The sequence below is a fragment of the Mauremys reevesii genome, linkage group 7 (assembly GCF_016161935.1).
Source record: "Mauremys reevesii isolate NIE-2019 linkage group 7, ASM1616193v1, whole genome shotgun sequence".
NCBI lineage: Eukaryota > Metazoa > Chordata > Testudines > Geoemydidae > Mauremys > Mauremys reevesii.
The window spans coordinates 120,199,327-120,321,222 of record NC_052629.1 but is presented as its reverse complement, the minus strand read 5'-3'; the positions used below and the strand labels follow the sequence as shown (position 1 = coordinate 120,321,222).

The 121,896-nt window shown below is 43.9% G+C and overlaps 2 long non-coding RNA genes across 2 annotated transcripts; one reads left to right on the top strand and one right to left on the bottom strand.

The window, feature by feature from the left end:
- The first annotated feature begins 1,590 nt into the window (after nt 1-1,590).
- On the top strand, nt 1,591-11,489 carry LOC120409257. The gene is made up of 3 exons (XR_005601230.1): nt 1,591-1,711; nt 5,801-5,893; nt 9,557-11,489. It is a non-coding gene; the product is annotated as an uncharacterized LOC120409257 (long non-coding RNA).
- Nucleotides 11,490-25,037: 13,548 nt separating this feature from the next.
- Nucleotides 25,038-94,308, bottom strand: LOC120409256. Its single transcript, XR_005601229.1, has 3 exons — nt 94,206-94,308; nt 93,863-93,939; nt 25,038-26,556 (listed from the first exon to the last, which is right to left on the bottom strand). It is a non-coding gene; the product is annotated as an uncharacterized LOC120409256 (long non-coding RNA).
- Nucleotides 94,309-121,896: the final 27,588 nt, after the last annotated feature.

Sequence of the window (121,896 nt, the reverse complement as noted above, 5' to 3'; positions counted from 1 at the left end):
CTCACAAGTCCGGAAAGCTGTACAAAGGCCTAACTAACAAGCACTGAGTCCTTATTCTCACAGCTTTTTTCTCTATTGCACCAATATGCACTTCACTAAATAATCAGTGCCAAAAATACTTATATATTTTAAGTGACACAAAACATTTCATGTGTCAAACTAGAAGTTACCCAGAAAGCTTCATATGGACCATCTGTATTTGCCACTCTATTATATACTTCCCTGAGTGCTGGGTCACAAATTCTATTCGTTTTCAAAAGCTGGCTAAAATATCATTTGGATTTAATCCTGCTGGCTTGGATACTGCATATTTGGCAGGGTAGGACTTCCTGGCTTTGCAGATGACATTTAGCAGCAGCAAGCAGAGAGCATTTAAGAGGAATACAACTTTTTAAGCAGTCTTTGGACACGGGGATGATTTTCAAAAGCCATGGCAAATACACTCAATACATCATTTGTTCTGTGTTACTCTAAAATATGTACATTGCCTGGGAAATATAAGTAAATCAAACTAAAGCAAACAAATGTAAGTACTTGGTTAAGATTGGAAAATGGTTATTTATGAGGTAAATAAGTACTTATACTGAATAGTAAACATCTCTCGTTTGACTGTAAAAATATCTGTTTTATGTAAACACAGTTTTATCTAGTTGCTCTGGGCAATTGATTTCAAGTACATTTTTTTTTTAAATTAAAACAAAATCGGTCAGGCCTTGGTCTTATAATGTGGTTCTGATCCTACAATGACCTAAATGGGGCTTTATATGGGCATAGAGATCTGCTATAAGAATCGATGCTTTGGATCCTGGTGAGAAACAGGACAGCTTATCTGCTGTTTGTTTGGTGGGTGTGCAACTGTGCATATACTTTTTCCTCTAAACTCTGCTTCTTCTTACAAAATGCTGGGTGATGCTGATCTTCTTAGCCTACCTGTCTCGTAGGAATTCCATCTCAGACACTCCATAGTCCTTTGCTTAGCACAAAGCAGACAGAAATGCTAGCACTCGATTTTCTACTGCACTCATCTCTTGACTTGGGGGGCCTGGGGTGAGAATTCCCAGCGCAGACATGTGGATCGGTGCTCTGACTATTGACTTTTAGCTTTGATACCATCCCACATCATTAAATGTTTTTTTTTCCTTCTTCTTCTCTCATTTGGGGCTTAGACAGTGTCTTGACCTTTTCCCTTACTAAAATCCCTTGTCACCACTGCAAACATACATCCAAAAGCAAAACCGAATCACACCAATATGGACACAGACAGTGCCTACCCTGTACTGAACACAAGCTCAGAGAGCAGACCAGAGCTCAGGTAGTTGACAGTTCATACTCCAAACAGCCACTTACCTTAGCGATGCCCACAATTTCCACCTACTCTGTTGCGAACAGAGAAATAACCATCTCCATTTTGTTTTCAAATGTGCCTTGTCTTGCTTTCAGCACTATGAGGAGAGTCAGAGAAGAACGTGGAAACCCCAATAAGTCTAGAGAAGGAAGAAAATCTCAGTAAGGTCAGAGTTCAGAGTGGTGAACATCATAAACTTTGGCTGCTTATCTGAACCGCATACGTGTCCAAGCCTCACCAGGCCTCTCCAGACCTGCAAAATCCAGACCAGCCTCCGACACTCCACTATTACCTTTACATGATGGTATCATCTAAGGCGGATAATGTGGCCCCCTCCCACAGCATCTTTGGGAGTGCTCCCAGCAAGTAGGTCTAATGCCCCCACACGTTATTCCAGGATGATCTTTTTGAGGGGTGGGGTATGGAGGTGGGAAGGGACGGCTGGTAAACGTGCCTCCCACCGAGGTACTCCTTGCTGCTGCTGAGTGATCAGGCTCTGCGGGCAGCGACAAGCCCCATACAACATTCTGAGCAGTTGCAGGTAGAAACCCAGGCTCAGTTCCTGGAAAAGACACAGTACTTTTTTCCCAGTTGGCTCAGCGAGAAATACAGAATCTACCCAACCCTCTGGACATGGCAGCTGACTTTCTTGAGCACACGGCATAGGGACTTAAACAACTACTGCAGAATCTTTGCAGGGAGATAGCATCGGCCCTGGGCCTATCACCATGCTGAGAGAGGCGGAGAGATCCAGATTATGAACATCTTTGAAATCTTTCACTGATTTTAAAAAAAGATACAAAAAGCAGAAGCTCCAGCCATCAAAAACAGGCGCATTGGCCCATGATCCTGCCAATACCTACACACAAAATGTTACACGCAAGCAATCCAGTGGAACCAGTGAGATGCAGAAGTGTCACAACAATTGGGTCCACGGTGCAGCTAATTTTGCACCAGTTTCTCCCACAGCTCTGCTTTAGCTGGAAATCTTACCAGACAGTCAGTTCCCACAAGGTTTCCAGACCAGAGAATTTGGGGGATGTGTCTCAGATAACTGAGTCTCTAAACTTTGACCATTGTTACCTTTTACAGGGATACACACTGGTTTGTGTCCTCTGGGATGAGGAATTTAGTCAGGAGGAAGTGTTCCCTTTACAAGAATCCTGCAACTGACATGACTGAGGGATCTGTTGCCCTCGGTAGTGTCAACTATCTTCAAATTAAATTTCCGCAAATCCACAATGGCCAAATAGATTCCAAGCCTGTAACAGCCCCTTCGATGTTCTGTGATAATAATCCATGAAGCAATGACTGCTGCATTGACATAATAGACAGGACTGCTGTTCTCCGTTGTGTCAGTGATCCAGGTATTACAGGGCTGTGTCTCACATGGTTCCATGGAGATCTTTCCCTTTAAATAAAAAGTGAAAATACAAGTCAAAGGTTAAAATGTTGTTAAGGGTCGGCTCTAAAACCACACACAGAAACAGCCATACACAAAACCCCAGGACATTCTTACATTAGGAACTGCACTCAATTCTTCCAACGTATTGTACCAGTTATCCTGGTACCTGTAGTAACTAGAGTTGATTTGAAATATTTCATTGAGACTTTTTTTCAGCCCCAAAAGAGACTTTTTAAAAACATCAAACCCAAACATTTCTGCAGAAGATGTCCATGAAACATTCATAGAATCATAGAATCATTGTTTAGCAAGTGAAGATTTTTCTTTTCTTTTTCATGTTTTTCCACAGAAAATATTTAATATTTTCCAACCAGCTAGAACTGAATGGAATCTGATCTAGTTGGTAACTAAATTAGGGTGGGCTCTCTATAGAGCTGTATGGTGCCACTTTTGGTCCTAAGGTTCTGATGAATGCTGGATGTAAAGCAAGACACGTCTGGAAACGATGTTACTGTGCTGGTTGTGTTGATTCGTTGAGGTCCAAATGTCGCTCCTAAGAGTACTCTTCCTATAGTCAGCGAGCAAGAATTATGGCTTTGGTTATTTAGCTGACTGTGAGTAACTAAAGTTGAGCAGAGCTCAGCTCAGAAAGATCAAGGAAGGGTAATCTAGTGGGTAAAGCACAGGCCTGGTAATTAAGATGGCTGGGTTCTATTCAGCTCTTTGCCCTGGACTTCCTGTCAGACCTTGGGCAAGTCTCCAGCCTTTTGTTTCCCCGTCTGTAACATAGAAAAGTTCATTAATTTTGGTAAAAGTCTTTGAGATCTTTGGCTGACAAGAATAGAAATGCAATGTATTAGTACAGTGCGGTGGATTGAGCAAAATGGACCATCCCTGTAGATAAGACAGATACTGGATTCAAATCCCTGAAATAGTTCTTCATAACAGGGCAAATTCAGGACTTTCCATTGATTTGCTTTGGAGGTCAAGTCAGACTTCTGACATTTTTCTAAAGAGAGAGGATTTGGGACTGCAATTCCTAACCTTCTTGGAGTATCCACAAAAAGAAATAAAAATCCAGAAAACCCACCAACAATGTGTTAGCCTTTCAGTAGCTGGCTCAGTCACACTTTATAAATGTACCTTTAATACTGTTTATGAAGGGTGAGTAAGTGTTTATTAGGTGGTTAATCAATTGTTAGTAAATCCAATAGGTTACTTGTTACTATGGTTTATAACCACCTATAACACTTTCTACTGATTTGCTTAGAACCATCTACAGCATTCCTCATGTCTGTAATGTGTTTATATCATATAGTAACCCTCTGTCAACTCTTTCTAAATATATCCTTCATACAAAGTGTGGCCCCTGGCTGTAACACTTGCCACACAACCAAAAATAAATGGGGAGAGGGAGCAAAGAGTTAGGTCACTTAAGAAAAATTGTCACAACATATCGTTTATATTACGTATTCAGCACCGTGCCAACATGCTCATCGGCTTTTCTAATCAGGAGCCAGGCTTTTTGTAATATGACCGTGCTAATTCATCTTTGCAAGTGTCCTCTGTAGTTGGGATTTCGTATGTAGAAGGACGTGAACTGTCAGTCAGTGGTACGGAAGGAAATGGGATGGGTAAGATGGAACAGATGGTCTCCTATGGCATTTTCACCAGGGAGTACAACCCCTATGGCATATTGTAAACTGGACTGTAATGCTCTTACTTTTGTTTAAAGCTGTGTGTTGAACTTGCAGCCAGACAAACCTCAGCATGTTTATGCCACGGCACATTGTAGCAGGGTTGTTAGAGACAGGCAAGGCCATTGCCCCGGCTGTTCAAGGTTTTGGCCGCTCTGGTTTGAAGTGGAGCGAGCGATAGAATTTTCATGGTCAGCACAGACTGAAACGTGAAGGGATCTGCTACGCAACTGACTGCTTGTCTTCATTGCCTCTCTTTGTAAATTTCAGTGAACAAGGAGCTTACCTTTCTCTTGCAGCTTAGGAGCCAGAGAAGAGAATGCCTTGGAGGTGGTAGGACTCACACCCAGGGATCATAGGAGTGGGTTGATTCCCAAGATGGGGCATTTCCCAGAGGAAAGGCCCTTGCTGACTGTCTCTAGGTTTTCCCCTGCTCAGTCCCTCCAGGCCAGTTTTGTGAATTGCCCCTATTATCAGATTCCACTAAATTCTCCCAAAGGAAGACTTGTTAGCTGTGCTACAGGAGCTTCATCTCACCATTCATTCTTTTGGTGTCAGCATGAAGATTACTGCAGATGAATAGCAGCGGTGACCAATCAATGCAGCAACCATCAAAGAGAGAAGGGCTAAAACACGGATAACGGAGCAGAGGGATGGTGGTGATCGGAGCAGGGAATGGTATCCGTCCATGCATTTTTATTGTTAGCGTAGCCATTCTAAACACAAACGTCAGGCCGAAGCAAAGGAGATTCAGTGCTGCTGCAATCACATGTGATGCTTTTCTGCAGCACAAACCTGCAATGCCACAAATAATCTGATTCGCTTTAAACAGCTGCTTGTTTTACAACTGGCAAAGTCTTCCCTCTTATGTCACCCTGGTGAGGATTTTCATGACTTGCTTTATTGTCCTTTAAAATACGATCAAACAAGGCTCTGAATAGCCTGTGTATCTTGGGCTGAAAAGCACATTTATGAAACCGGATGTATGGCAATAAACTGGGGAAAAGAAATCTGACCCGTTTGCCCCATGGAAAGCCACTAAAACTCCATCATCAGCTCATTTCCCTTCTCCAACAGGTGTAAGAACAAAAGATGTATTGTCATTAGCCAGCATATAGAATAAATAAAAAGAACATGGCCATGCTAGCTGATGTGTGTGTGATAGAGACTATTGTTTCATCTCCTGCCATTGCTAGGGTCTTGTGTGACGAGTTTCATCGGATTTGTCACAAAGTCAGCATTGTCTTCTGAATCCATCTCATTGACCTCTCAGTATTTTTCTTGGTTGTCACACTGAGTGCAATGTTTATCTTGTTATGCTATTTATACAGAGCAGGCTATTTTTCCATACAGGAAATATCATGTGTCAAGCATTTGAAATTCCAAAGAAGCATATATGAAGGCTGCTCTTTACTCTGACGAATGATGGGACACTTTTGTAGAATGGTGAGAACTTTATATCATTATTACGATCTTACCACTCAGTGTGAGGTATTCAAACTCCTTATTCCCATATTCCCCCAAGAAATCTATGGCAGACAGGCCCGGATTAACTAGTGTGCACTGGCATAGGGCCTCCTACCAGTCTTGGGGCCCAACCAAGTTTAACCCATCATCATGGATGGGTGGTTGGGCCAAATTTGAGTGGCATGGGAGGTGGCACACTGAGGTTTTACCCCATCTACATAGTGTGGTGAGAACTAATGGCCGGAGCTGGGCCAGGAGCCACTGGGCCGTGAGTGTGGGGCAGATTCACTTTCCAACCCCACCCCTCCTCAGGGCCCTGAATTCCACTCAGGGGCAGGATCGGATTTCCATAAGTCCCAGTTGTCTTAGGTTTTGTGGCACTGTTCCATGTTTACCACAAAAAAGTCCTGGCCCAGTTGAAGTGGCTCCTGTCGTGTGGGGCTGGGCTCCCTGCACTGGGCATTGTAACCTGGGCCATGGTGCAAGGGGTCACAACACCACGCAGGGCACCCCCCATTATGACAGGGTGCTGGGGCCAAAATTGAATGAATGGCGTTGCGACCTGGAGCACCAGGGTGGGGGGCGACGCGCGATGCCACTCCCTCAATTTTGGCTCTGGCGCCTTCCCCATCATGGGGGAGCGGGGGCAGAGCCAGACCGGAGAGGTGCTGCCACCCCTGTGCATGAGGGGTGGGGTGGCAGTGCCCAGAGTGGGGAGCCAAGCCTAGCCAGCCTTGCAGGACAGGAGCCACAGCTGTGAGATGAGTGAGGAAGAACAGGGCTTAATTTGTGCCAGGCCTTGCCAGAGCGGAGCCCCGGCACCTCTAGGCTTGGCAGTTCTCTTGAGCTTGAGCTGCAGCACCTCTTTCATTATAAATTAAGCACTGGGGTGGGGGGCTTCCTCTGTAACTGCCCCCCAACTGAAATCCCCCTTCTGGGGGCAAGATCTCATGGGACTCCCACCTCAGGGGGGATGGGGGCTCCCCAATTTCCATAGTGAACGGAGCCCCAAAATTCTCTAATCCGGTCCTGACAGCAAAGCCAGGAACTGAACTCCTGTCACCTGACTCCCACTCCAGAGCCAGGAGCACCTTTCCTCCTGAAGAGCTGCAGCAATCAAGGCATCAGGTCAGCCTTTACAAAGACGTCCTGTGCACTCATTCACTCCAGTCACATGGCCTCCTTTCTGTTGCCTGTGTGGATGAGAGATCATTTTAAGAAACCCACTGCTGTGCCCCCTGCCTAGACATAGCTTCTAACCAGGAACATAGCGCTTACAGAAGCAATACAACGATAAGATTTTGATATTGCACTAGCCTTCTCCTACCATCTAAGCTACTGCCCGTATCCAAATTGGGGCTGTTAAAACCAGAGGGAGTAGAATCAGGATCATGTATTTTCATCTGCCTACCCATGAGTTATTTCTGCCTTAATTTAGGCTCTACAGTCTCTTCGGGTACCTTACAGCTGCGGATAATAATACATGAACCAATGCAATTTCTTGCCAGTGCAGTTTACTGAACACTCTCAGGGCAGCTAGTCTGCCTCTCCCCAGCTATGCTAAATGAGCCCTTTAGGAAGTATCACCTCCCCTCAGAGCATGAACTTGACAGCGCACCCACAACGAGGCACAGTTTTCCGAGGCACTGAGTCAGAGGGACTGATGACAATACCAATAGGAGCAAGGATTTTAAGGGGAAAAAAGACCGAGAGAGGGAGATGAGACCTGCCCACCAAATGTGCAGAGCAGGGAACCCAGATCAGAGAGAAGGTTTTCGTGCAAATAATCTGCATGTAAGAAGGATTAATATTGCCCCATAGTAGACAAGCTCCTTTAACATTTTCCATCCAAAAAATGGCACATTTCTTATAAGAACAGCGTAAAACCTTACACTGAATCTTGGAAACTGGGACCCCAGCAAGGAGCCGGGGCCTGACCATTGGTGTCAAGGGCTACCTGGATTAAGGATCATTTTCTTTATTCCTCATCCTTCCCTTGCTGTCCTATCATAACTTCCTTGATAAAAAAGCCCAACTGTTAAACAGACTCTCTTCTTTCTGTGCCAGTACCAGTCCTTAACGGCTCCCGTAGCAAGAGCAGAGCTCAAATGCTGTGCCAAGGTCTTCCTTAATCCCTCACACATGATTTAGTCAACACCAGTGGGGGAGAAGGAGCATAGAGGTTTTTCTCCCCCCCCTTCTTAGGTCAGAGAAAAGAGGTGAAATTCAATAACACTGCTGTGCTGGAATACAATGGGAGCTCCTGCAAAGTGCTGGGAGGTTCAAATGCAGAGTGCAAAAATTGGGGTTGGGGGTTGTGAATGGCACGCCACTGTCGTGCTCTCATGCTACTCAAGCCCTAACCCTGAATCTTTTTCTTTTTGAAAGTCAGCACCGTTAGGTTTTAAAAGAAGCCAACTGGAAGATTTCATGTATCATTCTGCTGTTGCCATAGCATTAAAAAAATCTTAATGCCATCGCCGCTGGAGAAGGCATCATTAGAAAGCTCCCTCTTCATGAATCTCAGGCGATATCCTGTGTTTGGGAATACTGGATATACCTATTTTATAAGTGGGTAGGGAAGATTTTAAATCCTTTAAAATGAATCTAAGCAAATATATTCTGGGGGGAACAAGACTAACCCACTCAGTCTCTATCAGTCATAGAATTTTAGGGCTGGAAGGGACCTCAGGTGGTCAGCTAGGCCATCCCACCCACACAGAGGCAGGACCAAGTATACCTAGAATGTATGTGTTTCCAGAAATCACTCTGAATAATTGCAGGTCCAGAATCTGCTCATGTTGAGTAACACCTCACTCCACTGACTTCACTGGGTGGAGGAGCTACTCAGGCTGAGTACGGGTATTGGAATCTAGGCCTAAACAAGAGTGAGCAAGTGAGAGACTCAGGGGCTTGGAAGCGAGATATGGTAGGTACCATCTCCAGATGGCTGTTCCTCAATGAGGTCCAAGTGTGTCATCATCAAGGCCTGGTCTACACCTGAAATTGAGGTTGACCCAGCTATGTTGCTCGGAGGCATGAAAAATTCACACTCTGGAGAGACATAGTTAAGCTGGTCTAAGCCCTGGTATAGACACCACTAGGTTGAAGGAAGAATTCTTCAGTCAACCTCGCTACCACTTATCACGGGGGAGGGATTTACGACAGCAACAGAAAAACCCCTTCTGTTGCTCTAGCGCGTGTCTGCAGCACTGCAGCTGGGGTGCTTGTAACATAGCCATATCCCAAGAGACATTAGCCTAAACCATCCTCGCCTATGTAGCAATGCTGCACTGCTCCTACCGTGGAGAGTTTCCCCTTCTTGGGGGAATCTCCACATGGTATAGCTGCAAGCTGGACCTCGGGGCCATTGTAGCATCGTGCAGCCCCAGGACCGAGTGAGAGTAATGACGGCTTAACACCACCTTTGTCCTCTCTTCCTCAGCTGCACCAGGAATTTACTACATGTTTGTGCAGTGGGTAGCAGCAAATGGTGTCCCGATCTCAGCAAGGACCTCTCAGTGCTGTGGATAATAAATGAGACAAGGGGCGCAGGGGGGGGGCACCATAATTACATAAGAGAACAAGCTTTCCTCAGCCACTCCCCTCTCCAGGCTGTATTTCAGATCTCTCTCCCCACAGCGCTAGATCACCTCATTCCTCAGAAGGACAGCTGGAAAAGGAAAATGAACATGCAGAAGTCGACGGTGTTTCCAAACCTTGGCTTTCCTACAGAAGGGACAAGCATGGAGCCTGTCATACTCTCGTATACTAGAGAGCTGCTGGAAATCCTGGGCCAGGCACACAGATCCCCAAGAGGTTTTTTAAAAAAAAAATGAAAGGAGCCAAATGGAGGCTACAGAGTAAAATGGATGCTGCATTCTTCAGTGCTAATTCTGGGTTGGGGAGGTGGTCTGGCCGCCTGACCACAGAGTATAACTCAATAAGGGGAGGATGAAAAGGTACTAAGAAAGAGAGAGAGGAAGCACTGTGCCAGGTAACATACGATGCGGTCCAAGCCTACACAGCGGACTCAATATGCCAATGAATTAGTAACAATTTCCGATTACAGCAAATAGCCCTGTATAGAACAGGGAACCTAAGACAACTGATCCTGGCTTGCAGTGACTGGAAGCTGTTGCCGATACAGTTGCATTAGTCAGCCTCAAGACATTAGAGATCAATCAGTTTTGGTAAGAAAGTCCAGGGCATTCATTTTAACCATTTTGGTTTTGCTACTGGTCAGCTTGTTCATTCTGATGATCTAACTCTATGGTAAATAACTTAAAATGCAGTGTGTTTAACTTCCTTCCAAAAGCAAAACGCAGGATGGCTAGTGTGGCCTCTCTCAAAGAAAGAATTTTACAAGCACAGATTAGAGACCAGTTTTACAGACGCCTTTCTTGTGCTCGGAGGGTTGGCTGCTGCTGCTGCTACAAGAAAAGGTCTTTTATTGCAATCACAGCAGAAATGTAAACATTTGAAATAAAGCTAAACAAGAGTTTAGTTGTTGAGGAAAGGGACGGTCATCCGTCAGCATTTGGCAAACAAACTATTCTTAAGAGTGGTTTTCTGCAACTCTGACCTTACATCCAGCAAGCAGATCAAATATTTTAACCTCAATCCTTTTTTAACCCAATGCTCACAGCTTCTTACAGTACCTCTTGCTGGCTGGAATACAGAGCACCATTGACAGTTGCCTCTGGAAGCCTTGTGAAATTTGTTCTCCAGCTGGATGGTAGGAACAAGAAACCTAAGTGCCAAATCCTGATCCCATTGGAGTTTGCTACTGGGGGAGATTTTTCCAAGGCAAAGGGTTATTAGTTACCCAATTCTCATTGGAAAAAAAAATCTATACAAGTAGGATGCCTAACTCCTTGTCATGCCTTTGAAAAATCTACCCTTATGGCTTCAATGGCCCTAAGTGTGAAATCCTACAATTATAAGGCCAGTTTTATACCAAGGTGTGTGCTGACAGGTCCCAGAGACTCCAGTGGAGTTCTGTGTGGAACTTGGCCCATGCAAAAATTGGCTCATAGAGAGGGCCATAAGTCCAGGTTTGCCCCAAGTTTTAAACATTTTCAGGGCTGCTTCTCTTCTACCAAATTCTTCTCTTACCTCAATGTGTGTTTGCAATGTGCTTAGCTGGCTGTGGGAGTGGCTTGCAGACCCAATCACATTATGCATGTGGTTCAGATTCAACCAATAGCTAGTCTCACAACTCTACAAATCTCAACCGTGTTTTGATATTTCAAACATTCGTACACCTGAACCTTTTTGATTGCTTTCTGTGTCTATGTTCTTAAAACCAAGTACACGCCCCTAATACTTGAGCAGAGGTGTTTGATTGTTATGTTTGCTCTTAGCAATCTGTGACTGACACACACGTGCATGCATGCACACACAAATCTGACAATTTTCTTCTCTTTTTTGAATCATGCCAGGCTTACATGCAGAAAGAAAAAAAAGCAGCCAGGTGACTAGAAAACCATTCTAAAATGAATATAGAAAAAATATTTGCATGAGTCAGTTAAACTTTAAATCGTTCAGCACTGGAAGCCTGCCTAGCTGAGGTAGTGTGTTCGCTTTGGCAGGCTGCGTGACTTACATTTTGCAATATCATTCCTGTTCTTTGCAATTTTGGTCTTATCAAAATTAACTGCTGAAATCAGCACAGCTATTACGTAAAAAAATAAAATGTTAAAAGTACTGTGATTCTTCTGTGAAAGTGAATCCAGGTTGCAAAGTCAAGCACTCAAATGCTAAGATATGCCTAAATCGAGGTTGCCTGTGTAACCTTAATTTGGCCCCCTTCTTCATATGCATTATAATACAGTCTTCAGTTACATAAGAGTATATTAAAATTGGAGCAAGGGGACAGTCAGCTATCAAGATTCTATTTCTCCTGCAACTTGACATGGAGAGGAAGGATGGTACAATGGCTAGGGAGCTAGCCAGAGACTTGGGTTCAATTCCTTGCTTTGCCACAGACTTCTTGTGTGACCTTTGGCAAGTCACCTAGCTTCTGAGTGCTTCAGTTTTCCCATCTGTAAAATGGGGATAAGAACACTGTCCTGCCTCATAGGGCTGTTGTGAGGCTAAATACATTACAGATTGTGAGGCACGCAAATACTGTAGTGATGGGGGCCAGATAATTCCCCTAGTTAGACTGAGGACAAGACTGGGCCCAATATGTCCTCTCACCCAGAGGCATGTGAAGATGAGGATGATGTACAGGCATAATATTGCCTTTTCCTCAGAGCATGTGTCTGAAGACAGCGTATAGCTGGGGTTTGGGATTCGGTCAGCTACTATGGCTTTACAAAGATGTGTAGACCATTTTGCAGTCACTGCACAGGGAATCACAACGAGCAGTACGTTCTAGCTTGCCCACCTTCTGAATGAAACCCCGCCCCAGACATTTACCTTAGGTTGAATCATTCCAAAACCAGAATTTCATAACTTGGGAGATTATTAGTTCCTCCCTCTCCTTCCAGTTTTTCAAATGCCATCAAGCAAATCTGACAGAGGAACAACAACAACGGAACGTTCTGATGCAGCACAAAGTGTTCTGGAAAGCGACTTTTCTGGCTGTGATTTGGAATCCTCACTCCCTGGCATGGAAGGGAGGGAAAAGGAAGAGAGAGAGAGAACTCTACATTAGGGGCAAGATTATGTTATGCTGGGCTGGGGAGGGGCTGCAGCAGTTCCTGGAGGTGTTATGCCTTTGAAAGGCATAATGATTTCACTAGACACTGGGGGTGATGGAAAGCTGCTTTGGAATGGTGAAGCTTGTGCCCTTCCCTTCCCTGGTACACCTCTATTGGTGTCTCTTGGCCATAGGCTCATGCCAACAAGTGACCCTCTCGCTTGGGCTGCGATCATTATTACAGTAGCTCCGAGCAGGGTCAGGCCCCCACCATGCATAGGGTGACCAGATGTCCCGATTTTATAGGGACAGTTCCGATATTTGGGGCTTTGTCTTATATAGGCTCCTATTCCCCTCCCCACCCCCCGTCCCGATTTTTCACACCTGCTATCTGGTCACCCTAACTATGCAAAACATGAAGTAGGAGACAATCTCCTCCCCAACAGACTTCTTAGTCTGCTCCTCAACCCTTATATCCACATCGTAGCTGTCCCCTGAGCAGGTATCCTCAACAGATCGTTTCCAAATGAGATCTTGCCATTCTAGTGCACCCTAGCCATAATTTGGGCTTCAAGAATCGTTCTCAGAACCACAATTGGTTGTCTTTAAGCTGTATGGCATTTCGGTACCAGCCTGTTTAAGTACTTGTATATTTATCTCAAACACTGTCATCCACTCCCCCATGCCCTGTCGGTACTGACCTTGGCATGCAATCACCAGTCTTGCTGTCATCTTAAGGCAAGGACTCCTTGAACTTTGTGGTCTATGAGAACACCTCCCTCTGTCTGCTCCTCTCAAGAGACAGATGGGGTTATGATCTTGGTCAGCGTGTGCCTTCTAAAGAAAGCCAGTCAGTCACGGAGATCTTACAAATACTCATAGTTAGGTCTACTAGAACAACATGAAGCCTAGTAAAAATACAGAGTAGGGCTCTTTCTTGCCTGGGCCAAATTTGTAAAGAAAAATTGTTACCAAAAATATAAAGAGAAGCTTTCCTGCCTTGCTAGAAATCAGCATGGTGTCATGACAAAAGCATGTGTCTTATTCCTAGGACAGTGTCCACCTCACCTGTCAACTCTTAAATTTAGTTTTAGAAAGTCTCTGATCAATGGAGGGGAAATTGTCTTGAGTGAACCAATTATCTATTTTTCCAACCCACGGCGCTCTGAAGTAGCATTAAGTCCTGTCATTCCTAGACTTTGACCCATTGTGTGTTACCCAAGTTATATTTGCCATTATGAGACACCTTCCGATCATTTGCCATAATCAGATCCATTATACATATCTGTATGAACACAGAGTTCCTTTGAACTTCAAAAGAGTTTTAGTTCTTTGATTATGACTTTATCAGCAACACATAATCAAGTTACAGACAGACCCACTCAGAATTTAGTCTTAACCCTTTTTGACTGCAGACAGTTGCAGGTATGTAGCCAGCAAACGGCCTTTGTGTTGTATCCAAGTTATTTATCAAGATAAACTGTCTCTACTTTTTTAGGAGACAGTCTTCCCTGTCAGGTGTGAAGGGTTAGCCTCTTGAGATATCAGAAGTCATCACAGCTAATAAAGTAGCTGCATCCCAGACTTTCCTGGAAGATGGACTTTCAACAACTACTCCACATATCACTTTGATCCTGATAACATTAAACATCAAGTATCCTCAGATGGGCATTTGACCCCAAGTCCATGCAGCCTTTCAGAAGCATAAGCTCAAGCACCGGTCCAGCAGAACTTGTCTAATACAATTTAAGATCAGGGACCATGAGTTTTCAGATATTTTAAAGTATAAGAATGGGCGTTCTCATTTGACTTCCACTGTCTGTTGCACTGAAGGCCGAAAGAGTTAAGCTTAGGGATGGAATGGGGAACCTGGATCTCAACACAGTCCTGGCTGGGACAGGCGAGTCCCATATGTGGAAAAAAATCAGAAAGGGGAACTGCCTGGTAGATGGACTGTGGAGGTAACTGACTGCCTAGCTACACTATTAATTAGTAGCTTTGTTTCACTAGCTGGTCGGGAAATATTGACAGGGCATTCCCAGAAAGCAGACAAAGTACACACCTGCTACACAGAAATAATGGGGGAAAGTAATTGCCCGTGTATCTCACTTTTCTAGCTAGATGCTCCCACCACCGTTAGTGCTATGAAAGCCATTTAAACAAAATGGAGCATGCCTGGCCATTCTTTCACCACAGGACATTGCAGCCAGGACACTGCAGGCAGGCTACTCTCCCTGCATGACCCCTTCTAACTCCCACTACTGTTAGCTTCAACCTTCCACCCCAGTTCGCTGTTCCCCATCTCCTACCCTTCCACTGTAATCCCTGACCCCTTCTCAGCAGATATGGAAGAACCTCTCATCTCCTCTCCCCAGCTAGAAGGAGGGGAGATGACATAGAGGCTCTTGGGAGACTTACTTTTGTGACATGCCAGTGTCAAATCCTTCAGCAAACTGGTCATTCGGCAGCAACCTAAAAAGGTACAGAAAGACGAAGGCACAGGAATGTCTGAAACAAATGCTTCTGGAAATTCCAGCCCTTTGCTGAGGCCTTTTGGAAATACGGGCTTAAGTAAGCATCACAAACTGTAATGTATAATTCAATTATGGGGGGAAACACCCTTGTTTTTGAACCTCATACAGATGCAGCTCTCTAGTTTGCTACAGATTTCAGCACAAAAATGTGGTGGTCTTCTTGCCAAATTTAGGCCTAGTGTGTTTCCAAGTACACAGGGCTCTGAGGGTGCTGAATCCATATTAGTCCTGCAGTACAGCATGAATCCAGGGTTTAGATACCTGGGGATAAACGTCACTACAAATTGTTGTTTTATCAGTTGCGGCTGATAAAGAACAATCCTTGTTGTTGTTGTTCAAAGCCTTTCGATACAAAACGTTGCACATTTTCTAGAAGCTGGACTGGGTAGGGCAGAGCTGGCAGACTAGATGATACACTCAGGTTGGTGAGATGGACTTTTAACGGATCATTTGAACAGATATCCAGGGTGACGTTAATATGACAGCTCAGCTATCAAGAGAAAATGCATTAGTAGCGCTGTGTGAATATCAGATTTTTAAGTTCACTGTTAATTCTGGAAAAACATTGCTTCAGGTCCAGTGAAACATGTAAAAATGTTGACCATTTTTTAAAGGTTTTTGTTTTTAAAAATTAAAGGAATTTTCAAAATGAAAAGTCATTTCAAACACACAAAAAAATCTAAAGGTTTTGCCTTTTCACTCCCTCTCCCACAACAAGCAATTCAGAAAAACCAACGTGAACTTTGCAAAACATTTTGGTATCACCAAATCCTCATTTTTCACCGAAAAAGGCTTTATCTGAAAAATTTTGCCCAGCACTGTGTGTTAACCTCAGCGCGTGACTTTTATGAAGCCATGAAATGACCTTTTTTTATGGGTGGGGAAGCCTGACATGGAGCATGTTAATGTGAATCAGCTGCTTTCATCCAATTCCTGATTGGTTTGCTCACACCTGTAGGTCAGCTCTGCCTGGGTCCTGCTCTGTGGATCTGGCTGAGCAGTGGTGGCTCTCTCTCAGGGCCACCATTTCATTTCACCTTGCACAACACATCGAGGCTGCTATAAGAATTGACTGTTGCTCTTTTCAGGCACATCACTTCCACGTTGCCTGCTCTGTATCTAGGTGAGAGGCATTCAGAGCCCATCTAGACCAGCGGTTGTCAAACTGTGGGTCGGGACCCCAAAGTGGGTCACGATTCCATTTTAACGGGGTCACCAGGGATGGCTTAAACTTACTGGACCCAGGGCCAAAGCCCAAGGACTTCAGCCCTGGGCAGTTGGGCTCAGGTTACAGGCCCTTCGCCCAGGGCTGAAGCTCCATAGGATTCAGTTTGGGTCCCCCCCCCACCCGGGGTGGAGGGGCTCAGGCTTTGGCCCCCCTACCCTAGATGGTGGAGCTCAGGTAGGCTCAGGCTTCGGTCCCCACTCCTGGGGTCATGCAGTAATTTTTGTTGTCAGAAGAGGATCCCGGTGAGAACTCCTGATCTAGCCCGATATTACTACACTACGGGGTGACAACAAATGGGATGATTTCTCGCATGGCCCAGGACTCTAGGATAGTATTGTTTCCAGTTATGTCTGCTCCTCTCCGCTACTGCTGCAGCTGCTCCACAAGCCTAGCTCTTTTTCCATGACCTTTTACCATCTGAGCATGTATTTTCCCTTTTTCAGCACTTGACTCCAGGTGTTTCTCTTCCTTCAACTGGCGCTCGGGCTGTGATGATGCAATAGAATAGGCTCTCTGTTGAAAGGCAATCGGATCACAGATTTTTGTTATTTAGCTTGTCATTCATAGCTGTTCTTAGAGACAGCAAGTGCAGGAAGATAAATCCGGAGGTTAAATTATCTCCATTTTTTCCCCTAAGTGCACACTTTGTCTTCTTGTTGTCTTGTCATTCAGTCCTCAGCGATACACCGAAACCCCAAGCTGCTACCTCTTGCTGATAGCAGACTAGCTGATACTTAAACTGCATGAATTGCAGTGACGGAGTTGGGGAGAATCAGTTCTCTAAGTTACAGGGGAAGCTTATGTAATCAGTGCAGTGAATGAGAATGTCTGACATGAATATAAAATTCCTTCCTTGTGCAAAAAGTAAAATAAAATGAGTGATGTGCACTGCATGCCACAGAGCTTCATGGCCATGTTTTCCAAAGGCAGGGGACTAGAACAGGCGTGTACACATGTATGTACTCTGATACCTATAGTGAAGACAATAGATGTTTTGCCATTGACAGCAATGCGTCCAGGATTTCACCCCTAGCATTAAAAAGCTCTGCTTTGATAGTTGACTATGTTTCCATAACAACCACTGTATACTCTGGAGAAAAATAGTTTATCGCATAATAAAGCCTGATGACTGCACTGACTTTTTTTTAAATGGTCGATATTATTATATATGTAGCCAGCATTTTTCTGACATTTTGACCAACCATGATTACAGAGTAATAAAGATCTGTGCACACAAAGTGAGGGGATAACCAACTTCTATTCTGTATCATGGCACACATCCAATAATTGCTTAAATTCCTAACTCTGTAAATTGTCATTTTTATGCAAAAGCTCTGTGGCTATAAAGTTGGGTTTTGCTCAGAGTTGTGGACACAACTCCAGTGGAGCTGAATTCTAAAAGAACCCAAGAAACATAAATTAAGGAAATATTATGCAGAATGCCAAGGTCAGTTTAGTAATAAGTTTCTCTCCAGGTTGAATTGTGGGAGAAAGGTAATCCCCCAGGGAGGAGTGAGCACATGTACCAAGTAAATTCCTGATGCTGCATGGAAGCGCTGGGCTATGGTACAACTATGTCAAATAGCCCAAAGTAAAGCAGTTAGTGGGGAAAGATTGCTCCTAATCAAACTAAGCACTCTGCATGAGAGTTGAAATTAAAATCTTTTCCTTAATTGATATCCAGACTATGTAAATTCATTTGTCAGACGGGTAACTGAAAATTAAATTTAGGCTAACATAAATCCAAAAAAGCAAACAACGTTTCATATCACTGCAACGTTTCATATCACTGCAATCTTAGCTTAGATTCTTTTGTGTTTAAGTCTCACACAGCATGGGGGGATATATGAGAGGAACAAAAGGTAGAAAAGGTGTTTGGAGCCAACATGCCCTGCTCCCCATTGAACCTGTGTGCCCAGGAAAGACTGTCCAGATTACCAACATGTAAATGAGGCTCGTTGGTTTTGAACGGGTATATTAGGGTGAGCCTGGGAGAAGCTGCTCTAAGCAGCATGCTCTCTTCAACAGCCAAAGAACTTGTGAGCAGAAATCCTTGCAGCATTAAATCTAGAGATAGTCAGAAAATAGATTTCAGAGTTGTAGCCGTGTTAGTCTGTATCAGCAAAAACAATGAGTATGTGTGGCACCTTAGAGACTATAAGGGCTTGTCTACACTACAGGACTATTTCGAATCTACTTAAGTCGAATTTGTGGATTCGACCTTAATAAGTCGAATTTGTGTATCCATACTAAATACACAAATTTTCGACTTTAGTCCACCACATTCACAGCAGCAGCGATTTGGAAGCGGTGCTGAAGGTGCCTATCCAGTTCCGCCCCCGCCCCCCATGCCCATTTGATTTTTTTCCCCAATGCTGGGGGCAAAAAAAAAATCAAATAAATCATTGAATCGCGCCTCTCCCCCCTCCCTCTTCCCGCCGAAAGGAAATCTGCGAAATCCTTCTCGCTTCTCTGCTAGGTTACAGCGTGACTGCCACAGCACTGCGGACAGCACTGCCGCTATGATCGCCGCTGCACTTATGGCCATTGTCAACTCCTCGCCATTTCCACCTCGACCCCAGTCCAGTCAGATGTCAGAGGCTGAGAGCCCGGGCAGGAGGAGGGCAGGAGAGTGAGACCGCGGGAGACCTCACAAAGCCTGGCACGGGGGGGCAGTGGGTGGGATGGTGTGGTGCAAATGGTGTGGTGGGGCGATTCTGGGCAGATTCTGGGGGGACCAGACTGGCAGGCTGTGGGTCTGGGATGTGTGCTGCTGGCTTCAGTGACTGCAGTGGCGCTGATGCTCTTTCAGCACTTAACTGAACTTTGTGTGTGCTGTCCCTGGGCCCCTGGACTGCCCCTGAGGCAGCAGGACTGACGCAGCAGAAGCTGGCCGAAGCCCTCCTCTGGCCACAGCCACGCCCAGACGCCACGGTCAAGAGGTCAACCACTTTGGCGTTTGGCGTGCACTTGGCGGGGATTGGATTCATGTCATTGTCAACAAAATGGCCCAGCTCTCAACTGCTCAAAGGTAGTGACTGCTGGAATGTGTCGGGCCATCCAGATGGATGCCATGGCTGGGGCTTCCAAAATGCGCTGGGGCTGGAGATGGGAGACTCATCCCTATCCCACCAGCCCACCCAGGCACCAGGTACATTAACCGAAGGGCTACTTTTGCTTTTTGGGTGCAGGCTTTTTGGGGACCATAGGGGTTTACCAACCAACATCAACGTGGGGTGGCAGGCGCAGGGTGGCGTGGCGGGTTGTGTTCAGTTGCTCTCTGGTCTGTTTAGGCGCCTCCAGCACTTTCACACCGGTCCCGGACCACAAGATGGACACAGTGGATGTGCAGATGCCTGCCTACCCGCCTACCGCCTGGCCCTGGGGCGCTAATGCCCTGGCCTTGGAAGCTACACTGAGGCCAACTCTCACTTGAGGAACTCTTCAGAAGTGCAGAGAGTGTGTGGGCATGCTGGTGGGTGTGTGCTGGGGGAGAAGGGACTCTCGATGACTAGACTCGGACGGACTCGGACAAAATTCCGTGAATATGCTGTAGCTGTGTGCTTGTGCTGTGTGAGCAATGCGAGAGCTTTTGGCAGTTTGGGAGGTTGAGCTGGCCGCCTGGCTGCTTGGCCATTCTGCCAGACACAGCCCAGCATGGCTGAGAAGAGAGGAGCCTGAATAATATCGAGGCGGAGAATGCATCAGGGGAAAGCTTTGGAGCAAGGTTCCTGTCTCCTGATGATTTTGATTTCTGATCCAGGATTTTTTAGAGAGTTTTCCTTCCCAACCATTTTTAAAAAATCGGACATGTTTTTTTAATTTTTAATAATAAATTTAAATTTAAATTTTTCTTTTGTTGTATGCGTTGAAATTCTCGTTAGATTGATGGTGTGCTGATTGGGTGCTGGTTGGTGGAGGCAGGAAGGGTGGGGGAAGGGGAGGGGGGGAGGAAGGGGAGAGGGGTTGGGGTATAGGGGGGGTTTGGTTGGGTTGGGGGTGGGGGGGTGGGTGGGGGGGATGAGGAGGGTCTGGATGAGGGGGGGGGGGGGGGGGAGGGACGGGGATCCGGGAGATCGTGTGAAATGGTCTAAAAGCAAGCATGCGAGGAGGAAGCCTGCCTTGACCACCCACAGGCTGCAGGACCCTGGACCTGCACCAAGCATACACACAGGCACTGACACACCACACCACAGCAGTCTGTGTGGCTGCAGCAGTGTGTGTGCTGTGCTGATCTGTGTGTGCCCAGTGCTGTAGCATGGCATGTGGGCACTGTGGCACACAATTGTGCACCCACAAGACAACAGAAAACAACAGAAACACAAACAACACCAGAAACGAGTTTAACACCAAACAAACAGAATAAAACTTTTAATAACACAATGGGGCTTGGGGGTGGTAGCTTGAAGGTGGAAAACACTAAGAGCTGCTGTGTAAAAAACATACTGTACAGTTGCTGCTCCAGTGTCGGTGTGCTGTGGGTGAGGGGGAGTTCTCACTTTGGGGTGCCGGGACTCTCCTTACTTTGGTCTTGGGGGACAGGACTTGGGGGGGGCGGGGGGTTGCAGCAGCACTGCAGGGCTCTCTTCTCCTGACTGCGGTCTTGCACTCCTCGGTCTTGCGGCGCGTCTCGCTTGCGCTCTCATCGCCAAGCGTCGCCCTCTTTGGTCCTGGCTGTGCTTCCTGCGCCCTGCTCTCCTCCGCCTTCAGTCTGCTGCGCTCTGCTGCCTGGTGCGTTCCTGCTGTGCTGACCTCTGCTCTGCCTCTCTCTCTGCTCTGGCTCTATTCCTCTGGGCCTATGCGTCCCCTGTCTTTTTTCGTCCCTTCTCTTTTCGGGGCAGCTAATGCGGATGGCGCTCTGAGTGGAGGGGAAAGCAGCAGTGATGTGAAAAAGTAGTGTGATGTGAAAAAACACACAGTGATAAGTACAGTAAACACAGTCAACAGTGCCAACAGTAAACACAGAAAAGTTCAGAACAGTGAACAAGACCAAAGAGACTAAGTCTCAGGAGATAGCAGAATTGGCGGGCCTCATATGCTCGGTGAGAGAACATTGCACAGAAGGCATGCGCGAGAAGGAAAGTCCTGTGCTCACAAACTGGCCTTACAGTACACACTGCTTACTAGTTTACTGTTAGCTGTGCTCTAAAGATAAGGTGCAAAGCAATGCAGAAAGTGCTCAGCTTTTGCAGCCCTGCCGCCGCCCCAGGAATGCAGCATGCATGCTTGTTCTCATGCTTGCTTGGGTACCTGGCTACTTATTGTGGCTGTTAGATAGGGTTGTTGTTGTACAACATTGTGTGTGTCACCAACTTTAATAACATTACACTTAGTACCAGTACACTAGATGCAGAGATGAGACCAAGAGATCACTGCTAGAGAGATGGTAGCAGACCAGACCGCAAAGACCAGGACCCATGACAGGGGCACTAGTAGAGATGAGACCACCACTCTATATTCCAGATGCTGCGATGGGAGGCTTTGAATCTGGATGTCCTGGCGGAGCGCCCAACTTCCGTTCGAACTAAACTGAACCTCATGGCGACGAACTGACAATCTCTATATAGTTTAATAGACTGAAGAACTGTCCCTAAGAATGTGTGTTTTGAGGACTATTTTTATATTTAGATTTATATTTTTATAATTTATTTAGTATTATTAATATATATTTAGTTTTAGATTTATAATGTTTTTTTTTGTAATTATTTTATTTTTTTTTATTTTATATATATATATATTTATTTTTTATTAATTTAATATATTTTATATTTTAAATTTATATTATTTTATATATATTTTATGTTTGTAATGTAAATATGTTATAAAAATATCTGTTTATCGCCTGTTCCTTCTACCGCCTCGATTCTGTTTGATTGGGAGTCCTGGTCCTGGGGATCTGATGATTCCGGTGCATGAAGAGATCCTGAATGTCAGGTGTCCCCTCGAGTGCCAGTGCCTCGGCCTCCCCGGCGCTCAGGGAGCTTCCCATGTCCGAACCCTCGTCCTCTCCCGAGGGGACTCACTGGTCCACGTCTGGTTCACCACACTGGTACTGGTGCATGTCCTGCCTCAGAATGAAGCATGCGCGATAGGGCCCCCGGCTGGGCTGCGGGGCTCTCATTCTGGGATACCCTCTGTCTTTGTCTTCTTCCTCTTTTGCTTCCCTTTTTTTGAGGCTGTATCCTCGCCCTTTCATTTTTTTGTCTTTTTTGGCTTTTTGTCTTTCTCGCCTTTGTTGCGTTCTCTCTTTTGTCACGCAGCTCCGGGGAGAACAACAGCCTCCGACAGCACAGCGATCAGCTTCATGGCTTCCCAGACCTCTGGATTCCCCGGTCCTCCTCTGCTCTGACCTTTCTCTATCTGCTGGACTCCGGACTCCTCTGCTGGAGAGGTGCTGCTGGGCTCGTGCGACCTGCATCAGAGAGTGCAGAGACCAGACACCCAATGCAAAAAATCAGAGTAGAATTCAAAATTTGGCATGTGAATCCAAATTGAGGCCAGAGCAGATCGGACTGCTGCCCTGCAGTGTGCTGAGTGTGTGACTTTGCTGGTCGATTGCTACTAGAGCGCTAGCTCACCAAGCACTGCGCAGCCGCTCGGGCGATTCTCCACCGCAGGGGTGGCCACTGTGGAGTACCAAGAAATTCGAGCCTCAGAGCCATGAAGGTTGAATTAGTTGTGGTTAGTTGTTGGGTAAAATTCGTTCTTGGATTAAAGTGAATTAAATTAATTGAAATAGTTGGTAGACCAGGCCTAACACATTTATTTGGCCGTAATCTTTTGTGGGCTAAAACCCACTTCATCAGATGCATGGAGTGGAAAATACAGTAGGAAGATATATATACATAGTACGTGAAAAGATGGGAGTTGCCTTATCAATTCTAATGAGACAATTCAATTAAAGTGGGCTATTATCAGCGGGAGGGGAAAAAATCACTTTTGTAGGGGTAATCAGGATTTTTCCTCCTGCTGATAATAGTCCACTTTAATTGAATTGTCTCATTAGAATTGGCAAGGCAACTCCCATCTTTTCATGTACTATGTATACATACAATATATATATATATTCCTACTGTATTTTCCACTCCATGCATCCGATGAAGTGGGTTCTAGCCCATGAAAGCTTATGCCCAAATACATTTCTTAGTCTCTAAGGTGCCACAAGTACTCATAAAATAGATGGGTTTAAAAAAAATCAACTTTTCAGCAAATTTTGGAAAACAAATATTTTGGTCCAAAACAATGAGAGGAGGTTGTGTCATAGCAGAACCATGCCATGATGAGTCCTGGGAACTGTCTGCCAGAGAGCCTGGGTCGTAGAAGAAAATGGAACTACAGTAGAACCTCAGAGTTATGAACACCTCAGGACTGGAGGTTGTTTGTAACTCTGAACAAAAACGTTATGGTGGTTCTTTCAGAAATGTTCAGCTGAACATTGACTTAATACAGCGTTGAAGCTTTACTACGCAGAAGAAAAATAATGCTTTTAACCATCTTAATTGAAATGAAACAACCACAGAAACAGTTTCCTAACCTTGTCAAAAAAAATTTAAACTTTCCCTTTATTTTTTTTTAAAGTTTACATTTAATACAGTACTGTACTGTACTGACTTTTTTTTGGGGGGGGGGGTTGTCTCTGCTGCTGTCTGATTGCATATTTCTGGTTCCCAGTGAGGTGTGTGTGGTTGACTGCTCAGTTCGTAACTCTGGTGTTCGTAACCCTGAGGTTTTACTGTATTAGGCACCTGAACTACAACTCCCATGATATATGGCAGTGCCATTTTGAATGAAAATATTTCAGTTTTTAGGCTTTTTAAAAAAAAAAATCAAGGTTTTCCACAGGAAGGAGGGAGTTTTCACAAAAAAAATGTTGTTTAATCAAAAACTCAATTTTCCATCCACAATTTGGATGAAAAATTTCCAACCAACCATAATAAAAACTCATTCATGGCTTCCACCCATTTAGGGCCTGATTCAGACTGATAGTCACAAGAACAAGTCTCCCCCACTCTCACATCCACCTTTTTAAAAAAAAAAAAATAGCCCAAGCAGAACTTCCTGGGAGAAGTCCTAAGAATCTAAGCCAGTTTACACCAGCTGAGGGCCTAGCTTTTAAATTAAAAAACATAAAAACATAAGTAGCATATGTAATTTTGCCTTGCAGTAGAAAAAAATTATTAGTGTTACTATAGGAATGTCCCCAGTGGGCAACGTCTCTGAGAAGAAATTTCAACCAGAATTCACTTAGAATCACAACAGGTGCTTTGACTTGGAGTCTGCTTGTTTTCAAACTACTGGACAACTACTGAACATGGGCAATTATGGAAGAACCAGATTTTCCCACCATTCCCAATCTCACTGCATTTTTGAATTGCTGATTGAAGTTCATGGTAGCATTGATCTCTTGGTTTGGGATTAACAATCAATTCAGAAGAGTTTAACCTGCTTTGCTGTGAGCTCTCAGCTAAGAAACTGGTCATTAACTACAGTTAAAGAATTACTAAGTGGTTTCCAGGGTTTATACCAGCAGCAATTAGAAATGTTATAGGTATGAACAATGGTCAGTTAATGGACCATTCCAACTCTTGACAGGTACCAAGCAGATATAAAAAAGGATACAGTATTTAGTGAGAAATTCTATAAAATGACCTACCACAAATGTTACAATGTGTTTGTACAGCACCTAACACAATGAGGCCCAACCTGAATGAGTCCTAATAATAATCCATTCATTATTATACCCATTCACAAGTCTGAGGCCATGTGAACAAACATTTTTAACCTTGGAAAATAACTGCCACAAGTGCTGATTTGCATTTATATAAGCTTCATATTTAAAACTTCTTTCCAAAATATTTGAGAATTATTTAAAAGCGCCTAAAGTAAATTCTCTGCTCTTCAAGTTATCAGTCAAAGGGAAATGTTTCTGTAAGTGCCATCAAACAGCTGTTTTATATCTTAATTAAGGGATTGAGTTGTTATTGGTACTTTCAGAAAAATATATTTTACTGATAACTACAATGTAAATATTTATGCCTTAGTTATACAACTGAAGAGAAATATTTCAGAAATATCTTAATCAGTTGTTACTCTACCTGCTAGCAGCATAACTAGTTTCATTAAGCATTGTGGGTATTAAGTAGAAATCAACATGCCAAAAGCAATAAAGAAACAGTCTACGTATCTAATATCTTATCCAAAAAGAATGAGTTAACACTATTCCTCCTACCCCTTCAAAAAAGTTTTTATTACAAATGTGTTGAAACAGAAATAGTCTGCCAGTATTCACCCAGCTTTATAGTGTTGTCCTGTGAATACTTATTCTAGCTTTTAAATGAGTCCATTTTTCAACCGTGTAGTTTTCTGAATATATTACATACAAATGTTCCTGCTATTAATTTCACAGAAGCACCGTCTTTTAAGTGAACATGGGAGAATACTAATGAAAGGCAAGGTTTACATTTATAAAATTTGAGTAGAGCACTTGAAATTCTAAGCCCTGTTCCCACAAACACTTATTCATATATTCAATTCTGCTCATGTCAGAAGTCCCATTGTACTAAGTGGCACTAGACACACGAGTAAAGTTACATATTTTTAGGCTCAGGGCTCTAATTTTAAGACTTATGTTTATCCAGGGCCCAGTTCAGAAAAGCATTATGGCATGTGCTTAAATCCAGGCCTATTCTGGGAAACACTTAATCAGGTGCTTACAATTAAGCATGTTTTAAAGTCCCATTGAAGTCAAAGTTAAGCTTGTCTGTTTTCCTGAAGAGGGATGGTGGGGCGCCAGTCACAACTGACACGTAACATGGGACCAACTGAAAACCGTCTGCTCACATTTTGAAAAATACAACAACCTGATCAAGCACAAATGTTCTTACTAAAATCATTCTGCAAATAAAGAATGTGTTTGAAGATGTGGTAAGTTGATCATATTCCTCAGATTGAAAAAAGAGTGGAATTCAACCCAGCTCTGGTGACATGAAAATGATAGTCCTCTCGCCATGGGTGAAATGAGACCAGAAAATTAAAGAAAAAAAATCTTTTAAAAATTTATAAACTACAGATTTGGTTGAAGGAGGGAGAGATTATTAAAGCAATGTTGATTTACTCCCTTATCCGTAGAAAAATATTTTCCACCAAATCGTCTCATGTTGAGAATAGGTTTGTCCCGCACATTCAATGTGCTTTCTCTCTCCAGTGGTTCTTCCCTTTCAGAGAAATAAACCTATAAAAAAATCAGAGAAAATGAATCAGAATTAATTGTATTTGAGAGAGAAAAATCTGCATAATAGCTGAAGACAATCTGTTCAATAAAACTATGGGATGCATTAATCCTAGAAGAGATCTTACCTCAGGAGACAAACTTGACCCAGTATTTGTAGTAGAAGGTCATTTAAATAGCCACACACTGATAAAACTTTTCCAATTACGTTATTCATTAAATATCTGTATATGTGTAATCCACATGATTAACTGTGCATGTGTAATCTACAAGATTAAGTGCCGCAGTGGATTAATTGTCATTGGAAAAGCAATTTGTACTCCTCAGCCACACATTTGTATTAATCTTTTATGCTCACAAAGAAAAGACAGAATATTTTCTGATAAAGGCCTTACAAGCATGGACTATGAAAAATAATTTGGAAGTTTTCTCCACCCATAACACTGGGGGCTTTGTCCTGACCTCCTTACAAAAGCAAAATTCCCATTGGTTCCAATGATGTCAATCAGAATTATGGTGGAGTCAGGAGTTGAAAAGGGAATTGGGCTCAATTCTGCATGGTAATGAGCACTCTGGCCCCAATCATGACTAGGCCCATCATGAAACATTCAGAGCTGCTATAAGGGAGGCGTAACTCCACTGAAGATAGTGGTGCTGCACCCATGAACAAGCAAGCCAACCTTAGACCCACCTATAAGCTATAGTTCCGTAGCAAACCAAAGAACGTTGTAGATGCCAGATGCTGCAGAAATTGCCTGTGCCTAGTGAATTAGATTGGAGGAATTGGACCATCTTTATCCACTGGGGACCACATGGCCAGTGACTGGGGGCTGGACTGGGATACTGCTAGGTATTTGTTTGAAGGGCTATTGTGCTCTATCACTTCACAGATATTAATATTTAGACAGTTCAATAAGGCTGTGGCCCACAACTGAGCCATATCAAATGCATGGCTGTGTCCACCTCAAGAGATTGTGGTATGTGAAGCATTTGTATTCAGGCAAGACACACAAAACCCAGGCGACACAAAATTACTCAAGAGAGTTAAGTCCAAATAGGACTACAAAGAGTTACAAAGGGATCTCACTAAAGTGGGTGACTGGGCAACAAAATGGCAGATGAAATTCAGTGTTGATAAGTGCAAAGTAATGCCTGTTGGAAAACATAATCCCAACTCTTCATACAAAGTGATGGGGTCTAAATTAGCTGTTACCACTCAAAAAAGCTCTTGGAGTCATTGTGGAGAGTTCTCAGAAAACATCTGCCCGATGTGCAGTGGCAGTCAAAAAAGGAAACAGAATTTTGGGAATCATTAGAAAAGTGACAGATAATAAGACAGAAAATATCATAATGCCGCTATATAAATCCCTGGTATGCCCACACCTTGAATCCTTGATTAGGGGTATGGAACAGCTGCCATATCAGAAGAGATTAAAGAGACTGGAACTTTTCAACTTAGAAAAGAGAAGAGGGGAGGGGGGAATTTGACAGATCTATGAAATCATGAATGGGGTGGAGAAAGAAGTGTTATTTACCTGTTCACATAATACAAGCATGAGGAGCACCCAATGAAATTAATGGGCAGCCGGTTTAAAACAAACATAAGGAAGTCCTTCTTCACACAATGCACAGTCAACCTGTGGAACTCATTACCAGGGGATGTTGTGAAGGCCAAAACTATAACTGGGTTCAGAAAAGAATTAGATAAATTCCCAGAGGATAGGTCCATCAGAGGCTATTGGCCAAGGTGGTCAGGGATGCAACCCCATGCTCTATGGGTCCCTAAGCTTCTGACTGCCAGAAGCTGGGACTGGACGACAGAGGATGGATCACTCGATCATTTCCCTGTTCTGTTCATTCCCTCCGAAGCATCTGGCACCAGCCACTGTCAGAAGATAAAATATTGGGTCTATGGACCATTGGGTCTTATCCAGTATGGCCATTCTGATGTTCTTAGGAGACATACACTGGCCAGCTTTTGTGCCAGAGTAAACCACTTGCCAGGCACCTGCAAATTCATAGATTTTGCTTGTGTGCTTATGATACAAGTTAAATATGGAGTAGACTGCTGGAGCTCTGATCATCAAGAGCAAGGATCGTGTGTGTGTGTGCGCCAGTGCGCGCACTTGCATTTATTTTCACATGGTGCTATGCTGCCCTGGTACTCCACTGTTACTTCAGTTCATCCATTCTGCCTCCCAATTTCTGCATACAATCCCCGCAAGAAAAAAAATATCAGTTGAGGATGCCATTTCCTTCAATTGCCAGAAATGAAGCGTTGGAGAATGTTAAAAAGAGGCACCATGCCTACTGGGAAATAGCCAAGGCTGGTCCAAAATTTTGCAGTGAAACTTTTCCCTCCGAAGAAAAGCTAGATTTTTGACTAAAAACATTTTTTTTTTGGTGGAAAGTGTCTGCTTTCCATGAACATTACCGGATTTCACTAGAAAAGCAAAACAGAAAAAAAAATTGACTGAAAACTTGGAGTTTTGGCAACTGAAAATTTCAGATTTTAGTTGTGGGGGTGGGGGGTATAAAAAGTCAAAAAAATTTCCTGGGGGAGGGAAAAACATTTTCTAACTAGTTCTAGAAGTAACTTCATTACCAGATGACTGTTTGGTCGTTGCTTCTTGTTCTGCACACTATCTGGGGTGGACACCCCTCCCTTTACCTTCCCCCAAAGAATCTGGGTGCAGCTAGGTAACAAAAAGATATCAAACAAGCATTTGCCAGGTATATACAGTACTATCTGTGCACAGCCGGTCCTTTTCTTGTAGATATGGAGGGTTTTCCACAAGAGTCCACTGCACAGTTGCAAGATTCCCTCTCTTTTCTCCTAGTTCCTTTTCATTCCATCTTGGTCTCCCCTTCTCAGATCACTGGGATTTAGTTCTCTCCATACAGTGGGCAGGGATGCTGAATGCTAATGTAGGCAAAACAAAAAACTTGCTGCTGCCCCAGGCACTGATATTTTTTTTCCCCAGATGGTTTCTTTGGGTACCAAACCAAACCTCTGATTCAAACTTTGTAGATACCAAGTTAATTGAATTCCATAGGGTATTATGGTTAGACCTGGATGTGTTAAGTGTTTCATTACACATCCCTCTCTGGTTAGCCTTGATGTTTTGCAATATTAGCCATTGTTGAATAAAATAGCTATCGCCTAGACACAAGAAGTGAACATCTTTCGTTTTCCCCTTTAATTTCAATAGCTTTACATGAAGTGCTTACTTTCTCTCATCTGATGTTGAGAGCACGTTTAAATTATGTATACTTCTCCCTATCTCCATTTGTTGCCTTCACACCAAAGATTTTTTAAAAAGTTTTTAAAAAAATAACCCGATGATGATATTGTAAGAAAATTCCACATCGTTGCAATTTTAGCTGCTTTAAAAAAAATGTAACTGATGAATGGATGGAACCCAGAATGACTATTTTTAAAAAAGTCCTCACTTTTCATCTACATACACCGGCTCTGAAAATTATTGCAAGGAAATCATTTCTTTAAGTACTGTGTGATAAAGAATAACTTGAATAAAACAGCTATTGTTGCTCAGGATTAAGATCAGACTGATGCTTCAAAAGAATACTCCTAGGGCTGCATGGATGGACAAACACCATGAATGAATACATGAAGAGACTCCACCAAGTGCATTATTAGCTAGGCCATTCACTGAATGGCAGCTGATAAGATTTTCAATAACGTGGGCTCTGCTAGCAGTATAATGGTCTGTAATCTAAACATAATTAAAAGTGTTAACAATTTTGTAGCCTTTATCTGAACACATTTTTCCCACATGCTTTAAGTGACCGGGTCATAATCTAAAGACAAGCAGCTCTCTTGTTTTACACTATTAGCCTGGTGAGCTGTAACTTCTTTCTGTGCACAAAGGTCAATGTACCCCAGGCAACATCTCTTGTCAGTATCTTCCACAAATCCAGGATGCACTAAAACAAACACAGATGGATTACATGTTGTCTATTAGCTGGGCACTTCTTTTCCTTTCCTCAGATGCCAAAAAAATAATTAAAGACCCTTTGAGTGTGAGCCATGATAATACATGCATATTATTCAGCAGTGATCCTGAGTTCAGTGAAAAAAATAAGGTTTAAACTCATTTAACCAAAAATTTATTATGCAACTGTCATTTGTAAGATGTATATTTATACCGTTAAATAAAAGAAGGGCCAAATTCTGCACTCACTCATGGGGCAAATACAGCCTGGGGTTGAGGGGAGATTTTTCCAAAGAGCTCAGGTCAATTTTTGAAAGACTCTCCTCACCCAAAAACTCCCCTTGTGACACCAATGGGCAGAGTTTCTGCTTTGCTGAGCTGTTTGGAAAATCTAGCCTGAAGACAGCAGTTTTAAAGTACTGCAGTAAGCTGTGTATTTCATTGTCATAAAATTTAGCAATGGAAATGAGGTCTTCCAGCCAGATTACACAAAGCACCATCTTAATGCTAATGGAGTCAGATAGGGCCTGACTGCGTTGGAAACATGCATGCATGCTACTCTCATTGACTTCAAGTCCCTGGCTGATATTAATGGGAGTTGTGTCGACATACCACAGGGCAGAGCTTGGGACTACCCGTAACTACACAACAGTATGTGGGAGAACACTGAAGTTCCTAGGAGCGGAAAGGCTTGATTCTGCAGGCAACGGGGCCACCCCCATGAGTAAAGATTGAGCCGCTTGCAGCCATTTCTCAACCAAACTCCCCTTGGTGCTGGGGGTGGGACAGAGTATGAATTTCAGGATTGTACATTACGGCAAAATTTAAGTCTGTTCTTAAGATATTAAAATTTCTGTTTATGGCAGAGAAATTATTCTGTCATAATTGTACGATGAATCACAGGATACTTGAGATCCTAAAGGATCCATCGATGCTGTGAATAACAAACTCACATGTGCAGTTCGCACAGCACTAGGCCCAGCTCTGTCTCACCCACTTAGCCAAGTTAAGAAAGATTTATCACTGGTTTCCGATACTTACTGACACGCTGAGCTAGACCATAATCAACGGCAAAGCAAAACTAACCGCAGTCATGCTGAGAAGCATATAGTGCATGTGAGCCATTAAACCTGGCTTTAGTATTACTTGAAGGATTATTACTAGCTCACTTTAATTTGCAAAAATTTCGCAGGAGGCAGGATAATTGAATGTGTCATAAAACAATCAGAATAATTCAAATGTTAAATTCATGCTATAAAATTTACCTAACAGATGTTGAGGTTTGTACATTTCCCCAACCCTGCTAGTAACATTAAAACTGCTTTGTCTTTTTTTTTTAAATTTGTGAGTGCCTGTGCTTCCTTTCCTTGTGAATCTACTGCATGGATTAGCTGTAGATGCGTACTGCAAGAAAAATGCAGAGGTGAAAGGCACAAGGGAAGAATTCTGGTGGTTTGCAAGAGATGAAGAATTTCAAATATGGTGGCCAAGCGACAGCACCTTTTAATGATCACATAAAAAACAGAAGCAGAAATGTAAGCATGTGAAATTATTCTCAGTTTCATAACACAGCAAAAGGCGAAGGCTTTCTACTTGCCTGCGTTCCTCTCCTGACATTGCCTTGTGAAATAGGGGCACAGAACCACCACAGCAGCTCTGCTGCCACCCCCATCCGAGCTCCTGATGTAGCCAGGGAAAAGTGGGCTTGGCATGGCAGCCTGAAACTCTAGCAATCCCCAGCTGCCTCAGTGGCCCCTGGGGGCCAAGGCAGCAGCTCAATCTTGGAGCAGCCTTCAGGCTGTGCTAATGTGCACCGGGGTGAGCAGCCTGGAGGGGGCCTGGTTCCTTTGCTGCCCCCTCCAGAGCAGCAGTGAGCCCAGCTTGGTCATAGCTAAGGCACTGGACCATAGTGCCTAAGTGATGACGACATCCTGTATCAAGTTACAACCCATGATGCTGATGACAGCAGCAGTTCTGGAACTATACACATTGTTCCAAACTGTAAATGCAGGAGCCGGAGCTGAACATCCCCAGAGTTTAGGAGTATCTGGCTTCTGGCTCTTTGAGAAGATGTTTATGTCCACATTTGATTCTGGACTTCCCCAAAGTTGGGATCTTTGATTTAAATAGCGGCTCCTCTTTAAAACATTATGGAGAACAAAGCAAGGAAATATCATAGGAGAGAGACACCATAAAAATTACATTTGGCCCTAAAAACACACCCCATTTTTTTCCCTTAAACACTCATAAGTAATCATAGTACAAAGCAGAGAGTTAGTAAACGCAGTTCTTCAGGCTTGACGTGAGGGAACAATGTTGTTGGAATAGTTAATGAATATTTACAGAAGTTTTGTAATAATTGCCACATTTACAGATGCTTAATTATGTGATGTAACATGCTCAAGATGGGTTTGGTGAAGCTGAAAGTCTGGAATCACTCCCCAGTTATTTATTTACTCTTCAGATCAGTATTGTACCAGTGGCCTTTCTGGAAGTTAAGTAGTGTCTAGAACTGGAACATTATGCTAGCAAGATAGTTTATAATAAAAGTGGGTCATAAAACTAAAAATGCTTTTCCTCCTTCTATCAACATGCTTAACTCCCGCGAGAGGAGGGTGGTCCCTGCTCTAGACTCTGCAACCTTCTGCAAGTTACATAGAGCATCATTTTCAAAAGTGCCTAAGTGACTTAGGAGCCCAAGTCTCATTTTCAAAAGTGACTTAGAGCTGCATTTTAAAAGGTAGTCAGTAACTTACAGAGACAGATAAGCATCTAGTGGTAATTTCAAAAGCCCCATGGCACCTAACTCCCTTTGTGAAAATCCCACTAGGCACCTATGGTTATATTTAGGTGCCAAAATACCTTTAAGAGCTGGCCTTAAGAGCCTGAAAGCAAGTAGGACATAAGGTCCTCAGGCACTTGAGCCATTTTTGAAAATGTTACCCTTAGACTCTGTTCTCTCATCTGTACAGCGGGGATAACAGCACTTCCTTACCTCACGAGGGTCTTGTGAGGATAAATATAGTAAAAGCTGTGAAACTCAAATGCTATGGGGACCAAGAAGGCACCTAACGGGAAGTACGTTAATGGGAGGCACACATATGTAGAAATAGAGTAGTCACTAATGGATGTAAATGTTAACCAACATATAGGGCTTAAATCCCATGTGTGACCCCGAATCCTGCCGCCAGATCCATGTGGATGAACTCCTCCAGCCAGGCAGACTGCCGTGGAAGCGAGCTGGCCTCCACACGGACCCAGGAATCTCACCGCACAGATCTGATTGCAGGATCGGTCAGGTTCTGCCTACGTAACTCTGAAGTGCTCAGACAAGAAAAAGATGAATGTGGTGCAAGTGCCTGGTTAGATTAGGTAGATCTGCCCTCTAGATTTCTTATCTGGAACTCCAATCCCATGTGGCCCTTGCATACAATGGTCAGTTTTGCACATTTGCAATAAGGATGTTATTACTAGTGCATCCTAGGACAATATCAACACTGTAGCCAATCGGCATATCTAGCATGGCACGATCTTTCTTGGAAGCACTATTGTTGGGGAAGCTAACTTGGAGTGGATTAGAAAAGACAATTGTATAGCCTGTGGTAGAGGTCAGATTGCACATGCTGCACTGTATGTATTTGGCAGCCTCGTAGAGACAAATACATAATCACAGAGGTATGCAATCTGTATGGAAAGTTCAGGCCAGATAGAATTACACCACCAGGACGCAAACAATAAGCAGTCATTTGCAAACGCCACATTAATAGATGACCGTTCTCTACCTATCCAGTGATTTATAAGCTACAGCAGCAATTGCCTCTTTGAAAGAGTCCGGATATTAATTGTCCTCTCATCAAATGTACGTACAATACCCAAGCGTTACCTAAACATCATTTCCATCCTTTCCTTTGGGGAAAGGAAAGCCAACTAAAAAGGATTGCTTTGTTCTTGTGCCAAAGACCTGCCACAGGGGAGAAGAAACTTCTGTTTCTTCATCAAATGCTTGCTAAATAAGCTCCAACTGCCTAGGTGGCCCAACAGGCAACATATCTGCCTTTTATCTCTGCATATTTGGATCCAGGTCAGGATCAGGTGTTCCTGTCCAGTAGGCATGGACATCTGCTCATATGCCAAAACCACCCTGTATTGGGTACAGTCAGCAGCCCTCTCTCAGGGGAGCTGAAGGATTTGAGCTCTGCTGATTTGGCTGAGCTCTGGGCTGGACTGGTACGAGTGTCCAATGATTTCTGGAAGTGTGTTGTCTAAGAATAACCTGAGAACAGGCAGGAGGCATCAGAGGAGACTGGCAGAGTGGGAGGCAGGATGAATGTGGAAAAGTGCCCTGCAGACATTACAAGACAAATGAAATGATGGGGTAAGTGGGGATTGAGGCACAGGTCAGCAGGCGAAGCAGAGCTGCATTTGGCAAAGATCCAGGCGAGGGGGTGCAAAGTGGCTCTTGTCCACCTTTGCATGCCCCAGATCCCCAGGGCAGCTGGCACAGAGGCAGTAGAGTGACTGGGAAATCAGTGCAAAGGCCTCGCCAACCCCTGACATGGCCCCTATCCTGAGAGGGGGAGAAGAAGAATGGAGAGGAGCCAGCTGTGTCGATTCTATGCCAGCCTGGTGTTCCCAGCTGTGCTGTTGGAGCAGCTTTGCAATGCTGATGGTGGCTTGCTGGCGGAAGCGGGGAGAGGATATCAGATGTTTTCAATGAGCAGATTTGCCCAGCATTTTGCCTGGAATAACAACCACCAAGGACATTTTATTGTGGTATTACTATAGAAGTACCATGGTCAAACAGGAACAATCCAATAGAAATAGAAAACTATTCTCCAAAGTCATCATCATGTTGAAATCCAGACTTCAAAGTCAGAAAGAACATGTGCGAGTGTGATGAATTTTCACTCTTTTTGAATGAGTGTTATCAGCTTAAAGGAATAGCAAACAAGTATGCTCCTCAAATCTACCTTTAAAAATATATACAAGAGACAAAAACAAAAAAATCTGTGCTCCTTTTTGATTTCAGAGCTAGTCTTCTACAAGCCACGCTCGTGCATCTCCCAGTTCTAATGAGAGCCTTTGCTTCGGTCAGAGAAATGGCCAAGGAGTGATAAGCCGATGAGCAGATGCACCAAATGAAGTCCCAACCGTAGGTCGCTTCCCATCCTTGTCTTTGGGGCTTGTTTTATTTCCAAACATGGACGGATCTACTCAGAGCAGGGGCGGCTCTAGGCACCAGCAAAACAAGCTGGTGCCTAGGGCGGCAAAATCTAGGGGGCGGCAAAAGGCTGGGGGGGGGGCGGCAGGCTGGGCCGGCGGACCTGCCGCAGTCATGCCTGCGGGAGGTCCACTGGAGCCCCGGGACGACTGGACCTGCCGCAGGCATGACTGCAGAGGGGGAGCTCGTCCCGCGGCTTGGCTGGACCTCCCGCAAGCATGACTGCGGCAGCTCAAGCGGAGCCGCCGGACCCGCGAACCGTGCACAGCCGCGGGAGGTCCAGCCGAGCCACGTGGGACCAGCGGTCCCTCTGCAGTCATGCCCGCGGGAGGTCCGCTGCTCCCGCGGCTCCGGGGCGCCTCCCGCGCATGACTGCTTGTGGCGGCCAAAAAGGTAGAGCCGCCCCTGACTCAGAGTCCCAGCTAACCACCACATGAGCCTTTCCAACTTCAGCCAGCCAGGAGGAGAGAAGATGCCACCTGTTCTGCTACAGTAGCATAATATTCCTGGTTACCCCTTTCCTTATAACTCCTCCCAGATCACACATGGGACCAGCAGGAACCTGGGAACCCCTTACATGCCCATGTACCTTTATACCTTGCCCCAGGAAGCCAGAACTCACTTCACAATCCGATTCATGTGAGTGAAACCTTGCACTTGTGTAATGCTCCCCCTGATTTCATTGGTACTCCCCTACACAAAGAACTCCTTGCAGGATCAGAGCCTAACATACTTATATGCTGGGCAAAGCCTGGTGGGGAAATACCTTCTTTCCAAGAAATGGAGATCAGAGGGCAGGCGACGTGACAGATCAAGCAAGGCACGGGGGATGGCCATGGATAAGGCAGACAGGAGAAAGAGAGGCAGAAATCTATTGCGGTCTAATGTGACTTACAGTAGACAGATCCATGGACCTTCTTTCCGACACACTTAGAGAGAACCGTGTATCAGAGGGGAATGAGAAGGTACATTTAGAATGTTTCATTTTGGCTTTGTAGGTGGAGGGCAGCGCTGATGCAAGGGACTCCCAACAGGGCTGCCAGGGAACAGCAATACTTTTATTTGCAAATTAAGCCTAACTTTCAAAAACAAGGTGAGATGTACATGTGATGGTCACCACCTTGGCCAATAAGGACCAAACTGAAGATCTCCACCACCAAGAGCATTAGCCTATATAGCCGGGGTGGCCAAACTTACTGACCCTCCGAACCACGTATGACAATCTTCAGAAGTTCAAGAGCTGGGGCGCGCTTGACGGGACTTGGGGCTCCAGCCCTGTGGGGGGCGACTGCTGGGGCACTAGCTCCACAGTAGGGTGGTGGGGCTAGAGGCTTAAGCCCTGCAGAGAAGGGGGGTCTTGCGGCTGCAGCCCCACAGAAGGAACCTTCTGGAGCTTCGGGCTTCTGCAGGAGCAGGGCTGAACCCCTGAGCTGCAGCAAGCTCATGCTGTGGGGCTGAATCCCTGAGACCCCCCAACCCCACAGAGGTGAAGCCAGATTTTTGCCAGGGTTTGCTGGCCCCACTTGGTCACGTGGTACTGTAGGGTCCCCTCCCTGCATGTTGCCATCTCCTACCAACATAGTGCCAGTGTAGACAGTGCTTAGGTCTCTGTTACTTGCGTCGCTCAGGGAGGTGGCCTTTTCACACTCCTGAGCAACATAAGTTACGCTGACTGAAGTGGTAGCATAGACCTGCCCTTAGTCCTGCCATGAGTGCAGGGGACTGGACTACATGACCTCTTGAGGTCCCTTCCAGTCCTATGATTCTATGAAATGGAGAAGTTTTGGATTCAGAACTTTGAAATTTGCATCTCTAGAAAAAAAAATAGCCAACACTATAAAGTAAGGGAGACAGAATGCAAAGAACAATTTAGAAACAGAAAATGCATTTGACACCACACAGAAAGACCCTTGCAAGTGAGAACTGGATTCAAGGAGCCAATCCCACACCAAAAACTGCCTGATTAAATGTTCAATCCGCTTCAGAGCTAAGTGTATGGTCACGGTATCGTCCAGGAATCTGCTTCAGAGCTAAGTGTATGGTCACGGTATCGTCCAGAACAAGCCCCCTTGCTCTGAGCAGGAGCTGTTCCTGCCCTGCTCCCAGAAGTAGAATGCTGAACATTCCAAATGTGACCAGCAATGTCTGAGATCTGGTTATTTCTGGAAGCCCAGCTGGAAGGCTCAGCTAATGCAGCGAGTGGTGCTGATTGCCCCTCATTGCATTTGAAAACGGTGTCTCTTGACACAATAAGTAGCATGCTTGTAGACTACACATAGCCATTTCCTCTGATTTCAGCCAAAACACCCCTTTTTCCACTCGTAATTAAATAGAAGGTCAGGCAACACCCAAACACGACAGCCAGGAAGGCTCCAAAGAGTAAAGCTCCGAACAGATACAAGCCCCCCACGTTTTTAGATAACAGCTTTGCTAAGGACCACACGACTGGATCGTTTTTACCCTGTGTCACGTCTCATGTCATTAATGCAGAATCAGGCCCCTTTCCTGCTGCCATTGACTTCAGTCAGCGAAGGATTGGGACCTGGACTTCTGTTTATAAGCCCGGGCGCGGTTTTGTTGTCATCGACAGGTTTCTTTATGTTAGACCCTTGGCTGGTTATTGTTTGGATTCATGGATGGTTGCTCGAGATATATTCTGTGTCAGAGCCCACTTCGGCCCAAATCCTGCCACTCCTCTCTGACCCAACACTATGAGAGTGTTGCCATTAACTTCAGTGGGTGCAAGGTCAGATCCTAGGACTGCACCTACAGAAATATAGTGGAACAACTGGTGCAATTCTGCCGTGCAGGCAGAGCATGGAGCGCAAGCAGGACTGTCCTCTGTACAGACACACTGCATGCTAGCAGGTACGCAGGCAGAACAACCGGGTTGCGTGGGTGGATTGTTGACTATGGCACAATGTGAGGGAATCTAGAACCCTTAAGCTGCTGTGGTACTTCTTCTCTGGATCTTTGCTTTCCCAGAACATAGGACATTTATAGTTAGACTTTGTGCTGTGCTGAGGATTTAGTCCTTCAGTGGAGTGCCACGTGAGCCTATGACTCTGCCCAAGCTCATCCAGGATTGAAGATCTTGGTGATTCAACATAAAAATCAATCCAACTCAGCATTTCTAATGCTGAGTTCCATTGCTCAACTCAGCTGTAGGCCAAATACATGCTCAAAGTTGCATGACTTGTCTGCAAGGGACGTTGATTCCCCGTTATTTCTACACTCTGGCAACTGGGAATGCTGGAACTACAGATCAGTCATGGAATTCCCATGACCTCATGAGCCCCATGAAATAAGCTCGACTGATCTGAGTATTTCTCAGAACCTCAAGATTGAATTTAGTCTCGATGCAAAATATGGATGAGTGCAAGGCTTTGGGCTGGGAACTGAGTGGTAGAGGTGGGGTTTCCAGTATCTGCTTATAAATAAATAAATAAATAAATAAATAGAGATTTGCTTCTAGAGATTTTTAAAAAAGATCAACATTGAGTAGGAAGGGAGTGTGCATGCACACATCCCCAATTTCCCCTGACCCTGAGCTGAATTTTGAGATTTCACCAATCATAGCCACTCACCCCCACCCTCTCAAACAGCTGCTCTGGGGTAGCATTGTAAGCCAGTGGTCCAGTGGCTTTGCTCCACCCATGAGAGGTGTACTGGCAACAATTAAATAGAGGCCACTAAAGCAGTAGAGGAAAGCTGCTCTCAGTGACCAAAGAAGGGCTGGGAAAGCATCAGAGAGAACCTTTCATTCGTCTTGTTCTTGTATCTTGCCTAGTCATATTCAGTAGCCTTGATTAGCTTCTAGTGCCCGTGCTATGGAAGCTTTAGCAAGATTGGAAAGCCATACCATGTCTTGCAGTACGTCTCTGCACATGGGGACATACTATAGACACCCGCAGATGTAGTATGTAACATTCACAAGACTTCTAATTAGGTTTCCACTTGTCGAATTGGCTCATCTCTCGGCATCAAGCCATTCCTAAGACCAGCATTTACTGGTTTTGTTGTTACTTCCCGTCCTCTGCTCATTTGGTGGTTTCACTCACCAGTTATGTCACCCTGTAATCTAGCTTGTGAACTCCTTGAGGCAAGGGTCGTGTCACATGCGCCTGTGCCTTACCAGTACACTCTGATTTAGCCAGTTAAGAGGGCTTTAAAGAGGGCACCTGGGCCTGGAGCAGGGAAGGAAAGAGACCCAGTGAGACAGAGACCTGGTGCAGGAAAGCAGGCTTGGGAATCACTGAGGAGAGTGGCAGAGAGAGTAGACGTGGGTCTCTCCCTGCTGGCTCCGTGGGACAGGTCAGAAGCAGGACGCTCTCTGGGAATCCGCTCAGAGGGGAGGCAGGGGGACCCTGCTGGGAGAGACCTTGAGAGGCCTAGTGAGGGGGAGTCCCGGAGAGTCTGAGCAGACTGGTTCAGTCAGAAAGGGCAGGTGAGAGCTGCCAGAGACCAGGGGCAGTGGAGCAGGTCCCATGAAGAAGTAGAAGGTGGTTCCTGGGAGAAGGCAGGAGAGCTGCAAGAGGGGTTGCTGGCTGGTATCCAAGCCAGGGCTGGATGACTGAAGAGGGCTGAAGGCAGGGGGAGCAGCAACACAGGGAGCTGCCGTCTCTCTGTAAGCTGGAGCCAAGGGTTCGAAAGAGCTGAAGACAAGGGAGCAGCAGAGGAATTTACTCACTGACATCTCCAGGGCTGGAGAGCTGGACCCCAAACAAGGAACAAGGAGAGGGCTGGGGGAGTGAGCTGCTCTTCCCAGTGGGAACCTCCACGGCCTCTCTGCTGGGAGATCATCTTTACACTCCAGCTGGAAGAGCTCGGGTGGCAGGGGGATGGACGAGGATGGTTAAGATTTCCAGGTGTGGTGGAAGACGTGGGGGTATTGCAAGGATGCTCCCCAGCCAGGAAACTGAGGGGAGTTCCTGCTGAAGAGCTGGGCTGGCTGTCCTGGTGCAAGGACTGCCAGAGAGTCCAGGTGTAGTCAACGGCACTAGGGTGATGCCTGGGGTGTTTTGGGACAAGGTGTTGTCTGATCTTACTGATTGTTTGCACGGGGATGAGTAATAAACTATATGTTTAGGACAGTTGTTTGGACTATCTTGTAATATGTCAACCCCAATGAGGGGTATTATTGAGACAAGAAAGCCTGAAGCGGAGTTGTTTGCCTGTGAGGGGAAACTGAGGCAGACATACCTGTCACACCACAGCTTGCTGCAGGAAGGTGCTCCAGGCACGCTGCCTTCTTAAAGATTGTACAGACATTTATGAAATACAAGGCCTAGCACCTTGGGACTATGAGCACCAACTGGTAACCTTCACTCCTGCTCCAGTACAAAGAATGAGAAATAGTTTTTTATATATTTGTATGTAGGAGACAACCTGTACAAATAGTAAAGCAGAAAATGGTGCCAAAAAGAACGATGTATTTAAGAGAAGTACCTAAGAAGCCAAGTGTGCCATGATCCCATGTGTCTCACAGTGAGCCCCCAGAACACAGAACTGAAAGTTAGACAGCAAAACTGGCACTGCTAGTGCAGCTGAGATGAACTTCCACTGCTGTCTCCTATAACGAGGTAATCAATCATAGCTGACTTAATTACACTGCATTGGAGCGTATATAGAATTTACCTTTATACCACCTGACAACCTTTAAAATAAGTCTTACAACATCTGAGTGGGATCCCTGTTTTACAGAGTCCATAGCAGAGCCTGGATCAGAATGTTGGTGTTCCCGACACCTAGTTCTGTGCTCAGGATGACTAGATCACTCATCTCACTCAGTCTGATACCTTCAACTCCCAACAATAGTGGCTAGTGAGGCCGCTGTATCCTGGCTTTCGTCTCATGAAGGCACAAGTTGTTGACAAAGTTCATCAATGCAGCAAAACACCTGCCCTACATCAGCCACGCCATCAAGGGGACATTCACCTGCACATCTACCAATGTGATATATGCCATCATGTGCCAGCAATGCCCCTCTGCCACCCAGGGGCGGCTCTAGAAAGTAGGCTGCCAGCAGCAGCGCGGCGCGCCGCCGCCCCCCCCGTCCCGTGTCCCCTCCCCCTCCCTCGGGTCTGGTTGAGCGCTCCCCCTGCGGGCATGCCTCCGTCACGAGCCCGGAGCAGCGGACTGCAGTCATGCCTCGCGGAGGAGCTCCGGAGCTCGGGCGGGGGGGACCCGCCCCGGGCCGGCGCCGCGGGCAGGGCGGCTCCGTCGTTCCTCGTGGACCTGCCGCAGCGGGGCGCGGCGCGCTCGGGCAAAAGCTCCCCGAACCGGAAGCGGCCGCCCGCGCGCGCCGCCGGCTGCTGCTGCCTGCTGGGGTGCTGCCACCTACATTGGCCAAACCAGACAGTCTCTACACAAAAGAATAAATGGACACAAATCAGACGTCAAGAATTATAACCTCCCTGGACACTCAATAACAGACTTAAAAGTGGCAATTCGTCAACAACAAAAAACTTCAAAAACAGACTCCAATGAGAAACTGCAGCACTGGAATTAATCTGGAAACTGGACACCATCAAATTAGGCCTGAATAAAGACTGGGAGTGGATGGGTCATTACACAAACTAAAAACTAATTTCCCCATGCTAATTTCCCCTCTACTGTTATTCACACCTTCTTGTCAACTGTTTGAAATGGGCCACCCTGATTACCACTACAAAAGTGATTTTTCCCTCCTGCTGATAATAGCCCATTTTAATTGAATTGTCTTGTTAGAATTGGTAAGGCAACCCCAATCTTTTCATGTACTATGTATATATATCTTCCTACTGTATTTTCCACTCCATGCATCTAATGAAGTGGGCTTTAGTCCACAAAAGCTTATGTCCAAATAAATGTATTAGTCTCTAAGGCGCCACAAGTACTCATTGTTTTTACAAAACATTTAGTTTGAGCAAACACAAAACAGTGTTTCATTTTCAAGCTTCTGTCCCCTCAATTTTTTTTTAAAAGGTACTTTCAAAATAGTCATTTTAAATCAAAAAGTCAAGCGTTTTGTTTCAAAAATGTCAGAACAAAACATATGTGAGGGTTTTTTGGGTTTTTTTTTTTTTTTTTTTACCAACACAGTTAGGTGAAATTGACACAAATTCGTGAACTATGCCGGTCAACCCGAATCTTTGCATTCTTTCACCCAGTTCTAGTTATCAGTCACGATCCTTCTGTGGGTTTCACCATCGGTGGACAACTCTCTGGAGATCTTTTCTCTTCTTCACGTGTGTGCTGGAGGGATGTTTTGCAAAATATCCTACACGAGTCAATAGGACCCAGGGCAATACTTACAAAGTTATATAAAAATGTGCAACGCTTACAGTTTGCATCTGGATTAGAGTTTGTTCCCCTCCCCCCTGCAACACTCACAAATCAGAAATGGACTCTTGATGCAATTAGAAAGCAAAAATCAGACATTTATATTGGCACCCGGAGGCCTGTGGCCAGAATTCAAGAATATGAAAAATTATGTGTGGAATTCACATGAGGAACTCCTGTTGTAACCATAAAAAAATGTCCATGTAATTCCACAATTATAGCATATGTAGAGCAGGAAAGATAAGGGGGGCAGTCTGGGGAAACAGAATGAAGACCAACAAGACAGAGCGAGAGGATGAGAGGGGGATTGACTTGGGGAAGCCTTTAAAAATACTACAGCTGATGAGATAAATGTCTTCAGCATTTTCCTCATCTATTACTATTTGTCTGGCTTATCCACTCTCAGATCTTTGGGGCAGATCCTCATCTGGTACAAATCAGTGAAGCTCCGCTGTACTTGGAGCTGCATTCACCCATTAACTTGTGTGTGTTTCATGGCATAACTGAAAGGAGAAGAGTGTTAGGTTTTAAGTAGAAGTGAGCCAGCAGGAAGGGTAGCATGTTGCCACTGTATGCATGCTTCAGCTCTGGCACAAAATGCATCATTTCATTTTCCCCCTTTGTGGAAAAATGGGTAGAAGAGAACTGGGAAACTGGTACAAAATATTTTTAGCTCCGTGGGCTTCGTTAGATTGGGAGTGCTGATTAAATAACCAGGTTCCTAGGCAACCTGCCAATCTGGACGGGGGAAGTGAAAGCAAAATAAGTTAATGTAGGAATGTGAACGTTTGACAGGTCAAGACTGACCTCCAGTGAATAAATTTGGATTCATGGGGCCAGCTCCTCAGCTGGTGTAAATTGGCATAGCTATGTGGAGTGGAGAATCTGGCCCACTACCTAATTGTCAGAGGAGATTATTATATATTAAAGTTTACCCTCTTTTGAAAGGACCAAAAGTTGTTCAGCAAGACGGCATCATATTTTCTTTTGTTCACTTGAGAATCAATAATAGCAACCGGCTTTTTGTTTGTTTGTTTGTTTGCAACAGAAGAAAAACTGTATGTGATGCAAAACCACTCTCTCCATAAACAGCTTTCATGGACTATGCTAATTGCTGTGCTTTCGGGCTGAAAATTCATTGTGGGTTAGAGAAGCTAAGGGCAGAGCAGCAGTTACTATTTAGCTGGGACCTATTTAGATAGCTCAGGAATGAGTCATACAAATGACACCACTAAATAAGCTGGACATTCATCAAAACCAATCTGATCACAGACACCACAAGACCATGTTATCTCATTGCCAGACACTACATTTCCCCATATCTTCTGTCTGTCCTCCAGCCAGGACTCCTCACAATCTCACTGTCTTCATTTTGGCCTTCTATGTATTTCTTTCTCTGTTTGAAACCCTATTCACTGCTATCCTCCAGGTAGCGGGGAGGAAAGAGAGGAGGGCGAGTGATCAGAAAGTAACGATGCTGAAGTGATTATTTTAAAAGCTACTAGTTGTTTGAAAGGGGATAGAAAGTTGTTGTTCCAAATTCATTTTTGGCAACACTAGCTCCAGCTCAAACCTCTGAACCACCATCACCACCAGATTTGTGAATTGGCTTAAGGAGACCTTGTACAAGGAGAAAAAAATAACCCAAGAGGGAAAATGCCTTGAGATGATCAGCATAACAGGGTAGGTTTATTTTGGGGTTGTTGTTTTCAGGGAAGTCTGGGGCCACTTCATGTTGACCATGTGCCCCCAAGCTTATGAAAAAATGTCACGCAGGTAGATTCAAACTAGTTCAGGTATGTCTACACGAGCTGCTATCACACCCCACAACTGCAGCGTAGACCTACCCTACGTCCCATTCGTAATAATGCTCGGATGCTTATTTCTCTGACAAGGAGAGAAAGGCAAATGGTGACCTTGCTGCTATTCTACACTGTTCATATCTGGTTAATTGGTTCTAAATATGCGACCATCCACCTTAGAAATCCTGGGCTGGATCCTCTGCTGATATAGATGAGAGTAGCCCCAATGATATGGTTGGTGCTTAGTCATCTTACATTAGCTGAAGATCTGACCCAACATATTCCCCATTGTATTATGAATATTGTTACGTTTCATTTCTATTTACAGGGTCTGTTCATATCTGATCAGCCCTTTTTCTCGCAGGAAGTCCATCAGCCATCTACTGCCATTTTATTAGGTAGCATATGTCCAGATGATTTCAATAAGGCAAGTTAAAAAAAATGCTGGTTTCCTGCTATTACAATAAAAACCACTTGGAAGGATTAATTTCAAGTAATAAATCTACTGCCCTTTATGCACATGTACTTTGTGAAAATGCACTGCTTCCTATCAGTTGCATAAAACAGCATGTCAGTTACATATATTAGAATATATAAAAAACATAGTATGTCTCCTTGTTCTGTTGACTCCTGGTTATCTGACCATATTTGTTAACTCCCAAGCAGTATAATTCTGTGTAAAATACATGCACAATTACATGACTAAATACATATTATCAGTCAAAGAATACCAAAGTTGGTGTTAACACACACTGATTACAGTGCCAGGTCTTTTGACAAACTGTGCATCATTTTTGTATTAAGTTCTAACAGAACTGTAGACATCCTCCTCTTAGTGGCTTTAACTTTCTAACATCTCCTGAAGATGATGGGTTAAGTAGGATGTGCAGTTGTAGGCACCAGATTCTTTGTGGGTTTTAGAAGTTTGTTACATTGAAGTCTGGGGCAGTTACAGGGAAGGCCACCTAATTTTCAAGGTACAATCCTATTACCCTCCATTATGTGCAAGCATTTTGTAATTATTCTTATATGGACCATATTCTAAGCATGGGAGGTACAATATACTGGCATTTCACATCAAAGCCGCACTATACATGAGAAATTGTAGGTGATTAGGAAGAGGAGTGTGGAAGGCAAAAAGAAAAAAGGTGTCCAAGAGCATACATTCAAATTTAAAGGGGAGTTTATTTTAGCCATACTTGGACATCTCAGATGCTCTTTCTGTGAACATCTGAGTAATGGAGTTTACTGACATACATCCTTCTGATAAATTTGAACTTGGAAGTTCAAGCATTCCCCCCCCCCCCCCGCCCCCCAAAGTGGTTTGGAGCATGGGTCACTGCCTTTAACACAATGGGAGATGCTGATCGCCAAACCCAACAGGACTCTGAAAGAAGGGCATGTAAATGCACCATATAGCAGGGTACGTTTTCATACTATGCACGTGTTCATCTTCTCTTTGTGTGAATGAGATGAGGAAAAGCCAGGTCTATTTCACCCAGAGAGGATGAATGTTCCCATTTTCATGATTCGTCTTACCTGCTGTGCTTCATCTCCTTAAATCTCCATCTATGGCTTCAATTCCTTCTCCCAGTTATAAAAGTGATGATCATTCATGTGTGACTAATCACAACTCGCCAATTCAGATCTCACTTTGGATATGGAACATCAAATGCGTAGAGTGAAAGGCTTGAGATTAGTGTGTGTGTGTGTGCGCGCGCGAGAGAGAGACGGCCTGTCTGTCTCTCTTTGTCTATATAATTTGAAGTTGCTCTATTTTGCTAATAAATTTGAGGACATTGCACTCTGCTCATTGTACGATCTGAGACTAGTAACAGGAGCTAATTTAACTGAGTAAATTATTGGCTAGGAGTTAATCACTCAGCTCTCACATACAGAAGTAATGAAATAAGGGCTAAAATATGCCAATCACAAACAAGCGATTGATATTTTAGCCTTTCAGTTAAGTCTCTCTCTATCAAAGGCCCCAATGCCACAATTCATTGCTGGCAAGCAGACTGTTGCACCTTCATGGAGCCCCATTGACTTCTTGTGTCTCCATGCAGTGCACAGGCAAACTACAGTGCCTATGAATGGCATGCTTGGGGCCCTAGTTAGTACCTTAGCTCCTTTACCGTGATCAGGAACTGCAGCTAAAATGAGAATTTGAGATCAGCCCCAACTGTGTGCGATATCTTGGGAAGTCCTGCTTTAATTAAGGAGAATTGGGTTAGATCATTGCATTTTTGTAGATTGCAGCTTTGAGCCATCCCTGTAGCGCTGGATGTTTGTGGTCTGCTCAGCTTCCTGTAGTTCAGTCACTTTTTGTTTAGCGTTTGCCACGGGAGATCTTGGCCACAACATCTGTGCATGTAACATCAAAGATTGACTTCAGTTTACATTCTGGCGAGATGAAGTAAATGCAAGTTTGTGTGTGTGTGTGTGTGTGTGTGTGTGTGTGTGCGCGTACGCGTGTTCATGGGTGTTTCTTAAATATTAATTTTGCTTTTGGGAAAAGAAATGTCAATGGTGGGTTTACAGCTCAGTGTCAGGAATTTTTTTTTTTTTTTTTTTTGACAGGCATCGTCCCTTTCCTGGGATGGGAAGTTGCGTGCTGAAGAGCAGCTGAGATGTGTCTGTTTTTGTGCAAGGAAGATTATATGTTCATTTAGAAGTGATGTTTGGCCTACCAGTAGAAGGTTGCCTTTTCCTCCCCCTTCATCTTCATAAATAGCACAAACGTTTTCCTGGATAAAAATAATTATGGATAAGGCCATATTTAGGCACAGGCACTAATAAATAATAATGCTTCTCTCTGATACTATTAATCATTTATATTATCATAACACCTAGGAAATCCAGTCTTGGACCAAACCAGGACTTCGCTGTGCTAGGTGCTGTACAAACAGAAACAAAAAGATTGTCAGCTGTTTTGGGCAGGGACTATTGAAGTATAAGATGAAAAAGGGATGGATACGGAAACCGATGGAGGAGTACAAGGAAACACAGCATGCTGGGCTGTGGTCTCAGCACACTGTTAGCAAACTCTTGGTAGGCTTCAAGGCCTGAAACTTTTAAGGAGGGTACAGTTTATATATAGCACCTAGTCTTAGGGCTCCAGCTCCTGTAGTCAGACGATGAGATCATAGGCTCAGTCGTCTTTGATAAAAATTGTCTTCAAGAAGGGAAGCATTGTCTAGTGGTTAGGACACTCGCCTGGGATTTAGGAGACCCTGAGATCAATTCCAAATTCAGCTGCAGGCTTCTTGTGAGACCTCAGGCACATCACTTAACCTCTCTCAGCTTCTGTTCTCCATCCCCGCAATAGGGACAATAGCCGCGCTCTATTCCACAGGGGTGGGGTGAGGATTAAAACACTGAACTGGTTAGAACACATAGTGATGGGACACAATATACATTGCCCTCAGGGATGCAGAGGAAAAGCTTGAAAGGCCATTGCCATGGCTAAGCAGTCACCTGAGTTCCCCATGCCCTCCCCCTCCCCCCAATATTAGGCATTCTAGTATTTTTAACGATATTCTTATGTGCTATTGACACAGCTGTAGCTTGCACGCTGGGTGATAAAGCCATCAACCCATGATGCAATGATATGGTATACTCCATTTAGTGGTAAACCACTCTCTCCTGTCAATCAAGCCTTACGTTTTGAAACAGAGAATTCTGCTGAGCGAGGCTCTTATGGGAACAATATTCTATCCCCACCTGGGTAGTCTCAAAGGGCTCTCACTGCAAGAGTGTAACAATGCGGCGACTCACCCGCGGCGCCTCCAGCTGCTCGTCCAGGGAATTAGCTCTCCAGCCTTTGGAGCGCCCTCTGCAGGCCGATGTCCCGCTGCCGCTGGCCCCCATGTCCCTCCCAGACTCCGGTGCCCCTTTTGCTTGGGGGCTGCCCCCTGGCAGTACCCCCCCAGTCTCTGGGTCTCCCCTCCCAGGGGAACCGCCAACCCCCTATCCCTGCCTCCCCTCAGTATACAGGTACTGCCAGTCACCATCTAGCCCCTGTTCACTGTGGGGACTGCAGTGTACACACCATTCATCACTGGCAAAGGGGGGGGTTGGCCCTGCTGCCTTTGCCTACCCCAGGCTGCCCCTCTGTAGCCCCAGTACCTGTTCTGGCCTTTACCAAGGCCTGCAGCCTGGGGGTTCGCCAGCCTGGAGCTGCCCAGCTCCTCTGCCTTTCCCCAGCCCTGCTCCACTCTGGGTACCTTTGTCCACTCCCAGGCAGCCTGGCCCTTCTCCCTCAAGAGCTAGAGGGAGGGTCCTTCAGCTCCTGGCTTCCCTGGCCTTTATAAGGCCAGTTACGGTCTGATTGGGGCATGGCTGTTTCCGCAATCAGCCCAGGCTTGCTGCTTTCCCCAGCAGCAGCCCTTCGCAACCCCAGCCCTCTCCTAGTGCCGTTCACGTCAGGGCGGGAGCGGGTGACCACCCCGCTACAAAGAGAAACAAGCACGCGATGCAAAAATGTTTCATTTTATTCCCCTCTTCTCCCAACTGGGAACATACCCAGGATGAAAAAAAAAAAATACTCCTGCCTCAGTCCATCCCTGGCTGATTGAGGACAACAAATGCAGGGCTGGGGGAAGAGAGGCGGAATGAAAGTAGCAAAACAAAAGTGCAGCCATCTAGGGCTTCACACGCATAACTGTGCTGTGCAGCATGGCTGCTCCAAGCGGCAGCAACAGCTGGGCTAGGACACAGATTCCCCCTGCTGCAGAAGGAAGGCCCCTTCCCTCTGGAAGAGCATGACCAGATTTTATAGGGACAGTCCCGATATTTGGGGCTTTTTCTTATATAGGTGCCAATTACCCCCCACACACTCCCTGTCCCGATTTTTCACACTTACTATCTGGTCACCCTACTCTGGAGCAAAAGGAGAGTTTTCTCTTAGCATCATACAGTCCACGAGACACAGGTAAGAAGCTCTGAGTCCATCCAGAGAGTTAGCAGTACACACACAAGTTCAGGAGCCTCCATTTCTCCTTTAACTCCACCACAACTAGCCAGCGTCAGCTAAAGTTTCTAGTGGTAACTTCAGCGTACGTTCAGCTCCCGGGGCTCTGTTATGAACCTCTGCTTTGACCAATCACAGACACTCAGCAATATTTACATTAAAATACTGTTGAACACACTTTTTAAAGAGAGGTTCTGCTGGGCATAGCTGCAAAGCAAGGCCATGAGCCTTTCGTATGGTCTCCGTTAAGGCCAGTCTACATTTTCCAAAGTAAATGTTGCTCCTTCTCCCCCAATTATCTATATTATTACCTCCAATTATAGCTGTAATAGCTCAGGAATTGCCATTTTGTTCTTCCCCTGGAAACCCGGGGCAGGAATAGATCACTGATTCAGCGGAGAGCATTGGCATTTTATTCATGCAGGGCTGAATACCTGCCTAGACAAAGAGCTGGTTAAAGACTAAATACAAAGAGGCCTTTTGTGAGGGGCTAAGTTCAGCAAGGAGAAGTATTAGTTCACTCCCACAGGAGGTCGGAATCAAACTTTTTTGCCTATAACCCTAATCGAGAGGCCACCGGTAATGGAGCCAAGTATTCTGGTGGCTGGAGAGGGGCCGAGGGAAAGAGAACAAGGAGTTGGAACTGCAAATGCACACGTCACTGAGAATAATGGACCTTGCTCCTCTTTCCACTGGAGTTAATGGCAAAGCCCCCATTAAGCTTCAGAGTAGGATAAGGACTGTGATTGTAAGTATGAAACCAGAGCCACCGCTGGAATTATGGCTATTCACACCCGATGAGGAGCCGGCTCTAACTTGGCAAAACGCTGAGGCTGAGGGAATGGTGACAGGGACAGAAAATGCTTTCAAAACGTATCACGGGAGCAAACAGACTGAAACTGGATTTGAATAAGAACAGAATTTAGAACTTGAAAACTTGCTAGAAATGTACTGTATTAAGTCATCTTGTCTATTCCCCCTGCTAATACAGAATACAAACAAACAACAGCATTGCCATTCTAGATCGGGCCAACAGCCAGTCTACTCCAGCATTCTGTCCCTAATGCAATGCAAGGAGTAAAATCCCCATAACAGACCCTAGTGAAGGACATTTCTTATGCAGTTAGTGGCTGGTTTATAGCCTGAAGCTCAATGGTCTTGATATATTTTTCCCTTTATTTTTTATTCATTCCTATTAACATTTTTTTGACCACTAGTAAGATCTTTGTCTCCATATCATGTGGCAGTGAATTCCACAGATTAATCATCATTCACATAATAGATATTTACTTTCAACAGCTTTCAAACATGTTTTGTTTTCACTGGAAAACTCCTTGTTTTTGCAATATGAGAAAGGGTAAAAAAGCAGCATCTGACTGATCTTCTCTAAACCACTCATTTGTGCCCTCTTGTTCAATTCCTTGTGGTGGTCTAACCCTACTCCCATTGACTTCAATGAAACCAAGTTAATCTCTCCTCCTGTGCAAGCCCATCTCCATTGCCCTTCTGCATTCTATTTCACCCACGGCTTTTTTAGGGTGGTTTTTTAAATTGTTCTGTATGAGTATTTTCCTCAAATGTTTGGTGCAGTGTGCAGATAATAGAAATTCTGCCCCTTCTGCAGCATCTGTGACCTTGATCATTAGAGTGTGTTTCCATTTACTCTGGCCGTACCTCTTTGCCAATGGCTGACAAGGAACGGATTGGAGCAGTGTATTCACCTACTTCCTACGCTGACTTTCATCACAGGCTACTAAGGGGGAACATGATACAATTAGACATGAACGAGACTTGGAAACAGTCTTGGAACGCAGGCCTTGTGGCCATTGCTAAGAGCTGTACAGCAGGTACCAGTCCTGACTGTAAAAAGGAGTGCCAACAGGCCGGCCCACACTCCTCTCACAGGCTCCAACACAGAGTGTGAAGCTGAAGCATGGGAGGCATTTGAGAAACCACTACTCTGCAGGTTTCAGAGTAGCAGCCGTGTTAGTCTGTAGCCGCAAAAAGAACAGGAGTATTTGTGGCACCTTAGAGACTAACACATTTATTTGAGCATAAGCTTTCGTGGGCTACAGCGAATGGAACACTGTGTTCCATTCTATGCATCCGAAGAAGTGAGCTGTAGCCCACGAAAGCTCATGCTGAAATAAATGTGTTAGTCTCTAAGGTGCCACAAGTACTCCTGTTCTTTTTGCACTACTCTGCAGTAGACTTAAACTTAAGCAAATCTGCCTTGATGGGGCACGCGCCTTCATATGCTTCTAGTATTTTATTTGCAAGAAGTTCAAACTGCTGAGAGAGAGAGATCATATGAGGTGTTCACGCTGAGGGTACCAATGTCAGAAGCAATGCCTTATCACTTAGAATATCATAGAATATCAGGGTTGGAAGGGACTTCAGGAGAAAGGCTACAATAATAAGCTGGTAATATGCTTTTAAGTGGCATTTCGTTAAACGAGCTGTTTAAGTCATTCAGGTTGGACACCAAAACGTGAAAATTTCATACATCATAAAGGCCAGCTTTCTGTTTGACTGTCTAACTAAACCAAAAGTGAATCTGGGTAGTGTTCTTAGCCAAATTGCCCTGTCATTTCTTAGATAAATTACCCTGTCTTTTTTTAAAAGGAGTCTGAGTAGGCATCGTTTGATGGTTACTTGTTTCTGTAACTTGTAACTGTACAGGACTATAATGACTATAAAGCAGCTACACTAAGCAGATAGAGTGTTATAGTAAGGCAATAGAACATTAAACAGGCTATATTGTGTTGTTTTTATTATGAAGAGCATATAGCAAGAACACAGAACTATGCTTGTGTCATACAGGCTCACTGAATAACCTCTGCAAAGAAGTGCCATAATATCTAATATACCAGCTGAAAAATCCAAATGTCTGGGTACTTGACTGGCTGAAGAGAAGGGTTAATTCTTCTGAGTTTGGGGTGGAATTTTCAAAAGCACTCAAGGTCGGCCAAACTCTGCTCCTGCTGAAGTCAACAGTAAGACTCCACTAATTTCCATAGAGCTACCCACGTGCTTGGAAGCTTAGCACCTCGGAACAAGTTTGCAGGATTAGGGTCTTAATGCGGAGATCAAGGAAAGCGTGGGGCAGTTTACAGCAAACGTTTTTACAGAGCAAGAAATCTTTGTTTCCAAGACAATCCATGCAATACCCACATCCTGCTGCCATCAGCGTCAAGACCAAATAGCATAAATAGGCCTCAAGAACATTGCAGAAAACATGCCTTGGCACGTGCTGCAGGTCTAGTCTGCCTGACATGATTGCTATCCATTTTCAGTCCTTTATGCTCTTCGCTCACCTTCGCTGCTGAAACTTGGCCCTGGCACCAAGAGTTTGGCATGTCCTGACTCCCAGTAGCAGGCAAGTTGTTTTAGGTTAATAGTGCTCGCTAAGAAGGGGGCACAACCCCATCAGGTTTCTTACTTCCATAAGGCTAAGTACTGTCATTTCTATAGCCCACTGAGCCCAGGAAGCTGCTCCTCTCCAGCCAAGGCCCAGCTGCCAGTGAGAGCCTCCCAGGGTGCAAGGGCCCTTCCCTTCCCATTTCTCCTTTTATAGCCTCCTCTAACAAGCTGTCTGCTCCTCCCACCCTGATTGCCAGCTTGCACTGGGCGCAGAAGGGCCTCTCTCTCCCCTTGCAGGGAGCTGGGAACCCCTTTCTTCCTCTTGCTAGAGGATCACGGGGGCCTGGAGCACGTCCACCCCATCACACCTGTGTTCTAGCACAACTACACATGCTCCCTGTATAGCTTAATCTGCATGCACAATAGTTGCCGATTTGGATGGGCCTGTGAGAATTCAAAGTGTTTGACAGGTTATGCCTAGCTAATCCAGGGCTCTTTTAAAACTCTGCTATGCGGAAACAATGGGCCAAATCTAACATGATTCACCGCCTGGGCACCCCATTGCCTTCAAACACTTGCACCAGGGTGTAAATTGGGGGCGGGGGGCAGAATTTGGTCCAAAGTACCAAGTCACATGTTCTTGGGTTAATTAATGTTGCACTGAACAGCCCCCCAGGGATATAGTTGGGGCGGAGCCCGGCATGCACTTTGGATCTGGATCCAGATTTCAAACATCCTAAAGTGCAGTGGCGCTTCCCCCTCAGCGCATACATAGTCAGCAAGGCATTTAAACACAGGCATCCATTTAAGATGAAGTCCCGTTGGCTTAAGTGCTTGAACGGGGGCAACCGTATGCAAAATGGCACAAATGATCCCTCTACATAATTTTGTTACAACACACACTCACATTTTTGTAACAGTCTTTGAGACGTCTGGATGAGAGACTCTCACTAAGTGTAATTTTTAATAGACATCTTGCTTCCATTAGGTAACTAGGTTTGTCTCATGATTGTCTGATTAAAAATTCAGCACAGGAGAGTTAAAATAATAACAACAATCCCAGTCTGAGCACGGCTTTCTCAGCCTAAGCCATTGCGGTAGACTGATGAGTATTCTCTCTTGCTGAAATCTAGCTGAAAGATTTTATTAGGTCATATTACAAAACTGTCTTCCTAAAGAATGAAATAAATTCATCTGCTCAGTGATAGCATGCATGACTGACATGCTGCACTCACCAACATCTTGAACGCAGCTGTGAACATCTGTGTTGGTGCCAATTAATCCGTGATAGTATCATTGAGGAGGGAGACAGAGAAACTAGCACAAAGCTCTATTCAATAACAAAAAAAAAAGTCATGCAGGTGTTCTATGATTTTTTGGGGCGGCTGCAGAAATGTGATGCTTGAGTCAAGGTGGCCGAAGTGTTGCTGAGTTATGAAAAACAACCGAGACTTTCACTGCATGCTACATTTGGCAGTGCAGGTTGCATGCGTGTCTATCTGCAATTAAGTCAGTAGGTTTTCAGCATATGCATCATCACTTTTCTAAATCAGGGCCTTAATATTTATTTTAAAAACAGGGTTTAACTAGCAACAGGCACCGGTTGCTTTGTGAGCTTTGAACTAAACAAGTCTTTGGCGTTTTAAAGACCAATATGTGTAAACATCAGCTTCCAAATAACATTTTAATACCCAGCTGATCCTTTATTTCAATATACAAATAATGATGCAATGTTGCCAGCATCACGGAACGAATGCTGCAGAGAATACACGTTGGGAAAAGCAAGGCAGTAGGCACAGAAAGCGCAGACGATGAAGAATCAAAGAAGTTTCAAATCTATTCACCCGAAACCTGGTATTCACCATTTTTCTCAATTCCACACAGGCACGAGGGTGGTATTTTAATCATGGTGTGCCATGGGCAGAGAATTAAACCTACTCCTATTAATGCTAATACATAGTTAGAGCATTGCACAGATAAGGTACCCTAGCATATCCTTTCCCTCGTAATACCAGAGCTGAGAAGGGACGTTCAAATAATTGGTAAGAGAAAAAGATCATTAGGATCATAATTGGTAAGAGAAAAAGATCATTAGGATCATTGCTCAAAGGTACAAATCCTACTTGCCCAAATTGGATGCCAATTGAGTGATGAAATTATTTAAAGTGTATTTTTGGGGCACTGATGAAAGCCGTTTTACCATTACACACAACGTGATCTAGAGCAGTGCAGGGCAGATATTCAGGAGGGTTTATGCATGAACAAAACCGGCATCCAAAGTTGGATGCTTAATTGGCTTATGCGGTTACCATGATTATACGTGCAACTGTGAAAATGAAAATTAAGCACACAATTGCACACCTGCTTTTGCACGCCCACCTTTCTGAAAACCTGGACATAAATATTAACTGCTAAATGAGGTCAACTTGACATTTGATCCTCTTTAATCTGGTAACCAGACATTGGGTCACTCGGCAGAGCTTTGGACCAGACAAGCTCTAAATGTTGGAAAGCACGCTCCAACCTCGCCCCCACAAAGTCCCCCTTTGCCCTCCACCCCCCTACTTCTCTCCCAGTTCAACCAGCTCCTTTTCCCTCTTCCCAATATTACTTGCCTCCTCCACCCCCCACCTCTTTCTTTGATCCTCAGCAGACTCTCTGGCGCCCAGCAGTTCTGCTACATTTGGTGTTGTTGCACTGGGGAGTCTCTGCAGGTCTGGTAATCTCTCTGCTGGCTTTGGGCCAGTTACTGTATTCAAACCTCAAAGTCTCTAGGGCTTCCTTAAATGATCTCTGCTTCAAAATATATTGCTTCTCTTCTGACCTCAGGGAAGTCCCAGAACTTGTGAGATCTGAAGGCACTAGCCAGTCTAGCAGAGCAGGAACCAAGACTGTCGGGAACCCTCAGATGGATTTCAGAGCAGAAGTGAGCTTTCTGGAGGGTCGGGGAAAGGTTTATATAGACTTTTCAGACCCACAAAGAACTTGCGTTCAGTTCTTTTTGAATTATGGGCTGGATTTTGGACCATTTCCTATTTTTTCCCTGAACCAGTTATTCTATTAACCTAGTGAAGCAAGTAGTCAGTTTATTCAATAAGCTACTTGTAATAGGTTTAGCCTGTAGATTTTCTAAAGCAAAAAGAAAAGGGTGTAATCCCTCCCCAGTGCTTTGCAGGTCTCTGTATTAATGGTGTAGGGAATTTTGGAGCAGATAGCCTGCAAGAGACGTCGTCCCACTGGATAGCATTTGAAGAAAATCTATTGGACTGGGAGAGACTAAACAATTTTGTGGTGTGTGATACCATCGTATTGGAGTTCAGCTTACAATTACTAGGTGAGGAAGTGAGACAGAGCCCTTACCGCTCTGGACAATGACACCCCGAGTACTGTATCTGGAGGGCAGCCTAAGCAAACAAGAGAATGGCATGACTAGATTAAACATTGCTACAATCTACATGTGCAGGAAGGGATATACAACCACAGCGGTGAGTTTCACGTCTCTTGGAAGTGGTAGGCAATCGGTTAAGCAAGGTAACTGATGTGGGACCTGTTGCCATGGTGCGTAGGTAATGGGAGATAGCATGGGGAGACAAAGAGAAAATGCGAGGCTCAGAGTCTGGGACGCACAAGGGAGTAATGCTGAAGATGAGATTTTCATATCAGAGAGTGAAGGACAGACGTGGCTGAATGCAGAACAAAAGAGTCTTATTCTCTGAATTATTTACTAGCCTGGAATTTATCTAGCTAAGCCACTAGCCAGGGTTAAACTACACTTGCTTTTATAACACTCATTTTTATTTAATGGGTTTTTTGTCTTAGTTTTCTAAGAAGCTTTTCTGCATTTAGGATCTTCTGTGGTCTCTGTCTGTTTGGGGAATGATTCCTACCAGCCATCCTGCAGCCTTTGCCCTGCCAAGCAGTCGAAGGGGGAGTTCCACAGTGACAGCATGGTCAAAGGCATCAACCAAAGGCATCCCTCAGAGTGTTCCTGGGTTTTACAGCAGGAGAGCCAAGAACAGACAAAGCTGACAGATGAGGGATTAGCTATGGGGCAGACGTGAGATTTCTTGTTTTCGACGGCAGGATCGAAGGGGAGTACAGTACATTATGCAGTGCTTCTGCAAAAGGGTGGAAAATCAGATGAGGTGTTAGGGAGATATGGCGGGGTTCAGAATTGAGGTGAATATTTCCCTAACTTCCTTTGCAACATACAGGAGATTCCACTTAATAGCAGCCCTGATATCAGCAACATGTGGTTGGGAACCACCCCCATCCATTAACTCCAACATTAATGGGATTCAGCTCTTGACAGCGGCAGGCCACTTACTAGCAACTTTTGGGGGTGGAGGGGAACAGGCCCCACCTACAGGAAGGTTCCCAAGGCAGCTGCCCGGAAAGGAAGCACTGGGATGTAGTGGGGTGGGGGCTTTCTATGGGGTTCAGGGGGGCCACGGGGCTGCACCATACCACTCCCTGGACTCCTGGGGCATCAGGCTTCAGCACGTACCAACACTTTTTTTTCCTGGTTGCAGCCCCCTGGCAGGGTGGAGAGCACAGGGCGAGGTACCAGCCCTGCCTGGTACCTCCCTTCGCATCTGACGGCCCCTCGCCTCCTCTACACCCACTCTGCATTCCCACAGATGAGCAGCAGCTGAGGAGCTGGGCCATGTACTTTCAGCGATTGAGAGTGTCTCTCTTTGGCCTTTCGTGACTTTCAAAGGAAGTATTTTTAAGGGCCTGATGGAGGTATTAAGATAAAGGTAATTTTTAAACAATTAATTGTCACATTTTGCTTAAAAAAATCTCATTACAGTATACCGAGCACCCTGGACAAATTGAAGGTCTTCCAATATAGATAAGCATATGTGATAGAACTGGAAAGGAACTCCTGGGTCCTCAAGTCCTACCCCTTTGCTTAGCAACATGGACTCAACATTATACTTTCTGGGCCTGATTCTGATCCCACATGACTTGTAGGGTGGGGGTTTCAAGAGTGCCTAATGCGGGGAGGAGGGACAAGTCATATTGGAATTCAGTCTTGACTTAAGAGCTGTAACTGCTGACTTTGATGAAGTTACTCCTGCTTTATACTGTTTGAACTTACGTCACCCCTATTGGCAGAGATCTAGTTTTGGCTCAAAGGCATCAAATGTTCAAGCCATAATTACCTTCCTATCCCTCATTGTCTGACTGATCTCACCATTCCTAAACGCAGTGAAGAACAGCTCTGTGTAAGCTCAAAAGCTTGTCTCTTTCACCATCGGAAGTTGGTCCAATACACGGTATTGCATCACGCACCTTGTCTCTCTCTCACTGCTCCTAAACAGCCAAAATACATTTACTCTTCCGAAAGCATTAACTCATTATTCCTTGTTTTAATAGCAATTGTCATTCACTTATGTCTTTCCCCAATTGAACAAGCTGTTCTGTTTGTGGGTTTAATCTGTTGACAGCTATCTGGAGAGTAGCAGTTTTGAAACACAATGATAATCTGATTGCTGCAGTAGCTTGTGATCATTTTGGTATAGCATTCGAGCTAGCACCAAAGAAATGCTGTCTAATTAACACTCTGATTGGCATTGTATATGTGACACTTTCCCCGTGGACTTAATTTTTGTCTCTGCCATATTAATCCACATCTGTAAGAATGTGTTATTACTTACATCCAAGACACAGAAAAGATTTTCTACTTATAACTATTCAGTGTGCCAAAAAATCTCCAAAAATTTAAGCCAACTGCTGCTGTTTAAATTGTTTTGTTAATCATCAAAGGCTACTTACAGCAGGGTTTGCCAGAGAAAATCATGGTCTACTTTCAGGACAAAAAAAAAAATCTACAATAAAACATCATTTAGATATTTTAAAAACTGTTGACAGATGCCGCCAGCACAGCTGCACGTAGAGGAAAAAGTCACCAGAAGGAAACAATAGGTTGGAGACTAAAATGGTATGATTCTCAGTCCATCCTTTGTGAATTCTGATATTCTTAGGAGAGCTAGACTTGAAACTAAAGTCTTGGATTCAAACATTCCCCAAACTTTGGGGTTGTTCAAAATCTAAACTGGAGCAGGATTGGAATTTTTCAAGTAGTCTCTATACGGATAACGGGCAACTTCAAACCCCTGCATGCAAACAGTCAAACTTTTGAGTGTACAAAAGCTGCAACAAAATCCAAATTTTGCAGCATGGACCTATTTCCAGAATACACAAGGGTATACTGGGTGTGTACAGGTTTAACAAGGAGAGACCTGTGAATTCAGATTTTTTTTTCCTAACAAACATGTCGACATAACTAAGGGTGCCATCTTCATGCATGTCACTAGTCCTAGAAGTTGCACCTCTGAACTCAGTCTGTCCAAACATGACATCCCAGCTTTTGACAACATGGGTAGGCCAGTGCTGTGATCTCATACTCTCAGCTGCTTCCACTGAGACGCCAATGGACCAAATCCAGTCCTGGACGCAGTCCAGAAATCTTGGGAGTTTTCTGACACTCAAATATACCAAAATGCAAAAAAGAAAGCATGGCCTAAAGGGTAAAGCCAGTAGCAGGGACTTCTGCAGCTATTAGCAACCGAATCAGAGCTCTAGCAAGAGGACAGTTTCAAACATCTGCCCTGCAACAAGCATTCATTTGAGCCATTGTATAGGTTTATTGAGATGTCCTGGGGATTTGCTAGAGGAGATTGGGTCAGAGATCTTTGAATATGGTCAGGAACACGTTGCACTGGCCAACGTGCATTAGTAAAGATTGGAGAGCAGTTCTGCTTGCTGCACAAGATTAAGGGCTTAATCCGGCAAGGTGCTAAGCACCTTCAGCTCCCACTGAAGCCCATAAAAGCGCTCTGAATGTCACAGGCCCAAAATGTCTTTCCCCAAAGGAATCTTTCTGGACACACCTTCAGAGCTGCTCAGTTCCGGTTGAAGTTCATGGCATAGTGTGCTTCTCAACAGCACTTCTCAGGATCATGACCTTGTTGTGCAACTGATGTAGTAATGACAGCAAGATGGGTTCTTCTGTGATGCGACAGTAACTACCTAGAGGCGTAGGGACGCCCCTTATTTTTAATGGCTGTACATATCCACGGAGATTTGATTTTGGAACTTTGGTCTCCTTTTCCCCAAACCCATGTGTTTCATACACTCTAAGCAGCCTTGTTTAATATGGAAAGTTGAATATCTTATCAAATAAAACCAGCTGTGCTGCTTGGGTATCTTCCTGTGGCTCTGCTTTTTGTTTCTTTACTTAACTGGCATTGGGGTTTCCAAGCTGCTAACACTAGTCAATGGAGTTTATTAGACACAGTGTTTGTTGAACAATAACATTTTATATAGTGTGTCACTACTTAGTTCCTTGGATACGTTACACATTTCTGGCCTCTATTTTTGCTCTCATCATTTTAGATGCATTTCACAGCTGTGCACCAGAGACTGTCATCCAAGGCCTGATTCTGCTCCCCGATACATCCTGTGGTTTGCGGAGTTACTGCTGACTGAAGCCAGTACCAGCATAAGAACAGAATTAGGCCTCCAAGGGTCAAATCAATATTGCCCTGTGCCCCCTTCGCCATAGCTTAGCTAGCACAAAGGGACTGTAGGGCAGAGAGAATAGCACCCTCACTCCAAGCAATATCCTCCCTGCAGCAGGCCCCTTTGCCCAGAGGCCCCTTCGCCCATCAGCTAAGGGCCACTGCCCGGCTGCACCGGGTGCTCAGGCCACGCCAGAGTAGGCATGGGAGAGGTGTGACCAAGTCAGACTTGTCCACCAGCGATTTGGCACCTGCAGAGCCTCATAATCTCAGCACAGCCCATGACGAGGACACCTCAACATTACTGAAATACAAATCCTAATAAAAGCGGCAAAGAGTTTGGAAGGGCCAAGTTAAAACACTGCAGAGAAAGCTGAGGGGAAAAAAAGGGGGGGGGAAAGGGGGATAAAAAGGGGATAGAGAATAAGATGGAGAATATATTATTGCCCTTATATAAATCCATGGTACACCCACATCTCGAATACTGTGTACAGGTGTGGTCTCCTCATCTCAAAAAAGATATGCTGGCACTAGAAAAGGACAACTAAAATGTTTAGGGGTTCGGAGAGGGTCCCATACGAGGAAAGATTAAAGAGGCTAGGACTCTTCAGCTTGGAAAAGAGAAGACTAAGGGGGGGATATGATAGAGGTATATAAAATTATGAGTGATGTGGAGAAAGTAGATAAGGAAAAGTTATTTACTTATTCCCATAATACAAGAACTAGGGGTCACCAAATGAAATTAATAGGCAGCAGGTTTAAAACAAATAAAAAGAAGTTCTTCTTCACGCAGCGCACAGTCAACTTGTGGAACTCCTTACCTGAGGAGGTTAGGACTATAACAGCGTTTAAAAGGGAACTGGATAAATTCATGGAGGTTAAGTCCATAAATGGCTATTAGCCAGGACGGGTAAGGAATAGTGTCCCTAGCCTCTGTTTGTCAGAGGATGGAGATGGATGGCAGGAGAGAGATCACTTGATCATTGCCTGTTAGGTTCTCTCCCTCTGGGGCACCTGGTATTGGCCACTGTCGGTAGACAGGATACTGGGCTAGATGGACCTTTGGTCTGACCCGGTACGGCCGTTCTTATAATTCCCTGCCTATGGTGGAGTCAACTCTTCTCCAGCTACTGCTGGAGTGTAACACGAGGGTGTTACACGAGGGTTCATAAAAATACTTCTTGAGAGTTTTGTTTGTTTGTTTTCCTCTGCTCTTTTGGAATGGACCACATTGTACCAAATCTCAGATTAAAAAAAAAAAAAAAAAAAAAAGAGAGAGAGGTCTGGCCTAGAGGCTAATATGCCTGGATCTTACCCCCTCCTTCTTCCCTCCTCACTGGGTCTTCATCCCTGACTTTAAGTGACCCCAGTATCATGAGCACAGCATCATGCTAGAAATATATTCGGGATACTGACAAAGTCTAAACATTGCCAGCAAATCTAGTTGGTAGATGTTGGTTTGCTGCTTCCCTTCTTGATTATGGTCATATGTGGAAGGGTTGGGGTTTTTTTTAAATGGAAAAAGAAATTAACAGATTTGTCAATTTTAACTAAATCAGTGAAATCTCTCTGGGTGGACACAGTTCAGTGTGTATTGATTTAGCTTATGTTGGTATTGAGATATATATGGGCAAAGTATTTTTCTGCTCAGATGCATCATGATCTGTTACCCCAGAGTGAATTTGGAGTGACTCCACTGAGGTCCATAGAGTGAGTCTAGATTTAACTCTGGTGAAAGGGAGAGCAGAGTGTGTTATATATTCTTTGCATAAAATTTGCTCTTTTTTTTACTTACACACAGTTTTTAAAAATTGAAAAATAAGGTCCCAATTTTGTAAAGATTTTTGAGTGTGACGTTATACAATGTGAGTAGTGCAATGGACATCAATGGGGTTATTTGCAGTGCATAAATTAAACATGTGAGTAAGTTTTTGCAGCTACAGGGAATGAGGGAAAACAAAAATTCGTCCCTATGGGGATTAGCAATCAGAAAGCACATTTATTAATAAATGTGTACTGCACTGTTATATACAAGGCCATAAAAATGGAAACCATTGGAGACAGTTTCCCCACACTCATAATTACCTTGTTCTCAGAGGTATATCCATTGATATCCACTTACAAAACAACTTTGACAGTAAGAGAATTTGTTTGGCATAAACTTCAAGAAACTAATGGGTAACACAGAGAGAAATGCTTCTTTCCTCTTTTGTTAATTCTGGAATGCCATTCGTCACTGGAGAGGATCCATCACAGAAATTTACCCTTGGGCTAAAGTGGGAGGGGAGCTGGAACTAACCCATCATGTCTTTATAAACCTTTTAGTCATACAAATGTGTTTTACAGATGTCCGCTGGTAATTTATTCAGCTCAGAAAAAATATGTAATAGCACAAAGTCAGGTGCTGGGTTTATATGAACAGCCGGCGGATTGCACAATATCACCACCACCTGCAGCCAGAATAGACAGTTGCAAACGCTCCCAGCTCTGATCTGGCTTTATTATGACAAAGGACCCAATTCACTCCCAGCAGCAGAAGGTGCTGCCAACTCCATGCCTATGATGCCACCAGAGGCAGCTGCATATGAGAGAGGAATTCAGCCATCAGGAAGATCAGTGGCAGTACTGCCCCAGCCCTTCCTTGGGGGCGTCTCATTGGAGAAGTTTTGGCCAGGGATCTGAAAAAGTTCAGCAGAGAAGGGCTTCCTGAGAGAAGTTCTAAATCAGCATACCTCTGGCAAACCTGTCCTCCTCCTTCCGACACTGGGCCTGCCAGTGTACAAACTCTGCCAGCTGGCTTCCTGCTCCCCAGCGAAGCAAGGCTTGTGGTCAGCTTATATCAATGTTCCTCTCTCCCACCAGGCTTTCTGCTGCCCTGGGTGCAAATTCTGGGTTCCACCGCTGGCCCCAGTAGAGTAAATTGGACCCACTGCCCTTATGCTCTGAACAAATACTTGGACATCATTTTTAATAAGTATATTGGGAAATAAACTGAAGTTCTCTTCATTGCATATTATAGTTCAATACCTCCATGTTACAAGATCATGGCCTTCAAATTAATAGCTCCTTTAATACTGTACTTCACCTATAGCTGGCGTAGTGTATGCTGTAACTACTCATGCATGTGGACTTTCCTGTACCATTTTCTTCCTCCTAGCACATGCATACATCATTTGGCACTATGCATTGAAAAGAGAAATTGCCTGTTCTTCCTTGGACCTCAATTATTGCTGGTTAAATCCTGGATGACCTACAAAGGGTCAGCAAAGATTGTGTGAATACTTCAAAGGCAAATTTGTACAGTTGTCCAAATAGTTAATTATCTATTTACCGCTCAACATGAGTAGTTACAGAATACGCTACACTCACTATAGTTGTAGTGGAAATACAGTATGAAGGAAGCTATTAATTTGAAGGCCACTTCCTTTGAACTTGCATGTAATTTGAGAACACAACTGTGACAGCCACTGAGGATGGCTATAGACTGGAAAAGGAGACTATTTTGGTCATATCCTAAGAAACCAGAAGAATTGGTTGACTTTTCTCTCTAGGTTCCTTCCAGTAAAGAATCCAGAGTTGTTGGGGGAGGAAACTTATTGGAAGATTAAGGAAATTGCAGAGTCTGCCAGAGCTGACGGATAGTAGCTGAGCACTGAGTCACCTTGCCGTAAATTGAATTCAGACTCCTGACGAGCAGGACAGGGTCCACAACACAGGCTGTGCAGGATTTCTCACGAAAGAGACAGCAAACAAAAAATGCTCAAAATAACAAAACAATGATCTCTGTGATAAAACAAGGAAGACGCAAGACAATGGAGTCTACTAAAAAAAGCCCCGACTTTTTTTAAAGCTAAAATCCCTTCTCCATGGGAGTTTGCAGGAAGTTGATATTAACTAACAAGAATTTAGAAAGAAAAGAAGAACAATGTCCTAGCAAAATTTGCTGCTGCCAAGTATGCACCTCTTCCCATTGCAGTCAACAAGAGTTTTGCCTTTGTTTTTCAAAGGGGACAGATCTTGTGGGATAATCCTTAATAGTATATCACCCTAGTGATTGCAGTCATTTCAAATGATTCCTAACAAACTCCTGACACTTCAAAATTGCTATTTCCCCCTGCGCATGCCTATTCAAAACACAACTGGACCATTTCTCCCCCCCACCCCCACCCCATAGGCAATCTCTCGAAGATCATTCCTTCATACAGGAAATTACACTGGCTACTTCTGCACCGAAGAGTAAGATCAAAATGGAGATTCCTTTAATCCTAAGATTGCAGTTCCTACATATTTGCACAGTCTAATCACATACATTTCCCTGCGCCAACTCTGCACTCTTCGTCGGTCTCTTGGCTAAGCCTGGTGTCTTTCTGCTTGCAGTAATTAGCTGCAAAACTTGCAAGGAGTTGGGCCCAGATCCTCAAAGATATATGGGTGCCTAACGCTCACAAGTCAGCCACCTAAACACCTTTGAGGATCTGAGCCTTGGCTCCTTTCCGTTGAACTGCATTGACACCAGTATTGCTCTTCTTATTGTTATGGGTGATCTTAAAAATGTTGTCCTTTGAAAAGCTAGGAGTTTTGCTGTCTTTACTGCTCCTCCTTGATTCCAGGGCTGTACAAATACTGCAGTCTTGGCAACCCCTAGCCTTCAAACAACAGGGGCTAGGCCCCCCGAAATCATGATATCTTTGAATAAACATATATTTTGGATTCTTTATATAGACTTTCCAGGTTTTGAGCCTTTACGGTTGATATTTTCAAGTTTTTCGCCACAACCACTAAGATCAGAAACTCACTTTTTTTTTTAAAATGAAAGTCAAGATGCTCATGAGAGCTACTTGAAATCAGGAGTTGGGATTTTGAGAAACCCACCACGTATGGTGAGACTTGCACTAAAATCACAGGAATTGGCAACGCTGTAAAAAACTTCCCAGCTGTAAAGCTGTCCACCATCAGCAATAATCGGCCGACACTTATGATGCACAGGAGCTCGGCCTATGGCATTCTATCCTCTTCTTACCGGGACAGTGTCAGTCCTGCTCCAGCCATGTCACTCTGCACATCTGTTCTTATGCTGCAGAGTCCGACTCCCTGTATGTAAAGCCGCTTGGCTTGCTGCCCTGAGGAGCCTCCTTCTGTCTCCAGGCAACAGAGTCTGTAAACATTTCAGATGTGTCTCTCCCCTTCTTCATGGAACAGGGGAATGACCAGACTTTGCAGCAACTGCACAGAAAAAAGAGGGGTGTGGGGGAGCAAGGAGAGGTCTCGTTGAACATAAACGGAGGAGAAATATTTGCAGCTCACTGGGGCTAGATTCTCACTGCTGCTATAGGCTTAAAATGTTTTTCCTTTGCACAAACCAGCACCAGGAGAGCGGCTGTAAATTTCACCATAGCATTCCCCCTCCCCACCCCTGTAATTCTTGGGATTTTATACACGGTTGGTGGATTGGAGTGAACAGCTAAGGTGCGTAGTTACTTTCCAGTTTCTGTTAGCTGTTGACGTGTTTGCTTGGTTTGACACTTTTAATTTAAGTTGAATAATAAAGGGACAAGTATGAAGGCTGGAAGTGGTCTCCTTTGATTCTGGCTATTATAGCTGCAAAAAGCTGTCGTTGCTTTAGGACACTAGACCCTGGATAGAACAGCACACATCTCAGCTGGCTGGATAGAACAGCACACATCTCAGCTGGCTGGTCATACTCCTGTCATTTCCTGGCGAGATACAAGTGTCTAGGAAGTGGGTTCTGAACACTAGTCTGGCTAGGGAGTACATCAGCAACGTTCTTCCTGCCCCGTCTCCCCATCCTGAGTCCCCCAAGCCAGATTCCACAGACTTTTAACTCTTTCCCAGAATGCATTGTTAAATCAGGGCAAAATTGACACCAGCCGACACAAGAGATTTACTCTGGTATAGAAAGATGTTGCAGTTTCAAAGAATTAGTGTACTCAGAGATGGGTCTGAGTTGGAAATATGCCAGGCCAGATTATGCTTTCAGTAACATAGGATCAGGGCCGGATTTAGGGGCAGGCAACCGCCTGGGGTACCAGACTTGGGGGCGGGGGGTGTGGTAAGGTATTTAAAAGTTTTACAAATGGAAAGGGGAGCGCACCCCTGGGGTGCCATTTGGTCTGAGGCTAGCCCTGATGAGAATATATCTGGAGTAATTCCACTAAAGTCAATGGATTAATCCTGGATTTACCCCACTGTAACCGTGGAATTTGGCCCTCTCCCTGCAAGTATCTCCAAAGTACCCACAGCCATGTTGACACCAGCCAAGCTACGATGTCACGCCTGGAAAAAGTGACCACATCACAGCCCAATCTTGGCCACGTTTGTTGTTGCAACCCCCATTCCGGTTATACGGTAGCACCTCAGAGTTATGAACTGACCGGTCAACCACACACCTCATTTGGAACTGGACCTACGCAATCAGGCAACAGCAGAGACAAAAAATAACAAACAAAAAACAGCAAATACAGGTCAGCACTGTGTTAAACAAACTACTAAAAATAAAGGGAAAGCAGCATTTTTCTTCTGCACAATAAAGTTTCAAAGCTGTACCAAGTCAGTGTTCAGTGGTAAACTTTTGAAAGAACCACCATAAGGCTTTGTTCAGAGTTACGAGCATTTCAGTGTTACGAACAATCCCCATTCCCAAGGTGTCCGTAACTCTGAGGTTCTCCTGTAGGCAGAGTAGATCAAAAGAGGCCTCCTGAATGTGCAATACCTACATTATTCAGCAGGGGCAGAGGGCAGCAAAAGATCCACTGTCCTGTGAGGGGTTTGGGGAGCTCTTAACCCACAGTTTTTGAGACCACCAACCGTGAATGCAAGAAGTACTAAAACTCGCAAGCCTAGATTCATGCCCAGTGGAACTCCACTGGCTTCCATGCCATTACAGAGGGGCTGACCTGGGTCTCCTGTGAGGAATTACTAAGTTTTTTTACACAGTACTTAATGGCATATGGCACTGGGCAGATAACCACGTGAACGCAGCCTGCGCCGGCCCTACCAGTCCAGAGATGGGGAAGGCAGCTTGCACCGCCCTGATGGAACATTGCAGTGGCACAGAATCACCAGGGTTTGACAACACCCCAGCTACCCCGACCCCACTCTTGCTACCTACCCACCCCTGAATGCCTCTTGAAGGTGAAGAAAGGAAGGGAAGGGCATTGCCAGCTTTGAGACTCCTGTCGAGGGTCTCTTGTAGTGCCCAGTGTGGCTGCTTTGCAACTTTTTTGTGCCAACTGTGCTGCTGCAGACAAGTCACAGAGCAACAGTGAATGGGGCCCGAGGTCCCTGCCTTGAAGAGTTGTCCAACTGAATGGGTTCTGCCCCTGCCCAGGGACTTGCTTGGAGAAAGCAAGTGTAGTGGAGTGGTCACCCGCTCCCTGCCTGAAAGGGTTAAAAGCCAGCCCTTGGGGAGGGCTGGGGCCCTTAGGCTGGGCTGACTGGGGAGGCAGCCTCAGCTGTGGCCATGCCCCAAACAGACCCAGCGGGCCCTATAAAGGCAGGGAAGCCAGGGGCAGACACACAGTCTCCTCTGGTTGTAGAGGGAGATGGGCCTGGCTGCGGGGGAGCTAGGGAAGGAACCTGGAGTGGAGCAGGGCTGGGGAAAGGCAGAGAAGCTGGGGAGCTCCGGCCTGGAAACGCCCCAGGCTGCGGCCTAGTATAAGGCCAAACAGGTACTGGGGTAGCAGGGGACAGCCCAAGGCTAGGCAGAGGCAGCAGGTGATGAGTGGCTGACCCTGCAGTCTGCCCCAGGGAGCAGGGGCTAGTTGGTGACTGGCCACTGGCCTACGACTGAGGCGAGGTGGGGATAGGGGTGGGGGTTCCCTGGGGAGGGGAGACCCCGAGAGTGAGGGATTACTGCCCGGGGGGAGTCCAGGGAGGGACACGGGGGCCCAGCGGCCTGCAGAGGGTGCTCCAAGGCTGGAACAAGAGCTAATTCCCAAGACACCAGCAGGAGGCGCTGCAAGGGTGAGTCCCAATCCGCTACAGCAAGTCAGTGCCCACTCCATGTCCTGTTCCTATTACTTCTGTGCTGCAGGCTTCCTGGTTGGATCAACCCTGCAATTGACTAACACTGTAAACTTCCCTATTCCAATGCGTTAAAACCAGGATTGCTACAAGTGATTGGAGCAGGACTGAGCCCTCTCTAGCACTGGGAGCATCAGTCTGGCCATGTTATTTCAAGGCCTCTGCTGCCCCATTCTGAATCCCACAAGTGTTTACTCCAGCAGCAGTTTCATAGAAACCAACGGGAGCAAGGCCATCATCATTCGGCCCTGTGCGCCGTCTCCTGCGACCAGAACAAGGTATTTCAGTTACTCTTCGCCTGTGTACCCAGGCTTCTTGCATGGCTGCTGGCACTGGGAAGGAAGGGAAATGGTTGATGCTAAGATATTGTCATGTTTTCCCCTCGTCGCTTTTTGCTGACTCAGAAATTTGAGAAGACAACAATGAACCATCAGCAACCGAATGACTAATCCTAATGGCCTGCTGCAGCAATGGAACCTAGTTATGAGGCCTGCATACAGTACGTGCTAGCTCATTCCCCATTAAGATGGAGTATTGGTCTTGCTGTTGTGTTGCATCGCAGAAAACACTGCTGGAAAAATTATAGGCTTTTTAATTTCTCTGTATTGTAAAGAAAGTAAATTATCCACTTGGGGAGGTTACACAACAGCGTTTAGAGATTTTTTCCCCTCCTTTTAGCTTTAAAAAAGAAAGAAAAGAAAAAGAAAAAGAAAAAAGAAAAGAAAAAGCCTTTATTGTCAAGGCTGAAATGGTTCAGACATTTTTTTTTTTAATTCTTGACTCTTGCCAACTTTATATGCCAAAAATGTGCTAGCAGTTATTAAAGCCTTAATGAGGTAAGTGGGGGAAAAGACACTTATTCATGAAAAAGGCACTTTTAATATAGAATAGCATGTGTTCACAAAATGCTCATGAAACAACTCCCTTGCATGGGTGGAAACCAGGCCCATCTATACCACAACATAAGGCTCTATCATTTGATTAAAGGGGATAATTCTAATAATTCTAATAATATTAGGGGGTAGCAGTAGTAGGCTATTATCCTGTAGTGGAGCAGCCACCAGAGGGCATACAACACACACTGTGCTAGCATGTCTTATGACCACGTTTAGCTTTCTCTCTCTCTCTCATTGGAGCCAGCCACCAACTCTCCCACTGTTTGGCAGAGATTGGACATGGGGGTAGAAACCAAGATTGCAGGTCAGGGCCAGATCCTGGCCGCAGTCAAGTGACACCGTTCACTGTAAAATAAATGTTACTCCTATCACATGACAAAGGTCAATATCTAATGACACTACTTGATACTGCTACATCTTCCCCTGTCTGAGCCTTATCTGTTTTCAAAGGGAGTCTGGATCAAGCCCTGAACCTTATGGCTTAAGGCAGGGGTAGGCAACCTATGGCACAGGTGCCAAAGGCAGCACGCGAGCTGATTTTCAGTGGCACTCACACTGCCCGAGTCCTAGCCACCGGTCTGGGGGGCTCTGCATTTTAATTTAGTTTTAAATGAAGCTTCTTAAACATTTTTAAAACCTTATTTACTTTACATACAACAATAGTTTAGTTATATATTATAGACTTATAGAAAGAGACCTTCTAAAAATGTTAAAATGTATTACTGGCACGCGAAACCTTAAATCAGAGTGAATAAATGAAGAGTCGGCACACCACTTCTGAAAGGTTGCTGACCCCTGGCTTAAGGCTTGGCTGGGAGACTGCCTCTCAGCCTGTACTGCTATTGCAGCAGAGATGAGCCTGTGGTGCCCTCAAGCTAAGAGTTCCAATATGTGAACGTATGGAACTAGGGAGGTGACCCTCTCAGTGGAGGGTCCTTAGCTCTGGAATCAGTTATCTTTGAGGTCTGACACAGCCAGAGTTTGTTGATCTTTAGGCCTGACTCCTTGCTCTGGCTTTTTAGGAAAGTGGGGAGGAGGAGTTATAGTCCAACACCCTGGCCTTTATTTATTTAGAGGGAGGGGGCTGAGGGACAGAAGGAAGTGTCGTTTTACTTTTGTATTCAAAAGACACAGTAGGCTACACATGCAGACCCAAGGATTAGGTTGGATGCCTATTCTAGCATGAACAGGTCATAAAGTAAGTTCAGATGCACATCAGTGCAAGCTTATTATCCAATTTGCTCATGCAAATGCCAACTGCATGCCCAAAACTGGGCTTTCAGCTGCACACACAAAAAGAGTGTGCAAAGTTGCACACCCAAGATTTGTGCAAATTTTGTGGCCGGGTTTCGTTTAGTTGAAATAAATGGGCCAAAGTGTTAATATAACCCAGTCACTGTCCAACATTAAACAGTGTTAAATAAAGGGCAGGGTTTAGTACAGAGACCTCGCCCTGCTTAGTCCCAAGGCAAACACATCATTAAAAATCCTTTTAATCCCTTTGTTTGACAGTCTCTTAGATGGTATCAAAGATGGTAATAACTGTCCTTCAGGGAAGAAAGGTGGCCTGAAGCTGGAGCTGTTACTGCTTCATCTCAGGAGGTATTTGGGATTCAGCTGGAGCTGGTAGAGGTGGCGATGTCATCTGGATCTTCTCTCTGGCTTGGTCAGGACATCTCTCAGGATCAGGACGGCAAAGGCCCAGAGTCCCAGGAAACAGTGTGTGGTGGGGGTGGCAGCCATGAGGTGAAGCTTACTTCAGTAGCCTGTCATCTCCATCTGTTCTTCCTCTCCATTTGTTCTTTCTGTAATCCACTCCTCTCCCCGCCCCCCCACACACTCAAGTCTCTTCCTAGAAGGACCCAAAAAGGGAGTGATGGGTGGAACAGCCCATCCCCTCACTATTTCATCCACCAATCCATTTCCGTAGGGCCGTAACTTCATTCCTACATTATCTTCATCTCACATAGTCCTCAAACAATGGTTGTTTGGACTAATCCAGTTTGTCTGGTTTTCTTGCACATATAATGTTCATCATCGTAAACAACTTGACCCATTTTTTATTGTTACTGTAACATTGTATGAACTTTCACGCGCTTTTTACGATTGAGGTTAGGTAACTTGTTAGGTCCAGTAATCACAACGGGTTCCACCAATGGCCTTCTCCTATTGACAGCAATGGTAAAATTCCCATCGGTGAGAGCAGGATCACACAAAGAGAAAATGCCTAGTCTCTATACATCAGACACACACTGCCCAACAGTCCTATTCATTGCTTATTCAGGTTGTAACTTACACTTTGTCTAGTACATTTCCTATTTTGTAAAAAGCTATTCATAGAATCAGCTATTGAAACAGACCCGGGACATTACAAAATATATTTATGTTTAATCAAATGAAAGCTTTAGAAAGCAATTTTTCCTAGGGTGGCTTTGGACTAGTTCAGAGACTGTGATAAAGCCGGTCACCGTTTTCCGTTTCACCACAGAAATTGTGAAGTGTGCGCGCACTGCTCTGCATTTGGAGATTTGAACCCATAAAAAGGGAGAATGCATATAGGAAAACTGCTTTACCCTCTGTATGAATATCATGCGAGATGAAGAGTAGCCAACAGAGCAGACGCTCTCTAGTGTCAAAGGATCCAAGTTCACCAGCACTGGAAACATGATAATTGGGGAAGGAAACAAAAAATCAAGTCTTCCCCAGGGGAAATGGATGGACACTCTCTCTCTCCAGGGGAGATAGAGGGGAAGGGCAGAGAAATGTACATAGAAAATCAGGCAGCAAGGTATAAATGAATGCTGGGACCTTCTCAAGTCCCAAACTGTTCGTAATATTAACTTTCATTTTCACCACCCAACATTCATTCCCGTGAAAGACCCCAGTCCATTATCAGCCATGTAATGTCTCTTTGTAATTTCCCTATCTGCGCCAAAATGATCTTTGAGCTCTGATGTTTGGGTAAGACCAGAAAGGCCCTAAAATTTGGGATTAGCAAAGAGCTCTGGTTTTAGGAATGATTTAGAATCTTCAGTATTAGCCCGTTTTTTTTCTGCAGCTGAGTCCAAGAGGGGTTCACTACAGTTTGAAAAGAAAGAGCAAGATAGAGTCTTTCCATCTTAGCAGGGACATTTCATTTGATAGTGAAATCAGCCTTCTGAAAAATGAGACCTTCTAGGCACATCCCTTGGGCAATACTGCCCCAAAGAGGTTTCATCCAACATGGGAATTTTAAATATTATTTGCATATAGTACATTAAACGAGTATATTACAGTAGTGCCTAAATGCGGCAGCTTGGTGCTATGCAGATATACAGCAAGAGTCAGTCCCTGGCTGAAAACATTTACAATTCTGGGTGCCAACACATCTGCAGGTGCACTGCAGGATCAGGGCCTCAGTTATAAGTGAATCTTTATAGGACAGTGTAACGGGTCAGACTCACCCCTGCGGCGACTCCTGCTGGTCGTCCTCGGGAATTAGCTCTTTCCAGCCCTGGAGCGCCCTCTGCAGGCCGGTGATCCACCTGTTTGCTACTGGCCCCGTGTCCCTCCCAGGACCCCAGTGCCCCTTTAACCTTTAATTGGGTTTCCCCTTCCCAGGGGAACCCCCACCCTACTATCCCCACTTCGCCTCAGTAGTGGCTACTGCCCAGTCTCTATCTAGCCCCCGTTCGCTGGGGCAGACTGCAGTAGCCAGCACTCATCATCGGCAAAGGGGGTTTGGACCTGCTGCCTTGGCCTACCCCTAGGTTGCCCCCTGCAACCCCCAGTACCTTTTGCCCTATGCTAGGCCGCAGCCTGGGGTTTTCTAGGCTGGAGCTTCCCCAGCTCCGCAGCCTTTCCCCAGCCCTGCTTCACCTTAGGTACCTTGTCTCAGTTCCCTGCAGCCAGGCCCATCTCCCTCTAGAAACAGAGAGAGGGACTGACTGGACTCCCGGCTCACAGCCTTTTATAGGGGTCGGCTGTGGCCTGATTGGGGTGTGGCCCAGCTGCAGCTACTTCCCCAATCAGCCCAGCTTTGAGAGCAGCAGCTCTCAAGCCCTGCCAGGCCGCTTTTAAACCCCTTAAAACCAGGAGCAGGGACCCACCCTGCTACAGACAGCAACGCCACTTGCCGTACATAAACTATTACAGGGCTGGGATCTGCTCCGGGCATCCATCATCAGGCTGCACTGCCAGGGCTTTGTAAGGTCCCTGCATTAAGGCTCTATATGCTGTGTAGGAACTGGCCTGAAATGTGTTCTGGACTGACTCTGGCTATACAAGGGCCTTGCCCAGCGGTTATTTCTGTTCATGATTAATTTGAGAAAAATGCAAAGTAAGTAGTTCTCCAGTGTTTGGCTAAACGACGGCAAACAAAAAATAGATTTTTTTTAAAACTGATTTGTATTTTTTGTGGTGGGGGGGGGTAAGGCAAGGCTGAGCCTGTTTGTGTCAATTTCAAGAAGCAGCAGGGAAAAGTTGAAATTATACAAGCTGTTAGCCCATGGTAATGTCTAATCATTGCTAGCATCTAAAAAAAACCCAGTGGGGACGTTTAACTTTTAAACCCAACTACTGCACAGATGTGGTAACTATGTTTGGGAAGTTATACTTGGCATATCAATAGTGTGTGTAAAAACTGGCTCAATACACGCCCGTGAAAGCTCTAAAGGAAACTGGCAGGGATCCTTGGCTCAGTGTTTGAGTGTAACTCCTACAATACATATTTGCACAATAAAATAATCGTTCCAAAGGAGGCATTAGGTTTTACCAGCTCATTTATAATCTCTATTGTTTACCAGCTGTCCCAAAATTATGGCATGACATTATCTTCTCCTTAAATGTATAAATCCTGGATCAGCTCCTGCATCCTTTACTTACGTGAACCTCAGCACCTCACTGGCTCAGGCCTCGACTGTGTAAAAGTACTTGGGTCCAATTCTGAGACCCTTACTCACACCAACAGCCCCAGTGACTTACTCGTGGGAGTAGGGATTGTGCTCACAAAAATCACTGCTGAGTTGAAGTTGCCCATCACCTCAATGGAGCTTGAGCCCAAAATCAAATGCACACAGCCCCCTGAGCTTGATTCTCAGCTGACCCTAGAAAGTGCTAGGGGCAGGTAGGGTGGAGAGCTGCAGCTCCCCAATTCCACGGCCAGTTCTAAGCACAGGGCGGAGAAAGCTAAGCAAGGCAGAGAGGGACAGCAGGAGTCTGGGTGAAGGTGTGCAGAGAATGAATGGTGCCGCACCGCAAGACCAGATGAGTGAATAGAGACACAGGAAGATTAATGAACATGTGGGAAAACTCAGCCATTCTTTACTAATTTATCACTTTGCATCTGATGTGTGATCTCCTCTCTCATTGTGGTTTTAGTCACGACCTCCCCACATCAAGAATTCTCTTGCCGTTGCAGGGAGGATACCTCTGATGGCTTTTATTTTAGCTAGTGACCGAAGAATACCACGGTCTCCAGAAACAGCTCTCTTGTTCACAAAGGGAGACATTCCAAACTGGACCTCTGGAAGGGCATCATTTGATTCAATGCTTCTTAAAATGATTTGTTTGTTCAGCGGCTAGAAGCTGTTAGAAGTGCTCAAGATTTCATAGTTACAAACCCAGAGAACCACACACTATGCGTTCAGAGGCTGTGCGCGCACACACGCCTTCCAAATCAACATGTACACTCCATGGAGATTTCACCAGGAGGGGTAGTGGAGGCACCAGTTTAAAACAAAAAGAAAGGACAACAGCAGCGAGTAGCTGTCAGTTCCCTCAGTTTCTCATCCAGTGCAATGCCAGGATTGAGTTGTATCAGACTATGTCAGCTCCCATGGCATGCTGAACCCAATTTATTTTTTTTTAAGATGAAAAACCATATCCTCAGTGAGTGTAAATCAGCAAAGCTCTACTGAAGTCTACCAATTTTTGCCTGCTGAGGATCTAGCACTAATTCAGAGTGGGTTTTAGGGAAGGTAGAGAAACAGGAACGGCACTGGGATGTCAAACTTGTAAATAAAGCAGTGCTCAATTAGGGAAAATAGGGACAGTAGAAAGTATGCTACAAAGCTCCCACCTGTTTGGTTTTTTTACTCTTTTCCCCAAGCTTCAGAGGTAGAAACATCCAACAGAACATGGGAAGGATCCCACTAATAGAACTATCAATAGTCTTCAGAGAAGGCATTATCAAAACTTATGGGCTGGGTCATAACTTGACAGTCTGCTCTGAGCAAGAGCTGTGGCGTTTGGTGATAACTGACACCAGGATCCTCAAGGGTATTTAGGCTCCTAACTGCCACGGAAATCAGTGGAAGTTGCTTGCAAGAACTCGGCTTTATTCTGTCTGGTATCAACTGGCTGTGCCTAACGAGAACTTCTCAGTACTTTGCCCAGACTGTCTGTCTGGGATGCTCAGGTCTCAAAGGCACAGTCCCTGTTACCGCAGGGGTGGTGTGTAGCTGCTCTGCAGATCAGAGAATGAATCTTGTGACTTTAAGTCACAATTCCTCCTCTTGCTCTCAGGAGGGACATCTACACTTGGGCCTGGTCTACACTGGGGGGGGGAGGGTGTACTACTCACTACTACTCGAACTACTCACCCATCCAGATGCCGCGGGATCGAAGTCCGCAGCTCCCCCGTCGACTTCGCCACCGCCTTTTGCGGTGGTGGAGTTCCGGAGTCGACAGGAGCGCGTTCGGAGTTCGAACTATCGCGTCTAGATTAGACACGATAGTTCGAACTCCGAGAAGTCGAACTCTACGCGTCGACCCGGCGGGTAAGTATAGACCTACCCTTGGAATGGAAGGTATCATTTCCGGCTTGGGCAGACATACCTACGCTAGCTCTGATTGAGCTAGTGCACTAAAAATAGAAGCGTGGCCATGGTGGGGTGAGCGGTGGGAGGGACTAATCCCCTGAGTATGTCCCTAGCATCTTGGACGAACTCTCACTAGGGGTGGCTAACCCCTCCTGCCGCCACATCTATTTTTAGCGTGCTGCCTCAATCAGAGCTAGCGCAGGTCTGACCACCCAGCTGGAAATTACACCTCCAGCTTGAAGCGTAGACCTACCCTAAGTTACTTCACCCCTTTCCGAGAAGCAGCTTCCTTCCAGCTGTGAAGCCAGTCTGCTACATGGGCCAGCAAGCAGAGCTATGGCTCCCCACCTCCTCCTTTCCTATTTGCTCACAATGGGGAATATCAGGTGAGTCACGTCAGCTTTTCATGTTGGAGCCACAGTGTAAGGAAAGGATATAACTTCCCCTTATTCCTCTGTACAGCTGAGTGAGGACTATGACAGAGGCAATGTGGGGGAGGGAGGCTCACATGCCTCCCCAGATTTGCTGCATGGCTGTACTGATCATGCACACTGGACTGAGCATGCTCAGTAACACTACTGAAGCTGGCTGCCCTCACTCTGCTCTCCCTCCCCCCGCCACTATCGACAGGCCTGGGTCATCTATCATTTAACAGGCCACGATACACTTTCTATTTGGTGGTTGGTTGAGGTTTTTTTTTAATTCAATAGAAAGGATGTGAAACTCTCTAGGATGGTTGAAAACATACCTCATACAAAGACTAGCATTTTCCATTAAAGCCTACAGGATTTTCTACAAGGGTAGCAGGTTTGTAGGCAAAGTTAACCACTTGTAGCCATAATTCAAGCATTGAAATAAAATAAAGAGGCAGAAATGGAACAAGAAGAGTAAATATCTGGCAACGCAATACCTCTGCGCTGTCTGTTCTGCAAAATGGGTATATTTGGTGTGACAAAGTTCCTCCTCCTCTACCTTGGTAGGTCCTGCACTTATTGGCAGGTTTGTTCACCTCAGTGATCTTCCCCACAGTCTGGTACTCAAATCACCAAAGTCTCCAGAACTTTGGGTAAAGTGAAAAGTACCAGGATTATCGTGAGTCAATTAATAATTCAGGCCACCTGTTGGGGGAGAGTGGGGAAAAATCAGTCATTTCTAGAGCAGGTTGAGTTTTTTTCATATGCTTGATGAAAATGATTTGCAATTTTTTGGGTGCTGATTTTTTATCAGGATGGTTGAATTCTTTTGAAAACTCAGGTTTTTTATGCATTTCTCCACCAGCTCCAGTAATTTCTTGCACTTCACTAAGGTGGGGAGTGGGTGCATCAGGGTCATTGTTAGTGAGAAAAGAATGGAGCAGCATTTGGTGTGCAGGGGCTGCTGTGTGTATAGTATTTAATGCAGCTGGGCACTTTTCAAGGGCAGAGTGGAGGAGCCGAGTGCTGAAATACCACAAGTTGTTCATGTACATCAGGGAGGGTAATACCCTACCCCCACAATACACCATGCTAAAAGTTCACTTGTTAAAACTGATGACTCTGAATATGACCTGGTTCTGCTGGGCAAGTTGAAATATGCAGGGCCATGCTTAACTGAGCATCGGTATCACATTCAACTGTAGCCTAGCTGGCATATATTTAATCTCCTGTAATTAAACTCCTAAACAAGCCCATTTCAAGAGAGCTACAGTGCATAAACCAAATCAATGAATAATTTCCATAACCTTATTGCCAGCCCCAGATCTAGGTAGAGCTACGCTCTGTGCAATAGGCTGTGGAACAGATAAAGGCACAACTGACAAATAGAGAAAAACTAAAAAGAGAAATGTAAAAACTCAGCCATCAGATATGCAAGAACTTTCCTGTTTCTGAAACATAGTCTGGAAGAATACAGAGCTTATGGCTTAGCTATAACCTCTGATCCAAGACTAGTAACCAGGAAGCTTATTAGAAACCTCTGGTTAGAAGTAAAAATAAAATCACTGCTGGTAAAATCTGCAGGTGACACAAAGATTGGCAGAGTGGGAAATAATGAGGAGGACAGGGCAGTTACATAGACCTCTCTGGATTGCTTGGTAAACTTGGCCCATTCAAACCATATTTGAATACAGCCAAATCAAAGTCACACCTCTTGGAATAAGGAAGGTGGGCCCTACCTGTGAATGGGGGGCTGTATACCGGAAAGCAGTGACGCTGAAAAGGATTTAGCGGATCAAGCAACTGAGTATGAGCTCCTAGTGCAAAGGGCACAAAGGGCTAAAGCAATCCTTGGAGGTATATACATGGAGTAGCGAATGGGAGGAGGAAAGTGATTTACTTTGGTGAGACTGATACTGGAGTCCTGCATCCAGTTCTGCTGGCCACACTCTAAAAAGAATGTTGCCAAATTGGAGAGAGTGCAGAAGAGAGCCTCACAAATTATACAAGGGCTGGAAGAAAATCCCCCGGTACTAAAGGGGTCTTTACTCTAGCCAAGAAAAATGTAACGAGAACCAGTGGCTTGAAAGTGAAGCCAGACAGCTTCACATTAGAAATCAGGCACCCGTTTTTAATGGTGAGGGTGATTAACCAATGCAACATGGTGGATCCTTCATCCCTTGAAATCAAATCCAGACTGGCTGCTTTTCTAGAAGACATGCTTTAGCCAAGCACAAGTTAGGAGGCTCACTACTGCGGTAACTGGGTGTAATTTAATGTCCTCGCTCATACAGGATGTCAGAGTAGATATTCTAACAGTCCTTTCTGGCCTTCAGCTTTGTAAACTGTGAAACATCATATGACACAAGTATGCTAAGATCTTTCCCCTAGGACTGGTTATGGGTCAGACTCTACCAGCCCTACTCCCAGTGAATCATCCCATAGGCCGCGAGCGGCCACATTGAAATCAAAGTATCGGCAAGGAAAGCTACTATGCCACAAGAGTGAGGATGGCTAAATCAGGACCTACACAACCAGAAGTTGGCAGGATTTGCCTCTTCTTGTCAAAAAAAAAGTTGCTGTAAACTATCATTCATAACCACCAGGTGAACCAAGAGCTGCACTGCGTCTGCGATATCTCCAGAGCAGAGCTTAAACAAGACACTACTCGGCACCCTTCTTCATTCTTCAAAGACATTATTTTAATTGGATTAAGTTTGAAAATAGTGTTTCAGCTCTTCAGCATGTTCCAAGCGGCAAATTCTAACACCTTACTCAGCAAGAATTTATTTATAACAACATTAAAGAGGTATCCATCTGCCACGGGTGCCCTTGGCACCATTTCAAAAAGAATAATTCACCCAAAGCAAAATGGATAGGAAGAGCCAGCAAAACTTCAATTCCAGCCCCCCCCACAAACTCTGTCTTCAGAAATCCACCTCCCTCTAGGCCGCACCCTTTTCAAAACTTCAGGCAAGCAGATGGGTCTTGCTGCATGCTCTGAAAGTCACCAGTCCTGGACTATTTCAGACCCAGGGCTGGAATCCCCAGCTGAGGCCCCATCACAAGGAAAGGTTCTAGCAAAATCAGCAGTCTCTGCTCTCCTCCAGTGAGCTCATAGGTGCTCAGCTAGGGGTGCTGCTGCACTCCCAGGCTTGAAGTGGTTTCCATCATATACAGCAGGGATCTGCAACCTCTGGCATGTGGCTCGCCAGGGTAAGCACCCTGGTGGGCCAGGCCGGTTTGTTTACCTGCCGCGTCCGCAGGTTCGGCTGATCGCGGCTTCCACTGGCCGCTCCAGGCCAATAGGAGCTGCTGGAAGCAGCGTGGGCCTAGTGATGTGCTGGCCACCACTTCCCACAGCCTCCATTGGCCTGGAGCGGTGAACCACGGCCAGTAGGACCTGTGATAGGCTGAACCTGTGGACGCGGCAGGTAAACAAACCGGCCCGGCCCACCAGGGTGCTTACCCTGGTGAGCCACGTGCCAAAGGTTGCCGATCCCTGATTTGCAGGGTTTACAGTTTGGTTCGATGGCTCTCAGCACCCCCACTATACAAATTGTTCCAGGACCCCTGAGTGAGCTGTATCACTCCACTGTGCAGGAAGCCAGAGTCTTTACCTGTATCTTCCCACATGGTAACACAACATGTGGCCATTGGGGTCATGTGGTTATCCAGATTGTCTCTATTTTTTCCCTTTATCTATCCCATGTGCTGTCTTTTTTTTCCTCCAAATGGAAACTTTGCTCTCATTTGTCAGTACCCCTGGATTTCATTCCTGGATGAAAACATCTCTGCATTTTACATGCCCTTTTATCTTGCTGTTTGAACTGCGTTCTGCAGCTCTGTTTCAGTTTTACCACTCATTCATCAGCCTGAAGTTAAACAATTACAAAACAATTTGGGGAGCTGGCAAGCAAGAGGGAGCAGTATCCATTTCTGCCCAGAGGGCTGGGGGGAAAGGTTTTAGAGGATAGCATTGCCTTTGCTTTGCATCTCACAGGTGACGCCGTTGACACAAAGGTTACATCAAATTATGGGCCAAACCACTTGAGCTAGTCTCAGATTGCAGCAGCCTTTGGGAACGGCCATTTTGTACACACAGAAGATAAACAGATCCCTGCAATATCCACCCCCAGTCTGGACAGAGCTTATCCAGTTCCCAATCTCCTAGCAAACTGAAAGAAGGAGGTAGTGCTATGTTCCCACTGCTTGTGAACGGTCCATGCCCAGCACACTTTGCCAATGATCACTCCATCATGTAAAGTGAGGCAACACATAGGCAATTTGCATCAGTGTCACCCTCCAGGGGTTCCTTAAACTCTACACAGGCTTTTCCTGCCCATTCACCTGGGAGTGTGTTTGAGATCCCCAGAGTGTCAGGATCCCAACAAGTGCCTGCAGGGCCAACCGTCAGAGCAGGGAAAAACCTGAGGCTAGGAGTAGCAGAGGAGTTCAGAGTCAGGTCCTGGCCAGGGTTAATACCAAGAGTCAGGGTCCATCCCTTGAGTAGCACCAGAGCTGTGCCCATCCAGAGAGGATCAGGTTGCTGACAGCACTTTCTTTGGTACAGGGTTTGGCTTTTTTAAAAAGCTCTGAAAGTTTCAAGAGCAGTTCATCATGTTCTTGGGGCTTGCAGCTGCAATTGACTTAAATGGTGTTAGGCTGGTACAGCAGCTGATGATCTGGCCCTACAATGTTAATTTTGAAAGACTGTGACATTCGATTGGTGATCAGAGCCTGAAGAGATTTTCTTTCCATTCTCTGGACTTGGAAATTTAAGACGTGATACGGAGGATCAGCTGTCACCAAAATAAAAATTGGAGGTGGGCCCAAAACAAAGTCCTCCGATTTAAGCACCCAAACTTGGAAAAACTTCGGATTCATCAACTTTGAAGCCATCAGTAATGAACCAAACCAAAACCCGACTTTAACATCCCCGAAACATTGAGCAAGTCCATATCTGAACTTACTGGCTTGGGCTCATTGCTTATTGAATCCCAAATCAATCTACCCAATGGAATGAGTCATGATGTTTCATCTCTGCTGGAGACTCTGCTGCAGGCTATGCTGGAGTCTGACGTGGCTATTAAAGTGGATCTGACTAACTTTTGTTACTAATTAAGGATTTTGCATTTGTTGTCCTAAAAACACCAAACTATAGTTTGTTTTGCTAATCTTGTCCAATATTTTGGTATTGTTTGTTTTGATTACAGATAAAGACACGCAATGGAGGAAAGGTCATGAAAGGAGAATTTTCCTAGTGCAGTTAACATGAATCTTGCCCATTGGAGGTGAACACCCCATTACCAAGAATATTTTAATAAAGAAAGCAGAGCATACTGAAAACCCCACTGGACTTAAACTGAACAGTCACAGGTCATTTAGAAACATCAACATGCACTTTGAAAATGTCTCCAGAAACCCCCAATGGACAAGTTGTCCTGATTCTATTTATCTATATTTTTGTAAAATTATTAGAAAGCCTCTCAGCTCGCCAGATAAAAAAGGTCTAGCTATACTTAAACTACCTTGTTAGTGGCAATTGTTTAGCACCGCACAGCAACACAACAGATTGCGGTGAGAATTAAAGAAGAATATCCACATGAAGCTACGCTCGAAATACAGTTGTATAGAATATTAAATGCAAATAAGCACTGACATTAATGAATGGTTTAAAAACAGGAAAAAGCAAAAATTAAGGTTCCAACAGCAATTTAATTCAGCCACATTGCTCATTCTGTGTATTTTAGTTATATATTTTATGAGAAACAATACAGCACGTTGTACTATATATTTAACCAGAAAAAAACCCAGTGCAGATATCGCTATAAACATTCAACTATGCGGCTGACTTGAAAGCCTGATTCTTGCATTTCTTAACTCTTTTTGAAACTTTAGACATGCAAATTTTTTCAATTTAATTTCCGTAAAAAAAGAAGAAGAATGTACCTGGTCTACATAAAAAAACCTGACTTAGTTAAACCAATGCAAAGCCCTGTGTGGACCCTTCTAATTTGATTTAAAACTGGATTACAGCAGTTGAGTTTGCAGTGGTAAATGTGCAGGCGCAAGCCAAACAAGGTAAGTGTGACCACATGGTGTCTGCAAAGGCATTAGTTCTTAATGAGGACTGTGCCCATGCCACGTTGCAAGTTTAAAATTTTAGCTTGTTTTTGCTCTTCAAAACATTTGTCTTGTACTTAAACTGGGTAAAAGAAATGATTTTAAACTCTCCCCTAAGTCAAAATTAGAGAGTTTTTCCCTTCAATTTTTCTGAAAAATTCACTTTAATGTAGACACCGGGGATAGTCAATTTTAGTCCTGAAAGGTCAAACCTTCAGAAAGTGCTGAGGACTTTATCAGTTTACTATGGAAACTGTTGTACAACTTTAGGCCCCAAATCTGACCACTTAGTCAGGAGTCAGCCTCCATGCGTCTGAAGAAGAGGGTTTTTTACCCACAAAAGCTTATGCCCAAATAAATCTGTTAGCCTTTAAGGTGCCACTGGACTTCTTGTTGTTCTTACAAATGTTGTCCTCCGGGGTGGCTAATGCTCTTTCTATCTAGTAACCCACCGTGAAACATGGACTCTGATATCATCTGGAAATGTTTTAATCACAGCTGACTCTGTTTCAGTGACACAGCATTTGATCCACCTAGCCATGGAGGATTTGGATGCCTTCAGGCCCAGGCAATTAGTGCAAAATCAATGAAGCACCAAGCAGGCATAAGAGTCCACTGCATAGATCCAGTTGCAGGATAGGGCCTTAGGCAATAGAAAGCCCTTCCATGGCTCTGCTGTGAGACCCAACACATAGTGTGAAAAGGTTAAGAGATATTTTGCTGATGTGAAAAAACCAACAATTGAATGAATGTGGAGGAAGCAGATATCCTTTGTAAGTTAGGCTCAGGGCATGTGTTGTACTTTGATGACTTCAGTGAACATAGTATGGGAATAAATGAGAATTCTTGCTTTTCTTCACTAGGAGTTAGGTTGTCTCTGCCCTTACAGGGAAATGAGTAAAGTCCACAGTCCTGGATCCACCAAGGTACTTAGACACCTAACCCCAAATTTAGATGCTTAAGTCCCATTTTTAGGCCTCACTGTCATCCACAAAATCCCTGCTCAGGTACCGCCTAACCCTCTAGGTGCCTAAACTCATCTGATACCTACATTTCCACTGCAGAAGCTCCCTAGGTGCCTACATTTCTCCCTCTGGGGGTGTGCACTGTTCCTTCACACCTGTGGAGCCCAAACCAGGTGTTCCAGGTCTTCAGTTAAATGATTGGACCAGAGAAAGAGGGAGAATTGCTCCATACAGCACTCACCTAAAAATTGCTTCATCCCTGTTCAAATTCCTTCTCCTCGTAGGACCTAGGGGGAGCTGAACCCTGCAAGCCCCTGGTGAGTACCCTGCCCTCTGGGATAACAGAGACCCAGTGCTTACATGGTCAGCGTGATGTCCTGCCTGTTTAAATGTTTGAGCACTCTTTCCTCCCCAGCGCAAAGCCTTAGATTCAGCTTTGCTGCCTGAACAATAAAGTGAGCCCAGCAGACTGCATCAACTCCCTCTGGGTCTGTGCCTGGCTCCAGAGAGGCGCTTTCAGCTGAGGAGTGCCAGCAGACCTCGAGGACTCCATCCAGCCTGGACTGAGGTGCCTGACTTCAAGAGAGGGGTGGGGCTCATGACACACCCCTCTCATCGGCCTCACCCATTGGCCAGCTCAGGCAGTTCCTCATCTACATGCTGGCTTTTGTGGCTCACATGCCAAGGCTCTTGTCTCTGTCTCCATTCATTGTCTGGGGAAGCCTAAGCACCTAACTCGGGCTTTGTGGATCCCAGTGATTTTCTAGGCTCCTAAAAGTTAGGTGTTGTGATGCTCAGCATTGTAACACTGAAGTCACTTTGTGGGTCTGGGCCTTACTCCTTCACTTGGTTCCACACAGACTGGGACTCTGGCTTCAGTGGCGGGAGTTGGGTTACAATCCAGTATGGAAGTGGAAGGAGCTGTGACCTCACTCTCCAGTCAGAGTAGCGGGGTGGGATTAAGCTGCTCTCCAAGAAGGGGTGAAGTAATTTACTCACTTCCCTTGAGCAACTGAGCAGCAGGGTAGGAATGGTGACCATGAGTCACAATTCATTCTGAGGTCTGCTTCCAGAGCAACGTCGCTACAAGGCGCACCTTGCTCAGAGGATAGAAAGTTACCATCTAGCCTCATGCAATGAACGTACCTCGTATTATTTTTAAGAAAGCGATTTTGCATTGTTCCAGATAGAGAACTCATTTTGGAAGTGGCAGCTTGCAAACTGCATCACTTAAAGCGAGAAGGCTGGGCGTCATTTATCTGCCTCAGGAAATCTGTCCTCTAGCCAGATGAGAACTACTACTATCTCATGCTCTCTGATGGGTATCTGATGGTCCGTTGCCTCCCACATGAGGAATGCTCTGCAAACTATATCATGGTGTAACCATATGTCTTTTGCTTTTGAGGATATGTTGCTCTCATAGACAAAAGCAAAGTATGCTTTGCTGGAGAGAAAAGTGGAAATATTTGTGTCCCTGGTTGGTCTCTGGAAATGCATATGTATTCCCTGATGCTCCTACTCAGCAAAGTCCTTACATACATACGTAACTTTAAGCACAGGAGTGATCACAACAATTGCTTGTTTGCTTAATGGCTAAATTGGGGCCACAAACAGGAAATGTTAATTCTGGAACTAGAATACAATTTTATATTTTGAAATTTAATATTTGCACAAAGCAGTAAGTTTAGACGTGTATAAATATTTGCAATGTATGTCTTATTTAAAAAGCAAACAAACACATTAGGTGTTTGAATTGCAACGTGATTCTAACAGTTTTCCATAAAGACTCAATCCACAGCATCTACTAAAGTAGTTATTTTTGCCCCTTACCTGGTTATGTAAAAGCTGATCTATGCTGGATGAGTGTTTGTCTAGTAAATCTTATGTCTTAGGACCAAATCCCAAGCACTTCCTGGGACTTGGCTTCACAAAGCCTAGGGTCAGTAATGAACGTTAAGTGATTTTGCTCTTGCAGACATTATATGCTGAATTACTACTTTTCATATTAATGTATTTTAGTAAGCTTGATGCAAACTGTGAGATAGTTCTGACAAATGCACTGTTGATTCTAGATACCTGGGGTTGGAGCCTAGTCATACAACAGTTATTTTACGGCAATTCTATTTAACATTCCTTGGCCAATGTATCGAATCTTTAATTAAACAGCTGGAGGACACATGAGCAGATGAAAGTCTTGAAATCTGAAAAAAAATACTAGATTTCTAATTCTGAAATTAATTTAGTAGTGGAAACATCTCCTTACTGTCTAATTTACTATATTATAGAGAGGGTTAAAAAACAATACTATAAATGATGATCCTAGATCATCTTCATAGTCTACTTTTTCCCAGTGCAGGATAAACACTGAGCCACTGTTTTGCCAAGAAACCTAATCATGGATCATGTGACAGAGAAGATCTGGAGCAGAATCAATCCACTTTAACATTTTAAAGGACATAGGTTAAATAAAACTGATGGGAAACACACAGTCATTAGATTCTACAGTACATTTTAAAAAGTGAAAATGGAATAACTTATTTTACAGAGAGGAAGTTTTTAAAAATTTAATTAAAGGAATATTTTAATGTGTAACAGTATAAAATATATATTGCAGTAGAAACAGCACTTTTTATTATATAAAGACACAGTGTTCCTCTGTCTAAAAACTTAAATTTATATTGCAACCATGACTCACCATCTTATTTGCAAAGCTAGACATGTATATTTCCTGTTTGTGCCAAATAGGCAAGATACCAGCTGGCTTAGGTTCCTAGTTAGAGGCAGGTAAATGTTTCATTTGCAGATCTAATTAAACATGAAAGCTTCTAAAAAGTGCCCTTTTTTAAAATTTCCTGATATTTGTTCTTGTACCCTGTTACACAATACTGCAATTAATTTTAATGATTATTACAAAGAGTTAATTCACGTAATATCTAAAAACCAAGTGATCATAAGGCACAAAGACAGTCTGATAGTATATATTTGGTTTTGGTAATATTCATCCCCCTATTTCTAAATCAAAAATATGCCTAAGTAAGTGATTGATCTATGCTCACAACTTGTGAAATGGAAACATTTTAGATGTTGCATGAAAGGTATCTATGCATATGTATTGTACAGTAAAAAACCTATCATGCAACTTCTGCATTGATGACGCCTCATGCAACTCCATTGATTTCAGAAAAGCTGAATAGGGATTAAGTCAATACAGAAGCTGGACCTGCCGTACATCTTTAGCCAAGACAATACTCACTATTTGCATAGTAATCAAGTAATCAAGACAGGGAAACAGCTATGGATAGTACCTTGTACATTTCATTTGGTTACAAAACTTCTATTTCACTGGATATACTACTTCAGGCAAATGTAATGTTTCCCCCACAAATCACTCTCTATTATAAAAGCTACAAAACTGAAGGAAGGGGACGAACAAATAATGGAATGTGCCTGAGCTAATTTTATCTCCTGATGAATTGCAAAACTGCCTTTGCATTCTTTCAAAATCTAGCATTGTGTGGATGGAGAATGCATGCAATGAGGAGGCTCCCATATATGCATGATCATTGGACTAGAATCATGCTTCACGCAGGGACATCTGATTCTCTTTTAATGTGAATGGAATGTGTCCAAACATGACCCATATGTCTGAGATATACAGAAAGGCTACTTCCTACCCTGGATTTCATGGAGGAGGACACGGCATTTGACCAGGATATGATGGGGAGCATCAAAGGTAGAATTCTTCTTAAAAGAACAAAACTACATCAATTCTACATGAAAAATGTAGAAACATTTTTGAAAAAGTCGTCTGTCCATGTTAGAGCTTCCCCCGGAAAGGTTTAACTTTCAGAAGCAGAACTTACAGGGAGGAGCATTACAAGAACAGTCTCTAGATAAGGGGGAGGTTCTCTTGAATGCTTTATCCCACATTGTGGTTTCAGCATCAAACAGACATGTCTTCATGGGCCAGTCATTTTCTGCCCAGTAAACATATTGGGCAGAACCTCAGCTGGGGTACATGGGTGTTGCTCCACTGACTTTGATGGAGTTGTGCCCCTTTAGACAAACTGTCCAAAGTAATTATGCAGCGACACTGCCAATATCCACTTATATTTGAGTTCCCTTGTCTTACTAGTATCAGAGGGGTAGCCGTGTTAGTCTGGATCTGCGTCTGACGAAGTGGGTATTCACCCGCGAAAGCTCATGCTCCAATACTTCTGTTAGTCTATAAGGTGCCACAGGACTCTTTGTCACGTGTCGTACTAGTGATCATCAGTCTCAGTACTGTAGTTACATTACTATGGGCCCCAAGACTATTTTTTGTCTTCCAAGCTAGCCCCATCATCTTATCACCCCTATTGTACAGCTACACCAATCCGATTCATGGGTTTATGCTGGCAAGGCTTTGCAGAGTGGCAACTTTAACAAGCATTGGGTGCTCTGAACTCATTATCATGTTCTGTATAATAACCAGCACTATGCTAATACACCTCAGCAGAAGTTCTGTTATAGCTCAAGTATGGGTTCTCAAGCTGGGGGTCATGTCCCCTTGGGGGGGAAGGGTGCAAAGAGATGTCAGGGGATTGTGCCCCCCTCCTTCCCATATTGCTAGGTTAGACCCCGGTTAGATGAGAAGGGAGTTTGGGGTGAGGGGGCGTTTGTATGGAAAAGACTGAAAACCTTGAAACGTAGTTAAATTAGTGGAGGGCTGTTCCATTATATAACTCAGGGAGGGGATCCCTTGCCTATCTCTGAACTCTGTGCTCAGTCACAGTCTGCCAGACTCCCCTTGCAAACCTTTTGCTTCGTTCTCACTCTAGAGATAGGGAATCCAATTTGCTTGTCATACGAGGAGGAAACAAACACATGTAAGTAAATGCAAATAGGATTCTCATGGCCTCTCACATAACACCTCCCAGGTGCCACTATCTCCAACAACCTGGCAGAAGCTTCACTGCTGTGAGGCTAGGATTTAAGAAGTACAGTAAACTTGTGTGGTCCTGCAGAAGCATACGGTACGTGCAGCACCCTGACACAGCTGCTCCCAGATGCAGTGTACAGCCACGCTTATGGCTAGGCTTGGTATCTGGAAGAGGATTTTGTTTTTCTCTTCCCTTTAGATTTGCTTTAACTTTAAAAGCAAATTACCTAAGGGTGCTGTTCATCACAGGCGTGGGGCGATTGTACTGTCAAGCCACTGCATATGTCTGGTTTGCATTGCATTCAAGAAACGGAGGGTGTAGCAACATCTAATAGATTGTATCTGAAGATCCTGGGAAACATTCAGCTTGCTACAGTACAGGTTGTTTTTTTTTTTACTGTACTTATTTGCCTTTTATTCACATTGCTAGCTATGTTTCTACATGACCACTGCATTTAAGGCTTGTCATTAGCTCAGTACTTGATTCTACGAAGTAGGAAAGCTAGAGAGGTAAGAAATGGAAGCGAGTTTTCCACTCCTTAGAAATGCAGTTTAAAGCCGAGCTGAGGCATTCCATTAGCAGTTCTTCTTTAGTAACTAAACGCATGCAGGAAAACATGCCGTTTCCAGTCGTCACTTTGATATTGGCCATTAATTCCCTGCTCTCGGTTGACATGGTCTCTTAGCAACTTCCTGCCCTTTGCCCCTTTTCATTCTTGTTCCTGTTAGAGCACTTCCTTTTGTTGCCAGTCTCTCTCTTTCAGGGCTTCTTTAGAGAAAGATAATAAAAACCCTTCTGTAGACAGAAAGCACCAGATACAAATGGCTGCGAGTGCATATTTACGCTAATCGCACACCAGACCAAGGGAACAGGCTGTCCTGGGTTCTGGTTTCGAACTAGAGCATAAATCATTCAGAAAAAAAAAGTTACCATTCCAGAGAAGAAAGCAGAAATATAACAGCAGATGCAGCAATACAAGCACCAGAGCCACATCTTACAGGATTCAGTGATCTCCTTCACTCTGCAGCGAAGGTTTTCCCTCTGAAGTTAAATAGCGGTTGTTGCTTTTTAGATCATTTAAGCACGCAGTAGACTGAGACTGCAAAAATGAAGTGGCAAGTTAGGCTAAGATCCCTTAACATCGCTCTGACGGGGGCCTTACAGGATGGGGAAACAGCCCCCGAGAATCCCCACTACTCAAGAGCCTCCATGGGCAGTGTAGTGCTGGCATGAGGATTCAACATACCAACCCTGCTCTCAATACCCAGTGCTAGTGTGCCTGGTTGGAATGCACTGCACTATGCCTGATTCCGAGGGCCCAGAATACAGAGAGTGCCTGGCTCTGAACCAAGTGCAGAAATGGAGTAGATGGGAATCTGGCCAGGGTCTCCCACCCAAAAGAAGGATCATAAATTGGCTAGTGTTATGCTATCGCATTCATTCAGGGCCCAATATCCAAAGAGGCTTTGGGGGGAAAAAATCAGCTTTTGAATTTGCACACACATTTGGGTGTGCACAGAAACTGACATTGTCGCATGCAAAGAAGGATGTGAGTGAACAGATCCATGTCACTGCACACCTAATTGGAAAAGCAAACAAACTGCTCACTGCACATGAACATTTGTACATGCAAAGGCATGTTTTGGAGTTTTGCACATGACAACTTGTGGGCACGCACATTTTATAAAAAAACCCAAACCACTCACTGTGGCCTGCAGTGTCTATTTGGCTCTGATATGAGTGTGGAAAAGAAAATGTTTTGACAGACAACTTTCAACAGAATGGGGCTGATCTGTATACCAGTTTTTTAACATAGATTCGTTATCAAGACTTTTAAAACCTATAAACAAAACCATTGCAACCAAAAGTAAAAATACACGTTTCAAGAGGTCTACCATTTTATGAACCAATTTAGCCCACATCTATTAAGAGCTTTTCTGTCAAAAGAGTGGGAGTATTTTCTCCACTATAATCATATCAGCCTGTATTCTAGGTTAATGGAGATGAATATTACTGCCAGATTTTGTTCTTTCCCTGCATGTAATCTAATGCCAGATGGTTCTGAAAGGGTATTAAAGCTCCTATGTTCATGACCTCCCTGAGGTTTTTATCATTAGAACTTCAGTATAATTCAAGGAAGGCTTTACCCGACCCTGACCATAAATTCCCCTAATGAGGAACTGAAGCCACAAAGCAAAATACTCTTGTTAATTCCATTTTTTCCCTCTGTGACAAATAGGTGAGAATTTACAATAATGGGGAGCATTTTAAACAACATCAGTGAAAAACATGGAAATTAAAAGTCCAGGTCAACAGTTCAAGCTGCTCCAGGGGGTGGGAAACACAGCAAACAGATCCAGCATCTTTTATCGGGCCTGACATTCCAAGCTCATGTCACCCTCCCTCATGCTGAGTAGTAGTTACTCTGTGAGTAAACCAGGGGGACTATTGTGGAGCAAGCTAGGTAAAAGTGACAAAGGTGGGACCTTAATTATGCCAAAGCATGGCACATCTACACAAGTACCTGTAGCTTCAGTAATTTGTCTCTGCAAGAGCAGCAGAGTCCCCAGAATATAAATCTGATGTATAAATTAAAGGCATGAAAACAGAAAAAGTAAACCAAGACTTTATGGACAATATGTATGTACTTAGATTTAAGGGGGAGATTTTCATAGGCACAGATAGGCATCCATATCCCATTGATATTTACTGGGACTTGTGTCCCTAACTGTCTTTTGTGTCTTTTAAAAACTGCCCCTAGGTTAATGGGGAGCCCTTTTCTCCTTTAGTTGAGAGAAAGCAGCTCTACTTTACCCTAAACATTGCAAAATATAATTTTCATATATTCATGAGTGTAGCAGGCAATAAGGACTCATAATACACACAAAAAGCTCCCCTACATTAAAAGAACATTATTAAGGTTACAAAGTTGCACACTCAAAAGTTAAGGAATGCCAGAATGGAGGTTGCCGGTGCTCTGCCTCCTTTAAGGATGACTAGCAGGTTTCAGGCATGCCAGAGACCTTTTATAAGCATTACCATAAAAAAAAGAGAGAGGGGGAAGGACAGGCTTTTCTTTACAGTACTTCTGAAAACAAAAACAGATTTACAAAACAAGGGAACTTAAAACAATTCTGCCCCTGATGTGCCTCCATTAAAATAAAGTCCTCCACAATGTAGAAATAGGAAGGGCCAAACAGAAAGAGCAGTATCTTTTTGCTATACTATTTGCCTAACATCTCCAGACTGGGTTACAACCAATGGTAATCCAAATCATCTGAGAGGCAGCATGCTCTAGTGCCGTGTTTCTCAACAACCAGTCTGTGAACCGGCACCAATCCCTGAGACTTCCCTAACACAGTTTAGGAAGGCTGGTCCCTGGTATCAAAAAGGTAGAGAAACAGTGATCTAGTGGGTATGGCACTGAACTGGGAGCTAGGTGTTCTCCTCCCAGCTTCGCCACTAATCTGCAAGTTACTTCTCCACCCAGTGCCTCTGTTTCCCCTCCCACCCTTTCTCTAGTCTATTTAGATTGTAAATAATTTGGGGCCTGCCCTGTCTTTTGCTATGCATGTGTACTGCACCTAGAACCCTGGTCTTCATAGAATCATAGAATATTAGGGTTGGAAGAGACCTCAGGAGATCATCTAGTCCAACCTCCTGCTCAAAGCAGGACCAATTGCCAAATCCCTTAATGGCCCCCTCAAGGATTGAACTCACAACCGTGGGTTTAGCAGGCCAATGCTCAAACCACTGAGCTATCCCTCCCCCCAGCTTTTAGCTGGGACCTCTCGGTGCTACCATAATACACATAGAAACAGCTACCAGAAAAATAGTTATTCTTGTTAAATACAAATATAAAGTGAAGTGAATTATTTTCATTTGCAATTTGACTTTCAAACCTGTAATCAGACCCATTTCTATATCATTAAAAGACACATCACTATTTTTTTCCTTTTAGTCCTTCATTACATTGTGCCAATTGACCAGGAAAATCCATGAATTATTATTTTACATAACTAAATACTGGCACAGATAGATTACTGCAAATTAAAGGCTCCTCTATGTTCTGGAAATAACCAGATAAAAAGGTCTATGATTAAACGTGATATCTGGAAAAACAAATAGGGTGTGTTCCTTAAGCAGATCACTGGATGCTAGTAACATAACCTGAGCACCCAGTCAAGGTCTGCAAAAAAACAACCACCCCAATTTAATCAGCAGAGTATGTTTTTGAACAGGAACATCTGATATAGGAAAAGAAACAGGAATAGAATCACTACCAACAGAAGAAACTAATGCATTCCTCTTAGACAAAGGTTAACTATGAATGAATATAAAAATACAAATGCCACACGTGGGAGTATGCGCTCACCTAGCCATAAAGTGGCTTTCAAATAGCTAGTAAACATTTTGAGATAGAATGGAATTGTCCAGTGTCCCAAAATAAATGTTTTGAAATTAGCAAAATGAGAACTCAAATTTTCACCATTTGCATAACAGACATGAACAACAGAAGCTGGAATCTGTAGTGATAGACCCTCACCTGGAATAAATAGGCACAGGTCCATTGACTTCAATGGTGCTACACTGATTCCAATATAATTTGTTGGTTTATCTTTTTTTTCCTTGAAGAGCCGATGTTGATTTTTCCACACCTATCACACTTAATTTTCTATCATTAAGATAGAAAATTAACAAATATAAATGTATCTGTCTCATTTTGAGTCACAGCTGTAGCCTCAATGGTGTCTCTAATGGTGACAATAGATTTGGACATTTGAAAATCAGTTGCACATTATCAGTATTATCCCTCAATTGTTTTAGGAAATATATCATCACTCTCTGAAGCTCCTCTTCACACAATGGTCCCCTGTATTAAATTCCATCTGGGGGAGGATTTTTCCTTGTAAGGTGGGTGGCTAGCTAAAGGATATTGATTCATTAACACCTGATGTTGGTTGCTTGAGTCACTCACATTTATTTTTCCATCTCTTGTTCTGGGTCATCTCTAGTAATCCAACCAGGTGTCAAAGGAAAATCCAACAGAGTGACCTAGGACCAAATAAAATGTAATTATCTCTCTCTCTCATACCTGCATCCCTTCCCCCACCTTTTTTTTAAGCAAGATTTAAAAAAAATATCAGGAGGCTACTGCTGTGAAATAAAGAACAATGTCATATATTAAACTCTCCTTTGCAATAAACTTCTCTCTTCCCCCCCAGATCTCTCCAAATTATCAGACCATCTGCAGTAAAGTTGCATTATTCACGCTCCTGATGTGACAGTAGGGAGGGGAGGAATAGGCATCATTCAATTACTTTGTTTTTTTTCTAGGTTTCATCCAAAGACCACTGAATAAAAGTCCACAGCAAACTCTCAGCAGCAGCAATCCTCATGTTTCTGTAACCAATAGATTTCAAGACTTCATCCAGACTGGTTTTATTATGACTTCAGCTGCCAGGACACTGGGGGATGGGATGGGATGGAAGGTGAACAGCTGTGTCTAGTCACAGCACTAACAATTGATCCTCTCTTCTCCAGTAGCAGCAGTGTCATTATATTATTATAAGCAATCCAGCATACCTTTAATTGAAGTGAGTCACAGAATTTACTGAGAGGAGTTGATTCCTTGTCAATTTCCACAGCATCATTCTACCAAAACATATTTCCTCTGAAATAAGTTAGTATGGGTGAACCAGTTCTGATAATTTGACCCAACCCTTCAATCAGAATTGGGACTGAATGAAACCAGAATTATTTTTTCAGCTTATAAAATGTGGTTAATTTTCAAATAAAACTTTTTTTTTATGGTAGAACACAGCACTTTTTGTTCCTGGTAGGACAGAAACCCTGTGAGAAAATACCACTCTCTCATGGTATTTGTGACCCATCTGAAACCAAGCAGCCTTGGAAATCTCAGTGAGAAGAAAAGGTTGGTGGGTTTTTTTTGGTTTGTTTGTTTGTTTTGTTTTTTGGAGGGGTGAGATTTCTAATCTAAACAGGTGGAGATAAACTCAGATACGCATCTGCATCAGATTTCTGAAACTTGCAAGGTTCATCTATCAATAGGAATGACTTTCTTTATTTTTATGGGCCTTTTCTCTCCTCTAGGTATCCATCTGCATGCCTGATTAAAGGGAAGGGACTTGTGTAAATGAACAAAAAAGCAAATAGATTCACTAGTGAGCCACCCTCACACTCAAGCCTGACAAATGCCAGATTTCCATAGGAAAGATTATTTTAATTAACCATCTAATTCTGGAGCACTGGCTTGAAACAACAGGGAATCTTCAAAAAGTCTAGGAATGCTGATGCTTTTCTCAGACAGCTGCAAGGAGAAAAGCAAGCAAACAAACAAAAACAAATACCATTTTGTTTCTGCTACTATATAGAAAATATTGCTGCAAAACAGCTCCCCAGTTTTTCACTAAATGCTTTATGCTGAAAAGAAACATACAACATCTGTGTCTTTCAGAACAGCTTTCTCAAATCACACCAGAGTTTATTACTTTAATGTACTGTATATTTCTTTTACTCTAGTTCTTTGATAGCGACTCAAGGTTAGTCAGTGTTGCTAAGTAGTTACAAGCTGCAATACTTTTGTTATGTGTGTGTATTGTAACTGTGCATCGGTTAATACTTCACAAAGGCAGCAATTACTGACCACTAGTAATTACAATATAACTTTAAGAAGAACTATGTTATATTCTCATAACTTTATATTGCACTCATTTGCACCAGCCACATGAATATTTCACCATTACTGAAAGCCCAAATAAATAAAGACCTGGGCGAATCTATAGAAATACTGATACTTCTCTCAGGTAATCCACGTAGGCCATGAGTTTAGCTGTGATTCATTTCAGTTGCCATATTAAATGGCTAATAAATTAATTTATACTGCAGTGTCTGCTTGCTGGACTATATACTGTAAGTGTTATGTATCAGAGGGGTAGCCATGTTAGTCTGGATCTGTAAAAGCAGCAGTCTTGTGGCACCTTATAGACTAACAGACGTTTGGGAGCATGAGCTTTCGTGGGTGAATACCCACTTCGTCGGATGCATCCGACAAAGTGGGTATTTACCCACGAAAGCTCATGCTCCCAAATGTCTGTTAGTCTATAAGGTGCCACAAGACTCTTTGCTGCTGTAAGTGTTATGTGCTTTTACTGCCAGTTGGTATTCGTTGCTCAAAAGATATTTGTAATGTACCATCTGAATCTGTAACTCCTGAAACTGCCAGCGGGGAGCAGGTGATGGCACAGATACAGACATAATGGTATCCTTCAGGGGAAGCAGAAGATCCTGGAGCTATGTAGTCAGCTGCTGAGGACTGCTTGCCACCATCCTTTGCTTCCTCTTCATATGGTTCTGAGATAATCATTGTGAACGCTGGCCAGAAGTAGCTCAAGAGGGAGAGGTTACTCTGCTAAAGGTAGCAATTGCACCTTACCCACTTTGGGAAAGATGGAAGACTGAGTTAAAGGAGTAGGCTTCTCAGTTGACATCTTATGGTCTCCTGACTACTAAATTGCTACAGGAGATTTTTGGCAATATGGCCACATCATCCATGGGTAAAGGAAGAGAAATAAGGAAAAGAACCCTGCATAGATTCAGCCCAGGCAGTTTGAGAGGCTGAGTAGAAGAAGCTCTTAGAGAAACCTGAGGGGAAATGCGAACCTCTGGAAATTACAATGTCCTTGTCATGAGGGCTGTCTAGGTGAACCTCAAAGCCCAGTCTGGATTGCATGGAGGAGAATGCAGGCAGGCCCCAACACAGAGACCTTGAGTCAGAAGATGACTCATTCATCTCCCAGACTCCAAAAGTGGACTCCCTCAGGTCCCTGCAATGAGGAATGGGTCCTGTGCAGAAGATGGAAGTGCATCAGCACTGAGGGCCTCACAATATTTGCAAAGAGGGTAAAGGCAAGACAGAGTCCTGGGGATCAGTATCAATGGAGGAGTCAGAGACGTCTTCAGAACCAAGGAATTTGGACAGAGTCCTTGTCACAGGGCAGGCCCCCTCCCAAACACCCCTTTGTGGCTAGGTGTGACTATGCAGTCAACCCGCCTCAGTTTCCCCACTTCTCAGGGCTCTCAATCAAACTACCACAACAAACTCTTCTCTGGTGCAGAGCACCGCTCCTTGGGGCTGGATTTATTAAAACATCAAAATCATTCCTGAAATCAAACTTTCAAAAATCCCTACCTTATCCATACTCTGTGTCTCTTTCCCACTGGGGGTCTCCCAGACTTTCCCTATCTGAAACCCTTTCCCCATGAAAACTCAGGCTTCCCATCCCAGGTGTGGCAGGCAGGGCTAATTGTACAGGGCTGGTTTAAAGGATCTCAGTCCAAAAGGAAGGGCTGGAACCAAGTACGACCTTTCAGGCCAACAGTGTAAAGGCCCAGTGTACCAAACAACCATCTGGGAGAACGGCCTTTTCTGAGGTGGCAGGTAAGTGCATCCAACTTTGGGAGGATGGAAGGGCACAAATCGCACCGCTTAGACACATTCTTTTTCTCCAGGCCTTTTGTATTTGGTGCGATGACCCCAGAAGCAATGCAACGATGATCCACAAATCCAGAGTACACAAGGGCAAAGACACTACCCAAAATTACCCAGGTACCAAGAATCTATTGAAAATGTCTCAACCACAAGAACAGCAAAGAGTCCTGTGGCACCTTATAGACTAACAGACGTATTGGAGCATGAGCTTTTCTGGGTGAATACCCACTTTGTCGGATGCATGTCAACCACAAGAACAAATCTAACAGGAGATTTCTGGGTGAAAACCAAGAAAGATTATGTGGGCATGGAGCAAGGGTCCCTGTGCTCATAGCCAGCTTTTGAATAGGAGGAACTGAAGAGGTTGGGGACAGGGTGTCTTCTTATAACTGCATCTCCTAATGTTTGATGAGAGGAGGGATTAATGAGACCACTTCTGAGGTCCTGATCATTACTGCATAGCTAGAAGATTCCTGAAGCTCAAGAGCCCTGGGCAACACATCCAACAAGTGAAAATATCCAGAGGTCACCTCAGGGACTAATTTCTTTTCCTATATAAATTAAATGAGGGTCTGAAGCACATACCAATTTGTAGAACACATGTTGGTGAGCTCAGTAAATTCTGTCATTTTCAAGAAGAGTGATAAGTATAAAAATAAAAGGCTAATTACTAGTTCAGAGAGAAAATGGAAGTTCTTGTGGTTAGAATAACATATAGACGATGGTTAAAGAGGAACATCATCATCAAGTACCACATTTTCTTGTGATTCTTGTAACCATGAATGACCAGCCCTCTTTCTTTTCTTTCTTGGTTGAGAGTAGGGATGAGTTATGGGCTGTGGTGACAATTTAACATTTTGTGTTTGGTATGATCATTTGAAAAAGTGGAGTACAAAAGGATATGATAATTGGAAACAGGAGTTATTTTGGTACAAAGCAGGAATGAACTAAAACTTGTATTTTCTTTGCAGATCATGCAAATGAAAAATAAGCTTAAATTTGAAAAGTAATTCAAGGAAATACATTTTGATTTGTGCCATCAGTAGCACTGGCTGGAGTTAACCAAATACTGCAGAATTTCAGGCCCAATGCCTGATCTCAGTGGAAATGATGTAACCCCACTGGGTGTCCGTAAGATTAAATTCCAGCTATAAGAGTTGAAGGAAGGGGTGGAATTAAGGAAGGATATGTATGATCTGGGCCCAGATACCGATTGAGTTCAGTGGCAGTTTTGCCTGCATACGGACCAAAAGGTCAGGCCTATAATTACCGAAAAATCATTTTTATCCTTTCATTCTGTGGTAAGAGAAACTAAAGGAAAAACAAATACTTATAACAACTTCAAAATGTTGGGCTTTGTCATTATTCTCTATTCAGTGTAAACAATCTTTCCTGAAGTTCTAAAGCTTCATTTATATGAAAATGTTTTTCAGTGAGGTAGCATATATTTTAAGAATCACAGTTCAAAGTGCATAAAACAATGTATCAGTTTAGTGCAGTATGGATAATATTGTACATCTTTTCATTTTAAAGCTGATGATATACTATACTTTTAATCATAGAATCTCAGGGTTGGAAGGGACCTCAGGAGGTCATCTAGTCCAACCCCCTGCTCAAAGCAGGACCAAACCCAACTAAATCATCCCAGCCAGGGCTTTGTCAAGCCTGACCTTAAAAACCTCTAAGGAAGGAGATTCCACCACTTCCCTAGGTAACCCATTCCAGTGCTTCACCACCCTACTAGTGAAAAAGTTTTTCCTAATGTCCAACCTAAACCTCCCCCTCTGCAACTTGGGACCATTACTCCTTGTTCTGTCATCTTCTACCACTGAGAACAGTCTAGATCCATCCTCTTTGGAACCCCCCTGCAGGTAGCTGAAAGCAGCTATCAAATCCCCCCTCATTCTTCTCTTCTGCAGGCTAAACAATCTCAGTTCCCTCAGCCTCTCCTCGTAAGTCATGTGCTCCAGCCCCCTAATCATTTTTGTTGCCCTCCGCTGGACTCTCTCCAATTTATCCACATCCTTCTTGTAGTGTGCCCAAAACTGGACACAGTACTCCAAATGAGGCCTCACCAGTGCTGAATATACATATAGTCTGTATACAAAAGAAATAGAATATGGCAACAACAATTGATAAGTTTCATTTTGTCTCTGGTATTTTCCTGATTTTGTTTGGTTGTATTTACATACTTTATTATGCAATTTGATTTTCCTGTTTCTTTGGAAACAGACTATTTTGCCATGTGCAAACTTTAGATACATTTTGATAGTGTGACAATTATATGTTACTAAATTAATGTTCTGTCTTACCCTTACCATACATTCTAGTTCCTTTAAATGTATCTTCATAGCAACCAAACTAACCATAAATTAGTCACAATGCTATTACAGCTGAGCTTAATTTTAAGTCTCTCAGCAAGTTGTTATGGGTCCCTGGCCTAGGTCACTCCTGAGGAAATTTAAAAAACTCTGGTATGATTTATGAATATTACTATATTATTTAGTAATACAAAAGTCCACAGAGACTACAAGCAAATATAAACCCATGGTTAGTTCAGTTCCAATAAAAATTTAGTTTCTCATAGCACAATAAACAATGTTTAATTATTCAGTTGTTTTATTCTGTATCTTACTACTTACTTTTGAAAAATTGAGCCAAGCAAAATCTCAGACCCAGTGCATTTTTGTTCAGATAACGTTTGCTAGCAGTTAACATTATTTTGCATGGATTGCTTCCAATAGCAGTGCTCCTGTTGTATAGTAAGTGGAAGAAATACACAGCAAATAAGATCATTCTCTCTCTCTCTCCTCCCCCCCACATATCTGTTACAGATAGAGTGAGCAATTAATGTACCCAGTGCATGTAGCTTATTTTTAAATTAAATTATCAATTTTGGGTATTTTTTTTAAAATGTACTCAATGGACAGATTGTGAACAGTTCACTTCAAATATTCTATCCTCAGTATTTGAAATTCAAGCTGTTATTCAGTTGTGATTGGTCATGTAAATCACATGGTATGTTTCTATTCTGACTGGATGAGCATAACCTCTACAGGGCAGTGACCTATTCCTTTATTCGCGTAGCATCATACCTTATTCAGCAAGTTGTTCCTGTGCTATTGTTCACCATTTGACCTATAATTGGAAGAAAGGGTCAAAGAAGTTGCAACCTAGAGTGAAGTAGCAGATAAATAGAATTAGGGAATTTTAGGTTGGTATTTGTAGGAGATACCATGAAATATTCACAAATGACATTATTTGTGTCAAAGTCTGAGAGTGACTGACCCTGTACCTTCTCTCCCTTGGCTACTCTACTTGTAATGTTGGATGTTTCCCCCCTAACTCCTGACAATCTTTAGTTTGTAAGCTCCTGGGGTTACCTAGGGAGGTGGTGGAATCTCCATCCTTAGAGGTTTTTAAGGCCTGGCTTGAGAAAGCCCTGGCTGGGATGATTTAGTTGGTGTTGGTCCTGCTTTGAGCAGGGGATTGGACTAGATGACCTCCTGAGGTCTCTTCCAAGCCTAAAACTTCTATCATTCAATGATTCCTTTGTTTCTTCTTCCTGTCTGGAAAATGCCCAGCACATTTTGGGCATTACCAGGAACAAATGACAACAACATGTACATTACTGTGTGCGTGATTGTAATTGCTGATCCAACTCTAGTTAATTTGTAAACCATTTATGAAAAACAAGGAATCACCCTAGCACTGTTGGGTGTAAAGTGAAGATTAATTAGGTGATATCAAGTCTAACATAATACACAATTTTCCCTGGTGCTGAATACATCCAGATTGTTCATTTTGCCCATTTCTCTGCACTTTGACTCTAATGCACTCATTTCCTTGACTGTGCACAACCTCCCAGGTGTAGTGTACAGCAACCACTAACTGATCTATGCTATATGCAGAAACCCAGCCTAGGCAATACTACTGAGGGCAGACCCACAGCTGGTGTCAATTGTTATAGTTGCATTGACTTCAGTGGAGCTCTGACTGTTAACAACAGCTGCTGATCTGCCCTCAGGTTTGTATTCTGATACATTAAAGCACTGTATGATACAGCTGTCTTGTTTGAAGTGTGGGGCAATCCAATTTGCATGCTATTTTAAATATTGGTAAAATGCGGGCCTTTAGCTCTCCAAAAAAATCAGTCCAAGGAGTGGAGAGTATTAAAGCCACAGAAAATGTCAACTGCAAGAAATTCTGGGGGTGTGAAAAAACATTACAAGTTCATCTTTAAATTTAAATGCGGTGTCTACATTTATTCCAAACAATGTTCAAGGAGGGCAGCAGGGAAACTGAGTACTGCCTCCCACTATTTACATACTTTAAGTGTCACATATAGGGCTGTAGGTTTGAGCACAGAAAGGCACCGCTTTGTTTGGTTTCTCATTCCCATCGGCCTGCCTCTTCCCCCGGAATTCATCACAGAGCAATGTTCTGTTCTATGCAGCAAAAATGATGTGGCATTTTACTTCCTCTCTCCAAAGGGAATTTTAGCAGAAGTGATTTGTAGAGTATACTAGGGATGAATGTAAAGAAAAGCCATAGCTTGGGACCACAAAGGATTTTGTCAGACCGGTTGAATAGGAAATGCTTCTGGCTTTCAAGCTGCAGAAACTTGTGGAAGTCAGTTAAGGGTGAGCCCACAGGCTTCTTGGGTTGATTTTCGAGAAATGTTTGGGTTGAATCGTGCCTTTGTTAGGTTCAGATGCTGTTGTGTTGTTGATAACAATCCTGACTAATATTAAGTAATGGCTTGTGAAATTGTTTGAAAGGCTGGAGTTTTGTAAATATTTATTTTAATACTGTTATCTAAGACCTCACTAAATAAGTGACTGGCAAATCAATGGATATCCCTATAAAACTACTTAGTGTATACCCTATGGGTTGTCACAGTTAATTTTGAAACTATTACATATGATACTGACAACAAACATGCAACTGGATTTTAAATCTTCTACACCAGGGGTTCTCAAATTGGGGGTTGGGACTCCTCGGGGGTTGTGAGGTTATTACATGGGAGGGTCATGAGCTGTCAGCCTTTACCCCAAACCCTGCTTTGCAGCCACTATTTATAATGGTGTTAAATATATAAAAAACTGTTTTGAATTTATAAGGGGGGTCGCACTCAGAGGCTTGCTATGTGAAAGGGGTCATCAGTACAAAAGTTTGAGAACCCCTGTCCTACACAGTGGAAGGATATTATAAAAACATGATCATATTTGGGAAAAATAAAAGTTTATGCACATTAAAATGCCTCCTTAAAAGGTTAAACAGATAAAAGATTTAAACTAATCTAACTGAGATTCAAGTAGTTTGAAGGAACTACTGAACTGCTGGCAACTTGGACTGCAGTGAACTAATATGAACTTCATGCAAATTCTGAAGTTTGCCAAAATTGCTGCTCGGGCTAGAACTTGTAGTAACAAGATTGACGGAAAACTGCCAATAAGAGCAGTCTCTGGCAACCTCTGAACTGCAGCTGTAGATGCCTTTTCTGAGGTTGCTCTGAAGTTACAACATGCTTGCAGCAGCTTAGCAATAAACATCTGTATACAACAGGAGAATAAAAGTAGCCAAACTAGCCAGAAAGCAACTCAACATCCCAAAAATCCCAAAACAATGTTAAACCCTGAGTGGAACTGTAGGCTGCTTGAGAAAAAAGGGTACTGGGGCTGACGCTAGGTCCAATCCGGTCTTGACTGTTGCTTAGGAAACTCCATAGAATGAGTTTATTGGTTTGTTTTAAGACTGTGGTATAATTAGTTTGTGTGGCATTTCATAGACAAGTCATACAGGGTCCCTGCCCTGAAGAGCATATAATCTAAGGCCCCAAGCCTGCATTCAGAGCCATGTGGTTAGCTCCTTGGGTATATATGAAAAAAATATTGAATACTGAAGTCGCTAGGGATCCACGTGGTACAATTTTTGAACCAGCTAAGCTACATATGAAAAAGGCTTCACAGGCTCTTTGTCAATTTCAGGCTTGCTCCAGCCACCACATATTCTAGTATTTTGGCCAGTCTAGTTTTCTAATCTCTGAAATGAGTGAGTAGTCACTGCTTCTTCCCTTGGGAAAGTATTCCCCATCTCACCATCAGGAAGTCTTCCCTGATATTTGGCCAACACTGAGATAACAAATGTTTAACTAGCAAGAAGAGACATGGAACCATAGCTGAAAGAGGGGTGGGGATATAAAACAAGAAGAAAGGGACAGCTGGCTCTTGGGAGAACATACTGACAAAAGAATATATTGACTTCTTTGTTTCTGTTTCACGTTTTGCTCTGTTTCTAGCAATGCTAAGTTGCATGAACATTAAAAATGGATAGATCAATAGACTTTCCTTAGGGAAAAAATGCACTGTAGTACAGTATCCTACAATAATTATCCAAACAACTACGTCTTGTAAGAGTGCTACTGTGGTCTTTGGGGTGACTGCTGTTGAATGCCATAGCATTTCTCTAAGGGTTTGCTCTGGCATCCAAAATACATAACCGTATCACGCAGAGCGGGTTTTATAGTTTCTGGCAGCAGAGAGGATTTAATTCTCTTATTTACCCAGGTGTCAATCAGGACCAACTCGAATGACGTAAGCAGAATTACAATACCGTAAGCCCGATGTGTGTAAGGCGGGAATTGGACCACAGACACACAGTAGGCATGTTCAAAGTCTTAACAGATGTAGCAGCATAGCTCCGCCAATACTAACATTACATCATCATTCTAAAAGAGTCACTCCCATGTTCGTAGCATGACAGATAGATTTACACTGCTCCTCTTCCTCCTGATTTCTATCTCTGACCTGGTTTCACAGTCATCCCAGTGGAAGATCATCAATGACAGTAGCCCACTACTAGACTCATTGGATCACTTGGAGATTATCCTCTGTACAAAGGCAGCACCTAACCAATAGGCACAGGCAATTGTGCCTGAATTCAGGTACACAGTAGTGCATACATTTTTGTGCCGTGGCCTAGAGCATAATGAATTTCTTTTCCTAGACCAGGGCCAAATGCACCCCTCCCCCAGATGTGCAGGCCCCCGCAGGATCAGGCCATTCATCCATAAGGGTGTGTCTATCCTGTAAGCGGAGGTGTGATTGTATCTCAGGTAGGCACGCCCCTGCTAGCGTTAATCAAGCAAGCAAGGTAACAATATGAAGACGGGGAGGCATGGGCTTCAGCAGAGGCTAGTGTCCACAGTACAAGCCCACCAAGGACCCTGGGTACATACTCAAGTGGTTAGCATGCTCTGAACCCCATGCTGCCCTGTCATCACTACTCTTGTTACCTAGGCTAGGTGGATTAAAGCTAGCATGGTATGCCTACCCATGCTGTACTCAAAGCTTCACTTGCAGTGTAGACATACCTTAAATGTTCTGGGGAAACAGATCCATTCCCCCTGTTGGAGTAAGAGACAGATATTTGACTCCTACGTTGATTTGCAGAGCTAAATTGGGGTGCACGGTACACAACTCAATGACCTCAGGAATTATAAGAAACTTAACTAATGCTAGGACCTTAACTAGAATACAGAGTTATTGGAAGTTTGGACCCTCACCTGGTCATGTGAACTATACTGTCTGTTTCAATTGGCAAGCATCTCAGGGCAGGGACTGTCTCTCTCTTTAGTCATTGAACAGTATCAAGTACACTGTTCGCCCTCAATACAATACAAATAACGAAAGCACCCAGCGAAAGGTCCAGGGACCATAATTCCTTTCAGAGTGGCCTGGTGGAGGTCACTCACAGAGATTATGCAGTGACAGCCATCAGGCAGTCTGTTAGAGATATCACACAGACTGTTTGGCAGAAACTAAACTGTCCAGACATGATACTGGAGTGGGCGTCAGAAGAGTTCAAGAACACCACATGGGGAAGGAAAGGGAAAGGCAAAAATGAACGGAAAGAGGGAGCACAATAAATTACTTCTTTAAAAAAAGAGAATACTGCACGTTTTGCCAAAATGTGATATGTGAAATCTATACATAAACACGAATGGTGCTATATATAGAATATGCAAATCAGGAAATATATATACACACTATAAAACACAAGCACACACACTACCAAGCCAAATTTCTAAAAAGGTCTTACATCTATGCATGTGCATCAAAATTTGCAGACATGCCTGTTTGTGTGCACAAAAGCCACATTTGTATGTGCAAATTAGGGAGTTAGCAATTACTTGATATGAATTCACACATGCTAGATTTCCAACACAAATAGGGCCATTGTGTGACTAAGGTGATGTATGCACACAATTACATGCAAACAAAAACTACAAAACAACATGCAACTAACATAACAAGTATCGGTCACTCCCATGTACCTTAGCTTGTATGTTAGACCTCCTTCCTCACCCTCTACCTATCCTTATGTCTTCAAGGCTGCAAGCTCTCCGAGGCAGGAATTGTCTCCTATTCTGTTTGTACAGCACCTAGGTCAATAGGGCCTCAGTTCTGTTGATGGCCCTTGGTGCTACCATATTTTCCACTCTCAGCAGAAAAAAAGTCAGCTTAAGTCATGGCCCCGGATGTAAACTCATGTGCATGGTATCTGTGGTAGATTAATGATGGGAGCTAGTCAGCTGTCATTTTAGTTGTAACCAAAAGAAAACAAAAGAAGAATTTTCTGTTCTCTGACATGCAAAGACGAATTTCAGCCATCTTGGTATTAATGTTGGTTAACAACCATGGTTTTCTTCTACAGTACAAACTAATGGGGAACAATATTAAGCCTTCAAGTTATTGCAAACAGCTAATGTAGTGACTGTAATTTTTACCCCAGTCGTTCTCTATTCATTCCCAGTGGGAGGTTTGGGGGGAGGGAGGGAGTTTGGCAGGGGTAGCAATGTCCATGCCAATTATACAGGCATGATTTAGACGATGTGCTACTAGCTAGAAAATTGAATTTATCCTCCATTTTTTCACTTCTCCTTTCACATTTTGTTTTCCCCAAGTAAAAAGCATTTTCAATGAGAGAAAATCATTTTCTCACTCTGGGATCTGATGCAAAGGTTACCAAAAATCAATGGGAATCTTTCCACTGAATTCAGTGGCCTTTGCATCATGCCTTAAGTTGGAACTAGGATGTGCAGAAGTACCAAGAACTAGAAGATAATTGGTATGGGGGTGGAGGAAGTTACTGAATATTTTAAAAAAAAACAGGAGTACTTGTGGCACCTTAAAGACTAACAAATTTATTTAAGCATGAGCTTTCGTGAGCTACAGCTCACTTCTTCGGATGCATAGAATGGAACACACAGACAGGGGATAATTATACATACAGAGAACATGAAAAGGTGGAAGTATGCATACCAACAGGCAGAGTCTAATCAATTGAGATGAGCTATCGTTAGCAGGAGGAAAAAAACTTTTTGAAGTGATAATTAAGATGGCCCATAGAAGGTGTGAGGAGAACTTAACATAGGGAAATAGATTCAATTGGTGTAATGACCCAACCATTCCCAGTCTTTGTTTAACCCACAGTTAATAGTATCTAGTTTGCATATTAATTCAAGTTCAGCAGTTTCTCGTTGGAGTCTGTTTTTGAAGTTTTTTTGTTGCAAAATTGCCACCTTCAAGTCTGTCACTGAGTGGTTAGAGAGGTTGAAGTGTTCTCCCACTGGTTTTTGAATGTTATGATTCCTGATGTCAGATGTGTGTCCATTTATACCTGAATATTTTCAAACTTCCAAAGATTTGATTTGAGTTTATTTAGAGTTTTGGCCAAAAGGTTGGGTCAGGTTTCATTTTATTGAGTCCAGTTTTGCCTGGTTCTTCTTTAAATATTAACACATCAAAATAGGAATCTTCCTGTGTGCATTGGGAAAAAGTGAAAACAGAGCTAAAAAAGCTCATTCCTGAAATGAGACAATGATGCAGCTACTTTGCAATTAATTATGCCACAATTTTCACAATTCCCCAGGCTGACATAGTGCCCCATTTTAATGTACCCTACAGATATTTTAGTGTAAAACAATTACAAATGATATTGTCATTTGTTTATGTGCACATCATGTAGCTTGCTGAAAATCATACGACTGGAAGTGACCTTGAGAGGTCATCTAGTCCAGTCCCCTGCTCTCATGCAGGACTAAGTATTATCTAGACCATCCTTGACAGGTGTTTGTCCAACCTGCTCTTAAAAATCTCCAATGATGGAGATTCCACAACCTCCCTAGGCAATTTAAGGAAAGTTCTTCATGATAACCTCCGGTATTTGCAGAGATTTCACTGCAAGCCACATGGCATCTAAAAACCTGACTTTTCTCCAACCCATTGTGTACGCTGTTGCACCGACTTTCATTAGTTTAAATGACAAAGCATGGTGGGCACTTGAGTACTTTTTAAGCCTCTAGTTATCTCAGAATGAAGAGTACATCACCATAGAAGCTAAAGGAGAGTTCTCAGCTTATACATAGTTCAACTAACTGGTTCTCCTGCCAGTTGCGGAGCTGTGTAGGTGAGGCATTTCACGGCTGCGGTTAGATAAGAATATTGACACATGCTGGAGGACTGCATTCCAGTGGCCACTGGCAAAATGTAAAATCTACTACAAAGAGGGGTGTGTGTGTGTGTGTGTGTGTGTGTGTGTGTGTGTGTGTGTGTGTGTGTGTGTGTGTTTTAGTAGGTTATTGGGTTCCAGAATCCCAAAGCAGATGCCACCATCATCTTTCGTTTTCCATTATTAGGAGACAGATTGGCCCATGGCATTAAATACCAAAAAACACTCTTCAAGATTCTGAAGGGCCAGAAGCCAGAGGACTCATGTGCATTCAAACCAGCTGAGGATCCGACTATAAGAATCTGACAACCAGGAAACTTGGCTTTAAGTCTGCCACTTCCCGCTTCGCTGGTGCCCCTCTGCCTTGCTGTTGTTTTAACTAGAGAGTGGTGAACTTCCAAAGGTTTGTTGTTCAGTCAGTGCAGGCACCTATCCATAGACTTGATTCTGACTTTCCTTTCACCAATGTCAATGGGGAGCTACCCCACTGAGATTGGTGCCATTGCATCAATGCAAAACCAGAGCAAGATTCCAGTGACGCTCCTTGCGTCTGCAAAACTGGGTAGGCTCTCGCATGAAACTTGTGGTATTTCTAATCCCCAGTCTAGCCACACCAGAAATACCACAGGCTCAGCCTTTCTTGTGGTATTCCGGAATTTCTGTTCCTGCCCCAAAAGGACCCAAAGGGGGAAAGCACTTAGACAAAATGTTCAGATTCTAAGAAAGGGTTTGGACTGAGTTTTATTCTTCCAAAAACAAACAAACAAAGGGTGACCTTTTAGAGGATCTAATTCTACCCCAGGCTTCAGAGGAAGGAGGCTCCAGTGGTTAAGGAGCTAGCCTGCGGGTTAGGAAACCACCGCTCAATTGCCTATTCTGCCATAAACCTCCTATATGACCTTGGGCAAGCCACATACATCTACACTGCAGCTGTGAGTGTGCTTCCCAGCTTGGGCAGACAGAGTTCAGCTAGCCTGGTAAAAACAGCAGTGTAGCTGGGGGCAACTCAGGTTAGACACCTACCTGCAGACCCAGGCTAGACCTGGGTAGACCAGGCTAGACCTGCAGACCCAGGCTAGACTCTGAGCTAGTATGTGTCTACCTGAGCCGGGAAGCAGTCTCCCAGCTCCAGTGAACATAAGAACAGCTATACTGGGTCAGACTGGACTATCTAGCCCAGTATCCTGTCTTCCAAGAGTGGCCAATGCCAGGTGCTTCAGAGACAATGAACAGAACAGGTGATCATCAAGTGATTCACCCGTGATGCCCATTCCCAGCTTCTGGCAACAGAGGTTAGGGACACTTCAGAGCATGATTTTGCATCCCTACCCATCTTGGCTAATAGCCATTGATGGACCGATCCTCCATGAACTTATCCAGTTATTTTTTTAACTCTGTTATAGTGTTTGCTTTCCAGTATCCTCTGGGACAGTGTTCCATAGGTTGACTGTCCGTTGTGAGAAGAATTACTTCCTTTTGTTTGTTTTAAACCTGCTGCCTATTAATTTCGTTGGGTGATCCCTAGTTCTTGTGTTATGAAAAGGAGTAAATAACACTTTCTTATTTACTTTCTCCACACCCATCATGATTTTATAAACCTCTATCCAATCCCCCTTAGTCATTTCTTTTCCAAGCTGAAAAGTCCCAGTCTTATTAATCTCTCTAAATATGGAAACTGTTCCTTACCCCAATCATTTTTGTTGCCCTTTTCCGTACCTTCTCCAATATATCTTTTTTGAGATGGGGTGACCACATCTACATGCACTATTCAATATGGGGGCATACAAGGGATTTATATAGAGACAATATGATATTTTGTCTTATTATCTATCCCTTTCCTAATGATTCCCAACATTCTGTTTGCTTTTTTGACTGCTGCACATTGAGTGGATGTTTTCAGAGAACTATCCACAATGAATCCAAGATCTCTTTCTTGAGTGGTAGCAGCTAATTTAGATCCATCATTTTATATGTATATAGTTGGGATTACGTTTTCCAGTGTGCATTACTTTGCATTCATCAGCATTGAATTTCATCTGCCATTTTATTGCCCAGTCACCCAGTTTTGTGACACTGACTTACTCACTCTGCGTATGTCTACAGTGCACACTAAGCCTGAGCTCTGACTCAGGTTTGTGTCCAAGCCACCCTTCCATCCACACACACATCAGCAAGCCCTCAGGTCCCAGGTGCTAGGACCCTGCTGGGGGAGTGGATCAGAGCCCAAGTCCCACTGTGACTCATGTCCAAACCCTGACATTTTGCGGTGTAGATGCAGCTCAAGCCATGGGACAAGAGTCAGAAGATCTGTGTAGTGCAGGATGGACACATTAGCATGGCTGAGAGACCCAGGTACGATAGCTGTAAGACCAGGTTTACAATGCAGCATGAACACTCAGGCTTGGAAACACTGAGTCCACAAGCTCTGGGTCTCAAGGACCCAGGTTTACAATGCAGTGTAGACACATCCCCTGTACCTCAAATCCCCATGCGTACAATAGAGATAATAGCACTGCCTTACCTCACCTGGTGTTGTGAGGATAAATGGCCTGTAAGGTGTTTAGATGATATAGTTCAGGAGTCATAATTCTACAAGATAGGCCGAAGCCAGTTTGTCCTTGCTCTACCCTGAGCTAAATGCTGTAGCTCTTCATCAGCTAAAACTCCCATACAACCAAGGAGGAAGGACTAGATAGTGACTGCAAAATTTAGCCCTATGTGAGTTGCAGGCATGGGTGGGTGCATTTCAAATTGAATTGTTTCCTTCAAGTCAAGCCCTTAAAATTACTTTCCCAGCTTTGCTATTTAGCCTTCTCTTTCTTATTTGCAAGGCCACCATGCAAATGTTCAGAGCATCTCCTTTCCTTTCTATCAAGTTCTCATCCTTGTTCGCCTTTAAGTGGAGCAACATCAGTTGCTGTGGTTCCAGAATGCTCTCAGAAAATAGAAGCTGTCTCCTGACATCTATTTTAAAAACTGCATTTAGGAAACTTTTTCAGCCCTGAATATTTTGAAGATTATTATCATTCAAGTCACTTTCAAATGTGAAATGTTTTCCCATCTTGGAGAGATCATTCTAGAATACTGTCTTCTTTTAAATTAATCATTTCCCCTTCTGATTTAATTTCAAATACATTTTGACTTTAAATTATTATTTTTCATTAGTGGAAAGCCAAAGCACTTTCCATGTCAGCAGGCTATCAGTGATGTCTGTGCTGAATGAGAATACACATATACATTTTATGGCAGGGCTTGAAAGATTCCGAGTCTCTTCTAGATAAATATTTCTGACTTCTAGGCTATTTTTAAGGCGATCAATATTCTTTAACGTTTCACTTTTCATGGGAACATCTCATACTTTTTATTACACCTGATTTTTCCCTGTACATTAAAATGCCAAGGGAAAGGTGCTCAAGTGTATGCTGTGATGTCTTAACTTGAGTTTGGATTTATATCTATTTGTTGGCATATCGTGACATACCTATTTCACATTGTTTTAAAGAACCCGCTGCAACCAAATTAAACTTGTGCTTAAGAGTTTTGCTGGATCAGGGGTCAATTGTGAGGTGTGGGGAAGTATTAGGGCATAAAATGTCCTCTTTATTCCTTTACACAGGCATCCTGATTTGTGGGATTAGAACACAGGTCTGCTGTGCCTGGGACAGCTGACAGTCCCACATTGCCACCAGGAGGCATTATATAGCCCTTTCCAATGAGCCCTGTGGAGACAAAGTACCACAGGGCATATCGCCCAAAAGGTCCAGAGGGACAGCACCCTGCAGCCTTCTGATTGGCCCGTAAGCACTACTTAACCTCGGAGGGTGCCCCAGGAAGTTGGCTGTCTGGCCTGCTGTGGCTCCAGATGGTACCTTGCTTTCTGATCTCTGGTTTCCAACCCGCATCTAACCCTGACCCTTGTCCCCTGATTCCAGCCCCGTACTACCTCTGATCTCCGGTCTCTGACCCCAGCCTGACTCTTGCTTATCGATCCTGGCTCTAGTAATTACATAAATCACTGCTCACTGTGTGAACACCAGTCCAATTGTGACTGCTAGGCCAGGCTGCCTACTGCCTGGCCCTCACACTGAATAGGTGAGCAGGAAATAGGCATGTGAGGGTAGAGCCTAGGAGGACACTTGATCCTGCTCCCCCATTGCACTGTCCAGCTTAGGTGAGCCGGCACAGTGTGAGAGGCAAGCTATGGCAGGAATAGCGTGAGTGTAGCTTATTCCATCACTGGAGCCAGGAGGAAGCCAAGGCTGAATTGTGACTGAATTAAATAAATCCCTATACCAACAGCAAGGTGATTTTGCTTGTTCTATTTGACATGTGGCATGTCAGAGCTGCTAGCAATGCTTTCCTTGAGCAGGGACAGGACAATAATGATTTTTTGTAACCAAGTTTGATTATGGAGAATACATACTGTTAATCATTACAGCATGTGGTCATGCAGCCTTACCCTGCCAAGTTCCCATTTGAGTCAATTGGACAGTTATCCATAAAGACTGAATGCCGTTCTATTTGCTACTTGCTTCCTGCTTTTTAAGGATATTGGTCTGATCAACTGAAGTCAATGAGAGTTTGGTCCAAGCAGAGGGTGCAGAATCAGACCTTATTATAACATGTTGTAATAATTAACAATAAGGGCCTAATCCTGCTTGCCTCTCACACACAAGTAGCCCCATTGTAATCAATTAGTGAGATGATACAGCTTTAAAGAACATATTTCCCACATCACATATAAATAATATTTTCATGGTCATATTCAAGTTACCAGCAAGAACCAGGCTCTCCCCACCACCCCTTTATCCTGGATGATATAGAAATTGGAGCAAATGAAAACTTTTCCACTGGGTAAAAGACAAGGCAATCTTGTTTTTTTTACGGGGGCGAGGAGGGAAATACTTAGGGCTAACAGAGGAACTGAACTGTCCAGAAGACAAACTGTCCAGAAGACAAACCCCCCTCTTCAAAACAACAGCTTGTGAAAACTGCAGATTGCCACACTGAGAAAGAAAGAAGTGATATTACCCAATACCTACAGAGCCACATGCCTCAGTTTCCTCTTCGGAAAGATCATTGGCCCCCAAAAGAAAGCATCTGGCTCAGTGATGTTTTTCCATCTCAACACATCTGATACATCCAAGGCCATGTGATGTTTCTGCACTGTTAGTGTCAAAAGAATCTTCACTACAGCCTCACTTGTGCAAACACACGCTAGTTACAAACACCCATCATTGCACTCAAGAAGGCCTATGCATCACTGAAGTACCACTTACACTCAATTTTTGGAGGGCTTATTGCTGTCACTTTTGCTAGAGGTGAATTTCACCCCAAGGGTTCTGTACCACCGACAAACAATAACATTAAACAACAACTAAGAAACAAATAATCTCTCACACTTTTTCAGAGATTTTGGGAATTAGATTTAAATGGCTGGTGAAGAAATTCAAATGCTGTGTTCCGGTCCTGGAATTCAGATCCAGCTTTCAGGGATTAGATGTCCTAAACTAACCTCAGCTGTTTAGAATTACTTCATAATTTGGCTATGGCAGGTGAGGGGAAACAAACAAGAGAAGAACAAAGGACTTCCTCCCCAACCCCTACACTTGTGCATTTGACAAACATGGTTTCAATTTAGAAACACAAAGGTCCTCTCCAACATCAGATTGTGGGATAAGAAAGGAATAAAAAGAGGAGGAAGAAAATAAGCCCCCTAAACCCTAATTTACCAAGGTACTGACTTCAAATAAAGCTGAGAAATCTTGGCAACATCTAACAGATGAGCAAGACTTTTGGGGTAGATTCACTGGGACACTGGGGTAGGTTTGTGGTGCTCTGACAGACAGCTTTGAGTTGTCAAAGCAACAAGAACCAACCCCAGCATTCTCCTGGCCTTTAATTTTGTGGTTTTTATTCTTAGAAAGTACAGTACTTGATATAATATGATTCTCTGACAACCTAGTCAAGATTCCAAGAAAGCAAAAAAATCTACCTTCAATTAGAGTTGGACGGGCACTATTTAAAGCTGGGCTGGGCTCCCCAGTAGATAAAGGATAACATTTTAAAAGGTGCCTAAGTCCCATTCTCAAAAGTCAATTGCTCCTAAGTGCATAAGTCAAAGTAAATGGGATTTAGGCTCCTAAATCATGTAAGCTCTTTGGAAAATGTTACTCATTTTTTTCTTCCCCCTGGCTGCAAGAGGCATATGGACAAATATGCTAGCATATGTGCTGCAACTCTGATGCTAAAAAAAAAAAGATAGAATAAGTTTATGGTTACAGACAGTCACTCTGAGTACTCACTATAATTTTCTAATATATATGACATTGACATAATATGCTCCAGGGCAGTTTGGATCACACTGAGTATAAAGCTTTTCCATTCCATCTGTAGGCTTCATGAACAGCAATCAATGTGTGAGACACACGTAGTAGCAATCAGGGGTGTTGAGTTTTGTTTCTGATTGACAGGGCTGGATATGCCACTCACCCCTGCGATGACATTAAAATTCCCAGACAAAAGCATTTCCCTTTGTGCCAGAAAGGGAAAACTCACGGCAAGGTCTCACCAGCAGGTTCCACGTTAGGCTGCTGCTGGTACCGCTTCTGTGGAATCACTGCAACGGAGCTCCCATAAGTTTTATCAAATGAACCACGAAGGATCGCTCCTATAAATAATGGCACTGAGGCACAAATGATAAGCAAAAGGATAACTAATTGCATTTCAGGAGTATTTACCTTTGAGTCATGCCTGCCGTATATCACCAAAAGAAATTAAAGCTGCATTTACTTGCATAACATACAGTCCAGTGTCTGTGTGACAGAGCTTTGCTGAGGAACAGCCCCAAGCTCTTCCTGTCTAGAGTATGAAAAAAAAAATCAATCGGATGTCGTCTAAGAGGTTGCATTAGTGAATCTCTAGTAAAGGTGAGCAACGCCAGCCACCTGTCTTTTCTCACCGCTCTTCTCTTGGAACAAAAAACCCATTAGGACACTGGGAGAAAGCAGAATGCATTGCTCCGTACCTCCCAATTCGATTCTCTTCTCTCTGCCACTCCACTCTGGCTTTCCTCTGCTCTCTCCTTCACCCACCATCAGTCGGCAATATAGCAAGAAGCCAAAACAGAGCCATTTAGTCATATGGGAAGGTGAAAAGTGTGAGTGATGTCCATACATGACAATAGTGTCCTAGGAGCTAAGTGCAATTCTGGTGTATCTATGAGTGGGTTGGGCCTAATCGCCATCATGTGCCCACTCAGGGAGTGTCGCTCAGGGAGAGCCAGCAATTATTCTGCTGCTGGGAAAGACAAGTGTCACTTACTGGGTGGAGGGAGTTCACGAAGGCAGAGGACAGACAGGTCCCCAGAAGGGACCATCATAATCATCTAGTCTGACCTCTTGCACATTACAGGCCACAGAACCTCACCAACCCAACTCCTGAGATCGACTCGTAACCTCTGGCTGAGCTACTGAAGTCCTGAAATCATGATTTAAAGACTTCAAGTTACAGAGAATCCACCATTTACACTAGTTTAAACCAGTAAGTGACCACATGCTACAGAGGAAGGCAAAAACGACCAGGGTCTCTGCCACTCTGACCGAGGAGGAAATTCCTTCTCAGCCCCAAATGATCAGTTAGACCTTGAACATTTCATGGAGACCCACCTACCAGACACCTGGGAAAGAATTCACTGTAGTAACTCAGAGCCCTCCCCACCTAGTGTCCTGTGTCTGGCCTTTGGAGATATTTGCTGCTAGCAGTCGCAGATCGGCTACACGCCATTGTAGGCAGTCTCATCATACCATCCCCTCCATAAACTTATCAAGCTCAGTCTTGAAACAAGTTAGGATTTTTTTGCCCCCACTGCTCCCCTTGGAAGGCTGGCACAGAACTTCACTCCTCTGGCTGTTAGAAACCTTCGTCTAAAGTCTAAATTTGTTGATGACCAGTTTACATCCATTTGTTCTTGATCAGATTTCTGCTCACCACACAGCTATACCTACCGGGGGTGCAGAGGGGATGTGTTGCCATCTTACTTCGAGAAGATTTTCTTTCCACTATGCCATGCTGCACTAGCAGGTCAGAGTTGAGCATTCTATCACATCCGATTGAGGTATCTGCCTGGACGCACCAATACACCATATTTAAATTAGAGGTGGCAGGGTACAATGATTCAGACACTGAGGTCATTTATGTTCACAAAGAGCTGGTCAAAAACTTCCAAATGAGACAATTGTTGAAAAACAGTCTTATCAGAACAAAACAACAAAACTTCTCACCCTAAATTGCCAACTTTTCCCAACCTTTTTTATCCTTTGCATTGTGCTTAAACAATATTTTTAATTGAAACCATAATCTAAAACATTACCAGAGGGTTTTTTTTTGTTTTACTGAAAACTGGGTTTGTGGTTAACAAAATATTTCAATTACTATTTTATTAACATGTTTGATTGACATTTTTATGGAGATTTTTAACAGGTCTCTTTTGAATCCGGCAAAAGCAACTTCAAAATTCTGAAATTTTTCACAACATAGTTTGAGGCCAGAAGAAACCACCAGATCAGCTGATCTGACCTCCTGTACATCACAGGCCAGCAACCCATCCAGCACCCCACACTAAACTCAACAACCGAAATGAGACCAAATTACAGCCCCCGGAAAACTAGACTATTATTTGTCCCAGACAGAGAACTGGAGGGGCTGAGGTACACCAGTGATCAAGGCCCCGATAATGGCAGAGAAACAATTCAGTGAGATACACTCCGACAATGCTGGCAAGTGACCTGCACTCACACACTGCAGAGGAAGGCAAGAAAAAAACCTTCAAGATCACTGCTAATCTGACTTGGGGGGTTCCCCAAACCACATTTGGGGACCAGTTAGATCCTAAGTATGTGAGCAAGAACCAGCCAGCCAAGCACCTGTGAGAGACAACTCTTGGTGCCAGCTCAGAGCACTAGCTCTCCCTGCCCATTGTGCCATCTCCAGCCATGGCCACCTCTGACACTTGAGAGGAAGGAGATTAAACCACCCCCCAATACAATTCCTTCCTGACCCTGCCAGTGGCTGGCTGAAAGCATGAGGTTTAGGAACATAAGACATAAACCAGAAGTAAGCCCCAGGGCTGCTGAGCCCTGCCTCTTACTATCACAAGGAACCCCATCATACAACTACACTCATGAGTTCGCCTAGCTCTCTCAAAAGGAGATACATTGTTTGCCCCCACAACTCCTACTGGGAGGCTGTTCCAGAACTTAACCCCTGTGATGGTTAGAAACCTTCTAATGTCCAGCCTGAATTTGTTCATGGCCAGTTTACAACTACCCTCCCCCGACCCCCAATCCCTCCTCCAGCTCTATCTCTCACCACCACTGCACAAGTAAAACACCTTAGTGACCCTGCTTAAGTGGACTCAGCCCACTGTTACACTAGCAATGGAGTGTCACAGTGTGCAACTTACACATCCAGCTCATGTACGTGACCCAGGCAATTATTTTGCTGACTGCTAAATCATTGCACTATCCCTTCTATGGCCAATGAAGGGAACTTGAAAAGTGCACTGCAACTGTGTGGGTGTTAAAGGATCATAGCTCATGTCCTGAAACACTAATTGGGCCTGCAAATACCCCATGCTTCAGAACCTTTCTGCAAAAGAGAGGGATTTTCCTTTTGAGCAATCAACTTGAAGACAGTTACATGGCCCCAGTACAAAATCCGGGGCTTTACAGAGATAGTGCTTTAGATTGCAGCTCCATGTTTATACTGACACCATACATGTGAGTTAGCACTTGTAAAAATTATGAGGTCAGCAGCCTTTGAAGTACGGTACTCTGAAACCCTCTCGTGACAAAAATCACTCTCAAAATGGGACGTGCTGAAAGTTAAGCATGTAGTTAAGTGGGCCCTTATTTGGCTCTTGACACAATCCAGTAGTATTTAGGTCTGTGTGTGTTCAATAGAGATTGATTAACCTCTTCTTTATAATCTGGGAGCTCAGATTTAGGGGCATCAGAACAGGGATACTGTACAGCAGATATGTTCTCCACTTCTCTTTTAGAAATGTCGGTCAAAAGGATGGTGACTAGCATTAAAACTGGCAATCATGAGCCCCTTTCCAATCAGCAAGAGGCCTAAAAGTGAACCTTAGGCCTTGTCTATGCTACAGGGAAAAGTCGATCTAAGCTACACAATTTGAGTTACGTGAATAGCGTAACTCAAGTTGACGTAGCTTAGATCTACTTACTGCAGGGTCCACACTATGCTCTCCCATCGACTCCCCTTACTCGTCTCGATCCAGTGGAGTACAGGAGTCGATGGGAGAGCAATCTGCAGTCGATTTAGCGGGTCTTCACTAGACCCGCTAAATCGACTGTTAATGCATCAATCGCTGCAAATCAATCCTCCAGTAAGTGTAGACAATCCCTTATACATATGTAATCTCTATCATTACTGCTGATGAAGTTAGTAACCCCTTTAGCAAGGAGACATGGGATCAACTGCTGCTTGGGAAGATGCAGCTGCAGCAATCTAAATAGGAATGGCCTAGGAAGGGAGGTGTAAAAGATAATAGCAGACTATTTAAACCAGATGAAAGTCTTAAGGTAGGCTAGTGACCTTCAAAGAACTAGGTAACTAAGAAAGTACAGAAGGGCAGCAATGATTTATATATATGCTTTGAACAAATATTACAAAACTTGTTGAAGGGGGTAGTAAATTAGGAACAAAGTAGAGCGTTATTAGATTAATGAAAAGGGAATTTACATGGGAATGTTTAGGCTCTTTGGTGACAGAGCAAGCAGGGGAATGAGTTTAGTTTAACTCATTTGTTTCTGGACTTGAACCTTTTCTTGGTAGCACAAAGCACTCTGACTTTTGCTTGGTGTTTGTAGATCTGGAAATGTCTTATGACATGTGCAGGCCTCTGATATGCAGAAGATGAACAATGGAGGATCCAAGAGGTGCTGCTTAAATGGAGGGAAATATTAAAGGTAGATTCTGGAGATTCACTAAGTACCTGTTCCTGTTGCCATGGAAGACAGTGTGAATTCTGGACCGGACTCAAAGCCCATAGAAGTCAATGAATGGACTCACTTTGACTTTAACATTATTATCATAATTATTAAGGTAGTGCCGAAAGGCCTCCACTGAGATCTGCATTGTGCTAGCTGCTGTATAACATAATAGTAAGAGGCAGTCCCTGCTCCAATGAGCTTACAGTCTAAATAGACAAGACAAAGGGAGTAAGGGGAAATGGATGTATGGAGAAGTGAAGTGACTTGCCTGAAGTCAATAGCAGGTCTGCGTCAGAGCTGAGAATAGAACCCAGATCTCCAGATTCCCAGTCCAGTGCCTGACCCAGTAGAGCATTCTGCATCTGGCTTTACAGATTTTGGACCAGACCCTTTACCATTAATTTCAGTGAGAGCAGGGTTGGGCCCTTTATTAACATCAGTATACTTAAAAGAATGGTGATCATTTCTGAGTATAATAATCTTTCAAATTGGCTTAAGTATTGCATTTAAAAATGAAACCTCCTCTGAACACTTAAATACAATATAAGCAGATTCTTCTACCAATAGGGACATTTCTTAAAAATTATATATTAGTCCCAATCCTGCTACTTCAATGGGAGCCAGACGTATTACTATTAACATATTACCATATGTAAAAGCTATTTATTATCATAGCATGTCATAGCAGTGATTCTGGCCAAGTTTAAAAAAAAAAGTAATATCTATATAAGAGCAAACTTGATGGGGGGCTGGGCTAAGTTCCCTCTAAGCTGTGTAGCTGCCTACTGAGCATTGCACAGGCTCTCAGGGTTGTGGCAGGGAGAGATGTATCTCCCCCAGCCCCGACCCAGCCTAGCTCCAGACCTGCTGTGGCTGGAGGACAGGCGCCCCTCCCCCGACCCAGCCCGGCCCTGAACCCTCATCCCCAGCCCCACCCCAGAGACCGCACTCCCAGCTGGAGCCCTCACCCCCCAATACACCCCTACCCCCTGCCCCAGCCCTGAGCTCCTCATCCCCAACCCCAGCCCTGAGCCCACACCCCCAACCCAAACCAGAGCCCACACCCCCAGCCCTAACCAGAGCCCTCACCCCCTGCCCCAGCTCAGGATTAAACAAAGACTGTGAATGGCTAGCCAACTACAAAACCAGTTTCTCCTCCCTTGGTTTTCACACCTCAGTCGCTAGAAGAGGGCCTCATCCTCCCTGATTGAACTAACCTTATTATCTCTAGCCTGCTTCTTGCTTGCATATATATACCTGCCCCTGGAGATTTCCACTACATGCATCCAACGAAGTGGGTATTCACCCACGAAAGCTCATGCTCCAAAACGTCTGTTAGTCTATAAGGTGCCACAGGACTCTTTGCTGCTAATATGGAGGTGATGTGTCAGACATCACCTCCATATTGGTGCACATAACAAATTTCATTCTGTACGTGGGTGGGAAAAATTAGAGGGAACACTGGGTATGGTAAACACCACTTAACTGGGACATGTTTAATGAGGATGGCTGCATTACTGCGACATTGCTCAAGGTACTGATTTTGCCTCATAATAAAATGAATTTTAGTGACTGCTTTGTAAGAAGGAAAGAATTACTTTAAATTCTATTTAGGGTCCAATCCTGTACCCAATACAGTCAATGACACAACTCTTACTGACTTCAATGGATTAAGGATTGAGCAGTTCATGCCAAGCTGATACACTGTCCTTAAACATGTGTATAAAATTCAAAACTTCCATCCTAATACAAAAGTTCCTTAATAAAGATTAAGGGCTTGTCTACGTTAAACTGTTAATGTGTGTCAGCAGGGTCCACGCAGACAGTTATAGTGCAGCAAGTTAGATTGGACAGCCTGGACCATATCGGCCAAGAGATTTCATTTTCACCCCCCCACACACACCATATAAAAACCACGATGTGGGAAAATGGTGGCTTGCAGATTGGCAACCAGCCAATCGTATAGAGGGAATGGAAGTGTGGAGGCATTAGAGGCATCTCTCAGCTTGTTGATCTTGCAGAGATAGTTCCCATGCCACATCCTATACAACCTCCGGGCCACAGCAATATGACAACATATACAGCTAAAACCTTTCTTGACCTATCACTTGGACCCAGGCACCACGGGACTGTCAGACCCATCTGATGAACAGGGCATCATAGAGATGATCCACAAACTCTCCAGACCCATTTCTTTCTGCCTTTTCGATGAAACAGGACTCTGAGTCTTGAAGATATAACTAAAACCTGGGAGCATTCTTTAAAGGCTGCACTAGGGTCAACTGTATTATGTAATGCCTCTATAGTTTTAGGTTTAATTCAAGTAAAAATTGCACTTAGAATGTGTTGGACTCTGGAAAGACTAAGATTAAAGCTCTTCCATCAGACACGTGCTGGCTATAAAGTCACACTCCTGCACATGTGGGTTGAACATCTGCCGAAAGAACTTGATACTAGAATTAAAATGATTTGGGGCTTTAGCAGTCAAACATCAGCTGAGAACTACACGTTAGGATACTTACCCACGAGTTTGGGCCTTTCATCTGCCCAGTAAATGATTTTACAGAGGTGGAAAAGTAAAGCAATGCACATATTAAAACAGTGGTTTTCTGACAGATCACCTTCTCCAACAGGGATCAGCTACATGAGTCTGAAGAACTAGTTTTAGAAACATTTGGTTAAGGAACACCCAAAGACCCAGTGACCGCTCAAGACCTCCTTCCCCCTTCCTCTGGACTTTTCCACCTTTTCCCCACCTTCTTTCACACTTCCCCATGCTTCCTTGTCTGTGGGGTTCCCCCCATTAACTGTAAAGCACTCATCATTTTGATGGTCTCGTTTACTACTACGCTACATGTTATAAATGGTCATATTAAATTTATTCATTTCATTTTTGTTTTGTTTTCTTTCATTGTGATGGTTGCATTTAAAAGTTAAAATTAATATAAACCTTAATAAAAAAGAAAAAGT